The sequence below is a fragment of the Chiloscyllium plagiosum genome, chromosome 13 (assembly GCF_004010195.1).
Source record: "Chiloscyllium plagiosum isolate BGI_BamShark_2017 chromosome 13, ASM401019v2, whole genome shotgun sequence".
Lineage (NCBI taxonomy): Eukaryota > Metazoa > Chordata > Chondrichthyes > Orectolobiformes > Hemiscylliidae > Chiloscyllium > Chiloscyllium plagiosum.
Window position 1 is genome coordinate 7,992,597 of NC_057722.1, and position 124,705 is coordinate 8,117,301.

General features: G+C 44.5%; 1 protein-coding gene across 3 annotated transcripts; it reads left to right on the forward strand.

Moving 5' to 3' along the window:
• Positions 1-20,487: 20,487 nt before the first annotated feature.
• ankmy1 (ankyrin repeat and MYND domain containing 1) lies at positions 20,488-114,240 on the forward strand. 3 transcript variants are annotated; one of them, XM_043701790.1, is made up of 16 exons: positions 20,488-20,848; positions 26,106-26,252; positions 41,580-42,049; positions 48,787-49,003; positions 53,661-53,825; positions 62,562-63,043; positions 63,739-63,910; positions 69,528-69,677; positions 70,966-71,118; positions 71,960-72,067; positions 74,449-74,580; positions 83,017-83,130; positions 88,355-88,520; positions 104,982-105,156; positions 110,759-110,919; positions 113,949-114,240. In XM_043701790.1, exons 1-16 carry the CDS (start codon positions 20,594-20,596, stop codon positions 114,047-114,049), a joined length of 3,168 nt encoding a protein of 1,055 aa, XP_043557725.1. In that variant the 5' UTR covers positions 20,488-20,593; the 3' UTR covers positions 114,050-114,240. The 3 variants fall into 3 exon arrangements, with proteins under 3 accessions (XP_043557725.1, XP_043557726.1, XP_043557727.1); XM_043701791.1 differs by lacking the exon at positions 110,759-110,919; XM_043701792.1 differs by lacking the exons at positions 62,562-63,043; positions 63,739-63,910.
• The last annotated feature ends 10,465 nt before the right edge of the window (positions 114,241-124,705 follow it).

Below are 124,705 nucleotides of genomic sequence, written 5' to 3' on the forward strand. Positions count from 1 at the left end.
CTCCCCCAAGTCCCTCCTCCCTACCTTTTATCTTAGCCTGCTGGACACACTTTCCTCATTCCTGAAGAAGGGCTTATGCCCGAAATGTCGATTCTCCTGTTCCTTGGATGCTGCCTGACCTGCTGCGCTTTTCCAGCAACACATTTTCAGCTACGTATACATAACAATCAGCTTGTACAGACCTCTGCGGTGAAAAATTCCACAGGTTTCTTACCCTCAGAGAAGAAATTCCTCCTTGACTCTGTCTTAAATGGCCAACCCCTTACTCTGAGGTCAACTCTCTGGTCCCAACCTCAATGAAAAGGGGAACCAACTTTTTATGCATCTGCCCTGTCAAGCCCTCTGATATTCATCAACATGCATGTGCCTTTTCATGAAAGAAAGTGACGAGGAAAGAAGGGCTGCACATCACCATTACCGCAATTGCACAAACGCCAATTATGCACGAGTGGTGAGATTCTCAGTGAAACACACCTTCTCACCATTGTTTGTTCAGATGAAAGGTTGAGCAAACCCTTTTTGGGTGAGACAGCGAAACAGTCACAAAGGTCAGATAAAACTTAATGAACCTTGGCCCTCAATGATCTTACGCTGTCCTTTTCAGACTGAACTGCTGAACTTCTGACTTGGTCAAAGGTTATTAAAATTGACTGAGGTGTCCATATCTCCGTGGCCAATCAGTCACCCTTGGTAACTTGTGAGCACCTCCTCCTTCATTCACCCATGTGAAATGCCAGGTAATGAGATCTCCTGTGGCCTTTGACCTACCAGTCTATTCTAGCACTTCCTGCTGTTGTTCAGGCTGAGATCAGCTAGCTCAGCATAATGAGATTTTTTAATTCAATCACAGCATGAGGCATTACTAGCAAGGCCTCCATTTATTGCCCACTGGGCAGTTGTCAATCACATTGCTGTGGGTCTGGAGTCGTATGAAGTCCAGGTCAGGTGTGGATGACAAATTTCCTTCCCTTAAGGACATTAGTGAACCAGCACCATTTGCCAATAGACTCTCAATACCAGATTTTCTTTTATTGAATTCAAATTCCATCATGGTGGGATTCCTCCCAGATCCCCAGAACATAATCTGAGTCTCTGGATTAATAGTCTGACAATAATGTCACTAGGCCATTGACTTCCTTGGTTGTTATTGCTCAAATCTATCTAAAGTAATGCACTCAGCTTTTGTGTGGCATCACTAGTTACTTTTGAGTCCAATCTGAACTCCCTCTCTCAAAGTGTTTTGGCTCAGTTGGTAGGATTCCTACCTTTCAGTGAGAAGGATGTAAGTATAAAATGCAGTCCAGAGGTTTGAATGGATAGATAAGGCCTGCAATGAGCATATGATGTTGCTTTCTTAGACGCGATGTTAGCTGAAGTCCCACCAAGCTTTTCAACATATGCAAAACATCCCAGGTTATCATTTTGTAGAGGAGCAGGGAGATCTTGCCAATGTCCTGACCATTATTTTTCCCTTAAATAGCATCCCTATCAAGTCATCATGTTGCCTTTTTTTGTGGGAACTTGCTGTGTAGAGACTGGGTGTCAAATTTCCTGCATTACAACAATGACTACACTTCAGAGAAGTATCTCATTGACTGCAGAGAGCTCTTTGGGGATGTCCTGAACACATAGTGCGTCTTTGATTGTGCCTTTTCACCCCATTCTGCAGTCTTACTGAACTTTGCACTCACTCTGCGCCAACAATAAAAATAACAATCACGGTTAATTGAAGCCTGCACCTCCTGACAAGACATACGTCAAAATATGATTCAGTTGGCAATGATTGTGAAGAGTTATAAACAATGAGTCAGCATGGGGATGAAATTAGAAATCACATTTGTTACAAAAATAATAAACCAAAATGTTGGAAATCCTCAGCAGTCTGGCCGTCCTGTAAAGAGAGAGCTAGAATTAATGGAAAATGTTAACTCTGATCTTCTCTTCACAGATGCTGCCAGACCTGCTGAGTAATCCCAGCCTTTCATATTTTGATTTCTGTTTTCCTGCACCAGTAGTATTTCACTTTTGCTTCAAAAGGTGACTCTCTATTTTGTAAAGTTTTGTATGCATAAAGATGAGGTAAGGAATGAAAAGGGGTTCTTCCCTTTTCTGAGATCTCTGAATCCAACCATTCTGTACACCTCTAAGTTCCTTCCATCTGTGCTGCTGCTCCCCTCGAATCTGTTGTTCTGGCCCCAAACCTGGGTCCCCACCTCCCTCGCACCCTTCAAGAAAACTCCTTACAGATGACCTGTTTGACCAGACTTTAAGTCATTGACCTTATTATTTCTTTCTTTGGTTTGATATTAATCCTTTGTCTGTTTATACATCTATGAAGAATCTCACCATATGTCATGAAGTTCCAGAGCATGGAGTAAATGCAAGCTGTTGTTTTGTAAATATCGAATGATTACAAGTAAGGTTGAGTGTAAATAAATGCACAGGGAAGATTTCTCCAAAACATCTCAAACAAACGCCTTCGAGACGTGGGGAGACAATGGCCTAACGATAATATTGCTGGATTGTTAATGCAGAGACCACGTAATGTTCTGGGGACCGGGATTCAAATCCCGCCATGGTAGAGTTTGAATTCAATAAATGTCTGGAATTAAGAGTCTAATGATGACCATGAATCCATTGTCGACTGTCAGGAAAAGTCCATCTGGTTTGTTAATGTCCTTTAGAGAAGGAAACTGCCATCCTTACTTGATATGGCCAGCATGTGACTCCAGATCCATAGCAGTGGGCAATTAGGTATGGACAATAGATGCTGACCCAGCCAATGACACCCTCATCCTGTGAATGAATTTTTAAAAAGGCAAATACAGCATGAGGTTAGATATAGAGTATGGCTATTCTGCCATTGTTCCATAGAACACTTGTAGGAGATACTATGGATATTTTTCCTAATGAACCTGTTCAGAGATGTTATGACATATGTCCTGAGCAGGTGGGACTTAAACCTGCGTATCCTGGCTTAGAGATAGAGATGCTACCAATGTTTTCGCTCGAGCCCACAGTTATGTATCTATGTAAAGCTTCCTCAATTCTCTACCCTATAATCAAACACAAACTCAGATGTGCCTGCACTGCTACCTCAGTACAAAATTTGTTTTTGGTAGTTTGCATGTTGTTTTTTGATAACTACTGAACTTGTGAAATAGCCAACAACTGCTCAGGGATGTCCTTAAAATGTGTTCAGCGTCCCTATTAAATTCTGGAAAAGGATTTGTTCTGGAATCTTTGGGTGTTTCCTCAATAAAACTGTGAGGATAAGGAAGATCTCTCTCCAATCTGGATTCGGTTGGTGTCCAAAACCAAGAACAGCAAGAAGGGAAAGGGCTACAGTCTTTACTTTGTCTCACCCCAATGTAATTATGTCCAAAACAACCCACAAGCCCTGATTCTTTGATGAATTATATTACTATGTCAATTATAACTCAGGAGGGAAGCACATTTCTATCAAGTGAATCAATCCTTCTGTTCACAAGGTGTCTGTTGTCACCACTTCTTGGTTGTTCTGTTACAACAATGTGACACTCTGCTTAACCAGTAATCGAAATTTGTAATGGGATGTAACACAGAGTTTAGTTGAAAGCAGTTCAAAAGACAAATGTGCTTACGACCACACCAGAACACTCTGGGAGAACGAGTTGGGAAATAGCGTCAGTGATTAAGTAGAAGAAGGTTGCAAGAGGTCAGAATAGAAACTCCATTAGCTAGAGTCCCGGACATGCACGTGTTATACTCCTGACAAATGAAGAGTGATGGCCATCAAGAGAGAAGCAATACAGGAAGGAGAAAAGAAAACTACGTTGTTGGAATGTTATGGAAATTAATCCAAGCATCCCAGAGGGAGATGATGTAATCGGTGCTGCAATGATTCAGTCGAGAGTGAAGATTTCCTGTGAGCTTTGCCAAAAGGTGCAAGCAGCAGTCGAATGAACTAAACTCAGAACAAAATTGAATGGACTGCTGCTCAATGTAAAGTAACTTCTCAGAAAGGACGTATCAGTCTTGGAGGAGGCACAACACTGGAACAATGGTGGAGTTAAAAGGGTTAAGTTATGAGGTCAGGTTGCAGAAACATGTCTGTGTTCCCTTGAGTGTGGAACATTGATCGAGGTGTTTACATTATTTTTTGGAAGGGTTCAAGAGGCGGGCTGTAGAGCAACTGTTTCCTCTGCAGGCGAAATCCAAGACTGCATCCTAAAATTAAAACTTCAACCATTGAAAAGAAAAATCAGGAAGCAACTGTTCTAATCTGGAATTCCCTGTGCCCTGTGCTCCCAACAAAAAAAATGCTCAAAACAATTTTTTTTAAAAAATTGATAGAATTCTGTTGGATAAAAGAAGCAGGAGATTTGTGTGGCATGGTGGCTCAGTGGTTAGCACTGCTGTCTCACAGCACCATGGTCCCAGGTTTAATTCCAGCCTCAGGTGACTTGTCTGTGTGGAGTTTGCACATTCTCCCCGTGTCTATGTGGGTTTCCTCCCACAGTCTGAAGATGTGCAGGGCAGGTGAATTGGCCGTGCTAAATTGCCCATAGTGTTAGGTGCATTAGTTAGAGGGAAATGGGTCTGGGTGGATTACTCTCTAGAGTGTTGGTGTGGATGTGTCGGGCTGAAGGGCCTGTTTCCACACTGTAGGTCCAAAGAAGGAAAGTTGAGTTGAAGGTCAACTGTGGCCTCACCGAATTTTTTAAATTTAGAATTCATTGTCATGTGTACTCAAGTACAGAACTACAGGAGTACAGTGAAAAATGTCTAATGTCACCACACACCATGCCATCTTAGGTACAAGAGTTACCCAGGTTGAAAATGTAGGTACAAAGTAGTATAAGAAAGAAACAAAATTAAGAAGTTAAGCATTATGATTCATCAAAAGTAGAAAAGTAAAGAAATAAGTTAATAGTTAGCATTAAAGTCCTTCGTACTATTAACTGGAAATATAAAGAAATTGGCTAAACGTTCAACAGTCTTTCTTGAGTGTTTAACCATGCTGGGGCTCGAATCCCCTCTGCTTAGCTCACTCTCCAGGAGACCTCAGCTGCCTGTTGTTGATGTCACAGCCACAGACACCAGGGGACTTCCCTCACCACTCACTCTTCCCACATTGAGCTGTCATGCGATTCCCACTGCTGCTGCCACTGAAGCCACTGCCTCTAGAAGATACCTGAACAGGGTCAACTCACAGCCTCCAGTCACCAGGTACACACTTGGACCCGCTCTCACCAGCAGCTGCCTCGGACACCAGGCTGCAAGATCATGGGCCGCTGAAAGACCATCACTCTGGGCTGAGAGACGGCCACAGGCCAACAAGAGACTGGGCCGAGACACCGGGCTGAGAGATCACCACAGAAGGAAGAAGATAAGAAGCACAGAAAGAAAAAAGAAGAGTAAAAGAAACAGACGGAGTGGACAAGCTCTGGCTAACAGGTCTTACTCTGCCGCCATCTTGAAATTTGAACAGTAGATATGAGAGGCTAAATGACCGACTCTTCTTCTATAGGAGGCTACTTTTAACTACCACAACTGATGGATGTTGGTCAGATAGAAAGAAGAAATGTAATGAATTTCAAACATTGTTTAACACGAATCTATTTAATTCACTTTTTGATTAAACAGCGATGGGATGAGAGGCTACTCACCATTTGACCCTCACAATACAGATTACTCATTGAAAGCTGTGTTACGTCTATGCCATGCCTCATTTCAACAGTTTCTATTTTACACCAAATTGTTCCTATTTCCAACTCTCGACATAAGTGGAGCAAAGTGAGTTACTGTTGTATTCTTAAACTGTAAATTCCTCAGTTTATTCTGTCAGTTCATCCCGTGGGTGCATATTGCTTTCCAAACCTGAAGCTGGCAAGCAGCTAAAATGGAGTGGCTTCATTTCCCATGCCACCCTCACTTTTAATCAGTTGGTGTTGTGGCTTGCTGATTCTTAATATTTCAATGAGAAGTGAGGGCCCACAACCTCAATTGTACTGAGAATCATAGAATCCCTGTTGTGCAGCTAAAGGCTATTCCGCACATTAAGTCTATAACAACCTTCTGAAGAGCATCCCACCAAGACCCAACACCCCCTCATCCTATCCCTGTAATCCCACATGGTCAATCCAATCCAATCCAGCTAGCCTGCATATCTTTGGACTATGGGAAGGAACAAGAGCACCTGGAGGAAACCCACGCAGACAGAGGGAGAATGTGCAAACTCCACACAGACAGTCACCCAAGGCTGGAATTGAACCCACATCCCTGGTGCTGTGAGGCAGCAGTGCGAACCACTGAGCCATGACTCCGCTCTTGGATTGGATTTTAAGTTGGGTCTGGGTAGCCCAGGTTTCTCCTGTTGTAATGAAATATGGTGTGCACATCTGGGGCATTGAAGGAAGGCCCAGGCCTCTGCTGCTCCAAGCTTGCCAATTTCCCTCTGACAAGACCATGCCGAACACCCACTGCTACCCTCAGTGCAACCACCATCGTCCCAATGCACAAAGGTCTCCTTCTATTCCTCAGCTGCCACTTACCCCAATCCCACCAACCCACAACCCATTCGGGATTCAAATCTGTCTCGATACCTTGTAGTCTGTGAATGTTAACATTAGTACACTCCTAACTGTGCTTTCAGGAAGTAACTTGCCCTTAGAAAATAGCATTCACAGTCTCTTGACATTCCAAACCACTTTACAAGTAAAGAAATACTTTTTTTGAAGTCCAATCACTGTTGTTAAAAAAAAGAAGCACTTAGGTTAACTTGCATTAACATTCCAAAAAGACTGATCTGATATTGACAGGAGAGAGACACTGGTTGCAAGAATGATGCCAGTTAGGATGAAATCAAAAAATGCTGGAGATCACAGCGGGTCAGGCAGCATCCACAAAGAGAGAGCAAGCTATCGGTTCGAGTTGAGATGACCCTTCATTGGAGCTGACCTGCAATGTGGAAGGGGTAGTATTTATGCTCCAGTGTGGGACTGGAGTGCTGGGGGAGAGAGAGTGCTGATAGAGCAGATTAAGTGATCAGAATGTGAGAATGGCAGAACAATGGTGTGTCTACCTGCCAGACAGGAAAGAACAGACAGTCCCACTGGGATCAACACCTTCAGGTTGTGAACCCATTCCCATTCATTCCCTTTCCTTAAACTTTCCTTGTTACGTTCTCTGTCAATTCCCCTCTCCGCCCCCGCCCCACTCTAGTGGGACTGTCTGTTCTTTCCCAGTTTGGTAGTTAGACACACTATTGTTATACCATTCTCACAATCCAATCACTCACTCTGAACTGTCAACATCCTTTCTCCCCCAACACAGCACCCCCATACTGCAGCATAAATGCTGTCCCCTCCAAACTTCACATCAGCTCTGATGAAGAGTCATCTGGACTCAAAATTTTAGTTTGCTCTCTCCATGGATGCTACCAGACCCACTGTGATTCCCAGCATCTTTTGTTTTCAGTACAGATTCCAGCATTTGTAAAAATTTGCTCCTGATGGTTAGGATGCCATGGAAACTCTCCCATACTGCTTAAAGGCGGTGCCACAGGATCTTTTATTTCCATCTGAGAGGGACCGCAATTTGACAGTGCACTTGAAAGGTGGCATCTCTGACAGTGTAGCCCTCCGTAAAGCACTGAGGCATTCACCTGGATCAGGTGCCCATGCTGTCAGGGCTTGATGAAGGGCTTTTGTCCGAAACATCGATTCTCCTGCTCCTCGGATGCTGCCTGACCTGCTGTGCTTTTCCAGCACCACACTCTCGACTTTAATCTCCAGCATCAGCAGTCCTCACTTTCGCCCACTTGTCTTTACTGTTTAAGGATACAAAATCAAAGAGGTTATGACGGAGCTGCATACAATGTTAGCTGGGCCACAGCTGGTGTATTGCGTGTAGTTCTGGCCACTACATGGTAGGAAGGACAATGTTGGGCTAGAGAAGATTCACCAGGATGTTGCCTGGGCTGGAGTGATTCAGAGAGACTGCATAAGCTGGAATGGATTTCTTTAGAACAGAGGAAGCTGAGGGGGCATCTGAATGAAGTGTACAAAGTTCTGAGGTGCATAGGCAGGATAGAAAGGAGAAACCTTTCCCCTTAGTTGAGGAGCCAATAATTACAGAGCACAGGTATATGATATGGAGTAACAGGGATTTGAGGAACAACCTTTTCATGGAGAGGGTTGTAGGTATCTGGAACTCACTGCCTAAATGTGTAGTTAAGATAGAAACCCAAAAGACATGTAAGAACTATTTAGATCAGCTTGAAACAGCATCACATATAAGCCAATGGACCACATGCTGGAAAATGTGATTGCATTAGATGGACTTTGGATGACTGGCGCAAACATGATGGGCCGAATAGCCTCTTTCCATGCTTTAAAACTGCATGACTGTATAATTCAAAGTAAGCATGCTGATTCATTCCTGACACTCTTCAAAAGCACAAGGTTAATGAAGAAATACTACATATTTTATGGACTGATTCCCACTGTGAAGATTCTGGAAAAAGAGGTTAATCCTTCCACACAGATGCTTATAGGTGACCTAGTAGGGCATTGGTCATGTAAGTATTGAAACCAGCTGAAGTGAAACAGTTTGCAAGCTTAAAGTCAGGCATAATTAAGGGTCTAGTAGTATTGCAATAATGTCCCTATCTCTGAGGTACACAACCTGCGTTCAACTAGGAGAAAGTGAGGACTGCAGATGCTGGAGATCAGAGTCAAGAGTATGGTACTGGAAAAGCACAGCAGGTCAGGCAACATCTGAGGAGCGGGGTGATGAAGGATCTTATGCCTGAAACGTCAATTCTTCTGCTCCTTGGATGCTGCCAGACCTGCTGTGCTTTTCCAACACATTCTCGAGCTTGGGTTCAAGTGTCACTTGTTCCAGAGGTGTGTAATAACATCTCGAAAGAGGTTGATTAGAAAATATGAAAAGTCAGGTGTACAATGTTTTGCTAGTGGGAAGAGTAAATGTTCAGGCAGCACTATGAAGAGGAATTAAGGTGAAGGCTTTACGTCTTTTGCTTGAGGCTCTTGATTGGTATTCCTACAATTGAATCCACTGAATTCACACAACACTCAAATTACAGATATTTGTGCACCATGGCTCTGTGCCCACAACAATTATGTAGAAGCAGCCTAACTCATTTCCTTTGAACTCTTATTAATGGAAGATCAAGCAGAAATTTATCCTGTTATTCTGATCTGGATTTTAACATTAGTCCCAGAGAACAGGACTAATATTTGGTCAATTTTCTGACCAATACCACAATTTCATTCTGTTTCGACTTGCTGGAGTATTAATGAAGTCGTGGTTCATGCTCACAACCTGTAAAGGAAAACAAAACTCCATGTTGGGCTCTTGTGGTGCAGTGGTAATGCTCCTGCCTCTGGTTAGGAGGTCCAGGTTCCAGTCATAAATGGTCACATCTCCAAATAAGTTGATTAAAAACACTTACAATTAACATGTGACTCTGTGTCATGATTTGCAAGGGCCTTGTGGTGGTGTGGCAATGTTCCTATATGTCTGAACAGGTTGATTTGAAACAATTGCCACAAACAATCCATTAATGCTAATGGTAGAGATGACCATGGCATTTAACAATTACACCAAAAAAATCAAGCAGGATTTAGCTTACATTGCTCATTTTACAAGTTCTAAGGAAGATTGTGATAGATTCCTGGATATATGGACGCAGAATACTGATTTTTATTAACAAGCTAATGTGAACGTCATGATTATGTTGATCAATCTTGATTAATTGTTCTGTACCCAGGTGTGGATAAATGCAGTAAACTTCATTATTCACTTCAGTTAGAAATGCATAGCAAGGTGGAGCTCCATGGAATCAATTGTTCATACTCTATTTCCCAAGATCTAGTTAAAGAATTTTAAAAGAAAAACTTTCTGATATGTGTTATTTTGATTTCAAAAATGATTTAAAGGTATTTAATAAACTAGTGAATTTCTCTTACTCTTTAGATGCATTTCTTTCCATATAATTTTACATTTCCCAATAAACACTTTTTGTCATTTAACCTGAAATAAGCAGTCTTACCTACTTGGCATAATACTTTCCACTGATTGCAGAAAGATGGAGTATACAGCATGCATTCAATAATTCATTGCTCCAGAAAGATGCTATGTCTTAAGATAAAAAGGGCTGAGAGTTATAGTATGGTTTTATAGACTTCAATCTTGTTTCCTTTAAGGATATTTCCAGTAAGATTGACAAATTTATAAACATAATCTGAAAAGGTGAAAACCTGACATAAAAAAAAGTTCAAAAGGCAAATCACTCTGCCTTTCATAATTGTTTTGTTACCGCGAGAACAAAGAAAAAAATGTTGAGAGTAATGAATTGTAACAAGTGTCCCATAAATATTGAATACAAACCACTCTTTGTTTTGAAAGAAAATCTGAACAATTTGTTTCCCTTTTTATTTTTACCTGAAATGCCAGACTGGTTCTTTTATTCCTGAAGAATGAACATCAAACATTGATCTTAATGTCAAATAGCTATGTCTTTAGTGTCAATTAAATGAAAAAAAAAATGCTGATTTGATTGTTTTACTGTGCAGTGTTGCTTCTGTGTGTTAGTATCCTGTGCAGTGCTGATGCACTTACTGGCTACTTTTTAGTCTTTCTGCTTGTAACTCAGGGCTCTTTACAAAATAATTTAACTGGAAAGTGCTGGTGAATTTCCAGGTTAACTTTGTTCATGATATGTTCTTGTATTTGCAGGCTTTCTGCTGTATGGAGCAGCCTTAGACTCTTATATAAAATACATCTACACAAAAATGCATAGAACGCATCAGCACAACCTTTGTTCATTTCAAAAATATACTTTATTCATAAATATGTATGCACATACAAAGTCACCACAGCAGTTTGGTTCTATGTAATAGTACATGAAGTAAACAAACAAACTTAAGAGTTTGACTTTATTTATCTAACAAACAAAGGCATCTCATGCCTATGTGAGATTATATTTACATATAATTGAGGTACCGAGAGGGTCAGATAACCAAGCAGACCCCCATTTAACTTCAGCAGGAAGACCTTAGACAGTGGTCTTTCCCTACTGAGCCATGGCAGCAGCTGCCCCAGGCTTTAATATGTCCCTCAGCACGTAGTCCTGGACCTTAAAGTGCCAGTCAGCAACACTTGGTCAGCGTCAACTCCTTGCTCTGGAAGACCAACAGGTTTCAGGCAGACCAGAGAGTGTCTTTCACTGAGTTGATGTTCCTCCAGGTGCAGTCAATGTGGGTTTGCATTTACCTGTTGTGAGATTAGTTTGAACTGCATTTAGCTCCCCTGCTCCATTGTGCGTACTCAGCTTTTCTTTCATCCTTTTCTCCATTCTGATGTGTTGACAAGAGGGCAAAGTCTTACACTGGGCTGTGGTGAAATGTCTGGCAGAATCGGGTGACAGAGTTCGGTGAGGCTCTTCTTGATGTCAAGAACATCTCGCTCCATCTTTAATGTCTCAGTAATATTCAAAACCCATCTTACCCAACTTGCCATGTGAATAAAATTCAACAAGGAATCCAGAGCATGTACCTGGTGGATTCACCTCACTGCTCCCACCAAATGACCGCCATGCTGCCTGTGACCAAACTACAGCCCAGAGCATGACAAGCTGCATTCCATGGACAATGGTATCCAGCATCTGATATTCCAGTTTTTGTCTTGGCACTTCTAATGTACTCTACCATTGTACTCTCAAAGCACAGACATGATTGCAGGACACACCAGTCTGGAATCATAGAATCTTACTGTACTGAAGAGACCTTTCAGCCCATCTGGTCCATACTGTCAAAACTAGGCTAAATCTACACTAATCCCATTTTCTTGCACTAACACATAACTTTGAATGTTATGACACTTCAACTGTTCATCCAATTACTTTTATAAAGGCTATGAAGTTACATGCCTCTACTATCCTGCACTGCTATTGAAAGGCTGCCGAGGGGATACCTACCACACAGGGGCAGGCACTCGGCTCACACAGTGGGCTGCAGCTCAAGGGTGTTGGTTTTCTGACTGAGCGCTCGCTTGCTGAGTACCTATCTGCTCGCTTACAGTAGTCCTGCCTTGCATTGCCATGTCCAGCCAATTACAACAGGCACAGAGCCAGGCATCTGGCCTTGCCGGTCAGCAGCCCTCAGTCAAGGGGACGTACAACTTCCTGCGTAGCAGTGTGCCACGTCAATCTCACACCTGCTCTCGGAGCTTACATGGCACACAGCAAGCAGACAACCATGTCACAAAGTCTTAGGGGACTAGTTCTCAATAAGGTGCCTGGAGGCATCTGGCAGTCAGGGGCTCCCAGCATAGTAAGTTAAGAGCAATTTCCCATACCAGTCAAGGGCAATGGTCCTAGTCAGGTGTCCAGTTAGGAGACGTCAGTCAGGGGAATCAGTCTAGGGGGTGGGCCATACTCTGTCCATTCGCTCTGTAGCGGCAAGTCTGGCAGTTGGACTAATGCAGTCGAGGAGAGGTATAGGCACTAGGAATGAATTTGGTTGGAAATCGACAGTGTGCACTGGGAATCAAATGGCTGCAAGCTTACTTGGAATGGGTGGACTAAATGACTCGACCTGTGAGGGAGGGGGCTGCAGCACCCATCGTTCATGGGTTTTTTTAAAGGGGAACAACTGGTCCCTGAAACGTCTGGTACACTGGCCTGCACGTCTATGTACTCCTTGGCCATTTTACAACATCGACCCTCTCTGGCACAGCCACTGCTGAACATATCTCTGGCAACTCACCTTTGCACACAGACGAACCCAGGCATTAGCAATTTGTGTCCAAAAGTGCCAAAGGAGTAGGCAGGGTACCCTGGCATGTGTGCACATTATTCCTCTGTTTGTAGTGGGTGGCACGGTGGCACGGTGGTTAGCACTGCTGCCTCACAGCGCCAGAGACCCGGGTTCAATTCCTGCCTCAGGCGACTCTCTGTGTGGAGTTTGCACATTCTCCCTGTGTCTGCATGGGTTTCCTCCGGGTGCTCCGGTTTCCTCCCACAGTCCAAAAATGTGCAGGCCAGGTGAATTGGCTGTGCTAAATTGCCCATAGTGTTAGGTAAGGGGTAAATGTAGGGGTAAGGGTGGGTTGCGCTTCGACGGGGCGGTGTGGACTTGTTGGGCCGAAGGGCCTGTTTCCACACTGTAAGTAATCTAATCTAATCTAATCTAATTTATATGGTAAACTCTCAGTACAGAGCTCAATCCATGAAGCCTCTGTACAGCCATGAATTGTCACTAGATGGCGTGACAATGCATTGAGTGTCTGGACAGGGAGACTCAAAAGCTGATGTGTGCAAGTTAAAGTCTACATTTGTGCACAAAGTCTGAAATAACAAGGTAGCCTTTTACACCAAAGCACCTTCAATATGTTTTCTTCATTGTCTCTATCCCACTGAGTCTAAGTGCACTCCCTCCGCTTCTGTTTCCAACAGAAGCTTTCTTTAATATAGGTGTGAAAGGGTGACACCAAGGCGATCGTATCTGGACAGGCCAAACCTGCTGAGGGTCTTCTCGCTAGAGGTAGGTTAACCCTCCTCAGATTGAATTTGTGAGGGGACAGGCAGTGTGGAGTTGGAGGACCAGGACCCCACTCTCCTGTGTCCTGAGTGGAAAATGCAGAGAGACCTGTGGTTCCTCCTCTGGCCTCTGAGACCGTTCCGTCTCCTCGTTAGAATGGGGCAGCCAGACTAGGGACAACATTCCCTGTGCCCTTGTCATCAGGCCCAGAGTCCCGGGGACCAACGGGTGAGGCAATGGAGGGTAAGTGTGTGCGCATTACCAGCAGCCCCTGACAATGTCGGACCTGGTTCTCCATGGCAACCTGTCAATGGAGGCAGCCACACCATCGGTTAAATCTTGGCACCGCTGCAGCTTCTGGGCGATGAGGGCCACTGTGTTCCACAAACTCATCAGGCCTGATACAGTTACAAAGTTCCTGATCACTCAAACCACAGGGCATTCCCCTGCCTGATCTGAGTAGCTGCCTAGTCTCCTACAATCCTTTAAATGCTTGCATCCTCCACAGCTGCTGCTGTGAGGGATACAGATCACCATTGCTTACCAGACTGTAGCCCCTCACTCTCTATAATGATGGTTCCCCACCTAGGTATCTGGCTGGACGTTGCAGGAGGCAGTCTGAGTTGTTGGTACCCTCATCCTCAAAGGTTAAGAATGGGACATCTGCAGTCATTGATTTGCCTCTTAAGAATGGGACGACTAGGGGTGCTGGGCATTTCTCTGCAGGGCTCAAGGCTCGGATTGAGGCATGCTTGAGGCTTTTATAGTTGGGTGGCATGGTGGCTCAATGGTTAGCATGCTGCCTCACAGCACCAGGGACTCAAATGTGATTCCAGCCTCGGGCGACTGTCTGTGTGAAGTTTGCACATTCTTCCCGTGTCTGTGTGGGTTTCTGCCTGGTGCTCCAGTTTCCTCCCACAGGTTAGGTGGGTTGGCCATGTTAAATTGCCCCTGTATCCAGTGATATGCAGACTAGGTGGGGTAGATATGGGGTAATGCAGAGGAAGCAGTTGGATTTGGATAGGATGCTCTTTGAGGTTCGGTGAAGTACTGATGGGCCGAAAGGCCTCTTTCTGCACTTTAGAGATTCTCTGATTCTACGAACCTTCAAGACAAAGAGGGAGTGTCACAGCAAGTGGTGTGCAATGTTTGAGAGTGATAGTGAGGTTAAAGGCAGATTGCCAATGGCATGCAAATGGCACTTACTCATTTGGTGGGACATGGATGTCTTGAGATTACTGCAAGATCAGTCCTGGTCCTCTCTCAAACAGAGCGAGGACCATCTCCATCACTGTGATGGGCTGTTGTCTTCTGCAAAAGGCAGTGAACAAGTGAAATTATAATGGGTAGCGTGTCTGTTCATTCTGGGGAATGGTTGAGAGCTGCTCTGAGAGACTGAGGAGGGAGAATGTTAGGCATGCAGGGTTTAATTGCATGGAAGGCTGAGGTGTGAGAGTAAATGTTGAGAGATGTTGCAAGAGACTTGGTGAGAGGAAGTGCAGTCGCAGAGATGGAGTCGAGATGGTGGAGCTAAGTGCTTACCTTGGCACTTACCAATGTCGTTGACCTTTGTGCAGGTCAGCTGGGCATTCCTCCATAACTTGGCAATGGCGTTGAGCTGGGCGGTGACCTCAGGGTCTCGTGGCATGCCCTTCTCTGCTGGTTGCCAGCCTTGCTGACTTTCTCCAGCATTCTCTGTGTTTGTTTCAGATTTCCAGCATCCGCATTTCTTCACTGTTATTAAATGTTGTAATTGTACCAGCCAGCTGAATTGGTAGAGGCAGGTACAACCACAATACTTAAAAGACATTTGGACAGCTACATGGAGAGGAGAGGTTTAGAGGGATATGGGTCAAACACAGGCAAATGGGACTAGTTCAGTTTGGGAAACGTGGTCAGCATGGACAAATTGGGCTGAAGGGTCTGTTTCTGTGCTGCATGATTCTGGATGGTTCTGGAGTCACATCTAGGCCAGACCAAAGAGGCATGACAGATTTCCCTCCCTAAAGGATATTTGTGAATTGGATAGATTCTTACAACAATTCATGATAATGTCAACATCACTGAGACTAGCTTTCAATCTTAGATTTTGCTACTTTTCATTAGAGTCATAGAGTCATAGAAATATACAGCAAAGAAACAGACCCTTCAGTCCAATTTGCCCATGCCAACCAAATATCCTAAATACATTTAGTCTCATTTGCCAGCATTTGCACATATCCCTCTAAACCCTTCTTATTCATATACCCATCCAGATGCCTTTTAAATGTTGTAATTGTATTCACTTCCACCACTTCCTCTGGCAGCTCGTTCCATACATGCACCACCCTCTCTGGGGAAAAAGTTACCCCTATTGTCTCTTTTAACTCTTTCCTCTCTCGCCTTAAATCTCTGCCCTCTAGTTTTAGACTCCCCTGCCCTGGGGAAAATACCTTGGCTATTCATTCTACCCATGCCCCTCACGATTTTATCAACCTCTGTAAGGTCACCCCTCAGCATCTTAAGGTAATACAGTCCCAGCCTTTTCACCCTGTCCCTCTAGATCAATCCTCCAACCCTGGCAACATCCTTGCAAATCTTTTCTGAACCCCTTCAAGTTGAACGACATCTTTCCTATAGCAGGGAGACCAGAATTGAATGCAAACTTCCAACAGTGGCCTAACCCTGCCACAACACGACCTCCCAACTCCTGTACTCAATGCACTGACCAATAAAGGGAAGTGTACCAAATGCCTTCCAAGGATAGGTGAAAGAGGCAGGATTCAATAAGTTTCTTAAAGAAAAAGTAAGAGGCAGAGGAAATTCCGGAGCTTAGCACCTTTGCAGGTGAAAACCCAGCTCTCAATGCCAGAGCAAGTTAAAATAAGCATACTTACGAAACCAGAATTGGAGGAGTTCAATTGCCTTGGAGGATTGTAGGTTTTGCAGTAAATTAGAGACATATGGTGAGGCAAAGTTTTGGAAGCATTTGTAATTTTAAAACGGAGGCGTTGCTTAATTGGGTGCTAATTGGCAGACAGCATACATACCATTTTGGGTGAGTGGGACAGCGCTGTTAGAAACAGTAGACATTGATCAACCATGCTGCCTACTTCCATAATGTCTAATTAAACACTGCATCCTTGGAAACATTTCTTTGTGTGAGTGCTGCTTTGCTTAATGCCTTGGAATGGGGAAAATTAGCAAGAACGGACATACCCTCAGCTATCTCACAATCCAAATAATTTTACGTATCATTGAGATGTAAAATCACGGACACAGACCCTTCAGTCCAACTCGTCCATGCTGATCAGATATCATTAATAAATCTAGTCCCATTTGCCAGCACTTGGCCCATATCCCTCTAAACCCTTCCTATTCATGCACCCATCCAGATGCCTTTTAAATGTTGTAATTGTACCAGCCTCCACCACTTCCTCTGGCAGCTCATTGCATACACACACCTCCATCTGCATAAAAAAGTTGCTCTTGGGTCCCTTTAAAACTTTTCCTTGTCATCTTAAATCTATGCCCTCTAGCTTTTGACTCCCCTATCCTGGGAAAAGACGTTGACTATTCACCCTACCCATGCCCCTCGTGATGTTCTAGATCTCTGTAAGGTCACCACTCAGCCTCTGATGCTCCAGGGTAAATGGCCCCAGCCTCATCAGCCTCTCCCTATAGCTCAAACCCTCCATCCTTGTAAATCTTATCTGTATCCCTTCAAGATTCACAATATCTTCCCTATAGCAGGGCAGTTGCTTTTGAATGGTCGTCGCTATTTTACTGTGACCAAATGTAAAAACCAATTTCTGCAGAGTTAACTCCTATTAAAAAGAATATGATAAGGGCTGGGTGATCTGTGATACTGATTTTGTTCCAAAATTGGTCAGAATCCGCTGATAACTTGCCAAGATTTTATCTATCTGGAAGGGAGGGATGGACTTGGTTTAACATCTCACTTGAAAGCTACCACTTTTGACAGTGCTGCACACCCTCAGGACTGCACTGAATCCACAAACTTCTATAACCTGTTAATTTCATAACGTACTAATACTTTATTGTCAAGTACTTCATTGCACAAGAAGGGTATTACAGCTCTGCCCAATTGACCTGATGTTTTTTCAGTTCCCAGAGATGATATGGGATGCACTTCAATGTGACCACCAAGGTGTGGTTGGGTCATTCTTCAAACATCAATCCACAGTACCTCATGCTAACTGGTCTCCTCTTCATTTTAGTTGTGCTGAAGAAGGATCTGTTGGGCATTTTTACAGAGAGCTCAGCAGAATCTGTGGAGAGAGAGAAACAAAATTAACATTTTGAATCTTGCATGACTTCTGGTTGACATTCAGATGGATTTCAATCTTTGCCTCCACTTAAGGAACCAGTCTGAGTCGAAATTATATTTTCTTGGCAAAGTTGACATCCACTAGATCAATCTGTCCTACTGGACTTCATGTAATGTACTGAGTGATATCAATCCCGAGGGAACTATTTTATGGATTTGCTGATGTTGGTTTGGAATGGCCATTTCCTTACTTCAATTATTTTCAGCAGTATAAATCAATAATTTTGAAGAAATATTTGTTCCAATTTACAAAGAAGGTACTGAATAGCTTTCCTATGCCAGGCCTGAAGATTGAGGGTTTAAGAAGCATCACAACTGGTTTCAATATGAGGATGCAGTCTCTTCTTAAATGGAACATGAACCTGAGACATAAATTGTGCAAGGTCTGTTTGGTTTCAGAGGGCAGAACACAGACACAGGCCTTTTTAGTGGCAAAAGGATTGAGCACAGCTGGGAATCGCATCATCAATGGAATGATACCACACGTGGTCCACTCAATCAGGGGGCAAGAATGTCCAGTATTCATGTTGAGCATTTAAACCAGTTAATACCAGTTCATCAATATTTCTCATTCCTTTGAAAGACAAGTTTACCTTCCCTCTAAAATAAGAACAGGCACCTTTTATCAGTGCAGTTCATAGTTTTTCTCCTGAAGGTTTACTTCTTGTGCCTGTCCTCTGTAATCCTGGGATATACAGCTATAATCTTGGAGGTATAACTGCAATCCCAGGATCTGTCAGAAATCCCAAAGAATGCAGCATTCCCAGCTGCAATCCCTGGATATAAACATGGTGGAGCAGCATTTGCAGGACACAGCTACGATCCTTGGAAAACAGGGATAGAGCTGTATTCCTGGGGAGCTACATTCCTGGGATAAAGCTGTAATCTTGGAGAGCAGCATTTCCAAAATAGAGCTGTAATCCGGGAAGCAGCATTCCAATGATATAGTTGTAAACCTATGGAAGCAGCCTTCACGTGATATAGCTGTAATCCTGGGGTAGCAGCACTCCTAGGGCATAACAACATTCTGGGGATATAGCAATATTCTCAGGGCATGGCAGAATTCCTGGGATTTAGCAGTCTTCCCTGGATGTAGTTTTATTCCTGGGAGAAAGAAGTATTCCCGGCGTGTAGTCATTTCCCTGGGGTTGGGCAGCATTCCTAGGATTTAACAGTATCCTCTGGATACAGCAGCATTCCCAGGTATAAACAGCATTCCTAAGATATAGTGGCATTCCTGGTATCCAATAGCATCCCAGGGGTATCGTAGCATTCCCGGGATATAACAATATTCCCGGGGGTATGGTTGCATTCCCGGGATATAGCAATGCTCCCAGGGGATATGGTTGCATTCCCGGGGTATGGCAATACTCCCAGGGGATATGGTTGCATTCCCGGGATACGGCAATACTCCCGGGGGTATGGTTGCATTTCCGGGATATAGCAATACTCTCAGGGGTATGGTTGCATTCCCGGGATATGGCAATACTCCCAGGGTATATGGTTGCATTCCTGAGATATAGCAATACTCCCGGGGGTATGGTTGCATTCCCGGGATATGGCAATACTCTCAGGGGTATGGTTGCATTCCTGAGATATAGCAATACTCCCGGGGGTATGGTTGCATTCCAATGATATAGTTGTAAACCTATGGAAGCAGCCTTCACGTGATATAGCTGTAATCCTGGGGTAGCAGCACTCCTAGGGCATAACAACATTCTGGGGATATAGCAATATTCTCAGGGCATGGCAGAATTCCTGGGATTTAGCAGTCTTCCCTGGATGTAGTTTTATTCCTGGGAGAAAGAAGTATTCCCGGCGTGTAGTCATTTCCCTGGGGTTGGGCAGCATTCCTAGGATTTAACAGTATCCTCTGGATACAGCAGCATTCCCAGGTATAAACAGCATTCCTAAGATATAGTGGCATTCCTGGTATCCAATAGCATCCCAGGGGTATCGTAGCATTCCCGGGATATAACAATATTCCCGGGGGTATGGTTGCATTCCCGGGATATAGCAATGCTCCCAGGGGATATGATTGCATCCCCGGGGTATGGCAATACTCCCAGGGGATATGGTTGCATTCCCGGGATACGGCAATACTCCTGTGGGTATGGTTGCATTTCCGGGATATAGCAATACTCTCAGGGGTATGGTAGCATTCCCGGGATATAGCAATGCTCCCAGGGGATATGATTGCATTCCCGGGGTATGGCAATACTCCCAGGGGATATGGTTGCATTCCAGGATATGGCAATACTCCCGGGGGTATGGTTGCATTCCCGGGATATGGCAATACTCCCAGGGTATATGGTTGCATTCCTGAGATATAGCAATACTCCCGGGGGTATGGTTGCATTCCCGGGATATGGCAATACTCCCGGGGGTAAGGTCGCACTCCCGGGATATGGCAATACTCTCAGGGGTGTGGTTGCATTCCTGAGATATAGCAATACTCCCGGGGGTATGGTTGCATTCCCGGGATGTAGCAATACTCCTGGGGTGTAGGAACATTCCCGGTTTTAAGCAGCAATCCCGGAGTGCTCACTCCCCCCGCCCCGCCCCACGCGCTCTCTGGCCCAGACTGTATCCAAGCGGTTGCCCGGGTGACGGGGGGTTTGTTTATTTCCGGGCTGCTGCCTCACTCACTGAGTGACTGGGTGGGCGACTGCCTGAGTGAGTGGTCAGCTCTCCTCCCCCCACCTCCAAAACCATGAGCTCCCCGGGTAGCCCCAGCCCTGGGCTGCCCACCCACGAGCCCCCCAGCCCGGAGCAGCAGCAGCAGCAGCTCTGGGAGCCCCTGGACTCCCCTGAACCGATGCAGCCCAGCCCAGCGCCCAGCGTCTCGGTGATGCCCTCCCTGGTGGACGTGGGGCTTCAGGAGTGGCCGAACGGCTGGAGGTACGAGGGGCAGTTCGAGGGGAACATGAAGCACGGACACGGGATCTTCCAGTGGGCCAGCGGCGAGGTAGGTCAGCGGCAGGAAAGGTCAGAGACCAACCCCCATCCCCTGGACCCCAGCAACTCTGTCTCCATGCATTTCCCACTTGGGAGCCATCAAGCCGAGGGTTGCTGTAGCTTTCTGCCTCTTAACAACTGCCCTCCCCTGCCCAGGAAGTGAGGGAACCATACAGCCCCACTCCTCCCAATCTCTGTGCCACTTCACCCAGGACTCTGAGCTCCGTCACTGGTGCTGCAGGTACCCTGACCCATCCTGGAATCAAACAGTCATCGTTTTGTTGTTTTACAGCGCTTGAAAGAGGGACGCTGCAGAAATGTGCATGTCCCCCTTGAACCGTGGAGGAGGAGGGGCAGATAAACCTCGAAGGGCACGGTTTTATCAAATCGATAGGAAATGGAATGAGGCGAGCTATTTAATAAGAACCTGATGGAGAGAAACCTGACAACGTGTGTGTCATGTGAATATGCTCAAAAGCGGGGCAGCCAAGTGTCCATTAATCACACTTTGAACCAGAGTTCTTACAGCTTTTACAACATGGAAATTTGCCCACTGCTGGTCATCTCATATCCATCTACTCCCACCCCATTTGCCAACACTTGGTTGGTAATCTTGTATGCTATGGTGTTTCAAATGTTCCTGTCAGTGTTCTTAAATGTCTATCCTGTCCATGACCCTCGGAATTCTGCACCTCAATCAGATCATCCCTCAATCTTCTCTAGTCTGAGTAAAACAAACCCCAGCCTATCCAGCCTCTCTTCATAGCTGAATCACTCCAGTCCAGGCAGCATCCTGGTGAATCTCCTGTCCACCCTCTCTTGTGCAATCACATCCTTCCTGTCGTGTGGCGACCAGAACTGCACCAGAACCAGCTGAACTAATGTCATATGGGTCAGGCAATGTATTTCTGGAAACCTTGGAACCAACTGCTTTTTAGAAATCAGATAATTTTGGCTTTCAAATACAGCCTACTTCTGATTTCAAATTAAGTTTATCACTTCCTGCTGGTCTGGTGGCTTGGTGGTTAGCCCTACTGCCTCACAGTGCAAGTGACCCAGGTTCAATTCCATCCTCAGGTGATGGTATGTGTGGAGTTTACACCTTCTGATTCCACACGGTAGGATTTTAAGATTCTGTGTGGCCTGGTTCCCCACTGTAAGGATTCTATAGTTTTCCTAAATCTCAGAGCAATGTAGTCATATCTCATTTTTTTGTACTTTTACTTTTTTAAAAAATATATTTTTATTGAAAAAAAGAGCATTTCTTGGATACTACAACAAAAACTAAACTAAACAATTCAAAACAATACAAAGAAACCCACTAATTACATAAATAAGTAATAACTAATAGCTAACAATTAACTAATAAATCATGACAGTTATAATAAGGATACAGCTCAGCAAATCAAGGTCTCGACCATCGAGTGCATAAATTTATACATATTCATATGTTTGTAGTTCCTCCTCTCTGGATACCAGATTCATTAAACAGAATCGTCATGGCTATGTAAAAGCCTTTATTAATATGGCAGACAAATCTATACCCAAGTCATCCAGAAAGGGCTGTCACGTCTTATAAAAATTCTCAGTTTTGTGGTGCACTATATTTGTAAGAACATCCAAAGGGATGTGTTCCATGTCTAACTTAAACCCAACAGCCCTGGTGGGTTTGCAGACACCCACCCTAACAGAATGTTCTTTCTTGCACAAAAAGTGAGGATACTGAAAGGCCTTTTTTTTGTGCGAGTCTAACGGAAGTGAATTATCAAGGTCAACGAGAAGAGATACCGGGTCCATCTCCACCTCTGTCCCCAAGACCCCCTCTATTTCACCTACCACAGCGCTCCAGTATGCCCGCAGTCTGTGGCAAGACCAGAGACAATGACTGACTTTGCATACTCACTTTGCATTTAGGACACATTGCAAATATTCCCACTTTAAATTTTGATAGTTGGTCTAGAGCCAAGTGGACCCTATGGAGAATTTTCAATTTCGAGAGTGCAATGTGGAAAAGCACAGCAGGTCAGGCAGCATCCGAGGAACAGGCAAATCAACATTTCAGGCAAAAGCTCTTCATCAGGAATCACTTTCTCCTAGAGGATGTTCAATTGCAAGGCATGGGTCCTGTTGCAAATGAAGATCCTTCTTGCATTTTCCCAGATATCCTCCCATACTTCAGAAGAGATCTCAATGTCCAGCTCCCTCTCCCATACCTTACAGAGCCGTTTGGTCTTGTCCGAGGGACTCTCTCCCAATAGATGATAGACATTACTGAGAGAAAGTGTGTTCTCAGCACCCTCTTCTCTGTGTCAGATCTATAAAAATCAGTAAGAAGTGTGGTCTCTTTTTGTATGAAATTTCTAATTTGAAAAAAATGAAAGAGGTTCCTACTGGGCTACTTGTATTTCCAGGCCAACTGGTCGAAAGACATCAGTATATCCCCCTCGAATAAGTCCACTCCTCCCAGTCTGCGGGGTAACTACAGTTGAGTCAGATTAATAAGGGGCCACTTGTGAAACCCGATAAAGGAACTGAACCAGCCATTCCGTCTTCTAAAGGTTTGCTTAGTAAAAAGCAGAGGAAACATTTGCCAAGCAGACGGGGCAGAATGTTCATTTTCATGAGGGGCTATCCGACCTAACCAAGAGATCAGAAGCGCCTCCCATCTTCGGAGGCCTTCTTTGATTCTGTCGAATAAAATGGGCAAAATTGGTTTTAAATAACCGATCAATGACGGGAGAGAAAGCCCTCCTGCAACCATCTAAAGGGAAATCAAGATTCACCCTCAGGACCAGGCATTTTCGGGAGACCACCCACAGGCATGGCCTCTGATTTCGCAAAGTTGATCTTGTAACCCCGAAAAGCCGCCAAATAAATTAATGCATTGTATCATTTGAGGCACTGAAACTGTTGGCTTTGACAAAAAGACAAGAACGTCATCTGCATACAGTGCAACGTTATGTGACTTTGTCCCCAGTTCTGGAGCAGGTACATTGGGATCCTTACGTATTGTCACCTCCAGCAATTCAATCACCAATGTGAAAAGCAATGGTGATAAGGGACAGCCCTGTCAACTGCTCCTAAGGATATTGAAATTGCTTGACAGCGCACCGGCACCATTGGTGATGATCACAGCAAGAGGGTCACTATCCAAAACTTTTACACATCTGATGAAGGCCTCGCCCAAGCCAAAGCACTGTAAAATATCAAAAAGCTATGGCCACTCGACCGGTCGAATGCCTTCTCTGCATCTAAAGAGATCACTAATCCCTGTACCAATTGTTGTTGACATGCTTGGATCATATTAAGTAACCTCCTGACCTTATTTGACGATCGGCGACCTTTTATAAAACCCATCTGATCCTCCTTAATGACGGAGGGCAGCACAATTCCTAGTCTTAGTGCAAAAGTCTTAGAGAGGATTTTGAAATCGACATTCAGGAGTGAGATGGGCCTATAGGAAGCACAATCCTCTGGGGCCTTCCCTTTTTTAAGGATAAGAGAGATGTTTGCTTCTCTTAAAGATGTTGGGAGGAGGCCATGACTATGTGAATCTTTAAACATACTAAGCATCGGTCCTGACAGTACATTTATAAATTCCTTATAAAACTCACTGGGAAGTCCATCAGGACCAGGTGCCTTTCCACAATGAAGCAGTCTCACAGTCTCCTGCACGTCTTGCACTGACAATGGGACATTAAGGAGATACTCTTGCTCAGGGTTCACTCCCAGGAGGTCCAAATTCTTAAAAAAAGACTGCACCCTAACCCACCCAACCTCACAACTTTCAGACTGGTATAGTTTGGAGTAAAACTTCTGCGTTACTCCTTTTAGATTCAAGGGTTAAACTTCCAGTATCTTCCCTGATCGAGGTAATGGCTTGGCGAGCACCCCTTTTGCTGGCGAGGTACACTAAGTACTTGCCAAGCTTGTCCCCATGCTCAAGCAGCCTTTGGTTTGCAAATGTAGGCTCCCTGTTAGCTGTCTGTGTGAGCATGGAGTTCAGTGTGGATTGAAGCGCTGTGAACCTCTGCAGTTTAATCAGCGAGGGCCTGTCAAAGTATGCCTTTCAGGGGTGTCTCAAGCAAGCACTGCTGCTCACCCTTCTGCCATTCCTTACTAACTAACCCTCTAGCATAGACTTTAGCAGTTTCCCAGAGAACAGATGGATTACTGGCTGACTCTTAAAAAGCCCTGAACTCAGTAGAAAAGAATTCAGTAAAGTTGCTATCCTTAAGGATGAAGGGATCCAGTCGCCAGTGCCTCAATCCTACCACAGTATCCTTACTCTTGACCATTAAATACACTGGAGCGTGATCAGAAATAATGATATTGCCAATTGCACATGACACCATTGAGCTCATTGCACTGGGGAGTCAAAAAGAGATCAGTCCTGGTATGGTATTTGTGCGGATTCGAGAAAAACATAAAATCCCTGCCAGTGTGGTAAAGGTGCCTCCAAACATCTACCAATCCTAGTTCAACACACAAATCCCTTAATTGCTTAGATTGTGAAGAAGATATCGGGGTGGGGGGGCCTTTTGGCAATCTGTCCACCGTAGGGTCTATTAGACAATTAAACCCCCCCACGATAGTATGCTGAGATGCAAGGTTAACCAGTCTAGCACATGCATCAATCAAAAACTTGAGGGGTTGGGCCGGAGGACAATAAACATTTATCTTCCCCATTTATCAAAGCTTTAAGGATTACAAATCTCCCATGTGCGTCTTTAATACACTGTAGCAACTTAAATGGAAGATTCCTAAGAAGTATGGCCTCTCCCGTACTTCTAGTATTGAAAGATGAGAAATAAACCTAGTCATACCCATTCGGTTGCAGTTTCAGATGCTCTACATCATAAAGGTGTGTTTCTTGCATGGCCAGTTCACCTGACCTGCACGTCTTTGGATTGTGGGAGGAAACCAGAGCACCCAGAGCAAACCCACACAGACACAGGGAGAGAACGTACAAACCCCACAGAGACAGTGGCCCGAGGCTGGAATCGAACCATGCTCACACAGACAGCTAAAAGGCACTGTGAGGCAGCAGGGCTAACCACTGAGCCACCAGGTTGCCTCTCCTTTTTATTCTGTATTTTCACTCCATATCTATCTTCCTGTCAAGTTAACCAACTGCACCAGAAAACCTTCCCACAAGGATGTTGGTCTTGCTCCAATTTAGGCACAACCCATCAGACTTGTACAGGTCTCACCTTCGCCAGAGACAAATCCAGTGATCCAGGAATCTTTGTGCTTTATTATTACAGTATTATGTTGGGAGCTTCTACAAGGATCACCGTCATGGACATGGGATCTACGTCTGGCCAGACGGGAGTAAATTCACAGGAATGTTTTACTTGGATCGAAAAGATGGATATGGGACCTTAGAAATGAAGGATGGTGCTATATTCCAGGTACTTCCATATAGTCAGGGAAAAAAGAAGCTTGAAATATTTTACTTCGGATCCCTACAGTGTGGGACCAGGCCATTCAGCTGCTTGAGTCCACACAACCCCTCCAAAGAACATCTCACCTAGACCCACCCCAACCCTGCATTTCCCATGGCTAATCCACTTAGTCTGCACATCCCTAGACATACCAGGCAATTTAGCGTCGCCAATCCACCTTGTGGCTAAAGGCAGAGGATATTAAGATTGCATTATCAGCCATGATTGTATTGGATGGTGGCATAGGCTCAAAGGTCCTATTCCTGCACCTATTTTCCATGGTTTGGACCTGCACATCGGGAAGAAACCCATGCTGACACAGAGAGAATGTACAAACTCCACACAGACAGTCACACAAGAGTGGAATTGAACCTGTGTCCCTAGTGCTGTGAGGTAGCAATGCTTACCACTGAGCCACTGCGACTTGTTGCAAAGTTGGCAGTGCATTCTCAACATTCACTGGATATGGTAATTGCAAGCAAGGCTTGTATTGATTGCCGATCCCTCATTACCCTTAAGCATGTGATGAAGTTACTCCCACACTAACATTGAATAGGAAGCTCCAAGGTGACTCTATGGCTCTATTTTGACAAAGTAACGGTAAAGAACAGTAAAATGCTTCAAGAAACTGGAATTCTGAAATGAACACAGAGAATGCTGGAGAAACTTAGCATGTCCGAAGAGTCTTAATGGACTGGAACAACTAGCTGTTTCTTTCTACACAGATACAGTCAGACCTGTTGAGTTTCTCCAGCATCTTTATGTTTGATAAATGACAGACTTATGTTTCCAAGTCATAATACTATGTAGCTAAGAGAGAAAATGCTGCCCTTGTCCTTTTAGGTGGTGGAGGACTCAGGTTTGGGAGGTACTGCCAAGCAAGCCTTGGTGTGTTGCTGTATTGCATTCTGTGAGTAAGACATCGTACTCTGGTGATGGATGAAGTGAATAGTTCAGATAGTTTAAAAAAAAGGACCAAAGTAAATGATGAAGACAGGAAAGAGTTTTCAAACTGGCAATGTTGGCAGTGGACCTTGCCCATTAGCTGAATACATTGGAACATGATGAGGGCTCTGCCACTTTTCCAATCTCTAAAGATATTGCAGGCCTACCAGTGAGAGAGAGAATCAAAAGTATGTTGTATTTCTCAAACTTACGCAGAGGGGACATTAGTTTCTGAGTGTGTGTGCTACATGTTTTATTCACAGGGTTTTTTGATGTCTGCTTCATGCTTCTAAGCTGCTTCCAGCTCATTGTACAGTTTGCTTACTTTATTTCAGAATCCACATCCAGACTTAACCAATCAAGTAGAGAGAGCACCAATAATAAACTGACTCACAAAAGGTAACAGGTCAATTGAACCACTGAACAGCACAGCTTCTACAGCAATCCCATAATATGATGTATCTGCTTCATTCTTTGCAATGTGAGCTGTTCAGATTGAAGAGAGACAAAGGGCAATAATGAATTAGGGGTCGTGGTGACATAGTGATATTGTCACTAAATGAGTATTCCAGAGCCACAGGCTAATGCTATAGAGACTTGAACATAATAGTTTCGAATCTGACCATGGCCAATGGTGAAATTTGAATTTGATAATGAAGAACCACTGGTAATTGTGGCCATGCCATGCAAACCAATCTGGTTCATTAGTGCCCATTACAGAAAAACATCTGCTGTCCTTAACTGGTCTGGCCATTGATTCTATAACATTGATTGAAACATTTATGTGCCCTGTGTAACAGCATGACACACCTATTGGTTGTATCAAAGTTGCAACAAATCCTTAAGTAAGGAATAAATCTGGACAAACCATCTAGCTTCAACCTAGGCACCAGAAAACCCAGCCTTAATGTCCTTAATAACATCTGGGGGCCTGTAAAAAAAAATTGGGAGCACTGTCTCACAGTCTAGTCTACTTAATGGAATCATACCAGACAGACAATGCCCCAGCCACCATCATCACCATCCTTGGATACTTCCTATCCCATTGAAAGGACAGGCCCAGCAGAGGTGGTGTCAAAGTGATACACAGTCAGTAGGGAGTTGCCCTGAGTGTCCTGAACATTCACTCTGTAGCCCATGAAATCTCATTGCATCAGGTCAAACATGGGCAAGGAACTTTCCCGCTGTTTAGCACTGACAAACAAACCCCCTCCTTCAATAGGTACCTCTCCATGTTGAACAACACTCCTTCAAAGGTGACAACAGACACAAAACATATTGTGTCTTCACTGTCCATCACCAAGAACAGCTTGGCAGCAGCACTATTGATTGAACTGGTCATAGGACATAGCTGCTAGGCTGGGTCTGCGGCAGGACGTGAGAGAGTCAACAAGCGGGAAATATATCTTTGACTTCATGTTCACCAGTCAGCTGGCTGGAAATGCATTTGTCTGTGATAGTGGAAGTGACCACTGCACAGTCCTTATGGAGACAAATACCATATTTATTTTAAAGATACTTTCCTTAATTTTCTTTGGCACAGTCACTGTGTTGAATGAGATAGACTTTGTACAGATCAAGCAACTCAAGACTGGACATCCATGAGGCACTGTGGAGGGCCATCAATAGCAGCATTGTGTTCAACCAGAATTTGCAACATCATGGCTTGGCCTATGGCCTGCCCCACCCTTACTACCAAGCCAGAGGATCAGTCAGGGTTCATTAAAGAGAGCAGAAGGGGATGCCAGCAGCATCCGAACCCAAAAATGGAAGTGTCAACCCAATACAAGACTTCCTCTACTTTTTGTCATTTACACAAATGATTTGGATGCGAGCATAAGAGGTACAGTTAGTAAGTTTGCAGATGACACCAAAATTGGAGGTGTAGTGGACAGCGAAGAGGGTTACCTCAGATTACAACAGGATCTAGACCAGATGGGCTGAGAAGTGGCAGATGGAGTTTAATTCAGATAAATGCAAGGTGCTGCATTTTGGGAAAGCAAATCTTAGCAGGACTTATACACTTAATGATAAGGTACTAGGGAGGGTTGCTGAACAAAGAGACCTTACAGTACAGTTCATACTCCTTGAAAGTGGAGTCACAGGTAGATAGGATAGTGAAGAAGGCGTTTGGTATGCTTTTCTTTATTGGTCAGAGTATTGAGTACAGGAGTTGGGAGATCATGTTGCGGCTGTACAGGATATTGGTTAGGCCACTGTTGGAATATTGCGTGCAATTCTGGTCTTCCTATCGGAAAGATGTTGTGAAACTTGAAAGGGTTCAAAAAAGATTTATAAGGATGTTGCCAGAGTTGGGGGATTTGAGCTATAGGGAGAGGCTGAACAGGCTAGGGCTGTTTTCCCTGGATCGTCAGAGGCTGAGGGAGGTTTACAAAATTATGAGGGGCATGGATAAGATAAATAGACAAAGTATTTTCCCTGGGGTGGAGGAGTCCAGAACTAGAGGGCATAGGTTTAGGGTGAGAGGGGAAAGATATAAAAGAGAACAAAGGGGCAACTTTTTCACACAGAGGGTGGTACTTGAATGGAATGAGCTGCCAGAGGCTGTGGTGGAGGCTGGTACAATTGCCAACATTTTAGAGGCATTTGGATGGGCATATGAATAGGAAGGATTTGGAGGGATAAGGGCTGGGTGCTGGCAGGTGGGAATAGATTGGGTTGGGATATCTGGTCGGCATGGACAGGTTGGACCGAAGGGTCTGTTTCCATGCTGTACATCTCTAAGACGCTATGACTCTACTCGTGTACCAAACAGAATAAGCAGCAAATGATTGGCAGACCTAAGTGATTCTACAACCAGTGGATCAGATCTAAGCTCTCTGTTCTTGCTGCATTCAGTTATGAATGGTAGTGGACAATTAGCAATCAGGTCGCAGCTCTGTGATTATCCCTATACCCAATGATGTATTGGTGAAGTGGGGGTGGGGGTGGGGGCAGCACATTGGTGGAAGAGACAAGGCTAAAATATTTGGATCCATTTTCAGCCAGTAGAGCCAAGGGGATGGTCCATCTCGTCCTCCTCCAGAGTTCTCCAGTATCACAGATGCCAATCTTAGAGTCATAGAGTCATAGAGATGTAGAGCACAGAAACAGACCTTCTGTCCAACTTATCCATGGCGACCAGATATCCCAACTAAATAATCTAGTCCCATTTGCCAGCACTTGGCCCATATCTCTCTAAACCCTTCCTATTCATATACCCGGCCAGATTCTTTTAAATATTGCAATTGTACCAGCCTCCACCAATTCCTCTGGCAGCTCAATCCATACATGCACCACTCGCTGCGTGAAAAGGTTGCATCCTTAGGTCTCTTTTATATCTTTCCCCTCTCACCCTCAATCTATGCCCTCTCGTTCTGGACTCCTCCACCCAACGTCTATAAAATCACCCCTCAGCCTCCAACGCTCCAGGGAAAACAGCCCCAACCTATTCAGCCTCTCCCTATAGCTCAAATCCTCCAACCCTGGCAACATCCTTGTAAATCCTTTCTGAACCCTTTCAAGTTTCACAACACGGTGGCACAGTGGTTAGCACTGCTGCCTCACAGCACCTGAGACCCGGGTTCAATTCCCACCTCAGGTGACTGACTGTGTGGAGTTTGCACGTTCTCCCCGTGTCTGCGTGGGTTTCCTCCGGGTGCTCTGGTTTCTGCAACATGACCTCCCAACTCCTGTACTCAATACTCTGACCAATAAAGGAAAGCATACCAAACACTTTCTTCACTATCCTATCTACCTGTGACTCCGCTTTCAAGGAGCTATGAACCTACACTCCAAGGTCTCTTTGTTCAGCAACACTCCCTAGGATGTTACCATTAAGTGTATAAATTCTGCTTTGATTTGCTTTCCCAAAATGCAGCACCTCACACTTACCTAAATTAAACTCCATCTGCCACTCCTCACCCCACTGGCCCATCTGATCAAGGTCCTGTTGTAACCTTCTTCGCTGTCCACTACACTTGCAATTTTGGTGTCATCTGCAAACTTACTAACTGTACCTCTTATGCTCACATCCAAATCATTTATATAAATGCTGAAAAGTAGTGGACCCAGCACCGATCCTTGTGGCACTCCATTGGTCACAGGCCTCCAGTCTCAAAAACAACCCATTGTCACCACCCTCTGTCTTCTACCTTTGAGCCAGCTCTGTATCCAGATACCTAGTTCTCCCTGTATTCCATGAGATCTAGCCTTGTTAACGAGTCTTCCATGGGGAACCTTGTCAAACGCCTTACTGAAGTCCATATCGATCACGTCCACTGCTCTGCCCTCATCAATCCTCTTTGTTACTTCTTCTAAAAAACTCAATCAAGTTCGTGAGACATGATTTCCCACGCACAAAGCCATGTTGAATATCCCTAGTCAGTCCTTACCTTTCCAAGTACATGAAAAGTCTGTCCCTCAGGATTCCCTCCAACAACTTTGGGGTGGCACGGTGGCTCAGTGGTTAGCACTGCTGCCTCACAGCACCAAGGACCCGGGTTCAATTCCCACCTCAGGCAGCTGTCTGTGTGGAGTTTGCACATTCTTCCCGTGTCTGTGCGGGTTTCCCCCGGGAGCTCCGGTTTCCTCCCCCAGTCCAAAGATGTGCAGGTTAGGTGAATTGACCATGCTAAATTGTCCATAGGGTTAGGTGCAGCGATATATGTAAGGGAATAGGTCTGGGTGGGTTGCTGTTCAGAGGGTTGGTGTGGACTTGTTGGACTGAAGGGCCTGTTTCCACACTGTAGGGAATCTAAGATGAACTTTCCTACCATCAACGTCACGCTCACTGGTCTATAATTCCCTGGCTTGTCCTTATCACCTTTCTTAAACAGTGGCACCACATTAGCCAACCTCCAGTCTTCAGGCACCACACTTGTGACTATCAATAACACAAATATCTCAGCAAGAGGCCCAGCAAGCACATCCCTAGCTTCCCATAGATTTTTAGGGTACACCTGATCAGATCATATCGATTTATCCACCTTTATACATTTCAACACATCCAGCACTTCCTCCTCTGTAATATGGACATTTTTCAAGATGTCACCATCTATTTCCTACATTCTATACCTTCCATGTCTTTCTCCACAGTAAACACTGATGCAAAATACTCATTTAGTATCTCCTGAAATACCGCACAAAGGCTGCCTTGCTGATCTTTGAGGGACCCTATTCTCTCTCCAGTTCCCCTTTTGTCCTTAATTTATTTGTAAAATCCCATTGGATTCTCCTTAACCCTATTTGTCAAAGCTATCTCATATCCCCTTTTTGCCCTCCTGATTTCTCTCTTAAGTATACTCCTACTGCCTTTATACCCGTCTATGGATTCACTCGATCTATCCTGTATATACCTGACATATGTTTCCTTCTTTTTCTTAACCAAACCCTCAATTTCTGTAGTCATCCTGCATTCCCTATACCTACCAGTCTTCCATTTCACCCTAACAGGAATATACTGTCTCTGGATTCTCGTTATATCATTTCTGAAGGCTTCCCATTTTCCAGCCGTCCCTTTACCTGCGAACATCTGCGTCCAATCAACTTTTGAAAGTTCTTGCCTAATAATTGTCCAAATTAGCCTTCCTCCATTTTAGAACTTCAACTTTTAGATCTATCTATCCTTTTCCATCACTACTTTTAAAAATAATAGAATTATGGGCGCTGGCCCCAAAGTGCTCCCTCACTGACACCTCAGTCACCTGCCCTGCCTTATTTCCCAACAGTAGGTCAAGGTTTGCACCTCCTCTACTAGGTACATCTACATACTGAATCAGAAAATTTTCTTGAACCACTTCTCTTTATTTCATGTGAAATTAAGAAATGGGTGAAGGCACTGGATTACAGCAAAGTTGATGGCCCCTGACAACATTCCGACTATAGTACTGAAGACCTGTGCTCCAGAACCAGCTGCACACTGAGCCAAGTTGTTCCCATACATTAAAGTACTGGCACGTTGCAAACCCATGACCATGTCCATCTAGAAAGACAAGGGCAGCAGAGATATGGGAACACCACCACCTGCAGGTTCCCCTCCAAGCCATCCTGACTTAGAAATATATCTCCATTCATTCTGTGTCCTGGGTCCTAACAACATTGTTGGTCTACCAACGGTACATGGACTTCAGCAGTTCAAGAAGGCAGCTCATCACCACCTCTCACTGGCCATTAAGGTTGGGCAATAAATGCTGTCCCAGCTAGCAACATCCATATCCCGTGGGCGAATAAAAAAGAATCTATCTGACATTGCGAAAATTTGCAAAGGAATATCCTCTCCCCAAAAAGCAGCAAAGACTTATCCAAACAACTACTGTCCTATCAGTCTACTCCTCATCATCAGCAAAGTGATGGAAGGTGTTGAGAATGGCGCTATCAAGCAACATTTGTTCAGTCACACAGCTCCTGACATCATTGCAACTTTGGTCCAAACATGGACAAAAGAGCTGGACTCAGTGGTTCTGACGAGAGAGACTGCCTGAATATTAAGTCAGCATTTGACTGACTATGGTGATATTCAATGGTATTAGTGTTGCTGAATACCCTACAATCAACATTCATTTATTGACCAGAAATTGAACTGGAACAGTCATTTAAATAATGTTCTGGATCAGTGGTGCTGGAAGAGCACAACAATTCAGGCAGCATCCGACGAGCAGCAAAATCGACGTTTCGGGCAAAAGCCCTTCATCAGGAACGTCGATTTTGCTGCTCGTCGGATGCTGCCTGAATTGCTGTGCTCTTCCAGCACCACTGATCCAGAATCTGGTTTCCAGCATCTGCAGTCATTGCTTTTACCTCATTTAAATAATGTGCCTAACTAGAAGATCAGAGGCTTGAAATTCTGCGGTAGGTAATTAATTCACCTCCTGACTCTTCAAAGCCTGTCCAGTATCTAAACAGCACAAGGCAAGAGAGTGATGGAATACTCTCCACTTGTCTGGATGAGTGCAACTCTTGCAACACTCAAGAAGCTCAACATCATCCAGGACAAATCAGTCTAATTGATTGGTACTCTATCTACCACTTTCACATTCACTGCCTTCACCATTAACTCAGAGTGCATCTACAAAATGTATTGTAGCAACTCACTGCGGCTCCTTTGAAAACTCCTGTCAAAAGTGTGACCTCTATCATCTAGAAGGACAAGGGCAGCAGATACATGGGAACAACATGATTTTCAAGTTCCCCTCTAAACCACATGCCATCCTATCTTATAGAGTCATAGCATCATACAGCGTGGAAACAGATGCTTTAGTCCAAATAGTCCACATCGAACATGTGCCCAAACTAGGCTAGTGCCACCTGCCTATATTTGGCCCACAAATATTTTCTATTTCTGTACTTAACAAAATGTCTTTTATATTTAACTGTACCAGCATGCACCACTTCCTCAGAAAGTTGATTCCACACACTAACCACTCTCTTTGTAAAAGAGTTACCCCTCGTGTCTTTTTTAAGTCTTTCTCCTCTCACCTTAAAAATATGCCCCCCAATTTTGAATACCTCCACCCTAGGAAAAAGGCCTTTGCTATTCACCTTATTAATGCCCCGCATGATTTTATAAACGTCTGATGCTCCAGTGAAAAAAGTCCCAGCTGAGCCAGTCTATTTTTATAACTCAAACCCTCCATTCCCAGCAACATCCTGGTAAATGTCTTCTGAACCCTCTCCAGTTTAATATTATCCTTCTGGCAACAGGATGACCCGAACTGGACACTACTCCAGAAGAGGCCTCACCAATGTCCTGTTCGAACTCAACACAATGCCCCAACTCCTACACTCAAAAGTCTGAGCAATGAAGCAAGCATGCTAAATGACTTTTTCCCCAATCTGTCTGCCTGTGATGCACATTTCAAAGAGGTCTCTTGAAAATATATTGCTGTTTCCTTCACTGTCTCTGGGTCAAAATCCTGGAACACTCCCTTCTAGCATTGTGGGTGTACCTACATTCCAAGGACTATAGCAGCATAAGAGGTGAGATATGACCACCTTCTCAAGAGTACCTAGGGATGGGAAATAAATGCTGGCTTAACCAGTGATGCTCTTATCAATGAAACAAATACAGAGAGGAGAGATTCCGTGCATAAAAACTAAAAGAAGCAATCAAAGAAACAACAAAGAAAAAAAGGTGTATATTCTATACAAAAATGCCATTAGGTTAGATTAGATTCCCTACAGTGTGGAAACAGGCCCTTCGGCCCAACCAACCCACACCGACTCTCCGAAGAGTAACCCATCCAGACCCATTTCCCTCCAACTAATATAACTAACACTATGGGAAATTTAGCACGGCCAATTCACCTGACCTGCACATCTTTGGACTAGACAAGTGAATAGTCCCAGAGGATCAGCAGACAGCAAATATGATTCCTGTATGTCAATAGGGATATTGAACCATTCAGAGAACTATAGATCAGTTACTGTAATGTAGCAACAATAATGGAACTTTTACTGAATGATGTCATAGGAAAACATCTCAAAATCGCAACAACAGCTAAAAGTAATCAACACACTTCTCTCAAAAGGGAAAGTCATATGTGGCCAGCGTTGGTGAGTGAAATAACTCCACAGAAGCCTATCATCATCCTTTATTTACACATTAATAATCCATAACTCTAGTACTGCCTCTTCAGAGTTATGTACTAGAGTGTCAGTATCTCTGACACTCAACCTTTTTATATGTCAGCCAAGGCTCCCTGGTTGGACCAGATTAACAGCCCCAATCAGGGAACTCATATTCTGTGAGGTGCAGCTGGCTGACCTCAGTACAATCACTACAGTGAGGTTTTCCATGAAGTAACAGAACAATCATGGAATAGGAACTAAAAGCTAGGCTACTAGGTGCTTCAAGTTTTCAGTACAATCCTGTCAGATCTATTTGCGGCCTTAAATCCACTTTTCTGTCTGCCTCCTTAAATCCTTGACTTCCTTGTAGATTGAAAAGCAGAATATATGCTTAATTGATTCATTCATCTAACCTAGATCAGTGCGAGATGCTTCATTTTGTGAGGAATATAGGGAGCACATAAGGCTTCGACAATCAGCCTAACTGGGATCGAGGAACTAATGGATCTGGGGATGAAAGTTATCAAACAATTTAAAGTAGCTGTAACTTTAAAAAAAAAAACTCTCAAGATATAAGTAAAGCACTGAGGTTCGTTTCAAGAAGATGAAGTTTGCAGGTGAACTAAAGGGAGTGATTCTTAAAAGTTTGATGTCCCAGGTTTTGATGGCGTGGATGTGGAGTAGGCATTTCCATTCATACAGATGTGAAAATGAACACGCACATAAGATAGGCAATACTAAATCTAATAAGGAACTCAGGTGAAACTTCTTTCCCTGAGAGTGTTGTGAACGACGACCTTGTTGCAAATGGAGAAAGTTGGGGCCAAGAAGATAGATAGAGTTAGGAACGTGTGCTGAACACATGAGAGAAAATCAATCAGAACACGACATACACCCTGTCCCAACAGTATCCCAATTCCATCTGTGCATCACAAGCACCACACTGGTGCCCCTTTATTACTTTTCCTGATATATCAGGCTCCTTATTTTTGTCTCTTTTGTCCTATCATGGGATGCAGGCATCACTGACAATGCTGGTATTTGTTGACCCACCCATAATTGCACCTAAACCAAGTGACTTGCTAGACCATTTCAGAGGGCAGTTCAGAATCGACCACATTATTGTGGCTCTGTATTCCCTATCATCTTTTTTGTGCACGGACCTACGAGGTCCATGCAAGGCCGGTGCTTCCAAAATGGGAAGTCAGTGTGTCTACAGGTGGATCACGCAGATGTGCAGAACCTTGCAGTCACTGTGCAGCTTAGAGCAAATGCGGTTCTGGGCCTTGAGTTACACATAGGCCGGACCAGGTGAGAGTTTCAAATAGAAACAGAAAAACGCTGGAGAAGCTCAGCAGGCTTGGCAGCATCTGTGCAGAGAGAAACCAAGTTAATGTTTTGAGTCCAGTATGATTCCTTCAGAATGTCCTTCCCTAAAGGTCGATGTTGCACCAAATGGCTTTTTATGTCAATCGATGTTAGTCATCAAGGTCACTAACTGGTGCTGGTGTTACATTTAAGATTTGTTCATTGAATTTAAATCCTACCAACTGCTATGTTTGGATTTGAATCCAGCAATGACCACTCACTCCAAAGAATTACCCTACCCCTCTGGATTACAGTGAGTTCCCCACTATACTGCTGCCTCCACCATTGTTTCAGTTGCAGTGTTGTGAAGAGTAGTGGTGCTGTTTTGTACGGACTTAAACATTCTAAATCAGAACACTGAGATCCTGTAGTGATTTGGGTTGTACACTGGAAGAGTGGTATTATTAGATTGACATTGATTGGGTGAGGTAATGTGTGCATTGTATTAAACACCATCACAGGGCAAGTTGCGAGATTGAAGTCAATAAATCCACTCATTTCTGGTCTGCCACCAGCAAGACTCACCGCGAAAGTGACTCAATTGTTAAAGGCAAGCTTCTGCTCCAACCTGGTCTGAGCAATCAGAGAATATTATGAAATAATGCTGCGTCACTGCTGCTTACATTCAGTCATAGAGTATTACAACACGGAATCAGACCCTTCAGTCCAACCAGTCCATGCCGGCCAGAATCCCAAGCTAAACTAGTCCCAGCTGCCTGTGCTTGGCCCATATCCCTCCAAACATTTCTTATTTGTGTACTTATCCAAATGTCTTTTAAATGTTGTAACTGTACCTGCATCCACCACTTCCTCTGGAAGTTCATTCTACACAAACACCACACTCTATGTAAAAATGTTGCCCCTCGTGTCTTTTTTAAATCTTTTTCTTCTACACCTTAAAAATATGTCCCCTAGTTTTGAAATACCCCACCCTAGGGAAAAGACATCTCCCATTCACCTTATCTATACCCCTCATGATTCCTCCATAAGGTCACCCTTTACCCTTCTACATGAGAGAAGTCCCAGCCTATCCAGCCTCTCCTTATAACCCTCCATTCCCAGCAACATCCTGGTAAATCTCTTCTGGACCCTCTCCAGCTTAATAATATCCTCCCGATAACAGGGTGACCAGAACTAGACACAGTACTCCAGAAGACGTCTCGCCAACGTCTTGTACAACCTCAACAAGATGTCCCAACTCCGACACTCAAAGGTCTAAGCAATGGAAGCAAGCATGCTAGACACCTTCTTAATCTTTGAAAGAAATGTCTGTTACCTTTTCTCATTGAAGAGTGAGCCCTATTAGACCATAGAGCCGCTCTCTCATCAGAGAGATAACTGGTAGTGGTCTAACCTGAGGGTCACTAAGCCTCAGGTAAGGGGAGAGGCTGAGAAGATGAGTCCTTCACAGCATCAACATACTAATGCTGTTAGTATTAATTTGCATCACAAACCAGCTATCCAGCCAACTAAGCTAACCAGCCTCATCTAATCTTATTAGTGTCTAAGTAAATGTGTGACTGTGAATGAGTTGTCTATCATGGCATTTAGCCCATTGCCAGCCTGTGCTGAGTTACCTCATAGTTGTTGTGGTGGGTGATTTTAACTTCCTGTATATTGACTGGGACTCACTTCGTGATAGGGGCTCGTGTGGAGCAGAATTTATAAGTTCCATTCAGGAGGGTTTCTTGACACAGTATGTAAACAGTCCAACCAGGGAAGGGGTTATACGTGATCTGCTCTTGGGAAATGAGCCTGGCCAGGTGAGTGAAGTTTCAGTCGGGGAGCCTTTTGGGAATAGTGACCATAATACTATGAGTTCTAAGTTACTCATGGATAGGGATAATGGCAGTCCTCAGGTGCAGGTGTTAAATTTGGGGAAGGCAACCTACAACAACATCATGACAGGAACTGGAAAATGTTGATTGGAGGCTGCTGTTTGAGGGTAAATCCACATCAGATGTGGAGTCCTTCAAGCAGCAGTTGATAAGAATTCAGGAGTGGCACGTTCCTGTGAAAATGAAGGATAGGTGTGACAAGTTATGTAAACCTTGGATGACCAGGGATGTTATGACTTTGGTCAAAAAGTAAAAGGAAACATATGTAAGGTCTAGGAGGATGGGAACTGACAAAGCCCTTGAAGTACATAAGGAAATTAGGAAAGAACTTAAATAAGGAATTAGAAGGGCTAAAAGGGGTAATGAAATGTCATTAGCAAACAGGATTAAGGAGAATCCCAAGGCTTTTTATACATATGTAAAAAGCAAGAGGTCGGCAGGGAAGGGGTTGGCTCACTCAAGGACAAAGGAGAGAATGTATGTGTGAAGCCAGAAGAGGGAAGTGAGGTCATAAATGATATAAATGAATATTTTGTGTTGGTATTCACCACAGAGAAGGAATTGGTGGAGGATGGTTTCAGGGAAGCGAGTGTCAAATATGTTTCTGTTAAAAAAGAAGAGATGTGTATCTTAAAAAGTGTTCAGCAAAGTCTCTGGGTCCTGATGGGATCTATCCCAGAATATTGAGGGAGGCAAGAACAAATTGCTGGAGCATTAACAAACATCTTTGTATCCTCTTTTGGCCACAAAAGGTGAGAGGACTGGAGAATAGCCAATGTGGTCCCATTGTTTAAGAAGGGTCGCAGGGATAATCCAGGAAATTACTGGCCTGTGAGCCTCACGTTGGTGGTAGGAAGATTATTGGAAAATATTCTCAGGGACAAGATCTAGACACTCTAAGACATAAACTGACTTATTAGCGATAGACAGCCTGGTTTTGAGCGGAGGAGGTCGTGCCTCACTAACTTGATCGAGGTTTTTGAGGAGGTGATGAACATGATTGATGAGGGAAAGGTGGTTGGTATTATGTACATGGATTTCATCAAAGTTTTTTACAAGGTCCCTCATGGCAGGCTGGTACAAAAGGTGAAGTCACATGGTATCAGAGATGAGCTGGCAAGATGGATACAGAACTGGCTTAGTCATAGGAGACAGAGGGTAGTGACAGAAGAACTTCTTTAGGAATGGAGGTTTGTGAATGGTGGTGATAATTGCTGGGCCGTCTGCTGTTCATGGTCTACATAAATGATTTGAAGGAAAACATGGCTGGTCTATTAGTAAGTTTGCAGACAATACAAAGATCGGTGGTGTTGTGGATAGTGAGAGGGATTGTCAGAGGATGCTGCAGAATATAGATTAATTGGAGGCATGTGCAGAAAAATGGTGGTGGAGTTTAATCCAGACAAATGTGAGGTGATGCATTTTGGAAGGTCAAGCACAGCTGGAAATTCTATAGCGAATGGCACCACCCTTTGGAGTATTGATATGCAGAGGAATCTGGGTGTGCAGATCCACAGATCACTAAAGGTGGCAGCGCAGGTAAATAAGGTAGTTAAAATGGCTTATAGCATTGTAGCCTTCATGGAAGGGGTATTGAGTATAAGGATAGACAAGTTATGCTGCAGCTTTATAGAACATGGGTTAGGTCACACTTGGAATATTGTATATAGTTCTGGTCACCACACTATCAGAAGGATCTGAATACTTTGGAGAGGGTACAGAAAAGGTTTACCAGGATGTTGCTGGTATGGGGGATTTTAGTTATGAAGAAAAGTTGGATAGACTGGGTTTGCTTTCATTGGAATGCAGGAGGTTGAGGGGGCAAACTGATAGATGTTTATAAGATTGTGAATGGCATGGATAGAGTGGGTAGTATGAGATGTTTTTTCCCAGGGGGTAGGTGGTTGGGGGTGGGGAGATGTTTAAAAGAGATGTGTGAGGCAAGTTTTTCACACAAAGGGTGGTTGAGATCCTGGAACATGCTGCCAGAGGAGGTGCTGAAAGCAGACACAATAGCAGCATTTAATAAGCATCTGGATGAATACTTGAATAGGAAGGGAATATAGGGATATGGATTCTGTAAGTGAAGAGAGTATCATATGGAAGGGCAAAATATGTTGGCGCAGGCTTGGAGGGGCGAAAGTCATATTCCTGTGCTGTATTGTTCTTTGTTCCTTATATTCAACAGAATAGCGTAAAGGTGCTGCATTTGGCCTGCATGTCCTGGGCACTGAGCAGTGCGCAGTGCAAGCTTCCATTACGGTTCACTATCTGAAAGACCCCATTCTCACTGAGATTCCAGAAAAGCCGCAAATGGGGAGCAGTAGTTGTAGCTGCATGGAAGTTGTCAGCCAGTGCACTTTGCTACGTAATGATAAATGCACGGCTTCAAGTTTATTTTTCAACAAATGTCCTGATTTTAACAGTCAAGAGGTCCATTTCAGTACACTGTGCATTACCATTCTGCTCTGCATTCAGAATTGCAGAATGTATGACTGCGGAATTGGCTCATTTGCCCTAAGTTTTATTTTGTTTCTGTGCTGTCTGTAACCAGGAATCTTTCTTTCCCATTTAGGGGCTTTATAAAGCTGATGAGCGCTTTGGGCCTGGGGTATTGACCTATCCCAATGGCCGGCAGGATGTGGGCCTGTGGTATCGGAATCACCTCATCCGGCTTTGTACTGAAATTCCAGGAACCATCACCATGAAGGATCACCCGCTTTACTATTCCAGCAAGGAAGAGCTTACCATCCCAGCGAGAACGTACAAGGAGAAGTATTTCTGGAGAGTCAACCCTGAGGAAGACCCCTTCTTTTACCCTTTCAAAAAACTGCTGTTTGACGACAACTACACCCTGCCTGCAGAGATTGCGATTTATTCCACCGACGCTGACCACTTGCCCCTCACTCGCTCCTACACAAAGGAAGGTGACAGATATTTCTTCCAAAAAGAAGAGTTGGGAGATGAAGATGAGATGGTGAAGCTCCCCATCGTAAACCAGACTCCTTTGCTGGTTCAAATGCAAATACACATCTATAGACATAGGTATACATTTGTCAAGTATTCTGGGATGCTAACCATTTCGCAAATGTTGTGGCATAGGGTCATACAATGTGGAAACAGAACTTTCGGTCCAACCAATCTCCTGGTCATAATTCCAAACTGAACTAGTCCCACCTGCCTGTACTTGGCCCATATCCCTCCAAACATTTCTTATTCATGTACTTATCCAAATGTCTTTAAGGGTTGTCAGTGTACCCACATCCACCACTTCCACTGGAAGTTCATTCTGCACACAAGCCACACTCTGTGTAAAAAAGTTGCCTCTCATGTGCTTTTTAAATCTTTCTCCTCTCACCTTACAGATATGCCCCTCAGTCTTGCAATCTCCTACCGTAGGGAAAAGACCCCTGTCATTCACCTAATCTGTACTCTTCATGATTTTACAAATCTCTATAAGGTCACCCCTCAACCTCCGACACTTGCATGAAGAGAAGTCGCAGTCTATCCAGCCTCTCCTATATACTTGTTTGTGCAAGGTATTTTTCTCCTTTCACATATATAAGAGGCCAAAAGGTAAGTACTCTACTCCCAGGCTTCCGTCAATGCCCCTCACTGTGGCATGTGTGGAGAATAGGTTTGAAAATGACTTGCCTGTGCAGCTATCCCTTAGCCCATGCAACTCAAACAAACTCTAAGCTAACACTTCAGTGCTGTGCTGAGGGAGTGCCAAATCTTTTAAACTCTCAGCTCTGTCAGATTAATGCAACAGAACCCAGTGGTACTATCTCAAGGAAGACATTTGGATGTCTTGAGGAGGTGAAAAGTTTTATATTTTATTCATTCATGGGATGAGGGCATCACTGGCTAGTCTAGCATTTATTGCCCATTCCTGACTGCCTCGGGCAGGGGGAAGTTTAGAGCCAACCACTGTGCTGTGGGTCTAGAGATACATGCAGACCAGAAAGGGTCAGGGTGGCTGTTTCCTTCCCTAATGGACATTAGTGAACCAGATGGGTTTTTCCAACCATCAACAATGTTTTCACAGTATTCATTAAACTCTTAATTCCAGATTTTAAAATTTTTATTGAATTCAAAATGTAACAGTTGCCACACCAGGATTCGAACTGAGGTCTTCAGAACATAACCTGAATCTCTGGATTAACAATGCAGCTCAGCCATTGCACCCCCTCCTCTTCCTAAAAAAGGTGCTATATAAGTGCAAAATCTCAATGTCCTTGAATACTTTTTGCCTGACTTTGTTTCGACTAAGATTGTGTTGATGACACAAATGTCCAAACTTAGACCAGACAAGCACGTCCATGTATGTTTCTGATGAGTCTCCATTCACCCTTCTTGGTCTAACCCTAGTTAAAAAGTGTGGTGCTGGAAAAACACAGCTAGTCAGGCAGTATCCGAGGAGCAGGACAGTCGACGTTTCGAGCATAAGCTCTTCATCAGGAATGTGCTTATGCCCCAAGCGTCGACTCTCCTGCTCCTCGGATACTGCCTGACCGGTTGTGCTTTTTCAGCCCCACAATGTTTGACTCTGGTTTCCAGCATCTGCAGTCCTCACTCCTCTTTGGTTTAACCCTATCAGAGCATCCTTCTATTCCCTTCTCCTTCATGTTGATAGAGCTTCCCCCTGAATGCATCGGTACTAATCGCCTCGGCTATTCTTTATGGTAATAAGTCTGACATTCTAACCTTCCTCTGAGTATAGAATTGCACCTGGAATCCCGATTGGAATTTGTCAGTGACTGGCATAAATTTAGGACTCAAATCTTGCCTTGCCTCATGGAAGCATCTTCTCTATCTCTACCCTGACGAATACTTGCCTCAGAGGTCTCTATTCGGTCACCCCTTAGTTTCTACCTTTTGAGCGAAAAGAGCTCCTCTGGTTAGGCCAAACCTCCCTAATAGAGTGGATTTGGAGGCATAGTGGCAACATCTCCAGAAGCCAGGCTAATGCTTTGGGTTGTGAGATCTATTTACCCTACCGTGGTGCACAGTAAAACCTGGAATTAAATGCTAGTCTAATGGTGACCATGCAGCCATTGTCAACTGATATTAAAAGTCCATCTGGTTCACTCATGACCTTTTCCTGATCTGGCCTACATGTGACTGCAGACTCCGAGCAATGTGGTTAATATTTAATTGCTCCCTGAAACAAATCAAGTGACACAGTTCAAGAGCAATTGAGGATGGTCAACAAATACTGGTCTTGCCAGTTATGCCCACACCCCATGAAAAAGTTTAATAAAAATTCAGGATCTCTCAATTTTGGTGTCATCCAGTAGCACCTTTTTCCCATTCTTCTTTCTCCCTTTTATAATATGGAAACCAGAACTGTTCACCAGACTCAAAATCTGTCACACTTGAGGAAGTTAAGTCTAAGGGGCTGTATCCTTGCCTTGGCTTTGGGCAGTAGGAGCTGGGACTGTTTCAGTGACCCTAGTCTGAGGGACTTCATTGGAACTTTGGTTGGAATGCTCCCTAATTGGCTTGTGGAGGGGTTGCCTATCTGACTGTGAGTGGCAGGCTGGCTTTCAAAGCAAGTGGGTAAATCAGAGGCCTTCCCAGGTTGCAAGGAGCAGACAGCTACAACTAATGGTCAATAGCTGAGAGGGGGTGGGGGCTCCATCACAAAGGTGCTCTGTAAGCCACTTCATAAAAAGGATAAGTGCATAAATGAGAGAGAGCTGCCAAGTTGACTAAAAACTGTGTCTCCAGAGATGGGGCTATGCAACAAAATAAATCTAGCCTTGAACTTATCTATCCCTTGCATAAGCTGATGACACCCCGAAGTAGTGTACAGTCAATAATGAACCAGCATTTATTTTAGCCAAATGTGTCATTATACTTATTATGAAGAAAACACAACTGCTAGTTCAACCACAGCAAGATCTTATAAACATGATCATTCATTTATGGGTCTACCGTTCCGTTACTTAATGGATAGGTACTGGCCAACTCAGCAGGAGGTCTCACCTGCTCTTCACCGAAGTCGTGACCAGATTGTTTATGGCTTCCTTGCAAAGGGGAGATAGGACCTCGGTTCAACATCTCATCCAAAAGCCAGTGCCTCAATGCGGCCCTGTCTTGAGGTATCATCGTTGACCTTTGTGCTCAAAAGCTCCAAGGTTGAGATCTAGAGATGTGGGGCCTTCAAAAACTGAAGAAGGCCAAAAGATACAAAGGAATTGAAGGGCTGGAAGCAGTTGTTGAAGCAGGGGCATGAGAGACTTTGGATATGGTTGCAGAAAAGGATTTGAATTTGGAGGTTCGTTGGATAAAGAGCAACTAGAATATTCTAGTTTTTTTCTCTGTCAAGTATAGTTGAGGGAGTTAGTGATGCAGTGATAATGTCACAGGATTACTAGTCCAGAGGCCTAGATTAATAATTAGTAGTCCATTGGCCTGGATTAATAATCCAGAAAAGGGAACATGGATCAAATTCCATCGTGGCAGCTGGTTGAATTTAAATTATTTTAATAAATCTGGATTAGAAATCTTGGTTCAAATGGCTACCACAACCATCAATTGGTTGTAAAAACCCCTTCAGAAAATCTAAGCATAGTATAACCAGAGACTCTATTTTATCAATTTTAATAGTAACATTTTCAAAAGACTCCAACAAAGGAGGACCAAGGAACCGATAAGGAAATGAAGAATAGAATATGAATGCAATCCAGCAAAAATATATAAAAAGTCTGTAAAAACTTCTATAGGTACTTAAAAAGGAAACGTTTGGCTAAAATGAATGTTGATTAATTATAGGCAGACGAAGGAGAATTAGTAATGGGGAATGGAGAAATGACAGAAGAGCTAAATGATTACTCTGTGGCAGTTTTCACTGAGAAAGATACAGAACTAGAGATTCAAGTGGCTAAGGAGAATGAGGAGTTGGAAGAACATTAGCATTAGTAAGAATGTACTGAAGAAACTAGTGTGATTGATAATCCCCAGGACCTGATGGTCTACATCCCAGAGTGTTGAAGGAGGTGGCTATGGAGATAGTCAGCACATTGGGAATTATCTTCCAAAACTCTGCAGTCTGTGGAATAATTCCTGCAGTTTGAAAGGTATCAAATGTTTAAGAAGGGAATGTGAGAGAAAACAGGGAACTACAGACTTGTTAGCCTTTGCATCAGCAGTGGAGAAAATCTGTCCTAAAGAATGTGATAAATAGACAGTCTGTTTATTGATAATGATCTGATTGAACACAGTCAGCATGGATTTGCAAATGGGAAATCATGCTTGACAAAGTTGTTAAAGTTTTTATGAAGATATTACAAACAGAATTGATAAAAGAGAGTCAATGGATAGAGTATACGTAGATGTTCAGAAGGCTTTCAATAGAGGTTCCCAGAGGAGGCTGATTAGAAATGTTAAAAGACAGGTAATGTACTGGCATGGATTAATGATTGGTTACAGACAGAAAACAGAGCAGGAGTGAATGTGTTCTTCCTGCATGGGAAGGCTGTGACTAGAGGGGTACCATGAGGATCAGTACTTGAGCTCCACCTCTTCACAACACTTAACAATGATTTGAAGGTAAGGACTAAGTATGATATTTACAAATTTGCAATGATGCAAAACTGTAGGAATGTTTTGTGAGGAGAATGTAAAACAGTTTCAAGAGCGTTTGAACAGGCTTGGCCAATGGGTAAGAGCACAGTAGATGGCAGAGAGAGATTGAATGGAAGACTGGAGTGTGTGACCTTAACTGCAGCTGCTAATTGTTGGTAATGGTTATGATGAAGTTGGCATTGAGGTGTGATGGATTGTCAAAGGATGAGAGGTAATTAACAGTAGAAAGGACAGGAAGTCCAATAACCAAGTTACCCTTGATGGGGTGATTAAGAGCAGGTGAATAATGGCATAGAGACCACATGAAATACCAGGTCCCCAGCTGAAATACAGAAGGAAATACAGTCAGATTCACCACCTCTGCTGACACTGAGCGAGTAAGAGTATAAGGATTCGGAGAGAAACTGCAGCTGTAGGAGAGACCAGAGACTGGAGCAGGAACTAGGGGCCAGATGGAGACTGGGGACTGGGGCAGAGACTAGGGACTGGAGGGAAACTGCGATCAGAGCGAAAATGGGGACCAGAGAACAGGCTGGGACATGTGTGAGAGGCTGGAATAGGGAGAGAATGAGGATCAAGGAGGTGTCTAGGTACCAGACGACAGAACAGATCATGAGAAAGAGACTGGAGATCAGCAAGAGAGAGTAGAGACAAAGGAGAGACTGGACTTGAGCGAGAGGATTGAGTCTGGGAGAGGGATTGGGCTCCAGAGAGAGGGAAACCAGGGATAGGCCAGCAGGGAGAGAAAAGACCAGAGACAGAAAGATAAAGGAGACAGAAAGTCTGGGGACCTATGGAGAAATCAGAGACTGGGGGAGAAACTAGGGACTAGGGGAAGAAAGGACACCAAAGAAGAGATTGTGGATTGGGGAAGAGACCAGAGGGAGAGACTTGTGACCAGACAGAGAGAGAGAGAGCGAGACTGGGCAACAGGGAAGAGATCATGGGCGAGACTGAGGACTGGGGGAAAAGTTGGAAATGGAGAGAAACTGGGGCAGCCTTTGGGGAATGTTGTCACCTAACTATAATCAATATATTGAGTGAATGTTGTGACACAGCTCCCCCAGAATGCTGTTATATGCTGACTGCACTGTGATTATATGGTGAACAGAATCTGGTTCACATGGGGCACACAGGACACTGGAGGGTATAGTGCTCATGTCCCTGCCAATGGTTGGCTGTGGAAGATAAAGGACAGAAGACACGGGTAGCCCAACAACAAGATGCCCCCATTTGGGGGGATGTGGGAGGACTGTGGATGATACCAACTGGTATTGTATCTCGGGAATGAAATGGGAGTGGGATATTAGTGAAGAATGGATTAGAGGATGGAGGTGGCAAAGGAAAAAATGATGGGATGAAGATACTATGAGAGGAATCTGATGCTGTATTTATTCTAATGAACCTGTTCGATGATGTCATTACACACCTCTGGAGCAAGTGGGATTTGAACACGAACTTCCTAGCTTAGAAGTACTGACACTAACATTGCTCCAGAAAGGGCCCCAATACAATGGAATAGTTTGAGACAATGTTGGCATGGAATGAATGAAATGGCGTTAGGTGAGCATTAAGGGATACAAGTTGCAACAGAGAAGCTAATTCCATTGCTAGTATTTTGTAGGCCCCTGCTGGTAATAAACTTAAAATGGAATGCTGTGAATTCTGAAATTCTGAAAGCAAAAGAGAAAATTAGAGAAATACAGAAAAAGTTAATGTTTCAGCCAATGTGACACATACTACAGAGACACAAGTTATTACTGGGAGAGATGTCTGGAAGTTTATTAACAACTAATCATGCTCACTGATACGACATCTCAGATTTCCATGTAGTCTGCGTCTTATTCTTACTTAATTACAATGTCATTATATGTAGTTGACTGCCTCAGATTGACTATTGCTCACTTACTTAATTCTACAAAGAGTAAAATGGGGATATTTTATATACTGTAGAGTTATACATCATGATGTTGTCTAACTGTCTTAAAGGTCTAGTGCCGTTCTGAGATCTGTGTGACAATACTACAAGCTGACATATTCACTCATGTTTCTCTCTCTGAATATGAGTAGTGGACATCACATGATGCAACCTCCAGATACATCCAATCAGAGACATGTACACGCAGAGTTGGCAACCCTCAGTTCAATGCACACTGCATTAACATGGTGTCACATTCCCTTCCCTGTAGGCACGCTGAGGCAATGCTCTCCTGGGATGTCGCTGCTGTCATTGCAGGAAATCGTGAGGGCTTTGGTCCAAGGGGGCCTCTGGAATGCAGTTCTGAGCAACTTATCACTGCAGCTAGAGAGGGAAACCAAGAGACCGTGCTTAAAATTCTCAAAACGAACTTAGTGAGTGCAGATGTGGCAGATGTCAATGGACACTTCTCACTGATTGGTGCTGCAGTAAGTATCATTCCTTTGTCAGGGCTCTCTCTGGAGTGTCTATGAGGAGTTGTCATTACCCTGTGGTAAAGTGAACAAACCATCTGTAAGGGGTTCACTCTCAGGAATGACTCCATAAACTAAGAGGGGTTCGCACCATCCCAGCCAGGGAGCTCTTGATCTCAGTGAGACCAGGTTGACATATCATTGTACAGTGGAGACTGTTTGATATATCTCACAGAGGTATGTAGCCCTCCACAGCAACCGTTTCCGACCTATTTAGGCCTCCATAAATAGACATAAATCCTGAGACACACCTACCTATTGAGAGGAGATGCTCCTATATCCTACTTTGATAATGATTATAAACAAACAATAAACTGGCTGGGACAGTGGGTCAGACACTGTCCTTTCACACTCTGGGACTGACTGGGACACTGGGTCAGACACTGTCCTTTCACACTCTGGGACTGACTGGGAGAGTGGGTCAGACACTGTCATTTCACACTCTGGGACTGACTGGGATAGTAGGTCAGACACTGTCCTTTCATACTCTGAGACTGACTGGGACAGTGGGTCAGACACTGTCCTTTCACGCTGTGTGACTAACTGGGAAAGTGGGTCAGACACTGTCCTTTCACACTCTGGGACTGACTGGGAGAGTGGGTCAGACACTGTCATTTCACACTCTGGGACAGTGGGTCAGAGACTGTCCTTTCACACTCTGGGACTGACTGGGACAGTAGGTCAGACACTGTCCTTTCACACTCTGGGACTGACTGGGACAGTGGGTCAGACACTGTCCTTTCACAGTCTGGGACTGACTGGGACAGTAGGTCAGACACTGTCCTTTCACACTCTGGGACTGACTGGGACAGTGGGTCAGACACTGTCCTTTCACGCTCTGGGACTAACTGGGAAAGTGGGTCAGACACTGTCCTTTCACACTGTGGGACTGACTGGGACACTGGGTCAGACACTGTCCTTTCACACTCTGGGACTGACTGGGACAGTGGGTCAGACACTGTCATTTTACACTCTGGGACTGACTGGGAGAGTTGGTCAGACACTGTCCTTTCTCACTCTGGGACTGACTGGGAGAGTGGGTCAGACACTGTCCTTTCACGCTCTGGGACTAACTGGGAAAGCGGGTCAGACACTGTCCTTTCACACTCTGGGACTGACTGGGACAGTGGGTCAGACACTGTCATTTCTCACTCTGGGACTGACTGGGAGAGTGGGTCAGACACTGTCCTTTCTCACTCTGGGACTGATTGGGAGAGTGGGTCAGACACTGTCATTTCTCACTCTGGGACTGACTGGGAGAGTGGGTCAGACACTGTCCTTTCTCACTCTGGGACTGACTGGGAGAGTGGGTCAGACACTGTCCTTTCACACTCTGGGACTGACTGGGACAGTAGGTCAGACACTGTCCTTTCTCACTCTGGGACTGACTGGGAGAGTGGGTCAGACACTGTCCTTTCACACTCTGGGACTGACTGGGACAGTAGGTCAGACACTGTCCTTTCTCACTCTTGGATTGGTCAGAGTTTTTGATTGACTCCAAATTGCATGGATTGAGAACAGTAAGCCTAGTATATGTCGCCCATTTCCAATTGTCCAAATGGTTTGTTAGGCCATCTCAGAGGGCAGTTGAAAGTCAACCACATTGCAGTGGGTCTGGAGTCACATGTGAGCCAGTCAAAATAAGATTTCCCTCCACAAAAGGCATTTGTGAACCAAGTGTTTTTATTCCTAGACAATCAATGATCATAGTCATCATTACTGAGACCAGCTTTCAATTCCAAATCTGCTAACTGAATTGAAATCTTCCCAGTCAATATATTTAGATTTGAACATATTTCCAGTGCATAAGCTTGGGCCTCTGAGTTCCCAGGCAAATGCTGTGTGGGAGGGTACCCAGAGAAGGCGGGGTGCACAGGAATGAAGTGCACAGTGAAAAAAAAACAAACTGGGGAAATGTGGTAAAAAGCAAGGAATATGGGAGCAGACTACAGAAGGACATAGACTTAAAACAGGGCAGGCAGATGAGATTCAATGGGGCGGCATGGTGGCTCAGTGGTTAGCCCTACAGCCTCACAGCACCAGGGACCTGGGTTCGATTCCAGCCTCGGGCAACTGTCTGTGTGGAGTTGCACATTCTCCCGTGTCTGAAGGGGTTTCCTCTGGGTGCTCCAGTTTCCTCCCACAATCCAAAGATGTGCAGGTCAGGTGAATTGGCCATGCTAAATTACCCAAAGTGTTAGGTGCATTAGTCAGAGGGAAATGAGTCTGGGTGGGTTACTCTTCGGAGGGTCGGTGTTGGGCCAAATGGCCTGTTTCCATACTGTAGGGAATCTAATCTAATGTGGGAATGTATGAGAGATGCATTTTGGATGGGAGAATGAGGAAAGACAATATATGAATGAAATAGTATGATGCTAAATGTTGTCATCAAACCAAGACACCTTGGGTGTCCCCAAATACTTGTACATCGCAGAACTAGTTTAGGAGGCTTTTAGGAAAGGCCTACCTCCTCGGTTTTATTAATGGAGACCTGAGTCCAAAAACAAACAAAAGGTTATATCTGGGCAATAAAATATACACACTCCAGATTGAGTGCTGTCTTCAGTGATGGTCAGAAACCACATTCCAAGAACGACACAAGGCATTGGAAACAGCAGAAGAGATCTATTGAAAGGCACCAAGTATACGGGACTTTGAAGACAGGACCTGGGTAGTAGTTTAGCACGGCTGCTTCACAGCACCAGGGACCTGGGTTCAATTCCACTCTCCGTTGACTGTCTGTGTGGAGTTTACACATTCTCCCCGTGTCTGCATGGGTTTCCTCCCACAAACCAAAGATGTGAAGGTTGGGTGGATTGGCCAATCCCCACGCTAAATTGCCCATAGTGTCCATGAATAGGTGGATTAGCCATGGGAAATGCAGAGTTACAGGGAAGAGTCTGGGTGTGATGCTGTTTGGAAGGTTGGTGTGGACTTAATGGGCTGAGTGGCCTGCTTCTGTACTGTAGGGATTCTGTGATTACCTAGAAAGGGAAGAGAGGCTAGAATTATTTATCCTTTGCACAGGGGTGGTTAACAGAGATTTAATTAAGGTATTTAAAATCAAGAAGGGTTTTGATAGAGTAAATAATGAGGAACTGTTTCCCAATTCAGAGGTGTTGGTGACAAAGTGCAAAGTTAAAAGAACCAGTGGCAATATGTTTATGACCAGATGAGGAGGTGAAATTGGCTCCCCTTTTTTCTAATCCCCTCTTGGTCAGTCACAACAAAAACTTATATTACTTTTTTTAGCACACAGCTGCCACTCTTTAGTTAAACTTAATTAGCCAGAGGAAAATGAAGGACCCAAAAGATGGGTTTTCTAAAGTGGAAAGATGAGGAATTTTATTATCTATTAATTCTGAAAGTATAATCAAACCATAGTCTCAAACAATGCACACAAACATAGGTAATAGTTAAAAAGGAAAAGGTATATGGTGGCTCAGTGGTTAGCACTGCTACCTCATAGATCCAGGCACCTGGGTTCAATTCCAGCCTTGGGCAACAGTCTGTGTGGAGTTTGCACATTCTCCCTGTGTTTGCGTGGGCCTCCTCAGGGTGCTCCAGTTTCCTTCCACAGTCCTAAGATGTGCAGGTTAGGTGAACTGGCACTGCTAAATTGTCCATAATGTTCAGGGATGTGTAGGTTAGCTGCATTGGTCAGGGGAAAGGATAATAAGATGGGGGAACGGGTCTGGGTGGGTTGCTCTTTGGAGGGTTGGTGTGGTCTTGTTGGGTCGAAGGGTCTGTTTCCACACTGTAGGGATTTTATGATTATAGATAGGAAAAATAGGTCAGGTCTTCAGACTGTCTGATTTTAAATTGGAAGCCGATTGTTTAATAGTTGACTTGGATTCTTCAGCAGCTGCTAAGTTTGTCGACAACCTTGAGTTGTCAGTGAATGCTGGATTGTGAGAGACAGGGAGAAGAGAAGTTTGCAGTGTCCTTGCTGTTATCAATTCATATTTATTTCTGTGTCTGCTTTTCTACTCAAAGCAGTCGTTGATATAGTTCCATTGATAGTTCCTGAGTCTGCTCCATTGTCTTTCCAAGTTGACAGTTGTGGGCAGTCCTTTGATGCCCAAAATGTCTAACTCATCACCGCAATATAAACTAAATTACAGATGGGAATTCTTTCATTGCTGATTTAAAGAGATTGGTTTTGTTCATCACATGTGTGTTCTCAGGACTTACCTCAATTTGGGGTCAGGTTAGCCATTTTATTTCAGTATTTGCCGCTTTTGAAAACCAGGTTTAGTCTATAAAATCATATGATTTGCATCAGAAACTTGAACATCAATTGTTCATGTTTACTATCATCGTAGCAGTAAGAGGAAATAATTTTTTCACATAATAGATTGTTGTGATCTGGAACAAACTGCCTGTTAGGATGGTGGAAGTAGGTGATTCACAAAAGAGAACAGGAAGAAATACACAGAGTTAAAAAGTAAAGTGGCAAGCCATTCACAAAGAGTAACAACGTGGGATTAATTGGTTACACCAATGAGCCAACGCAGACATGATGGGCCCTTCTGTTCAATGTATTCTCTGATTCTGTCATTGCATGTTCATCCCACCTCATATAATGCAAAATTGAAACAATGTTTTGCAGGCTGTCTGCAATGACTCGATCATCAACCTGCTGCTTGATAATGGAGCCAATGTGAATAAGCTGAACAACGAGGGTGTATCTGCGCTCAACTACAGCTGCATACATTACTATCCTTCAGGCTGCTTTCTTCACAATGAGATCTACAGACTCACAAACAAAAAAGAGGTTTGTTTCACTTGAAGCCAGCACTGGATGGTAAGAAAACTCCCTGAGTCCGGTTGCCTTTTGGTAAGACCATGTGCAGCACAGTGGCTCAGTGGCTAGCACTGCTGCCTCACAGCGCCAGGGACCCAGGTTCAATTCGAGTCTCAGGTAACTGTATGGAGTTTGCACCTTCTTCCCGTGTCTGTGTGGGTTTCCTTCGGGTGCTCCAGTTTTCTCCCACAGTCCAAAGATGTGCAGGTTAGGTGAATTGGCCACGCTAAATTGCCCATTTTGTTCAGGGATGTTTTGGTTTAGGTGCATTAATTAGGGAATAAGTGTAGAGTAATAGGGTCTGGGTGGCATACTCTTCGGAGGGTTGGTGTGGACTTGTTGGGCTGAATAGCCTGTTTCTGCACTGGAGAGGTTCTAAAAAATAACAGTTGTGGACTTATTGGGCCAAATGTTCTGTTGCCACTCTGTAGGAATTCTGTGATTCCATGAAAAGGTAGAGGGATAGAATGGCTGATATGTTTCCTAAACTCATTCTCCTGCATTCTCCCCCTAAAGCTTGATCCACTTACTAATCTATCTACCTCCGTCTTAAGTACATTAAATGACTTGGTTTCCACAGCCCTCTGCAGCCATGAGTTTCACAGATTAACCAGCCTCTGACTGAAGACATTCCTCCTCATCTCAGTCCTAAATCCCTTTACCTCAATCATTCGGGTAATCCTGACAGTGTGCTGTCAACATGACCTTCAAGGTCTGAAACCACCTTTCCAACACTCTTAGTTTTACTTTAAACAGTGAATAGTTGTTGGCCTCTTGAATTTTCACAGATTACTGCAGGGGATAAATCTTTTCTGTGTTGCTGGTTTAAATTAAGCTGGGTGAGAGGTAGTTTACCTTGTGTCATAACATTTTGGGGGCTCGTCATCAGGATTTGAACAGTTTGGGGGCTTTCGTCCGAGATTTGAACTGCTTTAGACAGATTTAAATAGATTTGGGGGTACGAAAAATCCCAGCAGATATAAGCACTTGCTAGTTAGTGTCGTGAATCTTTAAATAAAACGTAAGTGAGACAATTTGTTTAATTTTGGTGACTTATGATTGATTCAATGAAAAGTGAAAGAAGTGGCTCTTAAAATTGCTAAAGAGGTTCTGGGATTTGAATATGATTCTCAAAGTTGCCAAGAAAATTTAGAAGGAATGAAAAAGGCCATACTTTTAGAATTAGCAAATAAGTTAGATTAGGATATAACCAAGGACAAAAGTAAAACTGAAATTGTCAGGGAGTTACTCAAACATTTAGGTGTATCAGAGAAACAGACAAGTGCAGTAGAGGTAGAGAAACTTAAATTACAATTGAGGAAAATGGAGTTAGAAGATAAACAGAGAGAGAGAGAGAAAGGGAAAGAGAAGTTTCTTAGCTGAGCAAAAAGAGAGAGAATTTGAACTTGAGAAGTTGCGACGTAGTCAGCAAAGTCAAGTTAACAGGATGGAGATTAAAGGAGAAGGTAGTGATATATACAAACATGTCAAAACTCTGCCACAATTTGATGAGAAAGATGTTGAAGCCTTCTTTATATCATTTGAAAAATTGGCTTGGCAGATGGAGTGGTCTGAGGATTTATGGGTTATGCTAGTTCAGACTAAACTGGTAGGCAGAGCTAGTGAGGTATTTGCCATAGTGTCAGATGAGGGGTCAAGAGATTATGAAGAGGTTAAGCAGGCTATTTTAAGTGCATATGAATTGGCGCATATAGACAGCTGTTCAGAAACACAAAGAAGGAACCAGGTCAGACTTATGTTGAGTTCAAAAGAACTAAACATAGTCATTTTGATAGATGTGCTTTAAAAATAGATAGGACCTTTGAGGCTTTACGCGAGATTATTCTGCTGGAAGGAGTTTAAAAACTCACTTCCAGAGGTAGTAAGAATTCACGTGGAGGAACAGAAAGTTCAGGAAGTGAGAAGTGCAGCAGAATTAGCAGATGAATACATGTTGGTTCATAAGACAAGCTTCCTTCCAGAATTTCATCCTGTGAGGGATAGACATTGGGAAAAGAGAAGATTCTACACTACTAAACCAAGAGTAGAGAGCACCGGTAAGATTTTACCGCAGGTTAAAGAAGCCCAAGAGGGTTGACAGGAGGTGAAAGGCCTCAGGTGTTTTCACTGTAGTGGAGTGGGACACAGAATTACAGTACCGGTGGTTTCAGAAGGGCACTGAGCAAAGGTATTTTCACTGCTAGAAGGTGGGACAGGTAAAGTCACAGTGCTAGTTGTTAAAGAAAGGTGCTGTGGGAAAAGATGAGGTAAAAGAAGCTAAGCCAGTGGCATTGGTGAAGGTAGTAGAGGAGACCCCAAGAAGAGCCGAGGAGCTGCAGGAGAGTGCACAGCCTAGGCAGGGGCAGGGTATGGAGTTGGTACCTGATCTCTACAAAGAATTTGTCTCTGTGGGTAAAGTTTACCCAGAAAGAACAGGGGAGAAGGACAAGGAGTTATCATTTTGAGAGATACAGGATCTAACCAGTCGCTGATAGTAAGGGATGAGCGAGTGTACACTCTTTCTGTTACCTGAGAGTGTGGTAATTTGTGGGATAGATGGACAGAAATTTAACATCCCCCTATGTAAGATCAGGTTGGAGTGCCAACTCAAGACTGGGGAAGTTACAGTGGGAGTGATTGACCAACTGTCAATTCCAGGAATTCAATTTGTTCTTGGGAATGATTTGGCAGGATCCAAGGTGGGAGTGACACCCTTTGTTGTGGAGAAGCCCAAGGAAGACCAAGAAACTGAGGAGTTAAAACAGAAATATCCTGCTATTTTCCCAGACTGTGTGGTAACCAGATCCCACTATCAGACGCCACAGCATGAAGCGAAAAGTAAAGAGAAAGATGAAGGAGTTGAGGTTCAGTTAGTGGATACCTTGTTTGACACAATGGTGCAGAAATAACCTGAACAGGCAGAGGGTCAGACAGAAGTATTTTCTCCTGAAAGGCTAAGAGACTTGCAACAGCAAGACAAGACAATAAAAGATATACATGTGAATGCACACTCTGAAAAGGAGGCAGAGAATATTCCTGAAATTTTTATGTGAAAATTTTCATCTGGATTCTTTTTTTAGTTATTATGTGAAAGATAGAATCCTAAGATGGAAATGGAGACCACAGCAGGTTAGAACAGAGGAGAAATGAGCTGAAATGCACCAGATTGTGTTGCTGGTAGTGTACAGATAGGAAGTGTTACAGGTAGCACATGGACTACCTGTCAGAGATCACTTAGGGGTACAAAAGACTCAGGCTAAGGTACAAAAACATTTTTATTGGCCTGGAATGCACAAGGATGTGGTTAACGTTTGCCGTACGTGTCAGACATGCCAAAGGTAGGTAAGTCTCAGGCGGTAATAAAACCAGCACTACACAATGCTCACATTTGAAGAATCTTTCATGAGGGTTATAATTGATTGCATAGGGTCCCCTCCCGAGAACTAAAATTGAGAACCTGTACTTGTTAACCATAATGGATATGTCTACTAGATTTCCGGAGGCAATTCCATTACAGAGTGTCAAGGCAAAAAGGGTAATAGAGGAGTTAGTAGCTTTCTTCACACAGTATGGGCTACCCAGAGAGATCCAGTCAGACCAAGGGTCAAATTTTACTGCTAGGCTGTTTAAGGAGGTTATGGATAGCTTAGGTATACAGGTGCAGCACTTTAAATCCAGTGCGTGTCATCCTGAATCCCGTATGAGCCCCAAAACTGTTATGACATGGGGCAAACTATCCTACTTAATTTAAACTAGCAACAGTGAAAGGATTTATCCTGTGCAGTAATCTGTGAAAATTCGAGAGGCCAAGAACTATTTAAAGTAAAAACTAACAACTTTATTTCTTTAAGTCGTTAACTAACAATTATTTACAACTCCTTCCTCTAACCTATCTTTTACCTTTCCCTCTACAATACTAGTCTGATAAAATCCCTGAGTAAGATTTACCAAAAATCAAACTTCAAAAGCAGGCAGCTGTCAAATCTTCCCTTCGTATCTTCCTCGGTAGATTTTCTTCTTCTTAGGGATTTCTGCTTCACAGGTCTTTGATAGATAAAGGTACCTTTAAGAGAGCTGTGTTTTGGGCAGTCTGTACATGCTGGTGGCTTAGCAATTCTCCCCCATCTGTTCAGTTGTTTTTGGTTTTATATCCCAAAGCATCGGATTTTTTCATTGGTGTTAATGTTGTCAAAATGCCAACTTCAATCTTGATTGGAGTTTGGTATTTGGGGGTATAATTTAAACTGATTAGTCAAATTCGAACTTGTTTTTTTTTCTCCAGGCATCCCAGCTAATCTAGCTGTTTGACCAACTGTTACATTTAAAATTTTTCAGTACTCTCTGCAACTCTCTAAGTCTTTCAACTCTCTTAAAGGTACAGTCCACCCACATCTGCATAACATCAGTTACCTACTTCAGAACCCTGAGGTGTTGGTCCAGGTGATTTATTCATCTTCAGACCTTTCAGCTTCCCAGCACCTTCTCCTTAGTGATGATCACTATACTCACCAGTGCCCCTGAAACTCTTGATGTTCTGGCATGCTGCTGGTGTCTTCCACCATGAAGACTGATGCAAAGTAGCTATTCAGTTCCTCTGCCATTTCTTTGTTCCCCATTACTACTTCAGCAGCCTCATTTTCCAGTGGTCCAATGTTTAAATGCCAATCCCTTTCTCGCTACATCTCTGCCATACCCACATCATACCTGTCATTACAAGCTCTCATTTACCTTGTTTCATATACTACATGCATTTAAGTACAACACCCTCAGTCCTGCATTGACTGCTCCCCTTCACATAGTTGTCCCCTCATCTGCTGTGCTTAAAGTTAAATTCCTGACCCTTTCCACATTCTCTGTCCTATTACTTGCTCTGGAAGCTTTAACAACCTTTCCTGAGCCCTCCCCACATTTAACTTTTATCCATAATTTTCCGTGCAATGGAAACCACATCCCCCCGCCCGGCCCCCCCACAATTGAGTTTAAAGCCCCATCCACAACCCGATTTATACAGTTCACCAGGAGTCCAGTTCCAGCATGATTCAGGTGAAGACGATCCCATCGGAACAGTTCCCCCCTTCCATAGTACTGGTGTTACTGTCCCATGAACTCAAAACCTGTTTCTCCCGCACCAATCTTAGAGCCACACGTTTGCCTTTTTGATCTTGTTGGCTGTGTCCCAATTAGCTCGTGGCTCAGGTAGTAATCTAGAGATGATAACTTTTTAGGTTCGGCTCTGCAATTCAGCCCCGAGCTGCTCATATTCCCTCAGCAGAACCTCGTTCCTCTTTCTGCCTATTTCATTGCAACCAATGTAGTCCATGACAATTGGATCTCTCTCCTCCCACTCCAAGTTCTTCTACAGCCCAGGTGAGACATCGTGAACCCAGGCACCAGGCAGGCAACACAGCCTTCAGGATTCTGCATCCTGGCCACAGAGAACAGTGTCTATTTCCCTGACTATACTATCCCTAATTACAACTACCTTTCTCGTTTTTCCTCCTGTCTTGACTGCAACTCAGTGCTGTGGACAGTTTCCCATCTTCCCTATAGCCTCGGCTCTCGTTGACGTAGGAGGCAAGAATGTCAAACCTGTTCGACAAGCTCAAAGGCTGAGGTTCCTTCAGCACTACCTCCTAGATCCCTCTGCCTGCCTCGCTCGTAGTCACATACTTCTGTTCCTGACCACTGACCAAATGCAAATCTAAGGGGTGGGACTGCCTCCTGAAACTATTCCCCCTCCATGATGTGTCACAGTGTTTGCAGAGAATCTAGGTACAGTCCTTAGGTACAGAATAGAGAAATTAACAAAAATAATTTGCCAGTATTTGGCAGATTACTGGACTGGCCAATGAGACAGCAGGGATTAGAGAGTTTCAGCAATTGATGTAAACAGGAGAGCAATGGATTGTACCTTTCCACCATCAATCATGGCCACCCCCAATGACGCCAGGCTCCATCTTCCCAGTTGAGCTAAGGATACCTCTCAATGCCACTACAGCCTTGTTGGCACTGGTGGTCCACCATCTTGTTTTTCAAGAAAGATGGAAGTTTTTCGGTCAGTGTAATCTTTTGGGGCGATGTTCCTAGCATAGCTGACAGTATGTGCAAGATGGGAGTTTTGGGAACAACGCTTGAGAAAATGCTGGGTGTGTGAGTGTGAAATGAAGTGTACGAGCTCCGGATTCATAGAGAGATTTCCTTTTCCCTATTCTTTCACAGGACCTGGACATTGCTGGCGAATCATTTGTTTTCCATCCCTAATTGCTGTCTGAAATCAGCGGCTTGTGAGGCCACATCAGAGGCTAGTTGAGAGGCAGCGAGGCTGATGGGTCTGGGTCATGTATAGGTCAGATCAGGGAAGGAAGAGAGGTTTCTTTCCTTCAAGGGCATTGGTGAATGAGGTGGGCTTTTGCGATAGTCAACGCTGGTCATTGCCACTGAGAGTAGTTGGTATTGCAGGTTTCTCAAATCATTCAATTTAAGTTTTGGATTGTTGGTCGGTGAGATATGGTATACTCTGCAGTGACTGAGGTCCCATTATGCGGTTGGTGTGCTGTGGCAATTCAAGATGTATTCACCTACCTTGATCATCACTGTGAGGCCATTGGAACTTCTTGTGCAGCCAGTCCTCAGGACTGTCCGACACAGCGATCTGATCCCACTCCCTCCTCAAAGCCTCCATCTGGAGTCTACTTTCCCTCCTGAGGATAACTCGGCGAAAGTGGGTACAGCAGATGCTGGAGATTAGAGTCAAGACTAGAGTGGTGCTGGAAAAGCACAGCAGGTCAGGCAGTATCCGAGGAGCAGGAGAATTGACGTTTCGGGCAAAAGCCTTTCATCAGGAACCTTTCCTCCACTGCCCCTCCCCCACTCCAGCCTCCAGTGCATGGTAGCTGGGATGTCTTGAAGGGGTACGTAAAATGAATTTTTCTCCTTTTAAAAGATTGGCATCAAATTGTTCTGACCTCCTGTGAGTTTGCAACAAAAATACAAAATGGAGCCTGTGTGATTGGGACTGGCTGCACACAGGTAAATAGGAAGACAGTGTATTGCTGGGGAAACAGCAGCTGTAAGTTCTCCTGGTACATGTGTCCCTGAAAGTATGTAGGTACAGTTGGCATTGGTGTATTGGCCTTCATAGTGAGAGGATTTAAGTTCTGGAGCATGGGTGTCTTGCTGCACTTGAGCAGTGCCTTGGTGAGACTAGACCTGGAATACCGTGTGCAGTTTTGGCCTCTCTGTCAGAGGAAGGATGTCCTTGCGAGAGAGGGAGTGCAGTGAACATTTACCAACTTGATTCTCTGCGAAGAGGTTGTATCGGTTAAAGATTATGTTCACTAGTACTCAGAGGCTTAGGGGTGGGAAACCTATAAAATGGGAGTCCAGAACTGGTTCTAGATGTGGGGTAAACCATTTAGGAGTGAGATGCAGAGAAACGGTTTCATAGAGAGTGCTGGGCCTGTAAATTCACTGCCACAGTAAGCAACTGAGGCAAACATATTGTATGACTTCAAGATAAAGCACTTGGTGCTTAAGGGATCAATGGGGTATGGGGGATAAACGGGAAAAGTTGGATGGTCAGTCATGATCATAAAGAATGGCTGAGCAGGATCGAAGGACCGATTGGCCTAATCCTGCTCCTAATTGTCTATGGTTCTGTGTAGCTTGTCCCTCCCGCACCTGTTTTGGCTTTCAGGGACACTCACAGCCTTGGAAGGCAAGCCTCTGTTTGCCACTCCAACAGTAAGCGTTTGAAGTCGGCTGTGACATGCGGATGTTCTTCCATTTGTGCGGTTTTCACTCCCTGGAGGGTCACTGGCCTTACGTTTTAGAGTGGAGACACTCAAGTGTTTAGACTCTGGGCTCATTTTACAGAACCTTGCCTCTCGCCATTTTCAGCCCCCACTCTAAAGTACCAAACACTTCAGGCTGTAAATTCAATAAAAGCTGTCTTCCACGTGAAGCATCTCACGATTGGAAATGGCATATCGCAAAAAGGAACCCACCACCCTTCTCCCAACCCCGCCCAAAATTTACACTCACCTTAGCCCCACGCTCTCTCCTAGGTCTGATACAAAAAGGGTCTCAGTTTAACAAAGAACAAGGAAAAGTACAGCACAGGAACAGACTCTTCGGTCCTCCAAGCCTGTGTCAATCCAGATCCTCTATCTAAAACTGTCGCCTGTTTTCAAAGGATCTGTATCTCTCTGCTCCTTGCCCATTCATGTATCTGTCCTGAAGAAGGGCTTATGCCCGAAACGTCGATTCTCCTGTTCCCTGGATGCTGCCTGACCTGCTGTGCTTTTCCAGCAACACATTTCCAGCTCTGTCTAGATACATCTTATATGATGCTATCGTGCCCACCTCTACCACCTCCGCGTTCCAGACACCCACCACCCTCTGTGTAAAGAACTCCTTAAACTTTTCCCCTTCAACTTTAAGTCATGACCCCTAGTAATTGAGTTCTCCCACTCTGAGAAACAGCTTCTTGCTATCTACCCTGTCTGTACCTCTCATGATTTTGAAGACCTCAGTCAGGTTCCCCCCTCAACCTCTGTCTTTCTAATGAAAATAATCCTAACCTATTCAACCTCGTCGAGAATCCTGCGCTTGCCCCTCAGTCACTCACTGATTTTTCCTGCTGAGGTATTCACAATCACTTGCATTGTGGTGAGAGCTCACTTTGGATTCTTTCCCTGTCTCCAGCCTCCCAGTGCGACCGAAAGGAAGGTAGAGGATCTGGAGATGGATGACGAACTGACAACGCAGGTGAAGATGGCTAAAAGGCTCTCAGTTTACGACCGCAAGATAAGAGTTGGCAGCATAAGCTTTAAGAAGGCTTCATTAGTTGCTTCACAACAGGAAGAGCTGACGTGGAAAGAGGAAGAGGATGCGCACGTACATGAGCTTCCGAATTTTGAAGAATCTCTAGACGATGAGACTACCATATCAGAAATCGACGAGGAGAGTCTTATGTCACCATCAGTAGGGCCTCCCTCAACTGGTTACTTTGAATCCACACGGAGCGTTCACCATTTTCAGTTCAACGTAAGTGGCCGACAGCTGCAGCAGGCTGCCCACGTCTTAAGTAGGAACCAGCGTTTCAAGAGCTCGGCTGGGAAATCTATGATGACACCTGATTTCAAACACGATGAAAAAGTGTGGCGGATAGCCGCGATGAAATCTGAGTACGTGCAACAAGAGCAAATATTGCCTTACCCGACGGGGACTGTGTCGCAAATGTATGCCCCTCAATCTGACCCAAAGCACGTTTTCAGCTCGCCCCATTTGACCCGGATCAAAAGACCACCCGAATAGATTTTCCATCAGTTTCTGTTCCCCATCCCTTATCTTCCTGTGTAAGGCCCATTGCGAACAGAGGTTCAAATTCAGGGCAGGCTGCACTTGAGAATTTCACGAAAATGCCTAACATTGAGTGGCTCGCATGGGGATGGCATCAGCGCGATCTGCAATCCAACCCCAAGATTGGTTTTCTTTTGCCTGGGTTACTCTAGTGTGTTAAGGCTTCATTTCTTTTTATAGTATGTACCCAGGCCTATACCTGCTAACTTGTCATAGGGATTCCAACATGCAAGTTCCCTGCATCGGCCCAGATTAAATTCTTACTGCCTCCTGCTCTATTATTCAGCACAGAGTCAAGGCTGAGTCACCCTCACACTTGCTCCTATTCTATTACTAATGATATTGACCTCTCTGCATCAAGTTAATGCTTCATTGCCCCATTACTGCATGCTCGTCGTACCCAGTCGAGTTTGACCCTATGCTTCTGCATTAAAGATAGTCAATCCTTGATTTGCGGAGGGTATTGTAGATTAAAGGATGGCATAAATCTATTTTTTTTCCAAATGTTTCCCGTTCCCAGGCACCAGAAGAGAAGGGAAATCATCATCCTGCTTCTCCGACGAGGAGCAGATCCCAATATTTCCACTAAACCGATACCAGTACTCTTTCTCGCCATGTTGGCTGGGGACCTCAGCTCAGTCAAAATGCTACTGGAGAGAAAGGCAGATCCAAACACCCGTATTCGGTCACAGGTAATGCACCAAGCCAGCACAGCGAAGGGGGTAGCCATATTGATATGATTCGACATGTTAACCAAGTGCAGGGGACAGCATGACCTTTCTTCAACAACAGCACACACTGAAGCAGTTTTGAACAGCTGAAACACGCTTCAGAATAGAAAATGGTTGAAAGCAGATCCAAAGATTGAGTTTTAAGAATAGTTGACAAAGAGATGGTTGGTAGGTTTGAAATGAAAAAAGGGGAGGGGGGGGGGCTACACGGTGGCTCAGTGGTTAGCACTGCTGCCTCGCAGCATCGGGAACCTGGGTTCGAATCCAGCCTCAGGTGACTGTCTGTGTGGAGTTTGCACATTCTCCCCATGTCCTCCGGCTGCTCCGGTTTCCTCCCACAGTCCAAAGCTGTACTATATTGCCCATAGTGTTCGGGGGCATCAGGCTAGGCGGGTTAGCCATGGGAAATGCAGGATTACGGGGATTATGCTATTCGGAGGGTGGGTGTGGACTTGTTGGTTGGAACGGCCTACTTCCACACTGTAGGGATTCTATGAAAAAGGATGATGGTGCAAGGCAAAAGGGAATGATAATATGACAGATAAAGAGGACTTATAAACAGAAATTGCAGAATCATTACCCACAAGTGCCTCCCCTAAAAGGAAAAATGTCTGCAGTGGTTATGAAATGGCGAGGGCTCATTACTGAGGCTGGAAGACTGTGAAGTGTATTGTCCGAAAGATTTAGTGCAGTTTCTGTAGCAGGTTGAGGATAGAGGTTTGAGAGTGAGAGCAAGGCAGAGAATTAAGGCAGCTGGAAGCTAAGGGTCCCACTTGAGGTCTGAATTCTGGAGGTATATCTTGTGAGGAGCAGACCATCATGAGTGCGGGTAACTAAATTACAAGAAACACAATTTTATTCGGAACCAGTGCTTGGGTCCCTGGGTGGGGGTGAAAGGGCAAAGGTTGCATCTTCAGCACTAACTTGGAAAGGTGATGTAGAAAAGATGGGGTTTTCCAAGCCATTCAAAACGGGAGCAGGACTTAATGAAAGAGGAATGATACTTCTGGCACATGGTCACTGCTAATCCAGGTGTTTTGACTCTGATTGACAAAGGAGGAATGAATGAGATGATGGTTGTGTTGAATTGGAATGAATGCAGTGCATGCTTATGCTTCTGCTGTCTGCAGAGTACAGGGCACTGAGTGTTAATCTATATCACTTCCCGTACACACCGCACTATGAGCCCAACTGACAATCCTGAATTAATGGTCAGCTTAATTCTTCACACACTATGCAGCAAGTGTTGTCCAATTGCAAAATCTTATCTAATGATCACTGTGTTTTGCAAGTGCGGACTTGTTCAGTATCGGCTGTACCTTGGTAAGTTTGAACAGAGAAATGGGTGTGCTTGGCTGTTGACTGCCAGTCATCTTTAACTGATGTATTCTCGATGGGAATACCTCTACCAATCAGAGCACACTTGCTCACCAATTTGTCCTCTCCCTGGGCTTAAATGCTGCTTTGCTTTGATCTTTCTTGTGAATTGTCCTGGTGAGTGCAAAACAAAAAGCTTCAACAAGATGTTTTTTTTCCCCCAGCAGCATGACCACTTCTGTACTACAAAGCAACTAAGAGATGGGTTTGTTGGGGAAGATTTGGGATCCAAATGCATTGAGTAAGTGAACACAGGGGTCAGAGGGAGTTGAATTCAAACTTGCTGAGGATGAGAATCATTTGGTGCAGAATCTGAGAGGAGGCAGGGAGAGGATATACTGAGGTGTAACCTTGATAATGGGGCTCAGGCCATTACTTCAATGATTTGGACACTCCAGGCAACAGAAGGCAAGGCATTGACATTGACAGAACGTCAATGAAGGTGACCATAACATGGCTGTTAATGGCAGGGACACTGTTTGCAACCTCCTGATGTTGGTTCAGAGAAGGCTGTGATTGCAGGTTCATTGACTGAAGCCAAGGGGGAAGATGTGGGTGGGTGTGAGGAGACAGTCATTGAGACCAGGGTGAGTCAGGATGGAGGGGCATGCATTGGTGTGCTGGGGGATGAGAGAGTAAGTCAGTGATGGGAGGAGTGGCTGAGTCAGTGAGGAGGGGACGGTGAATACGAGTCAAGGTAAATGGACAACAAATGCTAGCCCATTGGTGACCCATATTCCATGAAAGAGTTAAAAAATAAGACCAGAAAAGAAGGGATATCTATGGAGTGTTTTGTTTTTCTTTCAATCTTGGGATGTGTGTGTTGCTGCCAGTTACTGTCTATCCTTAGTTGTCCCTTGAGTAGTTGGTGATGAGTTGCCTTCTTAAACCGCTGTAGTCCATTACTGTGGGTTGACCCACAATGCCATTAAGGAGGGAATTCCAGGATTTTGACCCAGCGATAGGGAGGAAACGATAATATATTTCCAATGGTGAGTGTGTTGGAGGGGAACTTGCAGGGGTGCGCGGTATTCCCATGTACCTTCTGCCCTTATCCTTCTCGATGGAAGTGGTTTTGGGTTTTGAAGGTGATGTCGAAAGAGCCTTGAGGGTGGCATGGTGGCTCAGTGGTTAGCACTGCTGCCTCACAGCATCAGGGTTCGATTCCAGTCTCGGGTGACTGTCTGTGTGGAGTTTGCACATTCTCTCCGTGTCTGCGTGGGTTTCCTCCGGGTGCTCCGGTTTCCTCCCACAGTCCAAAGATGTGCAGGTTAGGTGAATTGGCCATGCTAAATTGCCCGTAGAGTTAGGTGCATTAGTCAGGGGGAAATAGGTCTGGGTGAGTTACTCTTCGAAGGGTCGATGTGGACTTGTTGGGCTGAAGGGCCTATTTCCAAGCTGTAGAGAATCTAATCTAATCATAAGTTAGTACAGTGCATCTTGTCTATGATTCACACATCGCTGCCCCATTGTAACTTCAAAACGAAGGGAATGCATGTTAAAGATGGTAAGAGTTCAGCAGGATGCTTTGTACTGCATGGTGTCAAACATCTTGAGTGTTGTTGGAGCTGCACTCATCTGGGCACGTGGGGGGTATTCCATCGCATGCTTGACCTATGCCTTGTAAATGGTTGACAGACTTTGGGGAGTCAGGAGGTGAGGTACTCAATGCAGGAGTTCTAGCCTCTAACTTGAGTTTGTAGCCACAGCATTAAGATGGCTGGACCAGTTCCAATTCCTGATGAAGGGCCTTTGCCCGAAACGTCGCTTCTCCTGCTCCTCGGATGCTGCCTGACCTGCTGTGCTTTTCCAGAACCACACTAATCTTGACTCTAATCTCCAGCATCTGCAGTACCCACTTGCGCCCAGTTCAGATTCTGCCGATAGTGAGGAATTCAGGAATGGTAATGGGAGATGGTGTAGACACCACACCTGGGAAACTGGGCGGCACGGTGGCACCGCGGTTAGCACTGCTGCCTCTAAGCGCCAGAGACCCAGGTTCAATTCCCGACTCAGGCGACTGACTGTGTGGAGTTTGCACGTTCTCCCCATGTCTGCGTGGTTTCCTCCGGGGTGCTCCGGTTTCCTCCCACAGCCCAAAGATGTGCATGTCAGGTGAATTGGCCATGCTAAATTGCCCGTAGTGTTAGGTAAAGGGGTAAATGTAGGGGAATGGGTGGGTTGCGGGTCGGTGTGGACTTGCTGGGCCGAAGGGCCTGTTTCCACACTGTAAGTAATCTAATCAAAAAAACATTCATGGCACTCTTAGCATCACCCCAAAGCTCTGTGATTGGAACCTGGAATTGGATGGTGGGATGGGGGTGAGATTTAAAACCCACAACTCACCGTCTCACTCTGTCCTCCCTTTATCTTCGGTATTGTTCTCTGAGCAAGGAGCCCTCATCCAGGACAGTTTCATTGGGCATTACCGTGTTGTTGCCTCACATCTACCAAGTCCCATTTCACCCAGTTCCTAATCTGAAGCAGGACAAAGAGCAATGTGGGAACATACCAACAGGAGTAGGCCATTCAGCTATTCAAAGACGCTTTGCCATACTCAATAATGTTGATTATCCATCTTAATGCCATATCCCTCAATATCATTAGTGACTAGAATTCTACCAATTTCTGTCTGAATCAAACTCAGTGAATCAGCTTCCATAACCCTCTCGGGCTGAGGAGTACAAAGATTTACCATCCTCTGAGTGAAAGAATACGTCTCTATCTCGCTCTGAAATGGATTGCCTTTTAGTCTGTGTTATGGACCAGGCCAGAACCCCTCAAACCATTTCAAAAAGATAGCCCAGATCCTAACTTTGCTGGTCATTTTAAACAGATGTATAGTGGTTATTCCAGGAGAGAATCAGCTAGTCAAACCACTTAGTTTTAAACAAAACAGAATTTAATTACAAGATTACTGAACGAAACACAAAAAAACAGACAACAGATTACCGAATAACTTATCCTATCCAAAAACCCAACAGCCATTCCAAACTTAATGATGCTGTTCCAAAATACTCGCAAGCATCCCCATAGTGTTAGGTATAGGGGTAAATGTAAGGGTATGGGTGGGTTGCGCTTCGGCGGGTCGGTGTGGACTTGTTGGGCCGAAGGGCCTGTTTCTACACTGTAATCTAATCTAATCTAATCTAATCTAATGTAATCTAATCTAATCTAATCTAATAAACACCCCTTGGCAGAAAAGATAAAATCAAACAAGGTCTTACAGGCTTGATGTTAGAGAGAGAGAGAGAGACGACAGTAGCCTTTCCTCACACACCCACACTCACAGCTGCATTAAACCAAACCAAAGAATAGCTGCTAGAACCGGCCACTCCCCTTTCATTATACAAGTGCTTTTTCTTTTCAAAACTTGAAAGCCTGCTGTCTGAGGCAATATCGGTTAGCTGTAAACAAATTGGCCCTACCATCCATCCAAACTCAGACCAGTCGGAACCTTTCGTTGTTTACAACCTCTCTGAAAGACAACCTAACCTTGCCAAAGGAACATCTTCATCACAGTCTGATACTGTGTCCCCTGATTCTAGGCCCCCACATCAACAGGTAACACCCTTTCTGCAAATACTCTGTCAATCCCGTTGAGAATTTTCCTACACCACCACCTACCCCCCCCCCCCTCATTATATTTCATATGACTGTGTCCTGTCCGTTCCTGCCTGTCCAAATCCCTGAGGAGCCTCTTTGCATTCCCTATACACCTCACTCCCCACCAAGTAACATCTCCCACCATCTCCCAGGGAAGGCAGTCACTTCTGAATAGTCTGTGAATGGTTCCAATGGATACTGTTAAAAACCGCACAACACCAGGTTACAGTCCAACAAGTTTATTTGGAAGTACAAGCTTTTGAAGAGCTGCTCCTTCATCTTATAGCTAGTGGGAAAGGATCATAGGACACAGAATTTATAAGTAAGAGATCAAAGTGTCATGCAACTGTTGCAATGTATTGAACAAACCTAGATTGCTGTTAAGTCTTTAATCACTTAGAATGCACTGGCACCACCTTTAGAAGGTGCCACTCTCCTCCCTCTACATGCCCATCACCCGGTCTCAGCTTCCAGTATCTGACTGGGTAGGTATCGATAGCAGGGGGAGACTCAGCATGTCTGATTGTAGCCAGCGTGTGAGAAGCCAGTGCAGGTGAACACCAAGACTGTCAGTTTTGTGGCTGTTTTCTTGCAGATAAAGGAAATCGATGGACTGACCCCACTCCACGTCTCTGTGGCGATCCCTGGCAAGCAAGGAGTGTTGATTACTGAGCTGCTGCTTAATGCTGCGGCCAACCCGAACGAAGGAGCGTACGATGACGATGTGACCTACGAGCCTGACATGGTATGCCGTTTAACACGTATGTCCTGCACATGTATGTTGTGAGGAACTCCCTGAACCTCCCATGGGAGGGAGACAACAGCTCCGCTGGTCCTTATCCAAGGGAGGAGGCAGAGCTTTAGGGGAGGCCCTGAAATTGCCCACCAGGCCTAGCTGCATATTTCGGTTTCAGGAGAGTTCCTCATTGCTTGGGAGGGCACAAAACATCAAGACTGGGTTTTTGTTTTAGGGAACTTGGAGCTCTGAGTTGGAGCAGCACAGTGGCTCAGTGGTTAGCACTGCTGCCTCACAGCACCAGGGATCCGGGTTCGATTCCAGCCTCAAGTGACTGTCTGCATGGAGTTTGCACATTCTCCCCATGGGTGTGCTCTGGTCTCCTCCCACAATCCAAGTTGGATGGATTTGCCATTGGAAATGTGGGGTTGCAGGGATAGGGTAGGGGTTGGATCTGGGTGGGATGCTCTTTGGAGGGGTCAGGGGGGACTCAATGGGCCTGCTTCCACACTCTAGGGATTCCATGAATTCAAAGCAAATTGTCGTTTGGGCCTATTGGCCTATTGACCACAAAACCTATTTATGTAGCCCGTCCACTTTTGACTCTCCAACAATCATTCCAGCTCAGGAAAGGCATCTACCTCTGGAACAGGAACTGCAGTGTCCAGAGACAGTGATGTATGTGGCAGTGTGAGGAAGTCCAAGACTTCCTTCCACCGAAACACCTCAAATATTCCTATTAATTGTTCTTCAGGGCACCACTGGCTAGACCAGCATTTATTGCCCAGAGGGCAGTTCAGAGTCAACCACATTGCTGTGGGTCTGTAGGCCAGGCCAGGTAAGGACCAGTTTCCTTCCCTGAAGGACATTAGTGAACCAGATGGACTTTTTACAGTAATGGTTAACATTAATGCTTGCCTTTAATTCCAGTTTTTTCTTGGGATTCACCTTCCACCATCTGCCATGGTTGAGATTGAAACCCATGTCGCCGTTCTGGATTACCCGCCCCAGTACTAATGCCAGTAGGCTGCCACCTCACCTTCCCGTCCAGCCTGATCCAACTGCTGGGCGTAGACCCAGCCCCAACAGTGTGGCCATGGCTTGGCTGGTGTATTTCAAAAGGACAGACACTGGTTAGGGTGCAGTCTGACAGGACAGACTTCAGGGTTGGCGTTGGGGAGAGGTGAACCACCCTCCTGTACCCACTGCGGGTCGTCAGCAGCGCCGTGCTTTTGAAATACTCCTTCTCGGGCGATGTGAGAAAGCGACACCCAGTCATGAGTTGTCTCTCTGGCAGGACATCCAGACAGAGGAGCCCACAGGTATGATCCTGAAGAGCCCCAATTTGATGGGAGTGCCACCACATTACTTTACGCCCAGCGACATAGTGCCCATCGAAGGTGGACGAACCCCGCTGCATATTGCTTGCCAACGTGAAGATAACCACAAGGTAGGAAAACATACTGGTGTTTCCCGCCCCCCCCCTCCATGCTGCCTGGCCAGCTCCTGACCCACCTTCTGCTGGGTTAGGTAGATACCGCATTGGGGGAGAAGGTAGGGGCTGTTTTGGGTGCTGGATGAGTGGGCGGGAGTCAGAACCTGACACTCGCCCAATGTCAACATCGAGGGGAGTGATCTTCAGTGCTGTTGTTTGGGATTAGTAAACCCACCCGTTGGGGGCAGAGTTCCATTGGTTAAAGGTTACATGGCAGACTCAATACAAACACTGCATTCCACCAGTGACTGATAGAGGGTGCTGTGCTGCTTTCAGAAATCACGCTTTCTCTCTCCTGAATGGGTGCTGATGGCATGGCTAGCATTTACTGCCCACTCCTAACTGCCCAAGAACCGAGAGGCTTCCTCAGCCATTTCAGAGGGCAGTTAAGAGCCAAGCACATCACTGTGGGCCTGGAGTCATGTGTGGGACAGACCCGGTGTGGGCTCCCTTCTGTAATGACCAATGGGGTGGAATGTTCTCAGCGCCGTTGAGATGGGATCAGCAGCAGTGCAGTCTTACAGGCCAGGTGTGTGATTGTGCGTGTGTGTGTGTGTGTGCGCGCGCGCCCTCACAGACCTGCGTGCAAGGGTGTGTGTGGGAGTGTGTGTGCCCGCACAGGCGTGAGACTACGTGGGTGCATGGGAGTGTGTTTGTGAGAGTGTGTGTTTGTGCAAGGGTGTGTGTGGGAGTGTGTGTCTGGGTTGGGCTGTATCTGGAGGCTGTGTTGCAATGGTTCACTCCTGACAGCTGACAGTGAGTGTTTATTGATGACGGGCATCACGTGTCATTTCAGGACGCTCACCAGATTGTCAGACTGCTCCTGCTGCACAAGGCTAATCCCAATTTACTGTGGAGTGGTCACTCACCCCTTTCGTTGGCAATCGCTAGTGGAAACGACCCGGTAGGTGCTCCCTTCGAACACTTTGAAAATGTTTGTTTACATTCTCACCCATATCCCATGACACATCCATATCAACACGGTGTGTCCTGCAAAGATTCTCAATGAACCAAGTCTGTGTATAGCGAACAAGGATCAGATTGGGCTCAGTGTGGGTCAATCCAAGTTAGAGAATCTGCCAAGACCACTGAGGTACCAGATGTGACCACTCGGGGCAGGCACTGGAGTGCACTCTGCAATGGGAAATGCTCATGGGTTCGGCCAGGGGTTTGCAGATTCTGAGGAGAGGGTTGACTCATTAGAGGCAGAGGGAGGGGTAGAGTTGTCCTCTTGGTGAGGGAGACTGACCTTTCTGATCCTTGACATCTTATGCCAGTCAAGGAGGAGGCCCTCTGAAAGTTCAACATTTGGACATGAAGAAAAGGGAGAAGGAAATGAACTAGAAAGTGACCTTTGCCCTATTTAAAGTGTTGGTCGACTTCCTTTTGAAAATCCTCTGGCCTAATAGGGTTTGAGGATTAATGTGGCTGCTTTTAATGTTACCTTCAGCTTCCTGCAATACTAAGATTCGCCACATGATGGTGCAAGTGCATCATATACAACTGGAAAGCTCTTCCCCTATTTGTGGCTGCATTCTGCTATAACTGACAGGAAAGATGCAGTTAAATGTGAATACAGCGAATAAATACCAGAGATTATTTTAAAGTTGCAAATTGAAAATGAGGGCAGAAGAGGGACCAAGTTTATATGAGGAACAATGCTGACCAGTTATTTAGAGAGGGGGTGAAGCAAAGAAATCTTGCCAATTAGATTCACCGGCATGATGGGCCAAATAGCCTCTTTCTGTGATGTAATGTTGTATGAAAAACTACATTTCAACTGGTTTGATCTTTTCAGTGTGCAAGTTTGATGGGATACAATTAAGATAAGATGCAGAATGGCACTCTGTCTAGCGTTACCTCTTCATCAAATCGACTGATACCATCCACATCACCAGCCCAAGTCTGAGAATACACCTTATTCTGTCCAGCATTGATTCTCCTGGCTGTACCATCAATATTCTTCAAACTGAAACCCACCCGCCCCACCACTATGCTCCCCTCATCTCCCCTCCCCCCTCCCCTCATCTCTCCAGTCTAGAATCATCCTGCTGCCAGTCTCAAAGTTCAACCTCTTACTGGTCTGGCTATGCCCTCATCTAACATTGCCCCTGCTACCTTCCCATCTGGGAAAACACTCAAGGGCAACTAGGGACGGGCAATAAATATTGGGCCCAGCCAGTGATGCCCACATCCCTTGAGTGAATGTTTGAAAAAGTCAGCAATAAAGATTTAAGAAAGGACCCTGGATCAATGGTGCTGGAAGAGCACAGCAGTTCAGGCAGCATCCGAGGAGCTTCAGCAAAATCGACGTTTCCTGATGAAGGGCTTTTGCCCGAAATGTCGATTTTGCTGAAGCTCCTCGGATGCTGCCTGAACTGCTGTGCTCTTCCAGCACCATTGATCCAGAATCTGGTTTCCAGCATCTGCAGTCATTGTTTTTACCTTTAAGAAAGGACTGTCAATTCTTTCATCAATTTGAGTTGTAAGTTGATTTGTTTGCCTCTGGTGAGAATTGATTTATTTGCAACAAATATTACTCCTTATTAGGAACAAAAATCTGCTCAGTGTTTTCCCTTGATCTGAGTCCATCACGCAGGCAGATTGGGGAGCTTGATTAAGTTTTAAACTTGTGTGAAGATCCGGAGTGGTGGGGTCCAAGTATCAGTGAACTGTCCCAAGTGTTTCGTAGCAAATGTTGGTCACTCAGAATTCTGAATCCTGGGCTCCACCAAATTGAGTGGCTTAAGTTCAGCTTTAATACTATTCTAAGTGTCCCATTATTACTCCACTCAATGCGTTTTGAACACCCTTATACTCTTGAGCAGACTGCACAACTGAGCCACGACTGGCGCTCAATGTACGTTACCTTGCCAGCCAATTTTGCACAGCAAGATCCCAATCTGACTGCACGATACTCATGGTGTTTGGAGCTCAGAGGCTGGACATTTATTCGGCCTACGCCAGGCTGTTCCAGTTTGGAACCTTCCTGAGGCAGCAGGCCCACTTCGCAAGGGATCCACGTGAAGCGGCCTCCTCCCACCTCCCTGCTCCAACCTCTGTAGACCCCCCCCCCCACTCCCCACTCCCCCACTCCCCCACCCCAACAACATGCCCAGGGTTAGCCCAGAGCCACTAGCTTTCCCCCTTTCCTGTGGTGTTGCTCTCACCCACTCCCACTGTCAGGCTGAGGGAGTCGGGCTGCAATAGCTCTCGGGTCCCGCCAGGAGCAAACGTTCAGTGACCTCTGAACCCTCTCTCTCTCTGCCCTCCATCTGTCCCCAGGCAGTGAACGAGCTGCTGGCTAACGGAGCTGAGCCGAACCTGCCTCTGACCCACGGACTGGGGAGTGCGATGTGCACTGCTGTCAGCACCAGGTATGAGCACAAGAGGAGCCTGACAGGCAGACTAGCATTGGTAAGTGACAGAAAAACCCAACCAGCTTGGAGGGGGGGAGGGGGGAGTGTGTGGAATTGTTGCGGGGTGCCATGCTGAGAGGAAGCCCCACTGCAGTTTCAAAGGTGGACACTCTGCAGCCCAGGCTCTTTCCAAAGTGTACTTACCTCACAGGATATGGGTAAAGCCAATTGCTGCTTGAGGCTGTTCGCTCGGGCCATTTCCAGAGGGAAATGAAGAACCAATCATATTGAGGAGATCACTACAGAATCCCTGGAAGCAGGCCATATTGCCTATCGATGAGCTTCCCTTCTGGACCCACTCCCTGCCACATCCCTGTAACCCTGCACTTCCCATGGCTAGCCCACCTAGAGGGCACATCCCTAGATACTGCATGGTCAATCCACATAACATGCACATAGAATGAATGAATAATAGAATCCCTACAGTGTGGAATCAGGCCATTTGGCCCAACAAGTCCACGCTGACCTTCCGAAGAGTAACCCACCCAGACCCATTCCCCTACCCTATTACTATACATTTCCCCTGACTAATGCACCTAACCTACACCTCCCTGAGCAATTTAGCATGGCTAATTCACCTAAGTTGCACATCTTTGGACTGTGGGAGGAAATCGGAGCACCCGGAGGAAACCCACGCAGGCACGGGGAAAATGTGCAACCTCCACACAGTCAGTCGCCCGAGGCAGGAATCGAACCTAGCTCCCTAGTGCTGTGAGGCAGCAGTGCTAACCACTGAACCACCATGCTGCCCAGGGCCTGAGGGGGCAACCTTTCCCCAGAAAAGGTGATGCTTCTTGTATGGATCGAGCTGCGAGAAGAAGCGGTGAAGGCTGCCACAGTTACAACTAAAAGACATTTGGACAGCTACATGATTTAGAGGGATATGGGTTGAAAAGTGTGGTGCTGGGAAAGCACAGAGGGCCTGACCTGCTGTGCTTTTTCAGCACCACACTTTTTGATTGTGATCTCCAGCATCTGTAGTCCTCACTTTCTCCGAGAGGGCTATGGGTCAAACACAGGCAAATGGGATGAGATCCAGTTGGGAAAGCTGGTCGGCATGGACAAGTTGGGCCAAACTGTCTGTTTCCATACTGGATGACTCTGGGTGGATCTGGAGTCACATGTAGCCCAGATCAGAGCGGGACAACAGATTTCCTTCCCTAAAGGACATTTGTGAATTGGATAGATTCTTACAACATTTCGCGATAATGTCAGCATCACTTAGACTAGTTTTCAATCCCAGATTTTATTAGTGTGCTTTAAGTTAACTCCAGCAGCTCCGCTGATGCGATTTGACCCCATAACAACAACCTGTGTCTGGAAAACTATTCCAGTGACATCGCCCCCTTCACACCATCTCCGCCATAACCTCTGCCCTCCCACACCTCTGTCATTTCCAGCAGGTTTAATGGTTCACTAGTCTACTTAATGACCTTCAGTTGGAAATTCCTGAAGAATGATGGATCGGGCCGCAGATGGAGTTTAATTTGTATAAATGTGAGATTTTGGCAAAACAAACAAGGGCAGGACTTATACAGTTAAGAATAAGGCCCTGGGTCATGCAGTAGAACATAGGTCATAGATGTATAGAACATAGGAGCAGGAATATACTATTCAGCCCTTCAAGCCTGAGCCTCCAATAAACACGATCATTGCTGTTCATCCTTGTTTCTCCTGAAACCTCTTGATCTATTAGGTAGAGACTGATACAATTGCAACATTTAAAAAGCATCTGGATGGGTATATGAATAGGGAGGGTTTAGAGGGATATGGCCAAATGCCGGCAAATGGGACTAGGTTGGGCTGGGATATCTGGTCGGCGTGGACGAGTTGGACTATAGGGTCTGTTTCCGTGCTGTACACTTCTATGACTCTAGTAATCAAGAAGATTGATGAGGACAGAGCAGTTACTATTGTTTACTTGGATTTTAGTAAAGCCTTTGACAATGTTCCACACGGTCGAATAATCAGTAAAGTTAGAGCACATGGGACTCTGGGTGAGCTTGCCAAATGGACACAAAATTGGCTTAACAATAAGAGACAGAGAGTGATTATGGAGAGTTGTTTCTCAGACTTGGAGACCTGTCAGCCCCCTCTGGTTTGTCATTTATTTGTAATGGATGAGAGTAGGCATTGTTAGTAAGTTTGTGGATGACACCAAGATTGGTGGTATAGCAGACCGTGAAGAAAGTAATTCTTCATGAATTGGATCAATGGGCTGAGGACCAGCAGATGGAGTTTAATTTGTATAAATGTGAGATTTTGGTAAAACAAACAAGGGCAGGACTTATACAGTTAAGAATAAGGCCCTGGGTCATGCAGTAGAACATAGAGACCTAGGGGTTCAGGTACATAATTCTTTGGAGTTTGCATCACATGTAGACGGGCGGCTAGGAAGACGTTTAGCACACTTGCCTTCATTGTTCAATCCTTTGAGTATAGGAGTTGGGTACGTCATGTTGAGGTTGTACAGGACGTTGGTCAGGCCTGTTCTGGAGTACTGTGTCCACTTCATGTCACCCTGTTAAAGGAAGGGTATTATTAAACTGAAAATAATTTAGAAAACATTTACCAGGATGTTACTAGGAATGGAGGGTTTGAGTTATAAGGAGCGGCTGGATAGGCTGGGATTTTTTTCATTGGAGCGTAGGAGGTTGAAGATTGGCCTTATAGAGGTTTGTAAAATCTTGAGGGCATAGATAAAAAAGGTGAATGGCAGGTATCTTTTCCCTTGAGTGGGGGCATTTCAAGACTAGGGCATGGAAGGTGACAGGAGAAAGACATGAGGGCGATTTCTTTAAACGGAGAGTGGTTCATTTGTGGTATGAACTTTCAGAGAAAATGGTGGATAAGGGTACGGTTACAACATTTAAAAGACATTTGGATAAATATGTGAATAAGAAGTGTTTGGAGGGATATGGACCAAGAGCAAGCAGATGGGACTAGTTTGGTTTGAGATTATGCTTGGCACAGACTTGTTAGGGTCTGTTTCTGTGCTGTATGACTCAATAACTCTAAGAATTTTATCTAACTCCTTGAACACATTCATTGTATTGGCCTGAACCACTTCCTTCAGCATGAAATACCATGGGTTCACCCACTTCTGAATGAAGAAATTTCTCCTCATCCCAATCAAACATGGCACACCCTGTATACTTATACTGTGACCCTTTGGTCTGTGGGTCAGTGGGAATACCCTTCCTGCTTTACCTATTCTAGCCTTGATAGAATTGTATTGGATTCTATGAGATCCACCCAATCCTCCGCACCTCATTCTTCTGAATGCCACTGATTGTAATCCCAGCCAACCCAGTCTGTCTCCATTTATCAGTCCAACATTCCAGAAATCAGTCTGGTAAACTCCCTCTGTAGCCAGAACAACTTTCTCAGTTAAACAAACCAAAACTGCACACAATACTCTGAGTAAGGTCTCAGAAAGGCCCTATATAATTACAGAAAGACATCTCTGTTCCTGAATCCTCTCTCGGTGAAGGCCAACAAACCATTTGCCTTCTTCACCACCTACTGCACCTGCACGCTTCCTTTCAGCGACTGGTGTAAAAGAACCCCAAGTTCTCTTGGTACCTCCTCCTTTCCCAGCCATTCAGATAATAAACTGCCTTCCTGTCACTGCTACCAACGTGGAAAGGCTCACATTTATCCAAATCACACATCATCTGCCATTATTTTCCCACTCAATCAACTTGTCCAAGTCACACTGAAGCATCTCTGCGTCCACCTCAGAGCAATGTCTCATTATCCTATGTGTTCTGATCCTTTGACTCATGCACATTGAGGCGCTGTATTGATTCTGTGGAGAGTCAGCACGTAAAAGCAAGATGCTCCCTCCCAGGAAGAGGAGGTGCAACGGTTCCATTCCAATTTATCTCCTGCCTAAGAGTTGTCATTAAACACGCCCTTGGCGGCACTGAGCTGGAAAGTGCTGCCCATTTGCTTTGTGCACATCAGGACAAATGCTAAATTTCAAACAACCACAGCAATTTATACCACAGGAGACAAACTCTTTACAAGAATATTAATGACTTTGCAGACAACACAAACATAGATGAAAAGGCAGTTTGCAAGAAGGATGCACACTGTTTAAGGTTGAGTAAGTGGGCAAAAAGTTGGCAAATGAAGTGTATTGTGGGAAAATGCAATGTTGTTCATTTTGGAAAGGAGAACAAAAAAGCAGAATATTATTTAAATGGAGCGACAGTGCAGAACGCTGCAACACAAAGGGACTTGGGGTACTTGTGCACAAAACACAGAAAGCTCGCACACACAGGGCAGCAGGTAGTCTGGAAGGCTAATGGGCTGCTGGCCCTTAATTCAAAGGGATTGGAGTATAAGAGTAGGGATGTCTTACTGCAACTGTACAAGGTGCTAGCGAGACCACTACTGTGAGCAGTTTGGGTCCCCTTTTTAAGGAAAGATATTATTTCCCTGGAGGCAGTCGGAGATGGTTGATGAGGATGTTCCCTGGTATGGAGGGATTGTCTTATGAGCAAAGGCTAAACCATTTGGGACTCTCAACTAGATTCTAAACTCACTGGGGTTTAAAAGAATGAGAGATGACGTTACTGAAAGGGGCCTGACATTGTGATGATGCTGCTCCTTTAACAAGGTTATGTTGTCCTTGGCTTTTTTCAAAAGTACTGTATGAGGCAAAGTTGCTGAGAGGTCTGGCTTGGATGGGTTTTAGGGCCAGTTTGATTATAGCTAACAGATACTGCCTCAGTAAAATGGCTTTCAAACTAAAAAGAAATCGCATCTATAATAAAAAAGGAGTGACCAGTTCTCCCAGCTCAGCTCAACTCTGGTTTGGTTGGTTTTAGCAGTCTGGCTGTTCAGTTTAAGCTGGTCAAAGAAACAGTTCTATGGAAGAATGTGTTCCATGCTGAATCTCTCTGCCATTTCTCTCTCCTGTAAGACCCTGTGTTTGATTTTACCTGTTTTGCCAAGGAATGTTGGTGGAGATAGTTGCAGGAATTTGGAAAGCATCATTAAAAGGGGATAATCTGTTGGGTTTTCGGATAGAGTAGGTTATCCTGTTTTCTGTTTTCTTAGTGTTCCATCCGGTAATTTGTTTTTAGATTAGATTAGATTCCCTACAGTGTGGAAGCAGGCCCTTCAGCCCAACAAGTCTACACTGACCCTCCGAAGATCAACCCACCCTGACTAATGCATCTAACACTTTGGGCAATTTAGCATGGCCAATTCACCTGACCTGCACATCTTTGGACTGTGGGAGGAAACTGGAGCACCCGGAGGAAACCCGCGCAGACACGGGGAGAACGTGCAAACTCCACAGACAGTTGCCGAGGCGGGAATTGAACCTGGGTCTCAGGCGCTGTGAGGCAGCAGTGCTAACCACTGTGCCACCCTGCCACCCACCCTTTCTTGTAAATAAACTCTGTTTTGTTTAAAACTAAATAGTTGGGCCAGCTGCATCCCTCCTGGAATATCTACCATACACCTGCTTAAAACAACGAGCAAAGTTAGGGTCTGGGCTACCTTCTTGACACGTTTTGAGGGGGTCTGGCCTGATCAAAACAACAGGGTAAGCACTGAGAGGATGTTTCCGCTCATGGGAGAGTGTAGGACCAAAGGACATAGCCTCAGAATAAAGGTGCACCAAATGAAACTGAGATGGGAAGGAATTTCTTCCCTCAGAGAGTTGTGAGTCTTTAGAACTCTTTGCCACAGAGAGCTGTAAGGGCAGATTCCTTGTGCAGTATTTAAGGCTGAGGGAGATTCTTGATCTGTTGGCGAATCAAAGGTTATGAAGAAAGGACAGGAAAGTGGATGTGAGGAATGTCAGATCAACCATGATCCTCGTGAATAATGGAGCAAGCTCAAAGGGCCAAATAGCCTAGTCCTATTTTCGGTGTATAAAATGAGGTACAGTACCCTGCTGCTGCTGGTTTGTCCATTTCCTGTTGAGCTCTGTGCTGCCCATGACACTCACCATAACATGCACACGACCAGTGTTGGTTACACCTACAGCCTGGTACTGATGTTTGGGTGCCTTTTACAATGGGAGTATTTCCCTATTTAGGATGTTCATGCAGTAACACATGTGCAGTCTTGTGAAATCTTATATTCGTGATACGTAATGTAAGGGTTGCTTAATGTCACACTGTGGTATTGTTGTTTGAGGTTTTGAGTTTGAGTTTTGATGAAAGAGCAGTGCTCTGAAAGCTTGTGATTTCAAATAAACTGGTTAGACTATAACCTGGTGGTCATGTGACTTTGTAATATTGTAGATCATGGTTGCATAATGTATCATTGGTTAAGGTGTTGTAATGTCAGACTGTAAATATTGTTTTAGGTGTTTTACTGTCACACCATGATATCATTGTTAAAGGTGTTGCACTGTCACCATGTGATATAATTGGTTAAGGTATTGTAATATCAGACTGTAATATGTTTAAGGTATTGCACTGTCACACTGTGATATCATTGGTTAAAGTGTTGTATTGTCACACCGTGATATCATTGGTTAAGGTATTGTAATGTCATGCTGTGATACTGTTTAAGCTGTTGTAATGTCACACTGAGCTACCATTGATTAAGGTATTGTAATATCATGCTGTAATATTGTTTAAGGTGTTGTAATGTCACACTGAGCTAGCATTGATTAAGGTGTTGTAATGTCATGCTGTAATATTGTTTAAGGTGTTGTACTGTCAACGCCGTGATATAATTGTTTAAGGTGTTATACTGTCACCATGTGATATAATTGGTTAAGATGTTGTAATGTCAGACTGTAAATATTGTTTTAGGTGTTGTACTGTCACACCATGATATCATTGTTTAAGGTGTTGCACTGTCACCATGTGATATAATTGGTTAAGGTGTTGTAATGTCAGACTGTAATAATATTTAAGGTGTGGTACTGTCACACTGTGATATCATTGGTTAAGGTATTGTAATATCAGACTGTAATACTCTTTAAGGTATTGTACTGTCACACCGTGATATCATTGGTTAAGGTGTTGTATTGTCACACCGTGATATCATTGGTTAAGATATTGTAATGTCATGCTGTGATACTGTTTAAGCTGTTGTAATGTCACACTGAGCTATCATTGATTAAGGTATTGTGATGTCATGCTGTAATATTGTTTAAGGTGTTGTAATGTCACACTGAGCTATCATTGATTAAGGTGTTGTAATGTCATGCTGTAGTATTGTTTAAGGTGTTGTACTGTCAACACCGTGATATAATTGTTTAAGGTGTTATACTGTCACCATGTGATATAATTGGTTAAGGTGTTGTAATGTCAGACTGTAAGACTGTTTAAAGTGTTGTAATGTCACACCATGATATCATTGGTTAAAATATTGTAATGTCACACTATAATACTGTTTAAGTTGTTGTAATGTCGCACTGTGATATCATTGGTTAAGGTATTGTAATATCAGACTGTAATACTGTTTAAGGTGTTGTAATGTCACACCGTGATATAATTGGTTAAGTTGTTGTAATGTAACACTGTAATACTGTTTAAGGTGGTGTAATGTCACATCATGATATCATTGGTTAAGGTGTTGTAATGTCCGACTGTGATATCATTGGTTAAGGTGTTGTAATGTCACGCTGTAATACTGGTTAAGGTGTTTTAATGTCACGTTGAAATACTGGTTAAGGTGTTGTAATGTCAGACTGTAATACTGGTTAAGGTGTTGTAATGTCACACCGTGATATCATTGATTAAGGTGTTGTAATGTCACACTGAGCTATCATTGATAAAGGTGTTGTAATGTCATGCTGTAATATTGGTTAAGGTGTTGTAATGTCACACCATGATATAATTGGTTAAAGTATTGTAATGTCACACTATAATACTGTTTAAGTTGTAATGTCGCACTGTGATATCATTGGTTAAGGTGTTGTTATGTCACGTTGTAATACTGTTTAAGGTGATGTACTGTCACACCGTAATACTGTTTAAGGTGTTGTAATGTCACATTGTAATACTGTTTAAGGTGTTGTAATGTCACGCTGTAATACTGGTTAAGGTGTTGTACTGTCACATTGTAATACCGTTTAAGGTGTTGTAATGTCACACTGTAATACTGGTTAAGGTGTTGTAATGTCACGCTGTAATACTGTTTAAGGTGTTGTAATGTCACGCTGTAATACTGGTTAAGGTGTTGTACTGTTACGCTGTAATACTGGTTAAGGTGTTGTAATGTCATGCTGTAATTCTGGTTAAGGTGTTGTAATGTCAGACTGTGTTGTCATTGTTGATGGTTACATAATTTGCAGATCTCAATCGGCACAGCTTGTGATGTTGTCACCACTCAGATTGTGTTGGAGACAGTGCGGGACTCCCACCAACCCCCTGCCCCTCAAGTTGCTCATGGAGAGGAGGCTGAAAAGGTCGAGAGAAAATTAGCGCGTTGTGTTTCTTTCTTTTTCCAGATCCTCAAGTTGCTCGAAGCCAATGCCAATATTTTGATGCCCATCACTCTTACCTCCCAGGTCAACCAAGCTATAGGAACAGCTGTGGATTTTGCATACCACAAATATTTTCAGGTACATCCTCACGATCTTCCCTTCACTTATTACAGGGCCTCAGAGTCCATTCATTCCCACTCAATCCCATCGCCCCCATGTAATCAACATCCTGCCATAGCTTTCACAGCTGCCTATGTTTCAGTTGGGGCTCACTGGTATTGGTCTGGATTGGAAGGCTATCTGGATTGGATTGGAAGGCCGTGACTTCAAATCCCCCACAGAGGCCTGATCTAGCCACCACTTCAAGTGCTGCACTGTCTCTCGGATGAAGCATTAAATCAGAGCTCGATCTGTCCTTCAGGAGGATGTTTGTGAGTAACACGCCCTGGCTCTTGTCAAGGAATTCCACGGCACTGAAAGGGGCTATTTTTCCTGGTTTCCTCACCAATATTTGTATTGGGGATCAGCCTGAAGGCAGGCCCTGTGCTCCCTCAGGAGGCTAACGAAATTCGGCACGTCCACAAATATTCTTACCACCTTTTATAGATGCACCATAGTGGCACAGTGTGGTATGGCAACTGCTCTTCCCGAAACTGCAAGAAATTACAGAGAGTTGTGAACATAACCCAGTCCATGATGTAAACCAGCCTCCCATCCATTGACTCCATCTATACTACCCACTGCCTCAGGAAAGTAACCAACATAATCAAGACCCCTCCCATCCCAGTCATACTCTCTTCCACCCTCTTCCATTGGGCAGAAAATATAAAAGTTTAAATACACGCATGAGCAGATTCAAGAACAGCTTCCTCGTCACTGTTATAAGACTTTTGAACATGAGATCTGTTCAATTCTGATCTGCCTCTCTCAGCACCTTCTCTGTGGCTGTAACACTCTATCCTGCTCTCTGTTCTGTGACCTGATGCACTTTGTATAGTACGATCTGTCTAGATAGCACGTAAAGCAATATTCTTCACTGTGTCTTGGCACGTGACAACAATAAATCGATCAATAGTTATTCTATGCCCTCCTATCTCGACGTACCTCTTAAATCCATGTAGTTGCCTCACGTTTTCAATTTCAATGGGTAATAAGTCATGTGACCAGGTTAAACTAATCAAGGAAGTAGTTTTCCTGTTCTCCCTTCCTCATGTGTGATTAAAAGAAACAGAAGTCCTCTTCCCAAAGGATCCTCTCAGTAATCAGTACTCGATCCTCAAGGTTCTAGCCATCCCACAATCACTCATGAAAACTCTGTGGTTCCACCTTTGACCCTGAGCATGGGACTCTTGCCTGGTCTGATTTACAGAGATTACTCACCCTATCCCCACTCCTCGTGAATTAAAGTGATTCACAGGTAACATCTATGCCTCAACAAAAATCACTATAAACAGCTCATCTGATCACTGCTTCTTGCAATACCTTTGACCATCTGAAAGGTGCTATGTCAATGCACATCTTTCTTGCCAGCGTGTTGATGCACAAATGTATTAGAGGAGTTGTTGTAACGCAATGTCAGTGGGTTAACCCAGGACATGAACTTGCCTCTTCTCTGTTCAGGTCTAACTGACTTTAGGTCGTCTCTAGCCTTTTTGTATTGTTCCTGCATTGTGGCATCTAATTCTCCTTCTTAATTATCGGGTTAAGAATAGTCTCATTAGTCTTGATCTGCTTTGAGTTCAGAATGTGGCTTTTCCTATTCATTGTAAATTATCAATGGGAAAATCAGACAGGAGTCTTTCAGGCCAGGTTCTTCCTCTCAGATCAATCAGTCAACATTTAGGAACAGTAGTTACAGTAGAAACACTACACAGAATCTTTCACTCCAGATGCAGGCCATTCAGCCCAATTTTGATGATGTTTATGTTCCTCCCACACTACATTGTCTCACCTGATCACCATATCTTTATTCCTTCATGCACTTACACGGTTTCCTCTGAAATGTAATTACTTCTGCTCCTTTGTTCCTGCTTTCTCTCAAGAAGCCATTAGACTCAGAATTCTCTTCCACAGAAAGCACTGGGTGACTCTGTCATTGAGTTTATTCAAAGTCAGACACCAGGTTATAGTCCAACAGGTTTACTTGCACTCAGAAACTTTCAGAGCGCTGCTCCTTTGTCAGATGGAGCAGCGCTCCAAAAGCTAGTGCTTTCAAATAAACCAGTTAGACTATAACCCGATGTGGGCTGACGTCTGATATTGTCCACTCCAGTCCAACACTGGCACCTCCACATCATGGCTACTATTGAGTTTATTCAAGGCTGAGATTAGACAGATTTTTGACAGACAAGTGCTAATGGGTGGGCAGGAAAAACCACAACCAGATTAACTATGATCTTATTGACTAGTGGAGGAATGCTGAGTGGTATCTTGCTACAACTAAGTCTGCTTTCTGACACCTGTACATAATTGACCTCAGTTACTCAGTAGGGGATATTCTGGGTCTGATGCAGCTGGTCATACAACTTAGCTTTAAGCAAAGCAGAGTTTATTTAAACACTACTGTTGAAACACAAACAAAATAAATCAAAATTTAGAATAACTTAACTATTGGAAAACTTAACCAACCCAACACAGCAACTTAACTCAGGAACCGTTCCAATTCATCCCATAAGCACGCCCTTTGACAAAAGATATATTCAAACTCAGGTTCTTACAGGCAGGAGCGATTTCAGGGAGAAAAGTCTATCAAGAATCATCTGCTGAAGCACAGAACCTTTCTCTGGACTGTAGCAGCTTCTCACTGTTACAACTGAACAAGAAACTAGAACAAAAAAACTGAACTGGGAGAATTGCCACTGCCCGGCCATTTTACAGACATTTCAGCATCTCTGCCTTTACAACCTCTCTTAAAAGAACCCAAGGACAAAATAACCTTGTTAAAGTGACAACATTGTCACAGGGGTTCCACAGAGATGCCACCATCTGTGTAAAGAAGAATTGGTTTGTGACTTTCCGATATCCTGGTTGGACCTCTGAATGACTCTTAACATCATTGCTATATTTAATAAGATCAATAGTTTAAAATTCTTTATCAGATCACCCCTCAGCCTCCTGTCTTCCAGGGAGAAGGGCTCCTGCCTGTTCAACCTTTTTTTAGCTGACCATTTTTTCTTACCTAACACATCTGATGTCAAAACTCTAACCCATTGTCATCAGAATGGAGAATGAAATGTCTGTACCAAAGCTCTTGCCTGTGTGTACTCCCTCTTTCCTTTCAGTGCCCTGAATATAATGCTCTTAACTACTCCTTGAGGTGCTTGATGAGCAGAAATACTAACCCTCTTCAAATAAGCCACTTAGTTCAGGTTAACCCAGGCACCCCAAGTTTGGTGGAGTTGGTTTTCAATGGTCATGGCCTGGATGCTAAGCTATTAGCTGCTTCAAAAACCACTAATGTTAATGCGCCTAATCTCCCAGCTGATAAGGAGAATCCATCTCAAACAGGGTTGATGATACTTCTCCAGGGTCTTGAGGTGGTCGTCTGAGTTCCAGAACCATATATACAACTTCACAGCATAGCCAGTGAGTCAATTACACATGGCTGCATTGTGACCAGCGTCAAGACCACATCTCGTTTGTTTCCACATATTCGGACTGTAGATCAAAAACTGGGAAAATACTGCTTTGAATGAAGGGAACTGTGGAAGGGGAATGGCTACAGTTTTAAAACTGAGAGTGTGGTGCTGGAAAAGCACAGCAGGTCAGGCAGCATCTGAGGAGCAGGAGAATCGAAGTTTCAGGTGAAAGTCCTTTATTGTCATTTTCACCTACGGTTTTAAAATGTCATGTGTACTGGAGCTGCAAAGAATATCGAGTGAACAGACGCACAAGGAGCTACTATTAGGGCACGGCAAAGCCAGACAAATCCTCTCCAGTTCTCTTGTGTTCAAGGGGACTTTGCACCATGACTCTAGTTTGATTACTCTTTCCATTGTTTATTTTGTCTGGGTGTGCAAGAGCTCAATCTAACGACAGCATCTCGATTGGCCCCTGATCAGGTGATGAAGTTTTGCTTGTGCTAGCAGAGACAACCTAATCTCTGAAGGTAAACTACCAAGATCTATCTCTCTCTCTCTCTCTCTGTCTGTCCACCTCCTGCGAATGACATTCACCTTCAAAGCCAGCGCCTACTGACTGTTCTCACCTTCCTTATCCTGTCAAATCCCTGTTAAAGGAAGGGAGAGAACCCTTCAAAAGGATCGATTCTCAACCACTGACTGGAAGACTGAACATCAGTGCAAACAACCCCATGTCATCAGTAAAGTGCCAAAAGAGATCCAAGGAAATTGGAAGACATCAACCTCAAACAACTCATCAGATCCTGTAATCCAGATTGCACTATCAAACTATAGTATCCCTGCTTTCCCCCCACCCATAAAATCCATATCCCTTTGTGCATGTGTCAGTACTTAAGAGATAGAGTTATAATGTTTTAAGCTAGCATTCATACTTTTTCATTACCATTGGCTAAGGGCAGTTTGCTTACAATGAACAGTTCCGTTCTGGTGAATACACAAACCAAATCACATATTTACTTTCCGTTTGAATTTGAGAGTCAGATAGAAGTGGGCAATTCGGTGGTAATCAAGTTAGTGATGACTCTGGGAGTAATGGAGCTGGATTTCCAGCGCGCTACCCCAGTATTTGGTAACAGAGGTGACATACTATGTTCTGTTGTCGGCACCACAACCACAAATGGATCACACGGGAATGTAAGGAATTGAAAGAAGATGGTGAATTTTTCTGTGACTAGAAACTAACACTCCTGGATTGGCCTCGAGAATAGAAACAAAGCATTCTTTTTAATACCCAAAAACAGAAATTGCTGGAAAAGTTCAGCAGGTCTGGCAGCAGCTCGGGAGAGAAATCAGAGTTAACGTTTCGGGTCCTCTGACCCTTCTTGTTCTGAAGAATCTTCCTCTGATCTTTGATCTTGCTGCAATCTCATATTGTCGGGGCATCCATCTATGAAGAACCTTGAAAGCTCCAACTATCCCCAGACCATTAAGGTGTCTCAGAAGAAAGCAGCTTTGACCAGCAACATAGTATTATGGCTGAGCCAATCTAACCTCAGTGGGTGACAGAAGAAACATTGTAAATGAACTCAGTGCCCCTGAGTTGAAGGAATGTGCTAGCTAGGTCCTGAAACTGAACATGCGTTTCCACTCTTGACCAATATCCCACCAGAAACAGGAGACAATGTGAAATGCAAAGCCCTGTGATAGTTTGATATAAAAGGATTGGGTGTAGCAAGTCCTACTCCCTGACATTGACCATCTCCCTGTTATTTTGTGCACAGGATTCAAGAATAGCGCAAACACCTTACCACGCCCTGACACACAATGAGCGAGAAGTCTATAATGCCCGCCGTGAATTACTCAACTTTCTGAGCAACCTGTTTCGAAAGGCTACCGTCACCATGGAACGGAAGAGATTTGAGGAGATCATACAGCAGAACATGCAAGGTCAGTGGAGACGTGTGGGTGGCTCAGTGGTTAGCACTGCTGTCTCACAGCATAGGAGACCCAGGTTCGATTCCACCCTTGGGCGACTGTCTGTGTGGAGTTTGCACATTCTAGCTATGTCTGTGCGGGTTTCTTCCGAGATCTCTGGTTTCCTCCCACAATCCAAAGATGTGCAGGTTAGGTGGATTGGCCATGCTAAATTGCCTGCAGTGTCCAGGGATGGGTGAGTTAAATGGTATAGGCATGGGGCAAACCTTGTATGGGGTTACAGGGATGGGTCTGGGCAGGATGCTCTTTAGAGGGTCAGCCGAATGGCCTCTTTCCACACTGAAGTGATTTGATATGGTGACACTTTCCTTTTTATGTTGCTGCATCGAGTGTTTCGCTCACCTGAACCTGCCACCTGAGGAGTGTGGTCTAAACACAGCGACTGTCCAGGCTGAACCAGGAGGCTATCTGCAAATGAGTTCAAGTCTCACACTGTGAACGGGGCCCCCCACTGAAGCTCACTGGGCATGTTGAAGATCTAACTTCCACGCCTGCACTGCCTGACAAATACTGAGATAGCAGCTAAAGATGGAAATCCCCCATTTTAACCTAATTCCTGCTTTCCCAGTCATAAAGGGGCGGACTCAGCTTGTGTCAGGGCTCGGGTTAGGGTTCCCACTGACTTCCAGTTGAATGACATATGGGCTTTTTAAAAGTTATGTCGTGGGATATGGGTGTGATTGACAAGGCCAGCACTTGTTGCCATCCCTAGTTGCCCCTTGAACTGAGTGGTTTGTTCAGACTCACACGTGGACCAGATAAGGCCAACACATGTCTTTCCCTAGATGGGGTTGGATTTTTACAATAATCAATGATTATCATCTTGGTCACCATTACTGAGTCTAGTTTTACATTGCAGATTTACTAATTGCATTTAGATTGCTGAATTGGGATTTGAGTCTTTGCCATCAAAGCGTTAATCTAAGTGTCTGAATTTCCTAGTCCGGTGGCATTGTCATAATGTCGCAGTCTTCCTGGCCTGATATCCAGGTGAAGTTTCCTGGAGGGGTAATGGCCTTAGACATCAGGAAAAGACCATCCCGTCCTTTTATTTTTGGAGATTGGAGTAGTCTAAGGTTTCAGGGTTACGATAGGGATCTGATTCACAAGATAAAGAATCCAAGCGCTCTCTAGCAGCAGCTATTAACCATGATTGGATTAGTCCGAAACAATCAAAAATACAAAAGGCAACATTGCTGTCTCCGAAGGAATGGGAAGGGGAGGTTATGCAATATACAGGAACCATTGCACGAAGGAGGAGACCCACTTCAATTTCAAGAAGGCTTTCAGCTCAGTGCTAGGATATATTGGAGAACAGGGATGAGTTTTGGAATTTAACACAATACATCCACCACCTCAAATTTCACCCTGAGTCTAACCCTCACACACGGGGGAGGGGGTGGGGGGGGGGGGCACATGGGATAAGGTTGCTCTGTACATTTAATGTGATCTCTTTGCAGGCTCTATGTTGATGACATTGTAGGGGGACAGTTTTGTGTTGTATGGTCATCTGAAAGGACTGGGAAATTTATACAAGAAATGATAACAATGGATTAATCAGTCAGATAAGGTGGTGGCAGGTACCCTAAATTGCTCTGTACAGATCTAGAGGACACATCAAAGCTCTTTATTGGGATGTCTGCCCAATAAAATTGTTGTACAGCACAGATGGAGGCCAATCATCCCTTCTTGTCTTTTCTAGCTCTTTGGAAGAACTATCTATTCAATTTGTTGCTGTCTCTTGCTCTTCCCTCTTCACTCTGAAATGATTTCTCCTTTTCAAACATCTACACAATTCCCTTCTGGAAGCTATTTCTTTTCAGGCAATATCCTCCAAATCATATAAACTCACTACATTAAAAAAAAGGTTTCATCTCCGTTATAGTTCCTTTGCTTTTTACTTTAAGTCTGTGTCCTCTTGTGACTGGCTTCCTCCTTCCAATAGTGGAAGCAGTTTTTTCAGAATAACCCTGTCCACATTCTGTATCAATGCAATCATGCCAAGTAAATATATCCATCTCACAGCTCCGACTCTTCAGCAACACTTCCCCTCCCTCTCCAACTGCCGAATTCAGTACTGGAGTAAGAATGTCTTGCTGCAGTTATACAGGGCCTTGGTGAGGCCACACCTTGAGTATTGTATGCTGTTCTCAGTCTCTCCTCCTTGGTCTCGGATGGGTGTCATACCAGAAGTAGCCACCGTTTTGCCAGTGGCAGCATTGGGTACAGTGGAGCTAACTGTAACTCTGATTGGATGGGACCTCCAATCAAGCAGCTCTGATTGGACAGGGCCTCCGCTGCTGTGGTCCTGGATCCCGGGTAAAAGCATTCCAGTAAATGCTTGAGTGGCACAAGATGCATGCCAAAAGGCATGCAGCGGATCTCCAGTCAGGCTCCTGCTGCCACCTCAAGTTTCCACTCATTTTGCCGGCCAACCTATGGTCAGAACAGTGCCATGCTCACTCTCACCATCTACATACACAGAGACAGAGCTTTCTCTAGCTCGGATGAGGAGTTCAGGCTGGAGTGGGTCATTGTCCTACATGTGTCTGTCATGCTATTCAATGAGATCACAATGGAACTGTGTCACTCTATCCATCCATTGGCATTGGATCCATTGCCTTTTGTAACTTTGGCTACCAAAAATCAATCAACCTCAGATTTACGATTGTTAATTGATCTATCTTCTCATGTGTATGTGTGTGTGAGAGAGAGAGAGAGAGAGAGTGTCTTGTGCCACATTTCTAGCCCCATTTACAGTGAACTGGATTATACCACAAAGGGTAACAGGGAATGTTTTCGTGCAATGTCACAACCTTCCACCTCCTTGGTATAACTACCTTTCACTCTCTCTCCCTCTCTATTTCCTTGTTTCCACTTTCATGATTTGGACGAAGGAATTGAATGCCATATCTCCAGCTTTGCAGATGACACTAAGCTGGCTGGCAGTGTCTGCTGTGAGGAAGATGCTAAGAGACTGCAGGGTGACTTGGACAGATTGGCTGAGAGGGCAAATTACTTGGCAAATGCAATACAATATGGATAAATGTTTGGTAATCCACTTTGGTCACAGAAACAAGAAGGCAGATTATGATCTGGATGGTAGAAGTTTAGGAAAAGGTGAGGTGCAATGAGCCCTGGGTGTCAGGGTGGAACAGTCACTGAAAATTGGCATGAAGGTGTAGCAGGCTGTGAGGAAAGCTAATGGCACGCTGGCCTTCATAGTGAGAGGGTTTGAGTATCGGAGGAAGGATGTCTTGCTGCAGTTATACAGGGCCTTGGTGAGGCCTCACCTTGAGTATTGTGTGCAGTCTCCTAGTCTGAGGAAGGACATTCTTGTTATTGAGGGAGTCCAGCAAAGGTTAATCAACGAAGGTTGATTCCCGGGATGGCAGGACTGAGATATGAGGAAAGACAGGATCAACTGGGCTTGTATTCACTGGAATTTAGAAGAATGAGGTGGGATCTCATAGAAACATAGAAAATCCTGATGAGACTGGCCAGGCTAGATGCAGGTAGAATGTTCCCGATGTTGGGGAAGTCCAGAATAAGGGGTCAAAGTCTGAGAATGAGGGTACGCTATTCAGGACCGAGATGAGGAAGAATTTCTTCACTCAGAGAGTTGTGAACCTGTGAAATTCTCTCCCACGGGAAGAGTTGGAGCCAGTTTGTTAGATATATTCAGAAGGGAGCTGGACCTGGCACTTGCATTTAAAGGGATTAAAGGGTATGGAGAGAAAGTGGGAATGGGAATACTGAGATTGCAGGATCAGCCATGATCGTATAGAATGGGGATGCAGGCTGGAAGGGCTGAATAGCCCATTCCTGCACTTATTTTCTATGTGTCTATGTTTCTCACCTGTAATCTCTCTCTATATATAAATTTTAATGTATCCATGAATCCCTCCCTGTCTATCCCAGTTGACCACAGAAGCTAACTATGTATAAATTGCTGGAAATTAAGGGCCAGATTTTCACATGGGTATGGGAAAACGCCACCGATGCAATTTTGTGACTTCTGGAAATTTCAGCCAACCCATGCATGACCCAGAACTTTTATCTTCTTACATAACAAAGGATTATATCTGTAGAGAACACGTTGGTTAGGAGCTTAACCTTCACTCTCCAACATAGCAGCCCAACTTCCCTAATATCATTCAAAACTCTGCTCCACCTCACGTCAAACCCCATCAGCACCCCATATCCCCTCAGATTCCCCACATATGATTCCCTATTCCATGTATCCTCTATCGCCACTCACACAGTATCGACTATGTACAGTCCTCATGACCCATGTCTGGCAATTGTGAACTATTTGGAAGTCATTGGATTAAAAAAAAGACTTTGGGCAATTTAATAATTCAAGCACTATTACTGATACAGAAAAAAGCCAGCTGCAGCGTAAAACAAAATCTGTCCATGCCTCTTGTAAACAAACAAGAAGCCACATCAAAGGTGTGTTATGTTATTACATGCTGTTAAAAATGTCAATCATGCTTGAATTAATAAACCACTGATTGAGCCAAAGCCACCAAAAGCTTCTGAAATCTGTAATGGCTATTGCTGTCATTGCTGTGAAAGCTCCATGCCACATTACCTGAAATTGAAAGAGCACCACCAGACACCTGGAGGAAGAACGCCTCATCTTCCGCCTTGGAACACTTCAACCTCAGGGTGTCAATGTGGACTTCAACTGTTTCCATATTTCCCCTTCCCCCACCTCACCCTAGTTCCAAACTTCCAGCTCAGCACTGTCCCCATGACTTGTCCGGACTTGTGGATTAGTGGTGCTGGAAGAGAACCAGATTCTGGATTGTCCGGACTTGTCCTACCTGCCTATCTCCTTTTCCACCTATCCACTCCACCCTCTCCTCCCCGACCTATCACCTTCATCCCCTCCCCCACTCACCTATTGTACTCTATGCTACTTTCTCCCCACCCCTACCCTTCTCTAGCTTATCTCTCCACGCTTCAGGCTCTCTGCCTTTATTCCTGATGAAGGGCTTTTGCCCGAAACGTCGATTTCGCTTCTCCTTGGATGCTGCCTGAACTGCTGTGCTCTTCCAGCACCACTAATCCAGAGCAGAATGTAACCCTTTTCCATTTCAAAGTGGCCTGCCTGTACATCCATGGAGGGGAGCAAGTGCAGAACCTTATCTTCAACTTCCAAAAGAATTTTTGTTTCACAGACAGAACTGTCAGCTGATTTAAATCATGTTAGCAGAAGCTGGCAAGGCTTGAGGAAATACTGTGTCAGTTCTGGTCTTCCTGTTCCAGCAAGAATATTATTAAGCTGCAGAGAGTTCAGAAGCGATTTACCAGGATACTGCCAGGGATGGAAGGTTTGAGTGACTGGGAGAGGCTGGATAGGCTGGGACCCCTTTCACTGGAGTGTAGGAGGTTGAGGGATGATCTTATAAAGAGTATCGGTAAGGTGAACGGCAGGTGCCTTTGTCCCTAGGATGGGGGATTTCAAGGCAAGGGGGCATATTTTTAAGTGAGAGGAGAAAGATTTTAAAAAGACATGAGGGGCAATTTTTTTTGTACACGGAAGAGTGGTTCGTGTGTGGAATGAACTTCCAGAAGAGGTGATGGGTACAGGTTCAGTTACAACAATCAAAAGACATTTAGATAAATACATGAATAGGAAATATTTACAGAGATGTGGACCAAGCGCAGGCAGTGGGACTAGTTTGGGATTGTGGTCCACATGGACTAGTTGGACTGAAAGGTCTGTTTCCCTGCTGTAAGACTCTATTCCTTTTTTTTTTACATCTTTAATGCAATATAGCACCTTCGACATTTGGAAAAAAACTGATGTGATGCATGATAATGGACACATGAAGCTGTTCAAAATAGGGTTCAACTTACCAGTGCAGGACTGATCCTTGTGATGAACTACAGCGTCTAGTCTGTAGTACAACATTTGACAGTCACCTGTAAAAGGGTCAAAATGTTTTACACCAACCTGTCATAATCCTCAGCAGGCTTCCTGCAATGTTCACAAACTGTCCAAGTAGGTGAATTCTTTAGGGTTTCCAAAACCCACAACAGAAGATGTACCAAATATGCGGGAGGGAATACAATTTACCTGTAGTCCTTGCAGTGGGGAACTCTCACTTCGTATATAGTGCATTGTGTTGAGCATCCAAGCCCCTTCCCAACACAAGAAACGGTCACACCGGCAGCATGGAATGGGGTGGAGAGGACAATTCTTTTATCTTCCAAATTAGTGCTGGGTTTTGTACCTCGGATCCCACTTCCATTTGGAGTTGAAAACCTGGCCTAATAATGCCAGACTCAAAAAAGATAAACATCTAATTGGCTGTTCCCCTTCTTTCATCGGCAGCTGAATGGATGCTTTGAAATATTTGCGGAGCTACGGGAAGGCAGCAAGGGAATGGGGCTTTCAGACAAAGCAGCAGAGGTGCAATGTACCCACCCAGTGGCCCCCTTCTCCTGATTCTATGACGGGACCTAGTGGCTCTGAGGAACTCCTGGTTTACGTAGCTATGTATAACAGTGGCACTTTGTACACAGCTACCCCGACCACTCAAAGCAAGCCTCACCACAGTATTGTAGAGATTTGCAGGTAATGAGTGTGGGCTTTTAAAGTCTTGTAAGTAGGAGCAGCAAAGGTGCATCAAGAGACCTGTATTTACTGCAGTGACAGCCAGTTTTACGTGGCTTTGTTCTAAATGTCCGCTGGTGCCTCCCTATGCCTCGTGCAACCACCCCCTTCATTATATGGCAGGCACAAGGGATTTGGTATGTTTCTGATGACAAGAAGCTTCAATTTTGCAATGTGAGGTTTTTTTTTTGTGTGTGTTAGTCCATTAGGCAGGAGATTGCTTTTCTATTAGGGTCTTCTCATTCATCAGCGTCTCAGTCATTGAATGGCTGTAGATTTTGATTGCCTGCTCACAATTACATGCAGATAGACTCTGGCTCCTGACATCCACCATCATTCTCTTACTCAGCCCAGTTGCTTCTCTCATTATTGATCTGGAGCATTTTAAATTCACAATTTATTTTTCAGCCTGACGCGTGTATGCTTTTTTCTCTCTCTCTCTCTTTGTTTCGCTACGATCCATGAATTCAGTTTGTGAAAACAATGGAATTCTCCTTCACAATGTGGCAATAAGATTGGTACTGCAGGAGCTGTCACTTCTTAGTCACTTGAAGTGGTTGCTTCCTCATGGAATTGGGTTGGATGATGTGGATATTGTCCAAATTTTCCTGGAAGTCTCGGCATTTAAACTAAATGGACAAAGTGCTCAGTGGTTGGCACTGCTCTTTCACAGTGCCAGGGACTCGGGTTTGATTCCACCCTCGGGTGACTGTCTGTGTGGAGTTTGCACATTCTCCCTGTGTCTGCGTGGGTTTCCTCTGGGTGCTCCGTTTACCTTCTGTAGTCCAAAGGTGGATTTGCCAAGTTTAATTGCCCATTGTGTCCACGGATGTGCATTAGTCATGGGAAATACAGGTTATGGGCATAGGCAGGGGGATGAATCTGGTGGGATGCTCTTCAGAGAGTTAATGCAGACTTGATGGGCCAAATGGCCTACTTCCACGCTGTAGGGTTCTGTGATTCTTTGATTTGGCCGCCATACCCAACATTGTTACATCCAAGTTCTGAATCGCCTAAGCTGTGAATCACAAGCAATTTACAGCACAGCAAGAGCCCATTCAGACCAAACTGTCCATGCCAACCCATGCCAGATCAATTCATATTGAATCACACAGTGCTGCCTATTCCCCCACTGTCCTGTTTGTTCCATTGCTTCCAATATTTACCCAGTTTTATCTTAAATGTTCCAATAGTTTCTGCTTCAACTATAAACATTCCATGGGTTAACAAGGGGTTACAGAATTACATTTCCAGTTTCTCATGTCTTCAATGAGAACTGTCAACTGATGACCCAGGGATAATAGCTTTTCCTCCTCTCCAACGTACAAGACCATCATCGTTTAAAAATCTCCAATTCATGGCACAAGGTGAGTTGGTGAATCAGAGAGAGTTCACACAGATGATGGGATGGTGGCCTCCTTCTGAGCTGCAGCAATTCTGTGTTCCTGAAAAATCTCCCCTTTGCCTTAAAAATATTCGCAGCATCTTAAATCTGACCTCATGGCAATAGTTTTTCAACACATGACATTATCCTGGTAAATCTATTCTACACAATGTCTTTGCCTTGAATGACCATTCTAATAGCAGAATATCAAAAACACAGTGCTTGAACAATATGTCACAATTGATTAGATTAGATTACATTACATTACAGTGTGGAAACAGGCCCTTCGGCCCAACAAGTAGCATGGCCAATTCACCTGACCCGCACATCTTTGGATTATGGGAGGAAACCGGAGCACCCGGAGGAAACCCACGCAGACACGGGGAGAATGTGCAAACTCCACACAGTCAGTCGCCTGAGTCGGGAATTGAACCCAGGTCTCTGGCACTGTGAGGCAGCAGTGCTAACCACTGTGCCGTGAAAAATCATTATTTTATGACTCTTGTACTACTATTAAAATATTTTTATTGTCACTGACCATCTTATAACGTGTCATCCATCTGAACTTGCAGAGAATTATTTATCTGAACCCTTTGATTCATTAACTCTAATCTTTCTAATTAGAGTTAATTGCGTACTCTAATTGCGTTTACACAATTTCAGTCCTTCTTCCGTCCTCGCAATCCTCTACCTATCTCCCATCGCACTGATCCCCCAGTCTTTTCTAGTCTACTCTACTGTTTGCTAACTGTCCTGCTTTGATGTATGAACACACTTGCACCAAATCCAGTCACTTATATGAACCAAGCACTCACCCTTAGGGTGCACAAGTGTTAATCCTCTTCTATCTCCAGCAACATACCTTTCCCAAACTCTGCTGGGTCAGATGTGATTTGAACAGCCCCCTTTACAATTCTCCCTGCTAAAGTGTGTGCACATGAGTGACAAGGAAAGTACTTGCATTTGCTTACACCTTTTGTGACCTCAGGACATTTCAAATGCACTGGAGGTAATCGAGTCGTCTTTTTGGAAATGTCGGAGCTGTGTAATAGGGGAAAAGCATAATTTGCAACTAACACTGTCCCCCCCATCATGTTCGGGTTATTTTGTGGCTGTTGAGAGATAAATTTTGATCAGCGCACTGAGATGAAACCCCCTGTGTCTTCTTCGAAATGACACAATGGGATCTTCTGCATCCACCGAGAGGGTACCGGGAGCTTCTGTTTAAAGTTACAATTGAATGCGGGTACCTCAGGCAATGCGGCACTCCCTCACTGTTGCAGTGGAGTGTCTGTCTAGAGGTCTCAAAATGGGACCTGAACCTATAACCTTCCATCGGACCATAAGACATAGGAGCAGAAATTAGGCCATTCAGCCCATTGAGTTCTGCTCAGCCACTCAATCATGGCTGATAGTTTTTCGACCCCATTTTCCTGCTTTGTCCCCATAACTTTGACCACCTTGGCAATCAAGAACTTATCAATCTCGCTCTTAAATACATTCAATCTCCTGGTCTCCACAGCCTTCTACGGCAATGAATTTGACAGATTCGTCACTCTCTGGCTGAAAAGGTTTCTCCTTAACTCTGTTCTAAAGGGTCTTCCCATTGCCCTAAGGGTGTGTCCACAGGTCCTCAACTCTCCTGCCAATGGAAACATCTTCCCAAAGTCCACTCTGTTCAGGCCGTTCAGTATTCTGCAAGTTTCAATCAGATCCCCTCTCATCCTTCGACTATAGTCTCAGAGTTCTCAAGCGTTTCTCATATGTTGAGCCTTTTGTTCCAGTGACCATTCTCGTGAGCCTCCTCTGGGCCCACTCCAGGGCCAGTACATCCTTCCTGAGGTGTGGGTCCAATATTGCTCACAATGCTCCATCTCAGGAGACAAGTCCACTGCTTCCCTTTTGAGTCTTAATTTAAAATTGTAAGTTCACATAGCACTGAACTCTCACAAGGGTCAATCTCAACATAATTATTTCACACTATTCATCAGAGGATAAAGAGCAGCCTTGTCCAACTACATCACCAGACTAGGCCGATTTCCTTTCCAGTCTTTTCCCTCTCCTCAAGGTTAGAGATGAGCGTGGACACAAGGCTGAGTGACAGAGCAGGCATGGTCAAAATTGGCCTGAATGTCATGGGCAGCACAGGGCAGTGCCATTCAGCTGAGCCTAGGAGGAGGTATGTCAGGGTGCAAGAGTGTAAGTGAAACAGAAAGACTAGTATATCACTATTCCAAGGTTGTGTCCAGTGCTTTGAAACATTTTACATCAACATAGAGCTGTAGGGATCGAGCGTACCTTCCCCCCTCCCTCAACCCAAATGTCAATGGTGTTGCTTTAAGGTTGTTTTTAAAAAGTGCAGACGATGGTTCTCCATTTGAAAGGATTGTCCATTTCAATGGCTACTTCCTCAGCTGTACCTACCAGCCCTGCAAAGTGACTCAATCTTGAACAGGCTTTGACACTGCTCTGGGCAGAGCGAGGCTGCTCTGTCATGCGTAGCGCCTGCCAATTTAAAAATGTTGTTATGGGGCAGAGTTGACGTACTGCATCCCTCACGGTGTCCAGTGGGTGTCTCCTGTGTGTACAGTATATAAACATGCATGAGACCTCAATTGATACTATCAGAATATAATTCACACCCAATGAATACTTTGAAATTCCTGTGGAAACCTAGTAAGCAGAAGGCATTTCTTAACTATTTGTCTGATATTTTTACCTTTTCTTCCCATGGTGGCACCTCTTTCATTGTGTATATTTTCTGCCAGGCTCGTGCCAGTAGATTTTTTTCCTGTCTGGCAAATATGGCACATGGGTGCCAAGCAGATACTGCTGTATGAGTGATGACATGTTATATTCTTAGCTATGTCCACCTGCACATTAGGGTCAGTCAGTAGCAGTCTCGCCCTCTTCAGTATGTGACTTTGACCTTGAAGCTCTGCTCTACAGAGTGCAGTATAAGATTGAGACTGGCATTCCAGGGTGGGTGCTGCCCTCCCTCTCAGACCTGCTGCCTTGCAGGTAAAACCTCAAACTGAGACTCTTACTTCCCTCTTGGTTAGACCCTTCAGCACGGTGTTGGAGGCGAGCTGACAGGTTCTGTCCAGTGTCCTGGGCCAGTATTTATCCCGCAGCTGATAAAGGGATGGCCGTTTTGTTTATCTGACTGCTGTTTGTGGAGCCTTGCTGTCTGCTGTATTTCCTATATCACAGCAGCCACTTTGGAAAGTGCTCAACTGGCCGTCAATCAATTTGCTAGGTTGAGAGAGGCGCTATATTAATGCAGGGTCTGAAGGAAGCCTAGCAGGCGACCCAGTCTCCAGTCGTGGCACTGAGTAATGTGGGAGCCTGACTGAATGAAGCAGTCTCCCGGTTACAAAGTGTCTTGATCTTGGTGAAGGCATGGGCAGGGCGGTGAAATGGCAGCTTCCGTCTGATGGGTTTCACCCACCCGAATATTTCTGCAGTTTTCGGGACAACCCGTAACAGTGGGCACCTGCTGACCCTGGGTCAAGTCGGACAGGGAGGCACAGACCTGCTGACCCTGGGTCAAGTCGGACAGGGAGGCACAGTTGTACCGTTACAGCCTTTGGAAGGGATGGGCAGGAAGCCATTCATAGCCGTCTCATAAACATTCAGGGTGGGTCAGATTTCCCCGAGAGGGATCGGGCGTGAACCTACTTGCTCTGCATTAACGTGTCATGAAAAATGGTGAGAGCTCAGCCCCACTGGAGGAGGGTCAATTGCATAAACTTTGTTCGGTAAAATCATGAGGCCCATCTGGTCATAAAACCGATGAGACATCAATGAGATGCCAACCTGACCAGGTAGTCTTCACGCTCCAGTGAGCGTCTGGTTAGCTCACGTGGTCCGCAACACAGAATAACACCCACAGGATGCCTTCAAGTCCTAGACTGCTTTGAGGTCACCACAAAGGCACCAACCCCCAACCTCTGACGAGTCCTTCCCTGAAGTGGTGCTGACCCCCAGGTTAAAACCCCCACCAGTCATCTCCCTCCCCAGTGAGAAAGCAGCCATCTTTCACAAACCTTTCAAAAAAAATCAAGTTGTTATTTTTACACTAAAGCTTAAACTCTTTTTGTTTAAGGTGTGAAGCCTCTCCCTGTTGGTCAACTTGTGAGAAGTCTCAGTCTGGCTTTTTGTTGTTAAACACTTACAGTGTTGGCAGGAGCTGTGAGGCCTGACTGTGCCTTCTAAGCGAGGTAATGGCATTGGCTGATTCCAGTCAACTTGACCAGGGCAGACAAGTAGGGCTGAACCCAAAAGGCCACACTTCATGGTCGTCTCCTTGTCCCATGATGCCTTTGATTAAAAACCTGTCAGATGTGTACATGAGCTGCTGGGTGTTGGAGCACCCTTTATATTTGAAGGGTGAATACTAAACTGTGAGAGGTTATGCTGCTCTCAAACTATTATTGCTCCAACACAATGACATTAATTTCCCATGAGGGGCATCTGATGGAGATGCCTAATGTTCAGTCTTGAGTGTGAACATCCTCTGCAGTGCCAATCTTACAACGTTAATTCACACTCAGTAGATACTGGCACAGACCCTGGCAGAGTGCAGCTGGTCAATTATCTTCTTGTGGCACTGGAACCAGGTTCTCTTGAACTGCCCCGTGGGCACTAACTTCCTCACCCACCTCTGTCCAGGCTGACTTCGCCAGCTGAGGTGGCATTTTGTTGCCACTCACAGGGAACAGAACTTCCCTTGTCTCCCGGACAACCTTCAGGAGGTCACAGAATCACAGAGTTATGCAGCACAGAAACAGATGCTTTGGTCCAACTTGTCTGCACTGACCAGATGTCCTAACCTAATCTTGTCCCATTTGCCAGCACTTGGCCCATATTCCTCTAAATCCTTCCTATTCATATACCCATCCAGATGCCTTTTAAATGTTGTAATTGTACCAGCCTCCACCACTTCCCCTGGCAGCTCGTTCCATATATGCACCACCATCTGTCTGTTAAGATATCCCCTCAGGTCCCTTTTAAATCTTTTCCCTCTTACTATAAACCTATGCCTCTGGTTTTGAACACCCCACCCCTGGGAAAAAGCCCTTGTCCATGCCCCTTAAAGTTTTATAAACTTCTGTAAAGTCACCCCTCAGCCTCCAACACTCCAGGGAAAACAACCCCAACCTATTCAGCCTCTCTCTATAGCTCAAACCCTCCAACGGAATGCCTTAAAGTTTAAAAACATCTTTCCTGTAGCAGGGTCACTAGAATTGAATGCAGTTTTCCAAAAGTGGCCGAACCAATGTCCTGTACAGCTGCAATATGATGTCCCAACTCCGAAACTCAATGCAATGATCAATGAAGGCAAGTGTGCCAAGTGCCTTATTCACCCCCCTGTCTACCTGCAACTCCACTTTCAAGGAACTATGAACCTGCGCTCCTAGGTCTCTATTCAGCAACATGCCCGAGGACCCCCCATTAACTGTATAAGTCCTGCCCTATTGGTAACATGTGGCTGTGCTTTTTGCTTAGTCTCCAGGGATGGATGGGGGCGATGAGCAGAGGTGTGGTGGTGCTCCTATTGCAGAGAGTGAAGTGCGCTCTGGGTCCCTTATAAATATATCGGACAAATGGTGAAGCCTGGAAATTCCAAGTGTGGGACGACCTTCCTGTGCCCGCCTGCCACTCCACAATTTGGCATTTTACCCACTCATGAATACCAAGCTGAGAAGGATGCAGTGAACATGCCTCCCACTTTTCCATTTAGCTGTGTAATTAGCTCAAAATAAAAACAATATTTTACCTGAGGGGTTAATCTGCTCTCTTCCTTCTTGGTCCACCAAACCCCCCTGCCATAGCCACTGAAATGAGAAATGACAGGCAAAGCTATCCTTCATTATCTACCTTAACTGGGATCTTCTTGCAAATTTGAGCTGAAAGGTCAAAGGCCATCATTTGAATTGCTGCCCTCTTGAGAAACAAAAAGTGACACAGTGAGGATACATGTGTTAATTGTACTCCCAGCTCCGGAACAGCAGGCAAGCCCCAGGTAGTCGACGGAAGTGCTTCAGGGATACCCTCAAGGTCTCACTGGTGAAGTGCTGCATTCCCACAGACACCTGGGAATCACGGGCCCTAGGCCGTCCGAAGTGGAGGAGGAGCACCCAGGAAGGCATGGACCACCTTGAGACTTGCCATCGGGACAGAGGGGAAGCCGGGGGGAAACAGCGAAAGGAGCGCCCTGCCACACCACCCACCCCTTACCCATGACCATCACCTACCCCAAGTGTAACAGAGCTTGTGGTAGCCGCATCGTCCTGTATTGCCAGCTATGGACTCACCCTAACAGTGGAAGAGAGTCATCCTCATCTGTGAGGGACCGCCTATGATGATGATGTTAATTGTTTATCAAATGTGTGTTATTTGATGCAGCTGGAGGGCACTAAATCAAGTTTTATTTGAGTGCTTAGAATCAGACAATAGCTGCAGCATGGCAGGAAGTCATTCAGCCAGTTAAAGGAGAATGCTACTTTGTACCAATCTCCTGCTTTCTCCTCATCCCCGCGCACGTTATTTTCAGACAGAGATACCCGTTACGGAGAGGGGCAGGCACATCGGAGGATCTCCTTGTGGGTCTGCGCCAGGGCTTTACCCAAGATACCCATGAACTGGTCGAGGCACAGGCTATAGTAGGTCGGGGTGGGGGTGGAGTTGGGAGTGGGGGTGGAATCCCCTGTGTCCAAATGCCTGCCTTTGCTTAGGGACTAAGTCAACGCCAAGGTATCCTTGAGATAAAGCACAGAGTGCCTACCGGTACATCTCAGGCCTTTGACAACTGCTGAGCCCCATTGGAGGATCCTCAAACTCCAACAGATATTTTCATTTATAATTGTGAGTTACCTTTGCAATTGGATTTTTGCTACTGTGCCCTTAAGGGGATGTACACAACTTTTTCTTTAGACTAACCTAGTTAATTGTTTTGGCTTCACATAGTAGAGGCACTTAGTAAAACTGAGAGATGGCTGAGCTCGAAGGTATAAGATCAGAAACAGGCCATTCAAACCATCATGCTTGTGCTATCTCTATTATTTAGTCCGAATATCTTATCTAGTTCTAATCCCCTACTTTTCTCCCATATCCCTGCACACCCCTCATATCTAGAAAAGAATATCCTATGGCTCCTTGAGTGCTTCAATTGAACCTGGCTCCGCCACATCTCCAGGTAATCCATTCCATACCCTAACTACTTGCTGTGTGAAAAAAAACCTTTTCTTAAATCATCCTTGCTTCACCAAAACATCACCTTAAAGGTACCTTTTGCAAGCTGAAACACTCGACTTAATCTATCCAGCCCGCTCATGATTTTGAAAACCTCAGTCAAATCTCCTCTCCACCTTCTTCTCCCCCATCCCCTCGTGATCAATCCCCAAAGCCAAGGGAAATCACTTCCGCACTCTCTCCAGTGCATTCGCATCTTTTCTAACGCGTCATGTTTCACATTTGTAAATAAAGTGAAGACTGAGTAAAACTTGAGTCCAAAACCATCGCTCACCAACTGGCTTTTCAGTTCAGCTCAAGGACTCATGGTTGGGTGACTTGAGCCTGGGTTTTTTCAAACCTGCAGATTGTAGCAGAAAGAGTAAGGAAGAGGGTGTCTCAGTCCTGAGGGAGATTGGCCCTGGGAAATGCAGGGTTACGGGGTTAGGGTCAGGGGTTGGAATGCTCTTCGGAGGGTCAGTGCAGACCCAATGGGTTGAATGGTCTGTTTCTGTGCTGTAGGGATTCAATGACAGAAAGAAATTGTGCAATCGTTTCCAAGGGGTAAAGGAACAGCTCAGATGGTCCAAGGGTGGAGAGCAGCAGAACACACACCATTAATATACTTATTAGATTGGGAAAAGTTGTGAGAGAGAGATGTTGAAGATTTGGGGGATGGGAGTCAATGAAGGTAATGTGTGCTCTAATCTTGATGGATAGGCTTGAGCATTCAAATAAAAGAATCCACACAGTATGGAAGCTGGCCATTGAGTCCACACTGACCATCCAAACAGCAACCCATCCAGACCCAGGCGCTACCCCTGTGACCCTGCATTGCCCATGGCTAATCCACCCAGCCTACAGTTAGACTGTGGGAGGAAGCCAGAGCATCTGGAGGAAACCCATGCAAATGCAGGGAGAACATACAATTTCTGCACAGACAAGCATCCAAGCCTGGAATCAAACCTGGGTCCTTGCCACTGTGAGGCAGCAGTGCTAACCACTGAGCCACTACACTGCCAATGCTGTTAAATGAAAATGCAAGAGTCTGGTCCCTCTAGCTTTGGAGACTGCTCTAGTTTTAAATTGTCCTTATTTCAGGATTTGAGATCGGCAAGTGTTCCATTCTAATCCTTACTGGAAAATGTTCATGTTTTTACAGATCGGGAAATCGATTCAGCTTTGCCACCCCTGACTGAATCAGAGGCCCTGTCTTTCGCCAACATCAGTCTGACAGCAAAGGCCATCATTGAGCGCAATGCTCATGTCGCTGAGGGGAACCTGCCAATATTGGCAGCCTCCGAAAAAAAAAGCAAAGTCCAAGATACAGCTCCCAGGTAGGATGTGTGGGCCGGAGGTTGGCAAGGCTGAGGTGCCCAGATCTCCAAGTGTCCCGGGTTTCTGGAATCAATAGCATCAGACCTGGAGTCTGTTCTCTCCTGAAGGACTAGGACAGAGTCACTGGAGTGAAACACACTATAAATACAATACCAAATGAGTAGAGAGCACCACCCTGTGTCAGCTTCACTCAGTAAGCAGGGATCATACTTAGAAAGAGAGAGACACAGCGAGTAAATAGAGAGCAACACAGAGACAGGGATTCACTGAATGAGCAGAGAGTGATTCAATGAGAGGTTACAGAGTGAGGGACACACTAAGAGAGAGCAGAGAAGGACTCACAGAGAGAGCAGGAAGAGACAGAGGGAGAGAGACATGGCAGACAGGGACACAGAGAGAGAGACAGACAGACCGACAGAGGAGAGCAGAATGGAACAGAGAGGGAGAGCAGAGAAGGACACAGGGAGAGAGCAGAGAGGGACAGAGAGAAAGAGAACAGGGAGGGACACAGAGAGTGCAGAGAGGAACACAAGGAGTGGGAGCAGAGATGAACAGATAGCATAGCAGGTGAGGAGACTTGTGTCAGAGTTGGCAATCCCACAAATAGCCAGAGGAATCCTCTCCAGGATCATCATTTCTACCAAAGGTCAAGCAGCTTTCTGTGTAAGGTCAAAGTCTGAAGTCACAACGCTGATTAGCAAAGTTAAAGAATTAACTCCAGAAGAAAAGAAATGTGTACCTAGTGGAAGAGTGAGGGGGCATCAAGGTAACTAACTGATCAGAACAATATGGAAAGGACCCTTGCCATTGGATCTCTGAACTGTTCCACAACTCATTAAAGGTTGTGATGATATGCCCAAGTAGCGACATAGAAACATAGAGAATAGGAGCAGGTGTAGTCCTTTTAGTCCTTCGAGGCTGCTCTGCCATTCATTATGACCAAGGCTGATCGTCCAACTCAATAGTTTTTCCCTGTTTTTCCTCCATATCGTACCACCCCAAGGGCTATATACAATTCCTTTTTCAAAACAGACAATAATTTGGACTCAGCTGCATTCTATAGTAGCAAATTCCACAGGCTCATCACTCACTGGATGAAGACATTTCTCCACATCTCAGCCCTAAAGGATATACCCGTGTCCTCAAACTATGACTTTGGCTGTGTTGCAGTGATCACACCTGTCTCTGAAAACCTCCGATTCATTATTCTTGACTTTGCTCTTCTGCTCGCTGCTTGTCCCATGAAACTCTGTAAGAGAGAACAACAGCTAGGAACTACCACAGAATCTGGGCAAGGGGGAGAAGCAGGGCTCAGGATTAGTGTGATAAGGGGCAGGAGCCAGCTGGTATCTATGAGGCTGGCATGAGAGACATCAAACTGAAGGCAACATAATATCAGGCAAGTATGGCATAAATGGAACAGGATTGTTTGACCCGGCAGGAATCAGCTGAGCCTGAGTCGGGGGATGGGTATATGCAGAGATCAGAAAGGAGATTCATCATTTCACTGACAATTAATCTCCCCTGCTCCCCCTTTTGAAATATGAAGTCCTAATCTTTAATCACTTGTACCTCTGCTGACAATAAGACATAAAACTAATCAATATCCTTTCTTCCTTCACGTTTGTGCATGGAGTATTTAAGAAGGAGGGATTTTGAGTTTCAGCTAATTGAGTTGTGTTATTAATTCCTAGTTTTGTTTGTCTACTGCTACTACTAATAGGAAAAGTTAAGAGGGATATGGGCCAAGCACTGGAAAATGAGACAAGATTAATTTAGGATATCTGGTCAGCACAGAGAAGTGGACCAAAGGGTCTGTTTCCATGCTGTATATCTCTATGACTCTATCAGACCTGCACAACCTTGGACTGTGAAAGGAAACCCACATAGACACAGGGAAGGTGTGAAAACTCCATACAGTCACCCGAGGGTGGAATTGAACCTGGGTCTCTGGTGTTGTGAGGCAGTAATGGAGCAGATTTTGGAGCAAAATGGAGTTGGCTCAATCAAAAATTGTGCGAAACAGTGAAAAAGAAACATTGTTGTGTTGTATGTTTTAGCTGTTCACAGTTGCTAATGGGCAGATGCGTCTTTCCTGCCTAGTGTGCAGTGTTTAGCTTCAATAGCAATGAAATCTAATCTGTGTGAATTCTCCATAAAGTGAGCTCTCACGCCAGAATCTGCTGTACAGTTTTGCTGCAGCTTCAGAAATCACAGCAGACAGGATTTTGCTGTTTAACTGTCGCAGCTTTTACCAGGATCAGATGTTGTCTGGGCAAGGTACATCCCAGAATGGAGGTACTGTGTGTGTATAATCCCCGCAGTGCTGCCAGTACCTTACACTGAGTGAATCTCAGATTATTTTGCTGACAATTCCTCTCCGTATTGGATTAATCGGGAAAGAGATGTCAACACTGCCAGAATCTTACTAACGTCAGAGTGCCCCCTTACGTGAGGTTAGACACAGGATCCAGAGTTGAACCAGAGACAGCTTTGCAGTGGTGGGACCAGTCTCCATTGTCAGCTCCTCTCTGCAACTGCTGAACCGCTGGCTGTAGCTGGGTGCACCAGCCGTGCTGTGGGTTGGCTGCTCCTCTGCGTCAGTGGCCTACAGGTGTGGACTTTTCACAACCCTGCGGATAGCGCCTCCATTTTGAGACTGCCTCGCAGTCTCCTGCCCTATCTCAGAAGGAGCTGGCCAGGCATTGCAGCGGGCCCTCTGATTAGCTGTTTCATTCCCTGCCCTGCTCCCTGCTTCATCTGATGGATGCCTTCTTAACTGTGAATAGCAATGCCAACACCCCCCATCACCATCATCCGCCCCATCACCTTTCACCATCATCTCCCCCCTCCTCCACCACCACTGTCTCCCCACCTCCCTCCCCATGGCCAGTTTCAGATTCCAACCCAGAATCCAATTGGATGGCAGGATCCCATTGGGCTGGGTTGGTTGTTTGCAAAGGCCCCAAAAGCACAGCAGTTATCGGCCCTTATGAGCTCACTACCAGGTATCAGGGAGCCCCTGGACTAAGCCGTCCAGGTGGCTATCAGTATGAGCAGAGGGTGTGAGTTGGATTGGTCCTGTGAGAAATTAGGCTACACACATCCTACATCAGGATGGCTTTGCGGTTTGATCTCTGGTCCCTTTTGAATGAGAGGATTCAGAGTGGCAGTACAGATGCAAAAATTGGCGTTGAAGCTAAGATGGGGGAATGAGGGGAAGTCACCCAATTCCTCTTTGCCACCAACATAATGAGTGAGTCAGAAAAGAATCAGGATTGGCTTTGATGGGCCTCATTGCTGAATAGCACAATTATACACAATTTCTACAAATGAAGGGTGGATTCTTGGGCCAAGGATCAAAGTTACTGTTCAAGCAGTGACACTGACAATTTATTTGCAGGAGGGGAATACACACAAGGGTTCAATACCTGTTATATATCAGTTGAACTATTTAAAACCAGACCATTCCCCTTTTACAGCACATGACTGTAGTTGGCTTGGCTACATGTGGGGTGGTGCTGAGATGGAGAGGGAGAGCAATATTTTGGCTACATGCTTGAAATGCAACCAACCAGGAGCGAAAATATTTTTATTTCTTGAAGGTCCTTCTTGAGATTTTCTGCAGCACTATTTGATTTTCAGGGGCTACTATTTCACTCTGACTAACTCGTTTATGCAGTCATAACAGCACCTCCAGTGCTTCGATGTATTTAGTGTCACAAAGGAACAGCATCAGAACGATTTATCAATATATTCAGTTATCAACCCTCCATTGAACTTAAAGCCACTACACTGAGAGGGAAGCATTAATTTCTTAGATACCATTGCACTTAAATTGGCACAAGAAAATAGCACAAGCTTCCGACAGAAGTTTTCTTTCCAAAACAATTGACACGCAAATCTACACAAAGTCACCATCCTTATCATAGCTGCTATCGATTGGTCAGGTCATTACCAACGCCTTTGCAGATGCATGAAGGTGGAACATATTAACCAGGCAGTTACTACCCTATTTATTGAGTCTCAAATTTCAATCTCAGATTCAAAATTTAACAATTGATATGGAGTCTATTATAATGACAGAAGTTCATTTCACTCTAAACGGTAACATCTGAAATCATGCACACTTAAGCTAGAGATTCCATTTTGATTACTCCAGTGATTTCACATTTTCTGACTTCAGTTGACTGAGAATTCAGTTGTTATCCCTGAAATCATTCTCTTTCCTTCACAGCCTCTATCTTCTCTCTTCCCATTTGCAGTGTCCATCTCCCTCCCTTACATCTCTTCTGCCACTCTTTCCTGACACTTGTGGCCCTCCTTTTACCCCAGCCCTGCAGCCTCCTTCTTCAACCCTCCCTACCTCAACCACTTCCTTCCCCCACCCCTAACCAATGCAGGAGACAACACCACCTGAATATGGCAGACTGCAGCCCCAGCAAGACAGTCACTCACTCACATACCGTCACATACAATCACATTCTAAACCTCTCCCATGGCCACGACTGATAGTGAGCCTATACATAAGAAGATCTATAATCACTAGGAGCGGGAGTAGACAATTCTGCCCTTCAACCCTCCTCAACCATTTAATACCATCATGGCTAATCTCATCTCAGCCTCAATTCTTCCCTGCCCACGCTCTATAACTATTTAATCCATTACTAATTAAAAATCTATCTCCTCCTTACATTTACTCAATGTCCCAGCATCCCACTGTGGGGTACTGAATTCTCCAGATTAATTACCCTTTGAGAGAAGTAATTTCTCCTCTGTTTTAAATCTGTTACCCCTTATCCTAAACTATGACTTTTCATCTGAGATTGCCCCACCAGAGGGAACAAGATCCTTTCTACATGTACGTTGTCAATTTCTTTTAGGATCTAATATACCTCAAATAGATCTTCTGTCATTCTTCTGAACTCTCAGAGAGCACAGGCCTGAACTGCTCAATCTCTCCTCATAAGACAAACTCTTCATTTCTGGAATCAGTGGCAAATACAGGTGAGAAACAACCTGTGATTGGAGGATTGTGAGAGAGACGGGATTTCTGATTGGAGGTGCAGCTCCTCACTGACCCTGGGTCCAGTCCCAGAGAGCGGAGTGGGAGGAGGGCAGTGTCCTGGTTCTGACAGAGTGACCCCATTGATTGACTCTCCCCGGCCGTCATTGTTGATCTTGTAGGTGGATCCTTTGTATTTTGTACACTGCCACCCACCCTCAAGTGGAATATCACAAAATAGCTGATAAAAAGCCTGTTTCTCAAGAGGGAGAGGGTATCCCAATGAGCATTGTCTTTTGTTTTCACACATTCCCTTCCCTATCTCTGGTCTAGGACATCACATGTCACATCTTTGATCTTTGACTGCCACCTCACGCTCTTCCCAATAGTCATGGTGTTTGTCCCACTGAGCCTGATATCCTGGCAAGCGAGAGGTGTGCACAGGCATTTGCTGATGGGCTATTGCCCCAGGAAAATAGGCACAAGCCCTGCCTTGGCACACCCCAGTGGAAGAGGAACCCGGCCTGAACGGCAGCGCCCATTTGCAGATCCGGCCCTGACTAACCAGATTTCTGCTCTCCTGCCTGTTTTAACAGGAGGCAGCTATTCAAGTTCAAGTTCTGTTACGCCTGTGGGCGTTCGGTGGGCGTTCGGCTGATCACGTGCAGTCGGTGCAAGGAGGTGTACTACTGCAGCAAGGCCTGCAAGGTGACAGCGTGGAACGAATTTCACAAGGATGAATGCTACTTAACAAAAGGTGAGGGCACCCTATGTTTTTAATTCATTCCTGGGATGCGGCATTGTTTGCATTTCATGCCCATGCCCAGTTGCCCTTGAGAAGCAGTGTTGAACTGCCTTCTTCAACAACTGCTGTCAATGTCATTATGGACCAGACCAGACCCCCTGTAAGAAGGTAACTTGGACCCTAATGTTTCTTATTTTAAAGGCAAATGTGAAGTGCTGTGTTCCAAATGCAATTTGACTGGTCAACATTAAGCAAAACACAATTCAAATACTATAGTTAAAACACAACAAAAGAAAGAAGAATTTAGAAGTACGTAACTCTATTGGGAAACTTAACAAAATGACAGATACAGTAACTAGTACTAATTAACTGTTCCAATATTGTAACATTCCATAAGCACACCCTTCAGCAAATTCAGAAAACAGGTTTTGTCTCACATGCAATCCAGCAGCCTTGGCTGTAATTGAGAGCGGGAAAAATAGCTTCCAATTCTTCAAGCCCACAGCAGCAATTGCTGAAAGCTATAAGTCCTTGGTCTGTGAGAGCTTGACCACACCCATTCAGGCTACTTTTATTGTTCCAACTTTAAAAAATACAAGACTTCACAAGTTGCTTATCTTCTCATAGACTGTTCAGCACTTATACCCCAATCTCTATCTAAAAGAAACCAGGACAAAACATACCATCGTCACAATGTGCTGTACGCCACTAGGAAGGGAGTTCCAATAGACCCAGCAACATTGAAGGAATGGCAATATATATTTTCAATAAACATGTTCAGCCATTCACACTTTTGGTGTATGTAAGACATGATCCTGGACTTCCTTGGCTCTTACGATCACTACCACCATGCCATCATATCCTTGAAGAAATGGTGGTATACTTCCAGGTCCATTCAAGAATTCAGTTTCTTCATTTAGTTAATGAGATAAAGTCCATATTGTCTAGATGTATGGATGTGTCTACCTCATGCATATATTTCAATAACCTCCACATTTTTCATCGAATCCTTTTCACTCTCTTAAATGCTTACTGCTTTGAGATACACATCTTAAATGTACAGATATACCTTTAAGTATGTAGCCACTAACCACACACAAGACTAAACATTTCCCATCTGTTAATGCAGACTGTCAGAGTTAAACACTGCAGGCATGCTTGACATGGAGAAGTCTAATACAGCTGGTCAGTTGCAGGCATCCACTGTATTAGATTGTTTTGCAATGCCTCAGGCCAGTTGCTACACTGCCAGCTTGTAATCAAACGTTAACTTCAATATTGTCAATTTGCCTGCCTCTTTAAACTCCCAATTGCCTAAATTGTTCTTCAAGTTCCACTAATTGAATGCGTGAGGTGCATTTCGCTTTGTCTCCCCGTGTGGCCGAGGGGTAAACCTGTACCAATCAGATTATCATTCCACTTGATAGACGGAGCTCCCTTTCGTCTTCTGTTGCAGTTAGATCTGTTTTAATGAAGTGCTTCGATGAGGTCGAAGAGTGAAGCTACCTTCTCAGTCGTTAATTGAAGGCTGCCAGAAACAACATGAACAATTTAGCTTGGACACGTTCCCGAAAGCTAGTGCTAGAATACCATAATCTGTCAGTCTTTATATAGTCCTAAACACATTAGGACAGGGAGAAGACCATCCAGTCTATTGGATCTCTGCTGGTGCTTTATAGAGCAACCCATTCAATCCCATTTCTCCTTCTATTTCCAGAGCCCTGCACATTGATTTTCTTCAAATGCTCTCCCAATTCCTTCGTGAAACCATTGATTGTTTCTGTAAGGAACATCTGACTGACTTGTGTCATTTAAAAATCTTGTCATGGAACTGTTGTGTGAAGCAGCTTGTATAAAATGAAAAAGTAAGTGGTTTTTCCTGCCATTGGCACCGCAAATGTCCACTGGAGTGGTCTCCTCCTCACTTACTTCAATGGCGGATTAGGGAAAAGCCCAGAAATCTTCTATCTGTGTGGAGTTTACACATTCTCCCCGTGTCTGTGTGGGTTTCCTCCAGGTGCTCCGGTTTCCTCCCACAGTCCGAAGATGTGCAGGTCAGGTGAATTGGCCATGCTAAATTGCCCATGGTGTTCAGGGATGTATAGGTTAGGTGCATTAGTCAGGGGTAAATGTAGAGTAATGGGGAATAGATCTGGGTGGGTTACTCTTTGGAGGGTCAGTGTGGACTTGTGGGGCCGAATGGCCTGTTTCCACACTCTAGGGATTCTAAAAAAGAACAGTTTTTGGGGGCAACATTTGAGAACAAATGCAAACAATGCTCTGTCATGCTATTAGCCAATATAAAGATTTAATGGTGCATAAAGGTAAGATATCATATTGTGCATTACTTAAGCACAAAGAACATTTGAAGCAGGCATTGGAAAGTAAAATGTAATCTAAAAGAATGTTTGGAAAGCAGAACAAGGAGTGGGCAATTGTTGCGGTGCATGTGTGTATTATTCAAAATGTGAATGGATTGCAGAATTCGATCCTGGGGAATGGGCTTTGTGGGAAAGGTGACTTGAGGGATGGACTTCAGTGGGAGATTTAGGATACTAGAGGAATAGGTTTGATGGAAGAGTTAGCAGACTGGAAGAGTAAGCATTGGTAGGAGAGCTAAAGAAATATAAGCTTCAATGAAAAATTTGGGAAACTGGAAGAATAATGCTTTGATGAGAAAACTCAGGTTACAGGAAAACAGAAGTAGTACTGATGTGGGAATTTAAGGGATGATTTAAAATTGAAAAGAATAGGCTTTAACAGGAGAGTGAGGGTACTAAAGAACAAGCTTTGATAACGGAGGCAGACTGAGGCAGAATTGTTAGAGTAGTAGAAAAATGAACTTCAATGGAAAAATTAGGGTCTTGTAGGCTGGAGATTTGAAGGGAGGGTGAGGGCACTGGCTTGAATGGGCTGTGGTGGCAGGTTCAGATACCAGAGCATTGAGGTTCAAAAAGCCAAAATGGCCATAACTTATTCTAAACATGTTGTAATTGTTGATGTAATCTCTCTGTCTCCCTGTCTCTCTCTCTCTCTTTCAGGTCGCCCCTCAAGCAAAAAAGATGGTTTTTATGGGGATGCTGGATTGCGAAGTGGTTCATCATCACCATCTGTAGAACTGGACAACTACAGCTATATTTAAACTGATACCCAGTCAATTCTTTTGTTCATGTTGATTCTCACTGTTTTTTTTGTTGGAGTGTGAGGCATCTTCCCTATTTTTCTATCAGTGCAGGGAACTAAATACTTTTGTGAAAAGTGCCAACATTAAGCAACCCTGGGCCAGAATTCACACAGACCCTTTTTGCACTGCCAGGATAGATGTGATTTTTTTTTTAAAAAGTTTATTCTATCTTCGAGACCGTTTATCAAGCACTCTCACAGAACAATGTTACATTTCCCCAAAGTGGGGGGCATCAGAATAAAATGTTAAAATTTCTGCCATTGAGCTAAACCACTCTGAACAACTGAAATTACATGATCATCAGAATTATACAGATGTAAATCAGCTTTGTGTGCTGAAGCAAGAAAAGATAACTTGACGTTTCAGTAATCACCCACACTCGTCATTGCTGTTTTAAATTTAGCAGAGCTCATCACCAGGTTAGTCTTGTGGTTTCCACTCTGAGGGGAGAGGTATCAAATTGACTAGAATGCCGAAAAACACAGCAGGAAGTGTTAAAGCCAGGGAGAGGGATGGCTCCAATACTGTGTCAGAAGATATGTGGAGAGAGTAGCAAAATAAGCTCAAATGCAATTAAGATGACTCACTGAGTCAGGTTGTGCACTGTGTTTGTTACTTTTATATAGCTTGAGAATAAACTATTTTGATGGAAATAAATGAATCTGATCTAATGTTACTCTGTTTGAACACATTATTGTGAAATAAAGCAACGGTTTGGTTTCAGTGTTACCTCATCTAGTAGTAACCCGGGCTGCTCCTGGAGAGATTGAAGAAATGCATGTATGAAAGAAATGAACATTCTCTACACGGTAATCACAAACATGTAATGGTGCTGAAAGAGACCATTTTGTCCATCGTCAAGAAAGCATGCCAATACCTATATGTCCTCAGGAGGCTAAGGAAATGTGGCTTGTTCACAATGACCCATACTAGTTTTTATAAATGCACCAGCGAAAGCATCCTTCTGAATGCATCACAGCTTGGTATGGCAAGTGTCCTGCCCAAGGCCACAAGAAATTACAGAGAGTTGTAAACACAGCTCAGACCATCATGAACACCAGCAGCCCATCAATTGATTCCGTCTACACTTCCCACAGCCTCAGGAAAGCAGCCAATATAATCAAAGACTCCTCCCACCCTGGTTATACTCTCTTCCACCCTCTTCCATCAGGTAAAGGATACAAAAGTTTGAAAACACATACCAATAGATTCAAGAACAGTTATTTCCCCCCAGTATCAGATGTTTGAATAAACCTCTTGATCTTTCTCTGTACCTTCTCTGTAGCTGTAACACTGTATTGTGCATTCTTTTCTATTACCTTACTTACATAAGGGATGATTTGCCTGGACAACACACAAAACAATACTTTTCACTGTATCTCAGTACATGTGACAATAATAAATCAAATCATGTCTGTTTCAGCTCTCCAAATGAGAATCATGATCTATTACCATTTTCCAACCTAATTCACACACCCTTGCACATTATGTTCATCATTTTTTTAAAAATCAAATAATCATTAATGCACTCTCTAATGCTTCAGTTGATTCATCCTCCACCTCATTTTTAGGCAGTACATTCCAGGTCTGAACAACTCATTCTTTATTTTTTTTTCTCTCATGTCACAATTGCTTCTTTTGCAATTCATTTTGAATCTGTGGCCTCTCATTCTTGTTCCTTTTACAAATGGGAACCATTTTTTTCCTATCTATTCTGTCCAAACTGATCATAATTTTGAGAATGTGTATCAGACCTCCTCTTAGATTTCTTGTCTCAAAAGAGAGCAGTTCCAATCTCTCCAATCTGTCCTCAGAACTGAGGTGTCTCATCCCTAGAACCATCCTTATGAATCTCTGCTGCATTGACATCCAATGACCTCACATCCTTCTTATAGTGTGGTACCCAGAAATGAGAACAATATTCCTAGCTGTTAAGTCCCTGTGTTGTGCTCTCAGCCAGTATTATGAGTCAGTAAATCACTCAGGCTGCTTAACACAACAAATTACCCCATGGTCCTCTGGAGGAACCATGGAAAGATCTGAACTGAGAATAAGTTAACTAAATTACCATAATATTCCTTCATCAAACACTCACTTGCTGAATTCAATAGACAGAGAAAGGGTCCAAAGTTCCTTCCACACTGTGCAATTTAGGAGTAGAAGATCAGGTTTCAGTGTTGGTTAACATATTGCATTTTTCAAAATGCAGTTATACCCAGCAAGCAAAGATAAAGTTCATTGTAGTCTCAGCTCCTTATTCGAGAGTTTAAGATGACAGTCACCATACCTCAGGTGAGCTGGAGAGGGCAGGGCCCCCATGGTAATCTCAGCCCATCTAGGAGTTGAACCCATGCTGTTGGCATTGCTCAACCATTCACGCCCCAAACCACTTGTTGATTTCATTCTATTTCAATTTAAACTCCACCAGCCGACATGGTGGGATGTGAACCCATGACCCCTGAGTCTTGCGATATCTAAACCGGTGACATCACCACTATGCCATCGTCTCCTCCTGACATCCCATGACAGAGACAGTGTTGGTTAGATGTAGTGTACACTGTTCCAGGCAGGATCAGGTTAGATCCAGGGTACAACTTGATCCATCTTCCACAAGCAAAGATTCTGAGGTCAGGTCCAATACAAGTTGGATCCAAAATAAAGGTCCTTCTGCACTGCTCCAGAAACACACTCAGATCAAGTTAGATGTAACATAAAACTTTCTCTCTACACTATCTGAACCAACAATCCCAAGAGAAGTATAACACAGGTTAGATACAGAGTAAAGGTGGCATACTATACTGATATTTTTTCCAAAGCAGGTACAATGTTAGTCAGATTCACAGGAAAGCTCTAATACTTTTAGGTGAGATGCAATGGAAATTCGAGAGACTCCTCTGCAATTAGTCACACACCCTGTATGTTTATATTTACATGTGGAGCACTGGCTTATTGCTTCTTTAATACTGCTGTTGAATTGGTATTAATATGGCAACGAGCAAAGTTCCACTTTCCTGGTGACAGTATAGCTAAACAGTCAGCACCACTTCCATCCAAGTGGATACCTGTGACAATTTAGGAGTAGAAGATCACTTTGGGATCTGCCATGGCCAGTTGACCTCACCACAGTCTTGGTCCAAACATGGACAAAAGATGCTGAGCTTCAGAGGTGAGTGAGAGTGATTGCCCTTCGCAGCAAGATGGCATTTGACTGGGTCAATGAGAATTAAAACTCTGCCGTGGCTGGAGTTATACATAGGACAAAGGAAGAAACTTCTGTTTTCTGGAGGTCAATCATATCTATCCTTGGGCACTACAGCAGGAATTCCTAATGGTAGAGTCCTCGGCCTAACCATTTTCAGCTGTTTTATCTATGACTTCATTCCAGCATGAGGTCAGATGTTCACTGATGATTGCATAACGTTCACAATTCCTCAGATACCGATGTTGACCAGGTCCAGATGGAGAAAGACCTGGACAGTATCCAGGCTGAAAAGTAGCATGAACAACACTGTACAAGTGCTAATCAGTGACCATCTCAAATGAGAGAACTAACCGTCATCCCTCGAGATTTTGTGGCATTACCATTGCTGAATTCACCATTATCAATATCCTGGAGAGTTAACATTGACAAGAAACTGGAAAAGTCAGTGACTTATGGAGTACAAGTTCAGGTGAAAGGCTGGGAACTCTGTATCGAGTAATTCACCTTGTGTCCAGCATTCCCTCGAATTTTCTTTGCAGCTGCGCAGGCTTCCTATGTCTGTGTAAGGCAACGATTTCTGAAAAAGGAGTTAATGCCTCGGGTTGACGTGCTGATGTTGATCGCCACATGCAAAACCCTTGGAGTAGCTGCACACACGCAATTTAGATAGAATGTTGCTTGTTTCCCTATTTCCTGTCCACCGTCTACAAGTCACAGTCGGGTGTGTGGTGGTATACTGACTATTTGACTGAAAGAGTACCGACCTAAATAAAGTCAAGCTCAACATCATCAAGGACAAAGCAGTTTGCTTGATTGATAGCTCACAAAACATTCTCAATAATCCTAATGTACAGTGGTTGCTGGGGGTCTTGTCTACAAGATGTACTGCAGTAACTCACCAAGTCTCATTCAGCAACTTTTTCAAACCTGTGGTCAAAACTATCTAGGAGGGCAATGGCAACAGATACATGTTTTAAAAAACCCATCATGTATAGGTTCCTCTCCAAGCCACACATCATCCTGACTTGGAAATATTTTGCCACACCTTCACTGTGGCTGAGACAAAATTCTGGATCGATATTCCGAACAGCAGAGCGGGCATGACTACATCCCAAAGTCCCACATCAAAGCCAGAAGGGAGCTCACCACTGTTAGCGCAGATGAAATGATATCAGTCCGAGCCCAGAGTGCGGTTCAACAATCGGTAACGTTTATTGCTACAGTAACGCCGGCGGAGACCAACCGAGGTCCGAATCTCGGCTGCTCTGCTGTTCCCGCTGCCCTGCTACATATTATATACTTTTAGTTGTCAGGATGTGTGGAATTTGAGGATGAATGGGATGATAGTTCCCCATCATCACTGGAGTAGGTGCAAATACTATGTTTCCTGCCGTCCCAGGAGAGTTGCAGGGCACGCACAATAGGGTGCTAATTGGTTTATGTAAAACGGGTCCGGGTATTATCTGCTTGTGAGGGCAGGGGCTAGCACCCCCCTTTGTTCCCTTGGGGTGTTGGTGTGTATTGGTCTGTCCGTTCCTGTCTGGTGGATGCCTGTCCTTTGTGTCAGGGTGGTTCCATATCAATGGGTATGGGTGTGTTTCAGTCAGTCTCTTGATGTGATTAGGAGATGGGTTTCCATATTAATTAATTCCGGAGTTTTGGTCTATGAGTCATGGGTAGTGTTGGTCTAGTGAGGATTTGATCTGTCCTCTGTCTCCTATCTCCCGGTCAAGTGGGCGGACCAGCAGCTGCTGAGTTCTGTGGGTTTAAAGCTGCGACTGCTGTTTAAAACACAAAATGAATTCTTATAGTTTCCTGATGTAGGCATAGTCCCGTGGCAAAAGCAGGGCGGCTCTGATGCCCGCTTGCACCACCACTTTCGAAAGAGTAATTATTTGGCAATAACTGTTGGACCAGCCTGCAATTCTCATATCGCATAAATCAATAGAAGAAAGCAAATTGCTTGAACCAGTGTTAAAAGTTCAGTCTTACTCTATCTGTCTACAGTGTCTAGTTTATGCAGAATCCCAACAGTACAGATAGAGACCATTCAGCCCAATGAGTCTGTATCACCTCTCCAAAGAGCAGTCCAACCAGACCCACCCCATCCCTGTTAACTTCATTTACTATGACTAACCTATCCAGCCTGCATATCCCTGGATACTATGGGCAATTTTTAGCATGACCAATCTTTGGATTGTGGAATGAAACCAGAGCACCCAGAGAAAGCCCACTCAGACACAGAAAGAATATGCACATTACACACAGACAATCGCCCAAGGGTCAAATCAAACCCAAATCCCTGGGGCCCTGACGCAGCAGGGCTGAACACTCATATCTTTTTAAAATTTAGATTAGATTACTTACAGTGTGGAAACAGGCCCTTCGGCCCAACAAGTCCACACCGACCCGCCGAAGCGCAACCCACCCATACCCCTCCATTTACCCCTTTAACCTAACACTACGGGCAATTTAGCATGGCCAATTCACCTGACCCGCACATCTTTGTGACTGTGGGAGGAAACCGGAGCACCCGGAGGAAACCCACGCAGACACGGGGAGAATGTGCAAACTCCACACAGTCAGTCGCCTGAGTCGGGAATTGAACCCGGGTCTCTGGCGCTGTGAGACAACAGTGCTAACCACTGTGCCACCGTGCCGCCCCACCTCTCCTCTCACCTGAAAAATATGCCCCCTTGTCCTGAAATCCCCCATCCTAGGGAACAGGCTTCTGCCATTCACCTTATCTACACCCCTCATGATTTTATAATTCTCTATAAGGTCACCTTTCAACCTCCAATGCTCCAGTGAAAACAATTCCCAGTTTATCCAGTCTTTCTTTATACTCAAACTCTCCATACCCAACAACATCCTGGTAAATCTCTCCAGCTTAATAATATCCTTCCTAAAACTGGATGACCAAAACTGGACACAGTACTTCAGAAGAGGCCTCACCAACGCCCTGTACAACCTCAACATGAACTCCAATATTCAAATGACTGAGCAATGAAGGCAAGTGTGCTAGTTGGTTGAATGAGGTTGAGGGGCTGAATAGCTGACTCCCCTTCCTACAACATTAATTATCTCTGATCCTCGGAATGAATGTGGCATATTTCCATGTCCCATCTTTAAGTCTCCATCCATTAATGGCTGCAAGTTGCGTAGACATCAACTACCTCAACACTCACATACATTCTTTCCAATATCATTGAATGTCTGATGAAGTCCAATTTCTACATCTTTGTGTGAATCCATTGTCAAATGTTGTCAAGTATGTACAATGTATTGAACTTCCCCGGCACTGTAACAATCACCTGTCAGTAAATGAGAATATCGAGACCTAAGTCGAAGTGGAACAGCAATATAATCAACTTCAAACTGTCTTGGCTTTAACATTTGTCCCTCAGCCAGTATCAGCATTGTCACATGAGGGTTTTTTTTTGCATTTTTGTGACAACTGGCTGGCGTAAATGGTCGTAGTCTTCGATCACAATAATCCAAAAGCACACAGTTAGTTGCAAAGCACTTTCAGACGTAGTGAGGTTGGGAAAGACGCTACACAAATTCTGATCCTTTTGTTTTAGTCTAGGTTGTGATCAGTGCTAACAGGGAGATGTGCGATTGCCCAAAACAATAATTTTTTGTCGGGCTTTTTGAAAATGCTTTATCGAGGTGTGCACTGATTTGTGCCCTAAGGGATTGTAAATTTTCTGGTAATTAACAATGATAATGCTGTAATGGACAATGCTGTTCAGAGGAGTTATTAATGACCTTGGCAGGGGTATTGTAATTAATCATTTAAGTTTGAGGATGACATGCATATAGGAGAACAGTGCATTTCAATGAGACAGATATTATTGAAGGAGACCTCCAGTCACTTAGAAACTGGACAGAGATAAATAGCGAACACAGTTAATAGAAAATTTGTACAGCGAACAGTAAATTGGAGGATATGAATATAAAATTAAACAACTCTGAGCAAGCTTAGAGACTGTTTCGCTACACTTCAGTGGGCTAATCTCCCAGCTAAAGAAATGAACACAAGAGCAAGTGAACACATTTAAATTTATATTGCACGATTCACAATCTTATGATGATCCAAAGCGTTTTACAGCTGATGAAGTGTTTTTGAAGTGTAGAGTCTGTTAAACTTCAAGGAAAAATGGCAACCAAGTTATACATAGCATGATCCCACGAACAACAATACAATAACCTCCAGGTTATCTGTTTTAATAATAACCTCCAGCAATCTGCATTATTTTGCTTCACCAATGTTGACTAGGATACTGGGGAGATCATAGAAACACAACAGTGTGGAAACAGGCCATTCAGCCCATCAAGTCCACACTGACACTCTGAAGAGCATCCCCTCTAAACTATCCCTGAAACGTTGCATTTCCCACGGCCAATCCACAGGACTTGCACATGTTTGGATTGTGTGAGGAAACTGTAGCAAACCCACACAAACATGGGGAAAATGTGCGAACTCCACTTAGATAGCTATGTCAGGGTGGAATCAAGCCTGGGTCCCTGGTGTTGTGAGGCAGCAATGCTAACCACTGAACCACTGTGCCACCAATGATGGTGAGTCAGGAGGTGAGTACCCATCATAGAACTCCTAGCTTTAGACCTGCTCTTGTAGACACAGGTTTTATATAGCTAGTCCAGTTCAGTTTCTGGTCAATGGTAACACCACCCCAGATGTTGAAAGTGGAGGACTTTGTATTGGCAATACCACTGAATGGCATGAGGCAGAGGTCAGATTTTCATTTGTTCAATATTGGCATTGCTGACTGTTAGAGTCGTGGAGTCTTCTTCTTTACCCTATTATGTGTGACTTCTGCACCCTAAAGTCTCTTTGTTTAGCAACACGTCCCAGGACCTTACCATTAAGTGAATAAGTCCTGCCCTGATTTACCCTACAAAATTCAACACCCCACCTTCTTAGGATAGGAGCTTAGAGCATAAACAAGATGTTTAGTTGAACACACTTGGAAGAGACATTAAACTGAAGCTCCATTTGAAATCCATCAACTATAAATGCTCAAATGCTGACCTGCATCAGCATTGGAGATTAAACTTAGGATCTTCCAGTGTCCGGCTGCCAACACTGCTTCGGTCTATTCCTGGAGGATTCATGACTTGACTTCCCACCTCTAATTCCCAGCCAAGTAAGCGGGTCTGTTTAAAAACCTCTAATATGTTCATAACTAATGTACCAAAGTGCTTAAATAAAAAATATGAAAACAACATTTTTAAATGTCCTTGCAATTTTAGTTTCCTGGGCTATTCGGAACACTGTTGAATTGCAATGTAGTCATGATTAACGCAGAATTATTGAAAACTCCAGGGTAATTCTGGAGGAGTAGCAACTTGTGACAGTCAGGTTTCTAGCTGGATTAATGAAACAGGAACAAGAGTTCAAATCCCACCATGACAACTGGGAATTTGAATTAAATGAATTTCCAACAAAAAAGGTAGTATCAGTTAACTTCAGCTGCTTCACCAATGACCTATCCTCCAATATAAAGTCAGGAATGAGGATATTTGCTGATGATTGCACATCATTCTTCATAGTTTGCGACTCCTCAGATACTGAAGCACTCCATTTCTCTTTGCAGCAAGGCATGAACAACACTCAATCATTTGCACTGATTAGTGACAAGTAATATTTGTGCCATACAAGTGCCAGGAAATGACAATCTCCAACGAGAGAGAATCTAACCATTACCCATTGACATTCAATGCCACTGACATTACTACACCTCTCACTATCAACATCGTGCATGTTATCATTGACCAGAAACTAACCTGGGTCAGCTACATAAATTCAGAGTGGAGACTGTGGTGCTGGAAAAGCACAGCAGGTCAGATGGCATCGGAGGAGCAGAAGAATCAACGTTTCGAGCAAAAGCCCTTCATCAGGAATGAGGCTTGTGAGCCAAGGGGATGGAGAGATAAATGGGAGAGGGGCTGGGGCTGGGGTAAAGGTAGCTGTGATTGTAATAGGTAGATGGAGGTGGGGGTAAAGGTGCTAGGTCACAGAGGAGGGTGGAGAGGATTGGTGGGAAGGAAGATGGACGGACGGGACAGGTCAAGAGGATGGTGCCAATTTGAAAGGTTGGAACTGGGATAAGGTGGGGGGAGGGGAAATGAGGAAACTGGTGAAATCCTCATTGATGCTGTGTGGTTGGAGGGTCCCAAGCTGGAAGATGAGGCGTTCCTCCTCCTGGCACTGAGTGGTAAGGGTGTGGCGATGGAGGAAGCCCCAGATCTGCATGTCCTTGGCGGAGTGAGAGGAGGAGTTAAGGTGTTTGGCCACGCGGCGGTCGGGTTGCTTCGTGCATGTGTCTCGGAGATGTTCTCTTAAGTGTTCCGCAAGTAGGCGTTCCTGACTCCCCAGTGTAGAGTGCATCGCTCTCTTTGTGGTCTCCTCTACATTGGGGAGACAGGACGCCTACTTGCAGAACGTTTCAGAGAACATCTCCAGCACCCACACCAACCAACTCTGAAACGTTGATCCTCCTGCTCCTGGGATGCTGTCTGACCTGCTGTGCTTTTCCAGCACCACATTCTCGACTCTAGTATATTCTCCAGCATCTGCAGTCTTCACCTTCTCCACATAAATTCAATGGCGACAAAATCAGGTTAGAAGCTCGGCATGCTGTGGTGAGTATAGGTGCATGAATAGGAAGGATTTAGAGAGATATGGGCCAAATGCAGGCAACTAGGGTTAGATTGATTTAGGATATCTGCTCGGCATGGATGGGTTGAACCAAAGGGTCTGCTTCCGTATTGGGTAATTCTATCACTCTAGTCATCCCTTGACTCCCTAAAATATTGTCCACAAGACTCAAGTTAGGGATGTGATGGATTACAGTCCACTTGCCTGCAGGGCCAACAATGCTCAAGAGGTTTAACACTATCTACGATAAAGTACGATGCCCATTCACCACTTTAAAAATTCATGTCCTCCAGCACTGATGCACAGTCACAGCAGTGTGCTCCAGTCACAAGATGCATTGCAGCAATTTACCAAGTCTCCTTCACTAGCACCTTCCAAGCCTACAACCTCTATCATAGAGTCATAGAGTTATAGAGATGTACAGCATGGGAACAGATCCTTCGGTCCAACCCGTCCGTGCCAACCAGATATCCCAACCCAATCTAGTCCCACCTGCCAGCCTCCGGCCCATATCCCTCCAAACCCTTCCTATTCATATACCCATCCAAATGCCTCTTAAATGTTGCAATTGTACCAGCCTCCACCACTTCCTCTGGCAGTTCATTCCATACACATACCACCCTCTGCGTGAAAAAGTTGCCCCTTAGGTCTCTTTTATATCTTTCCCCTCTCACCCTAAACCTATGCCCTCTAGTTCTGGACTCCCCCACCCCAGGGAAAAGACTTT

Bases quoted from the DNA above. Each gene is read 5' to 3' on its own strand.
- ankmy1 (XM_043701790.1), top strand. From the start codon at position 20,594: ATGAGCTCCCCGGGTAGCCCCAGCCCTGGGCTGCCCACCCACGAGCCC. The intron at 63,044-63,738 runs GTACGTGCAACA...TCCCGTTCCCAG, and splicing joins ATAGCCGCGATGAAATCTGA to GCACCAGAAGAGAAGGGAAA. The intron at 110,920-113,948 runs GTGAGGGCACCC...TCTCTCTTTCAG, and splicing joins TGAATGCTACTTAACAAAAG to GTCGCCCCTCAAGCAAAAAA.